Source organism: Phasianus colchicus, chromosome 29 (genome assembly GCF_987193195.1).
Source record: "Phasianus colchicus chromosome 29, bPhaCol1.hap1.1, whole genome shotgun sequence".
Taxonomy (NCBI): Eukaryota; Metazoa; Chordata; class Aves; order Galliformes; family Phasianidae; genus Phasianus; species Phasianus colchicus.
The window spans coordinates 2,638,108-2,760,003 of NC_143464.1; the positions used below are offsets into that span (position 1 = coordinate 2,638,108).

The 121,896-nt window shown below is 49.5% G+C and overlaps 13 protein-coding genes across 13 annotated transcripts; 7 read left to right on the forward strand and 6 right to left on the reverse strand.

The window, feature by feature from the left end:
• Positions 1–743: 743 nt before the first annotated feature.
• On the reverse strand, positions 744–1,703 carry LOC149914600 (olfactory receptor 14C36-like). Its single transcript, XM_090126688.1, has one exon. It carries the CDS (start codon positions 1,701–1,703, stop codon positions 744–746), a length of 960 nt encoding a protein of 319 aa, XP_089982814.1.
• Positions 1,704–8,608: 6,905 nt separating this feature from the next.
• LOC149914601 (olfactory receptor 14C36-like) lies at positions 8,609–9,565 on the forward strand. The gene has a single exon (XM_090126449.1). The coding sequence runs from the start codon at positions 8,609–8,611 to the stop codon at positions 9,563–9,565; it is 957 nt and encodes a 318-aa protein (XP_089982575.1).
• A 17,039-nt stretch (positions 9,566–26,604) lies between these two features.
• Positions 26,605–27,531, reverse strand: LOC149914602 (olfactory receptor 14J1-like). The gene has a single exon (XM_090126450.1). The coding sequence runs from the start codon at positions 27,529–27,531 to the stop codon at positions 26,605–26,607; it is 927 nt and encodes a 308-aa protein (XP_089982576.1).
• A 9,870-nt stretch (positions 27,532–37,401) lies between these two features.
• LOC149914603 (olfactory receptor 14J1-like) lies at positions 37,402–38,358 on the forward strand. Its single transcript, XM_090126703.1, has one exon. The coding sequence runs from the start codon at positions 37,402–37,404 to the stop codon at positions 38,356–38,358; it is 957 nt and encodes a 318-aa protein (XP_089982829.1).
• A 6,397-nt stretch (positions 38,359–44,755) lies between these two features.
• On the forward strand, positions 44,756–46,036 carry LOC149914604 (uncharacterized). Its single transcript, XM_090126711.1, has 3 exons — positions 44,756–44,817; positions 44,917–44,988; positions 45,088–46,036. The coding sequence occupies exons 1-3, from the start codon at positions 44,781–44,783 to the stop codon at positions 45,693–45,695; spliced, it is 717 nt and encodes a 238-aa protein (XP_089982837.1). The 5' UTR covers positions 44,756–44,780; the 3' UTR covers positions 45,696–46,036.
• Positions 46,037–48,778: 2,742 nt separating this feature from the next.
• On the reverse strand, positions 48,779–49,735 carry LOC149914605 (olfactory receptor 14J1-like). The gene has a single exon (XM_090126451.1). It carries the CDS (start codon positions 49,733–49,735, stop codon positions 48,779–48,781), a length of 957 nt encoding a protein of 318 aa, XP_089982577.1.
• A 9,108-nt stretch (positions 49,736–58,843) lies between these two features.
• LOC149914606 (olfactory receptor 14C36-like) lies at positions 58,844–59,818 on the forward strand. The gene has a single exon (XM_090126452.1). The coding sequence runs from the start codon at positions 58,844–58,846 to the stop codon at positions 59,816–59,818; it is 975 nt and encodes a 324-aa protein (XP_089982578.1).
• A 5,745-nt stretch (positions 59,819–65,563) lies between these two features.
• LOC149914607 (olfactory receptor 14J1-like) lies at positions 65,564–66,496 on the reverse strand. The gene has a single exon (XM_090126708.1). The coding sequence runs from the start codon at positions 66,494–66,496 to the stop codon at positions 65,564–65,566; it is 933 nt and encodes a 310-aa protein (XP_089982834.1).
• An 8,572-nt stretch (positions 66,497–75,068) lies between these two features.
• LOC149914608 (olfactory receptor 14C36-like) lies at positions 75,069–76,025 on the forward strand. The gene has a single exon (XM_090126700.1). The coding sequence runs from the start codon at positions 75,069–75,071 to the stop codon at positions 76,023–76,025; it is 957 nt and encodes a 318-aa protein (XP_089982826.1).
• Positions 76,026–81,245: 5,220 nt separating this feature from the next.
• LOC149914609 (olfactory receptor 14J1-like) lies at positions 81,246–82,208 on the reverse strand. The gene has a single exon (XM_090126687.1). It carries the CDS (start codon positions 82,206–82,208, stop codon positions 81,246–81,248), a length of 963 nt encoding a protein of 320 aa, XP_089982813.1.
• A 6,866-nt stretch (positions 82,209–89,074) lies between these two features.
• LOC149914610 (olfactory receptor 14J1-like) lies at positions 89,075–90,028 on the forward strand. Its single transcript, XM_090126707.1, has one exon. It carries the CDS (start codon positions 89,075–89,077, stop codon positions 90,026–90,028), a length of 954 nt encoding a protein of 317 aa, XP_089982833.1.
• Positions 90,029–94,141: 4,113 nt separating this feature from the next.
• Positions 94,142–96,605, reverse strand: LOC149914611 (olfactory receptor 14J1-like). Its single transcript, XM_090126454.1, has 3 exons — positions 96,539–96,605; positions 95,054–96,009; positions 94,142–94,210 (listed from the first exon to the last, which is right to left on the reverse strand). The coding sequence occupies exons 1-3, from the start codon at positions 96,603–96,605 to the stop codon at positions 94,142–94,144; spliced, it is 1,092 nt and encodes a 363-aa protein (XP_089982580.1).
• A 22,367-nt stretch (positions 96,606–118,972) lies between these two features.
• Positions 118,973–119,962, forward strand: LOC149914612 (olfactory receptor 14C36-like). The gene has a single exon (XM_090126713.1). The coding sequence runs from the start codon at positions 119,006–119,008 to the stop codon at positions 119,960–119,962; it is 957 nt and encodes a 318-aa protein (XP_089982839.1). The 5' UTR covers positions 118,973–119,005.
• The last annotated feature ends 1,934 nt before the right edge of the window (positions 119,963–121,896 follow it).

Sequence of the window (121,896 nt, forward strand, 5' to 3'; positions counted from 1 at the left end):
GGGGCAGCATGCGTGCAGTGGTACAGAGATGGGCCCCCAGCACAGCCCCTGACACCACATGTCCTCCTTCTCACAGCACCTACTTCCTCCCCTTTAGTTCATCTTCCTCTTCATCATGGTGCACCCTGGCTCACCTTTTAGCTCTTTCCCCCCAATTTGACAAACTTCCATTGCTTGTTTCGCCACAATCAACAACTTTCTATCTTGGTCCGGTGTAAGTGCAAACAGTTATATCAAACCCAAGAACAAGTCCTTGCACCTGGTGGAGGCAAAAAAGTGATTTCAGAGCTTCTGTGAAACAGGATCATTGATAAAAACAGGGCTGTTCACACACCAGTCAAAGCTAAACACAGAAGTTTTACGACGAGCACACACTGATTCCTTCTGCTAAAGTAATATATTGTTCAACCGGCTAATACATTGATCCCATTTGCTAATCAAGCCTATATCAGCTCCACGGTGCCCGCTGGCATCTCATTTGCCTGCAGACACAGAGGTGGAACATGGAGGCTGTGAGAAAGTCAGCACTGAGCCAGAGTTCCTATGGGCTCCAGGAGAAAGAGAGCACGGTGATGCCTCAGTACAAGTAGAAGGAAGCCAAACATATGTGTAGGACCATGATAACCACTAATGATAATTACACACACACACATAAATATGAACAGCAAAGAAAAATGAAGTGATAAACATAAATAAATATTATAATCAGTAAGGAACATAAGTTTGTTATTGCACAGACTGAGTCACTTGTTGAGACAGATGTGAAGTTTATCCCTGCTGAAATGTGACCAGGGCATCATTTTCCTCACTGTGTTCTTGAGCTCCTGGTTCCTCATGCTGTAGATGAGGGGGTTCACTGCTGGAGGCAACACCGAGTACAGAAATGACACCACCAGGTCCAGGGATGGGGAGGAGATGGAGGGGAGCTTCAGGTAGGCAACCATGGCAGTGCTGACAAAGAGGGAGACCACGGCCAGGTGAGGGAGGCACGTGGAGAAGGCTTTGTGCTGTCCCTGCTCAGAGGGCATCCTCAGCACAGCCCTGAAGATCTGCACATAGGACACAACAATGAATACAAAGCACCCAAAAAACACAAGGATACCAACCACAATAAGCCCAACTTCCCTGAGGTAGGCATCTGAGCAGGAGAGCTTGAGGATCTGGGGAATTTCACAGAAGAACTGATCCACAGCATTGCCTTGGCAGAGAGGCAGGGAAAATGTGCTGGCAGTGTGCAGCAGAGCATGGAGAACCGCAGTGCCCCAGGCAGCTGCTGCCATGGTGGCACAAGCTCTGCTGTCCATCAAGGTCCCGTAGTGCAGGGGCTTGCAGATGGCAACGTAGCGGTCATAGGACATGATGGTGAGAATGCAATACTCTGCCGATATCAGAAAGACAAACAGGAATGTCTGGGCAACACATCCAGCATAGGAGATATGCCTGGTGTCCCAGAGGGCATTGGCCATGGCTTTGGGGAGAGTGGTGGAGATGCAGCCCAGGTCGAGGAGGGCGAGGTTGAGGAGGAAGAAGTACATGGGGGTGTGCAGGCGGTGGTGGCAGGCTACGGCTGTGCTGATGAGGCCGTTGCCCAGGAGGGCAGCCAGGTAGATGCCCAGCAAGAGCCAGAAGTGCAGGAGCTGCAGCTGCCGCGTGTCTGCCAACGCCAGCAGGAGGAACTCGCTGATGGAGCTGCTGTTGGGCATCTGCAGTTCCCGGGCATGGAGTCCTGTGCAGAGTGCAGAAAATAATGACAGAAGTCAAGATAACTTGCAGACACTCTCCTCCTGCTATACTATAGAAATGTTTCTTTCTCTTTGAAAAATGTTCATTTAACTCCATAACTTCAATTTCCTTGCATGAGCTTTAGTGTACCTTAAGAAGTAGAAGCTGAAAGAGCTCTTACTTTCCTCTCATTTCCTAATCATATCTCAGCTTCCTAGATAATTTCCTCTTACAATCAATTTCCATCCCTCATATCTTTATGCTGTCTGCACTCACAGTGCCCATCCCTACCTCTTTTCCGCACTTAAATTTCTGTTAGAGAAAGCTGTTTGTTTTCAGGATATGAGCATTATTCATGTCAGCAGAAAACGATAGCAATTTCAGCTGAAAGCACTTTAGGAGAATGTTCATATAAGGGCAAATTGTGAATGGTACAATTCAGGATTCTCAGAGATGTGTTCATATTTCACATCTCCTTTCAGAATTCCGCCTCCAACTCATTCTCCTTCCCTAAGAACAGGTGTTGGAAAATCCCTGCCTTGTCTCTCCTCCTGCAAAGCACCCTTGGAAAAAAACACCCAGTGGTGAGTGTAGCTGTTATCCCCATGCCCCAGGCAGCAGCTGTGGCAGCAGAAGACCTCTGCCCTGCCCTGCCGTGGGACTCCTTCCCCCCACACATTTCCCCGCAGCGCCCTGGGCAGCTCCCCGGGCAGGCTGAGTGCTGAGTGCTGAGTGCTGAGTGCTGAGTGCTGAGTGCTGAGTGCTGAGCCTGGCAGGCGGCAGAGTCAAAGCCTGCAGTGAGACTTACCTTGTCAAAGGCTGTGAGCAGTGCTCCTGCAGTGAGCTCAACACCTGCTCAAACCATACACATCCTATAAGCTCTCTGCCCTTTCTCTCCTCTCCTCCTGTCACCTGCAGGCTGTGCTGTGCAGAAGAGCTGCTCCTGGGCACAGCTGTCTCTCTGCAGCGCTGCCCACTTGTAGGAGCTCCCTGAGTCCCAGGAGCCCAGCCCAGCCCAGCCCAGCAGAGGATGTCATTTTCTCTTCCTCACTGCTCTCCCTGGAGATGACTTGGGGGCTGCAGGGCTGGCAGCTCCTGATAGACAACAGGGTCATCTCTGCAAAACGTACTTTGAAGTCAGATGAATTAACCACCAGTAGCCAAGCTGATTTCAGAAGCATTGTTTGTCCTAACAGATTGTGTGTGCCGAGCAAAGCTGCCAATGCCCCATCTGGTGTCATGGTTTTATGATTCTTGTTATCAGTATTCCACATCATAACATCATGTAAAGCACCGGGAATTAAAGAGTTAATACTCCCGTTCTGTGGACGGACAACTTTCTGGATACCTGGTTCTCAGAAGAGAAGAAGAACCGCATATCCCAGGGGACTCTGAGTTCAGAGGGGAAGATAAGCCGTGGGAGGAAGACATGGGATCTCTCACTTGCTCGCTGCCTGGCAGTGTGTGGCTGCGCGCCCCAGCCGTGCGCCTTCAGTTCAAAGTAAGGCTTTTGGTTTCAGACACTTGCTCTCTCATTATACTTGAGTTATTACCCTAAATTCCAATTTTATTTTATAACATTGTGTTATCTTACATTCCAGTATCATGTTTAGTAAAAATAAGTTTCCTTCTTCAATCATTGATGCTGTTTTTTATTATTTTTATTATTATTTTATTTCTTTATTTATTATTATAAATTTTTTATATTTTATTTTATTTTATTTTATTTTATTTTATTTTATTTTGTGTATTTTATTTTATTTTTTGGCCAGTGGTACTGCCAAGCCTTCAGCCCTCTGTCACGGACACACATTGATCCAGATAACTCCGTAACAAGACAACACACTCAGTCATATGCTCTGCTTTTAGGACGGGTGTGTGGAGCCAAACATTGGACCTGGTGATCACTATGGGTCCTTCCCATTGTGTCTTAGGATTCCATGACAAGCTGGATACAAGCACGGTGGGTTGGAATGACTGTGGTGTCACTGTGGGTAGGAGTTGAGTAACACAGTCACGATGTTCTCTCAAAAGTGTGGAGAGCAGTGATGTCAGAATTACTGAGTTATGGCAGTGATCATTATTACAGTGATGTCAGAGTCACTGTGCTGGAAAGGGGAGACAAGCTCAGTGATTTCAGCTCCACTGTGTTGTCACAGCTGATATGAGCACAGTGGTGTTGCAGTCAGACAGGAGCTCTGCATGTGGGTGAGCATCAAACACGGCATCCCCAGAACCAAATGCTACCAGTGAGGAAATGGTGCCTCCACCTTGGGCCTGGGAGTTCAAAGTTCTGTTGTGATTGACTGCTTGTTCAGACTGAGCCCCTCTCACATCCCACATCCTGGCATGAGACACACTGCCCACATGGGACTTGGGCCTCACGGCATCCTTGCACCCCATGCAGAGTCTGGCAGCTGCTGTGCCCTGGTCTTCCATTTGACATCAGACAAACCTCCATCCCACTGCCCCAGGAAGGGCCCTGAGCCAGCACGAGGGACACGATCTCCCTGCCAAGGCTCTGGGGATCAGGCCTTGGCCTTTCTGCTTCAGAAGACAAAGGAGGCTTTGCTCAGCATCACAGCCACCATCCCAGTGCCTTGGTCTGCCTGCAATCATGGCTTCCAATTATCTGCTCTAACGAGTCCCTGGGGAAGCTTGCTTGTCCATGGCCCTCAGTGGGGCCCATTAATACTCCAAGAAACTTCACTGTTCCTTCTGACTTTGTCTTCTTGAGCACTTCTTGCAATCTTCTTTCTGCACTGGAGGTGATGGACTCAGCAGCAAATGCCCCCTGGGGCCCATTACAACCTGAAGAGCCCTCCTGTGCCTTGTGCCTTCCTGTCATCTTCTTCAGGTGTTCAGAACTTGTACAGCAAACTGGACAGGTATCTGGAGACATCTAAAAGAGGAAGAGAACAACAGGCATTAATGAAGTCTATTTAGTTAGTTAGTTATTGTTCAGTTTAAACAAGAATTTAAAGCAACACTTTGCAACTGATATTGACCCAGGATGTCCCCTAATGAGCTCTGCTCTGTCACTGTGTGGACAGATCCCCATCAGGCTTCCGTTTTCCTTGCTGGACAAGCCCAGCTCCATCAGTCTCTCCTCACATGTGAAGTGCTCCATCCCCAGTCACCTTGAGTGAACCTTCCCAAACTCACTTTGTCTTGCTCTCATCTGCCTTGTGTTGGGGATCTGAACTGTAGAGGCAATGCTCTGGATAATGCCTTCCCTCCATCTTCCACCCATTATCTTCTTCATATTAAAAAACTGGGAACTTGATTTCTTACCAGATTTCCAAATTCTGAAACAAGGAAGAATTGTTATTGATTACAGGAGATACTAACATTAAACATTTGGAAGGAATTCTTAACATTTCTAAGATCATGATTGTGAGGCATGGAACAGCTGTGGAACAGGTAGCCCAGAGAAGTGGTGGATGCCCCATCCCTGGCAAAGTTCAAGATGTCAAGGGCCCCAAGCATCCTCATGTACTGGATGACAGCGCTGCCCACAGCAAGGGAGCTGAAACTGGATGGTCTTTTAGGTCCTTCCGATCCAAGCCATTCAAGGATTCTGTGGTTCCTGTCAGTCTCATCCAACTCAGAATCCTGTTTGCTTAGGTATTCCCTGATCACCTCTTTTTTCACCAAGGACACATCTGCCATGCACCAACAATTCCCACCTGTCTCTGCCTCCTAGGATTCCAAGAAGACCAGACAAACTAATAAACTGTGAGGTCAGGAAGGAAATGAGTATCAGAGACTTTTCCATGTCCTGTCTCACCATGTTCCCTACACCATTCTACTGTGGGCCCACATTCTCGCTAGCCTTTCTTTTGTAGACTACATATTTCTACAAGCCCTTCTTGTCTGTGGTATGCCCGGGCACATTCAATTGCAGTTGAACTCTGACTTTCCTAGACTCATCTCAGGAACACTGGACAAAGTCTCTGCATTGCTGCCAGGTGCTCACTTCTTGTTTCCATTTCCTGTACGCTTCCTTTCTGTGTTTGGGTTAGAGCAACACAATCAATTCACAATAATGCAGGATTTCTGACATCTTAACTTGCCTTCCTCTTCCTCGGAATGGAAATATTCTGCTTGGAAGCCAAGTTGCTTAGATAGTTGCGACATTTTTTGACCCTATTCCCTCGGTGCCTTTCCCTGCTGTTCTGTACACCACAGACACTTGAAGAAGCCAAGGTGTGCTCTCCTGAAGCCCAAAGGTGTGAGCTTCTCATTTGCCCTCCCTTCAGATTCCTCAACTCCACCATCCCATGGCCACTGCAGACCAGGTTCTCTTTCACATTCACATTCCCCATCAACCCTTCCTTGGCAGTATGAGATGCAGCAGAGCACCTCTGCTCTTTGGTTCCTCTATGGCTTGGTCAAGAAGCTGCCAGCTGTGCTCTCCAGCGTTCTTCTGGATGGTGCATGCCCTGCTCTGCTGTCCCTGCAGCAGACACTGCAGTGGAAAAAGCCCCCAAATGGGACAAGGGCCTGACAACACGAGGCTCCCATCTGCACGTAAAGGGCACCTTCCACTTGCTCTTCCTGATCAGGAAGCCAGGAACAGACACCGTTGGTCTCCTCTGTTTGCCATTGCCATTGCCATTCACTCTGACCTGGCTGCTCTGCCTCCCCCAAGATGAGCTCAGTGCACTCTCTGAAAGGGCAGTTGCCCTTCCTTGTCTCTTTTGGAAGCCATTTCACCACATCCCTGAGATCCAAACAAGACCTCAGGTCTGCAACTCTTCAAAGCTTTCTAGCCCAGCATGTGCTGGTGTTCTCATTAGTGAAAAAGCACAGAAGAAAACAACCTATTCAGGATGGGTCATTGGATTCAGTGCATCCATGGTCTTTATGAAGATGGCACAAAGGCATTGGATCCACTGTGGGGCGTCAAGTTGACTAAGCAGCACAGACACTCCTGGATATGTCTTTCCTGAAGGCCCTGTGCTGCATTTGCAGCTGCATGTGAGTGTGCTGGACAGCCTGGAGAACTGGCATGACATGACATGACGTGGCTGCTTCTGACACCGTTTGCTTGAGAGCCCATAGAAAACTGAAGTGTTTTCTGTTAAACAATACAGATGTGTCAGCTCTGTCGTGCCTTGAGCTCCAGAATATTCAGCAGATGTAGAACAGAGAAAGATCTGCCTCTTCTTTGGAGAGCTCATCCATTTAGTCAGCTGCATACCTCTGCATGCTCCATGGAGAAAAGTGAAAAAAGACACACAAGTGCCATAAATTGCCATAAATGCAAGGGTCTGATATCATTTAGGATGGCCAAGAATATCTCCATCCCCTCTCTGGCCCTCAGCTGATGCTCAGGAAGGAAAGGAGGTGTCTGTCTCAGGGATTTCCCACGCACTTCCCAAGCACTAGCACACATCCAGGAGCACCCCAGGCACCTTGGTCCTCACCCAGGGCCTGTGTGTGGGCAACTGACTCCCCGCTGAAGGACCAAGGACTCGGAACAGGAGCTCACATGCAGGCAACTCCTTGTGCACATCTGAACTGAACCAGAGGAATCCCTGAAACTCCTGTTGGTCCGTGGGGAGCAGAATCTGATTTCAGCCCCAGACTTTCCAACTAGCGATGAAATGCCTGCGCTACCTCAGCTGGATCAGTGCCCTGCCCAGGGGAAGTCCACCCTTCCTGACCTTCTCAGTGTGTCCTTTTTGTTTCAGCAAACACTCTCTAATCATATGTCTGGAATTAGTCACTGTCCACTGGACGTTTGGTGGTTAACTAAGCAGATTTCAAAGTAAAGTCATGACACGGTTGTTTTTCAGGAGCTGTTGGCCATGGAGATGCAGGGACATCTCAAGGGAGATTACCTGGGGAAAAAAAAATCACATCCTCTGTTGCTGAGTTGGGCCAGGCTCCTGGGACACAGGAAGCTCCTACAAGGGGGCAGTGCTGCAGAGAGACAGCTGTGCCCAGGAGCAGCTCTTCTGCACAGCACAGCAGGGCTGGGGGCATGATCCGCAGGTGACATGAGGATAGAAGAGAGAGGAAGGAGAGTTACAGTCTATGTGGAGTGTGAGCAGGCTGTGAGCTCACTGAAGGAACACTGCTCACAGCCATAGACACGGTAAGTCTCTGGCTGCAGGCAGTGCTGCTGCTTTTACTGGAGGGATCACTAAATCAGGGACTTCCCATTGCAGATCAGGATGCAGGGAGTCTGTGTTTCTTTATTATGAAAATGACTTGTTCCATATGAGGGCTTCCCCCCTCAGGGCAGGGGCCTTCAGCTGCCACAGCTTCTGCCTGGGCAGGGGACTCACAGATTCCCTGCATGCCAGAATGTTTCTAAGGACACTGTGCAAGAGGAGAGACAAGGCAGGGGAAGGGAAAGGACTGGAGGCAGAAATCTAGATGGGGCTGTTCACTTAGAACACATCTCTGAGACTCCTGATTCACACTATTCTCACTCATTCTGTGAACAGTCACACAATGTGCATTCAGCCTCTCCTCTCTTGAAGGATAGAACAAAACTACAATACTGTTGTATTCTCCAGACATGAATAATGAAATTAAGCTGCAGTCGGGCAGCTTTCTCTAACAGAAATGTAATGGCACATAGGATGGGACTGGGTGCTTTAAAAGCAGTTGGGTTAAAGACAGGGAAAGAGATGAAAATATCCAGGGAGATGGGATAAGATTAAAAAATGAGAAAAATCTATAAGCTGCATACTCGTCTTCTGCTTATGGAATGCTAAACTTCATGAAATTAAATTGAAGTTATGGAGCTAAATGAACATTGTGCAGAGAGAAAGAAAAAAAAAAAATTATAGCAGAAGGAGTGCCTCTGAGAATGATCTTGACATTATCTTCTGCACTCTGCACAGGACTCCATGCCCAGGAACTGCAGATGCCCAACAGCAGCTCCATCAGCGAGTTCCTCCTGCTGGCGTTGGCAGACACGCGGCAGCTGCAGCTCCTGCACTTCTGGCTCTTGCTGGGCATCTACCTGGCTGCCCTCCTGGGCAACGGCCTCATCAGCACAGCCGTAGCCTGCCACCACCGCCTGCACACCCCCATGTACTTCTTCCTCCTCAACCTCGCCCTCCTCGACCTGGGCTGCATCTCCACCACTCTCCCCAAAGCCATGGCCAATGCCCTCTGCGACACCAGGCACATCTCCTATGCAGGATGTGTTGCCCAGACCTTCCTGTTTGTCTTTCTGATATCGGCAGAGTATTGCATTCTCACCATCATGTCCTATGACCGCTACGTTGCCATCTGCAAGCCCCTGCACTACGGGACCCTGATGGACAGCAGAGCTTGTGCCACCATGGCAGCAGCAGCCTGGGGCACTGGGGTTCTCAATGCTTTGCTGCACACTGCCAATACATTTTCCCTGCCTCTCTGCCAAGGCAATGCAGTGGATCAGTTCTTCTGTGAAATTCCCCACATCCTCAAGCTCTCCTGCTCTGATGCCTACCTCAGGGAAGTTGTGCTTATTGTGGTTGGTGTCCTTGTGTTTTTTGGGTGCTTTGTATTCATTGTTGTGTCCTATGTGGAGATCTTCAGGGCCGTGCTGAGGATGCCCTCTGAGCAGGGACGGCACAAAGCCTTCTCCACGTGCCTCCCTCACCTGGCGGTGGTCTCCCTGTTTCTCAGCACTGGCATGGTTGCCTATTTGAAGCCACCCTCCATTTCCTTCCCATCCCTGGACCTGGTGGTGTCATTTCTGTACTCGGTGCTGCCTCCAACACTGAACCCCCTCATCTACAGCATGAGGAACCAGGAGCTCAAGGATGCTCTTCGGAAACTGATGACCAAATGTGTTTCGAAAGCAGTGAACTGCCCACCTTTTCCTATCTAAGAGTTGTAATACAGATTTTAATGGAATCAAACTGTCTTACATGGTTTATGTATTAGTTTTCTAAGCGTAATTTATTGAATGTTTTATTCTGTGTTTTAATTATTGTAATGTTTTTCACTTAAATGTCATTATCCACATCAAGTACCACTCTGTTTGTACCTGTGCAGTGTTGCCCAGTCACAGTGTACATAAGGAACCAGGATCTCTGTGAAGCTTATCCAAACAACGGGAATGCAATGACGTTTTCTGTCTTACTTCCTGTGGGACATTTACAGAGCTGCCAGGGTCAGCTGTTCTCAGCACCCCATAATCCAGCACGAAGCATACAGCTGTTAATCAAACTGTGCGGTGACTGCAGCCTGCAATAGCTGACGGGCCATCCCTTGGCGCCTGGCTGGGGTCTGTGCTTTCAGGCTCACATCTGTCAGTGCCTCTGACAGGCCAGCAGCAGCACCTGGTTTGCACGCTGGTTGTCAGATCCCCTCTTCCTAAGACTCTGTGAGACCTTGTGTAAGAAAATGTCTTGGATATGGGTTCCATCTCAGAGGCTTAACTTTTTCCCTGAAGTCTCCCTTCTGTGCTTCTTTTCATTTACCACACAGAGGTGAGCACTGCCTCCACGATGCCCTAGGGTAGCTGAAGCACACATGGGAGCCCAAGAAGGGTTGCCCACGGCTCTCAGGACATTCTGGAGCATGAATTTGTAGGTAGGAAGTGCAACTGTGGGGTAGCGCAGAGCTGCTGGGCAGGTGGTGCAGGTCCTCCTGCAGAGCTCTGTGTCCTTCTCCTTCCTGAGTCAGGTGCCACTTCCATCTCAGGAATGGAACAGCCAACAGAGGTGAGACAGAAACTTTTCAAGAAAAGGCTCAGGGTTGCATGAGAGACAGAATTCAGTGATGTGTTGGCGGTGTGTTGAGCTGAAACTCAGCCCCATAGCCCCTTAGCCTTGCAGCTCCTGTGGCTTGGTGACAGTGCTGCTGTGTGGCTGCAAACACAAGCAAGGACACGCAGTTAGCACTTCTGTCACACAGTTTCCACCACAGCAAGTCTATTGCTAATGGAGATCTCCTCATGGCAGTGCCTGTAGGCTCAGGGCTTCTTTAAAAGTTGCTGCCAAGAACATTCCCAAGGAATGGACTGCACAGATTCCCACACTTACTCTCCCACTCATGCTAAAACCAAGCTTTAATTGCTAGCATTAAAATATTGTATTTAACTCTAGCCTTCCCTGCAGCCCCAAACAAAACACCTATCCGTAATGCTTACCTGTACCCTAACACTGTCCTGAAAACTTTAGCAGAATACCAAGCCCTCTCACTAAACCTTTGCTTACTTGCTGCCCCAAAATGGTGAGTTCTAACCCCTAATCCCTAACCTGAACACCCAACACCCACAGACCCTGCTCCTGTGCTCTGCCCTCCTCACCTTCAACTCCTCCGCTAACCCTAAACTTTGGGTACTTGGCTCTTCAGGGCAGAGCAGGACTGGTGGAGTCTTAGAGCAAATCCATGTAATGCAGTGATGAATGTGAGGCGATGTCTGTACAGGAGGTGACGCGTGACTGATCGGGGAATGTGAAGATCGAAGAGAACCTGGTCTGCAGTGGCCATGGGATGGTGGAGCTGAGGAGTCTGAAGGAGGACAAAAGACAAGCTCACACATTTTGGCTTCAGCCAAATGTTTTACACCTTGGATTCTTTGATTCTTTGTGACATAGAGTCCAGCAGGGAAAGGCTCTGAGGGATTAGGGTCAAAAAATGTTTTTACTATCTAGGGTTCAAGGCTTCCAAGCAAAGTAAGTCCACTTCAAGGAATAGGAAGCCAAACAAAAGTGTCAGAATTCCTGCATGACTGGGAATTGATTGCCTTGGTCTCACTCATACAAAGGAAGGAAGCATACAGGAAGTGGAAACAAGAAGAGGTCACCTGGCAGCAATGCAGAGACTTTGTCCAGTGTCCAGTATGCCTGCTGAGATGAATGCAGGAATGTTAGATTTCGGATGAAATTGAATCTGCCCAGGCATGTCAAAGTAAAGAAGGGCTTGTAGAAATAAGTAGTCAACAATAGGAAGGCTAGGGAGAATGTGGGCTCAGCGTAGAATGGGGCAGGGAACCTGGTGAGACCGGACATGGCCTGACTTCACTGTTTAAGAATTGGACTGGGCTTCTTGGAATCCTAGGTGCCAGAGACAGGTGGGAAATGCTTGTGCAAGGCAGATGTACTGTTGGTGAAAAAGAGGTGATCAGGGAATAGCTACGCAAACAGGATCCCCTGTTGGAAGAGGCTGACAGGAATTTTAGGATTTTGGAATGGTTTGGGTTGGAAGGACCTTAAAGACCATCCAGTTCCATCACCCTTGCAATGTGCAGGGCTGTCCCACAGATCAGGATCAGGATGCATGGGCCCTTGACATCTCGAACATCTCCAGAGATGGGGCTGCCACATTTTCTCTGGGCTGCCTGTTCCATACCAGCTCCATGCCTCACATCATGATCTATGGAATGTTAATAATTCCTTCCAAATGTAAAATTCTATTTAGCTTATTATCATTCATCCTTGTTCTATTATTCAGAAATGATGTAAGAATTCAGTCTCCAACTTTTTTATTTGAACAAGACCATGGCTAGAAGATGGAGGGAAAGCCTAATGCAGAGTAGTGCCTCCACATTTCAGCTCCCCAACACAAGGAAGATGTCTGCAAGTGGGAGTTGATACAAATGTGTTAACAACTCTCAACTTCAAATATTTTCATGTGTTCTTTCTTTAAGCTGAAAACACTCATATTTGAGGGGATAGTTTGTCTTTTATTTATTTGTTTGTTTGTTTGTTTGTTTTCCCTAAAAGGGCAGTGTTTTTCAGAGCTGTGTTAGCAGGACACAGATGCCTTCAGGTACAGGGACACAGACAGTGGTGCCAGTGCCAGTGCCCTCTGACCAATGCCCAGCGTCCACCGCTGCTCTACCCTGCTTCGTATTTGATGTCCCTCAACCTCCAGGTGTCTCCAGCTCTCCTAAATCAATGACCATGGTTCAGGGCATGTTTTCAGCAGGCCCTTTTTATCTGGACACATGCTCTTCCCACTGCTCTCCAGATTTCCCCATCCCTTGCTTGTTCTTCATTCAGATACCTCCCAACTATCTGGCTGATTTGTGACCTTTAGGAAGATTACTGGAATTTAGTCCATCTCTCCAAAATCTGATGGACTCTTTGATCTGCTCCTTAACTGTGATTATATCTATCCCTTCCTATCTCTGCCTAACTTGTTTTTTGTACAGCTATTCCCTGTGAAAGACAAACATCATTTGATTGTTCATTCAACTGCATCACATTTCCTTCTGTTTGCTGGCAAAAAAAAAAAGAGAACTCTTTCCTAGTGCATGTGCAGCTGGTTCTCTGAGGAAAGCCAGTGGGAGTTGGTGAAAGGAAGTTTAACACTGAGTAGAGAACTGCAGAGGTGAAGAATGATTTGGAGGAGAAGTGATGCAAGTCCCGTGGGGCCAATGTGAGTAGAAATGGGGTGGGATAGTGAAGGAGAACGTCCACACAGACAGAGCAAAGCTCACTAGGGGACATACCAGATCAGTGTCAATCACCAAGAGCTGTCTTAACTTCTTATTTAAACCCAAGTGTAAATAAATAAATAAATACATAAATAGAATTCTTAAATGCCCATTGGACTCTTCATCTTTAAGCTCTCTCCCGATACCTCTCCTATTTGCTGCACAAGTTCTGAACACTTGAAGAAGATGACAGGAAGGCACAAGGCACAGGAGGGCTCTTCAGGTTGTAATGGGCCCCACGGGACTTTTGCTGCTGAGTCCATCAACCTCCAGTGCTGAGAGAAGATTGCAAGAAGGGCTCAAGAAGCCAAAATCAGAAGGAACAGTAAAGTTTCCTGGAGTATTAATGGGCCCCACTGAGGGCCATTCACAAGCAAGCTTCCCCAGGGACTTGTTAGAGCAGATAATTGGAAGCCATGATTGCAGGCAGACCAAGGCACTGGGATGGTGGCTGTGATGCTGAGCAAAGCCTCCTTTGTCTTCTGAAGCAGAAAGGCCAAGGCCTGATCCCCAGAGCCTTGGCAGGGAGATCGTGTCCCTCCTGCTGGCTCAGGGCCCTTCCTGGGGCAGTGGGATGGAGGTTTGTCTGATGTCAAATGAAAGACCAGGGCACAGCAGCTGCCAGACTGCATGGGGTGCAAGGATGCCGTGAGGCCCAAGTCCCATGTGGGCAGTGTGTCTCAGCAGAGGATGAGGCATGTGAGAAGGGCCCAGTCTGAACAAGCAGTCAGTCACAATGAAACCTTGAACTCCAGATCTCTCACCTCTTCTGCCCTCCTTTGGACAGTCTCCAATAGTTTTATGTCCTTTATTTTCTTTGTGTTCTGTGGTGCCCAGCAGTGCTCCCAGTGCTCCAGGTGAGGCTGCAGCAGTGCAGAGCAGAATGGGACAATCCTTCCTGCACACAGCTGGCGTTGCCATACTCAATGCATCCAGGGGACAGTTGGCCTTCCTGGATGCCTGGGCACACTGCTGACTCATGTTTGATTTGATGATGACCAGGACACCCAGCCCCTTTCATTGGGACTGCTCACCAGTATCCCATTCTCCAGTCAGTGACTGTCTTCAGTGTTGCCCCTACCCAGGTGCAGAATCTGGCCCTTGTTCTTGTTATAATTCATGTGCATTTTATGTTTACCCAGTTCTCTAACTTGTCCACATCTCCCTGAAAGTCTTCTCTACCCTCAGTAGAGGAAACAGCTGTACCCAGCTTTGTCTCATCAGCAAATGTACTCAAAGCATTTTCTAGTCCTGCATGCAAGTCATTGAGGAAACCTTATAGAGAAGTGGCCCTCAAATGGAGCCCTGGGGAACCCTGATAGCGAGCGTCCACCAGCCTGAGGGAACCTCATTTAATTTAACCCTTTAGAGCCAGACCCATCGGCCAAATGCTCATCCATCACATTATGTTTCTGTTTAGCCCTGTGCAGGAAAATTTGTCTGGAAGAATTAAGTAATAGTATCAAAAACTACGGTGAAATCTTCAATGGTAACATCAGCTGGCTTCCTTTGGTCAACTAGATGTGTGATCTTGTCATAAAAGGACATTAAGTTTAATAAGACCTTCCTCTAGTGAATTTGTGTTGGCTGTGACCAATGACAGAATTGTCCTTCAGGTGTTTCTCAGTAACTCCCAGCATCTTTTTTTTCCATAATAATACCAGGAACAGAAGTGAGACTGACAGCTCTGTAATTGCCTGTGTCCTCTTTCTTGCTCTTGTTTAAAACTGGAACATTTGCCAGTTTCCTGTCAGCTGGGAACTCCAGAATTTGCCACAGATGGAACAGAGAGGAAGATTTGGCTCTTGTGTTCTGAGCTCATCCATTTGGGCAGCAGAATAACACAACATGCTCCATGGGGACAGGTGCAAAAGGCACAGTGGGTGCCCCAAGCACAGGGCTGTGGTGGCATTTAGGATGGCCAAGAATACCTCCCTTCTGGCCCTCAGCTGATGCTCAGGAAGGAGCTGTCTGCCTCACAGATTTTCCACCACAGTTTACAAGCACGAGCACACAGCTAGGATCACCCCAGGCACCTTGGTCATCCCTGAGTGTGTGTGTGTGAGCAGTGCAGTCCCTGTTGAATAAAGAGCAAGGATTCAGATGAGGGGCTCACACACAGACACCTCACTGTGCACATCTGAACTCAGCTAAGGGGACTCCCAGCCCCCATGGTTCTGTGAGGAACCGATCCCATTTCAGCCCCAGGGTTTCCATCAGCTGATGAGTTGCCTAATTTTAGGCTTAGGTTGTGATGGTCTGATATTAACAGGACAAAGGGCAATGACGTTAAATTAATAAGGGGAGATTTAGTTTAGCTCTTAGGGAGAAATTTTCTACTCAGAAGATGTAGAACAGGTTGCCCATAGAATTTTGTGTACTCCATCCCTGGAAGCATTCAAGGTCAGGATTGATGCTATCCTGGGAAGCTTGATCTTGTGATTGACAGCCCTTGCCCATGGTTGGGGGCTTGGAACTAGGTGATCTTTCAAATCCCCTCCAACCTAAGCAATTCTGTGATTCTGTAATGTTATTGCAGAATCTGCACTTACAGATCATGAATGGAGGATTCCCAGATTTGGCATTTGCTTCTCCCTTGGTCAAACTTCTTTTAGTACAAATAACGGTGCTTCTGGAAAACAGTGGACATCCTGATTAACTGAGCTGACTTTGAAATACGTTCAGCTGTGATGACCCTGCTGCCTTGCAGGAGCTGTCAGCTCAGGAGAAACATGGATATCTCCATGGAGAGAATGAAATCACATCCTCGGCTGCTGAGCTGTGCTGGACTCCTGGGACACAGGGAGCTTATAGAAGTGGCAGCACTGCAGAGAGAGCTGTGCCCAGGAGCAGCTCCTGTGCAGCACACAGCAGGACTGGGAGCATGATCTGCAGGTGACAGAGAGAAGAAGGAGGAGAGCTTGCAGCCTGCATGGCATCTTAACAGGCTGAGAGTCTACTGGAGGAGCATTTCTCACAGCCCTTGACAAGGTAAGTCTCTCATTGCAGGCAGTGCAGTGGCTTTTATTGCAAGGATCACTAAATTTGGGACATTCCATTGCAGATGAGGCAGCTGACACTGTTTCTTTATCAGTGAAAAAGACCCACTCTAGTTGAGGGCTTCTGTGCTGCAGCATCAGAGCACAGCCCTGAGGGCTGCGTGTCCCAGGACTGCTGCAGGCTGTGCAGCCGGGGCTGCAGCCGGGTGCCCAGGGCTGTCCTGCAGAGCAGGTCCCTGCTGTGCCCCAGGGGCTGTGTGCCGGGCCAGGGACTCTGCCGCCTGCCAGGCTCAGCACTCAGCACTCAGCACTCAGCACTCAGCACTCAGCGCTCAGCACTCAGCACTCAGCCTGCCTGGGGAGCTGCCCAGGGCGCTGCAGGGAGACGTGTGGGGGAAGGAGCGCCCCGGCAGTGCAGGGCAGGGCAGGGGCCTTCTGCTGCCACAGCTGCTGCCTGGGGCAGGGGGATCACAGCTACAGTTCACTACCAGCTGTTTCCGAGGGCACTTAGCAAAAGGAGATACAAGGCAAGGATTTGCCATTTCCTGTTCTTATGGAAATGAAAAGGATTGGAGGCTGAAATCTAAAAGGGGCAGACACACTGCACCCCAGATTGTTTCTAAGAGCACTTTGCGAGTGGAGTGACAAGGCAGGGATTTTTCATTTCTTGTTCTTAGGGACGAGGAAAAAGTCGTAGGCAGAAATCTAAAAGGAACTGTGAAATATGAACACATCTCTGAGAATCCTGAACTGCACATTTCTCAGTCTGCTGTTATGCAAACAATCTCCTAAAGTACTTTCAAACTCTCGTCTTCCAAAGGACAGCACCAGCTGAAATTGTCATTGTTTCCCACAGAGATGAATAATGCACTTATCCTGCAGACAGGCAGCTTTCACTAACAGAAGTTTAAGGGCACAGAGGTAGGGATGGGCACTCCGAGAGCAGACAGGATAAAGATATGAGACATGGAAATTGCTCAAAGATGGAAAATATCCAGGAGGCTGAAATATGATTAGGAAACGAGAGGAAAATTAGAGCTCCCTAAGCTTCTCCTTCTTAAGGAATGGTGAAGCTCATGAAAATAAATTCAAGTTAAAGAGCTAAATGAACATTTTCCATAGAGAAAGAAAATACTTTTATAGCGTCTGTGTCTGTGTGAATGATCTTGACTCACCATTACTTTTCTGCATTCTTCACAGGACTCCATGCCCAGGAACTGCAGATGCCCAACAGCAGCTCCATCAGCGAGTTCCTCCTGCTGGCGCTGGCAGACACGCGGCAGCTGCAGCTCCTGCACTTCTGGCTCTTGCTGGGCATCTACCTGGCTGCCCTCCTGGGCAACGGCCTCATCAGCACAGCCGTAGCCTGCCACCACCGCCTGCACACCCCCATGTACTTCTTCCTCCTCAACCTCGCCCTCCTCGACCTGGGCTGCATCTCCACCACTTTCCCCAAAGCCATGGCCAATGCCCTCTGGGACACCAGGCACATCTCCTATGCTGGATGTGCTGCACAGGTCTTTTTTTTGTTGTTTTTGTTTTCCGCAGAGTATTGCATTCTCACCATCATGTCCTATGACCGCTACGTTGCCATCTGCAAGCCCCTGCACTACGGGACCTTGATGGACAGCAGAGCTTGTGCCACCATGGCAGCAGCTGCCTGGGGCACTGGGGTTCTCAATGCTTTGCTGCACACTGCCAATACATTTTCTCTGCCTCTCTGCCAAGGCAATGCCATCAATCAGTTCTTCTGTGAAATCCCCCACATCCTCAAGCTCTCCTGTTCAAAACTGGGTCTCGTTAGGGAAATTAGGTTTCTTGTGGCTAGTAGTGTTCTTTGTTTTGGCTGTTTTGCTTTCATTCTGTTCTCCTATGTGCAGATCTTCAGGGCCGTGCTGAGGATGCCCTCTGAGCATGGACGGCACAAAGCCTTCTCCACGTGCCTCCCTCACCTGGCTGTGGTCTCCCTGTTTCTCAGCACTGCCATGGTTGCCTACCTGAAACCTCATTCCATTTCTTCCTCACCTCTGGATCTGTTGGTGTCATTTCTGTACTCGGTGTTGCCTCCAGTTTTGAACCCCCTCATCTACAGCATGAGGAACACGGAGCTCAAGGATGCTCTGTGGAAACTAATGGTCAAATGTGTTTTGAAAGCAATGAACTGCCCACCTTCTTCTATACGTGACATGTAATTCAGATTTTAACATAATCATGCTGTTCTCTTTTGGTTTGAGCATTCATTTCTTAAGTGTTATTTATTGAATGTTTTATTCTGTGTTTTATGTATTCCAAACTTTTTCACTGAAACTTCATTACACCTATCCATTTCTATCCGGCTTGTACCTATGCAGTGTAACCCAGACACACTGTACAAGAGGAACCAGGCTCTCTGTGAATCTCATCAGAGCAAAGGGAATGCAATGACTTTGTCTGTCTTTCTTCCTGTGAGACATTTCTGGAGTTGCTGGAGTCAGCTGTTCTCAGCACCCCATAATCCAGCATGAAGCATTCGGCTGTTAACCCAACTGTGCGGTGACTGCAGCCTGCAATAGCTGACGGGCCATCCCTTGGCGCCTGGCTGGGGTCTGTGCTTCCAGGATCACATCTGTCAGTGCCTGCTGACTGTGGGATCCTCTTTGCCGAAGCACCTGGTAGCACCTATAGAGGGAGAAGGAGGTTTGTGTAAGAGATTGTGATGGCTCTTCTGCGTCTGTACACACCTCCATAGCAGGAGGGACGTGACTTGGTCGTGTCTACTTGAGAAGCTGGCTCGTGCCTTGGAAGATGATGGTGAGGTTCCTTCTTCTCAATGGCTGACCGGCCACAAGAAAGCTGATTTGTGGCATATCCATGAGGAAGTGATTTCCAACATGATGGAGTTGACCTTGGTAGTAGAAATGTGGAAGGGGGGAGGGGGGGAAGCTCCCTCAAAGTGCAGCTTGAAAGCTCGAGACTGGGCATGGGGAAGAAGAAACGTCACTGGAAGGGTGATGATGTGGGGCCATGCTGAGGGACCACTCAGCATGACTTTGTGTTTCAAAGGAAGTTCCGAGAGGCTTGAGATACATCAGTGAAATGATCGCAATGCAGTGAAATGATCTCTCCACCCAGAGCGGGGTGGGAGGAGAGGTGGGCGTCTGCAGATCACAGGGAAATAGGGGCTGGGCTGGAACAGCATTGGAAATCCTGCAGAGGAGAAGGCAGTGGGTGCTGGTGAGGATGGAGGGCTCCAACAGCAATAACGTCTTTGTTCCCTTGGCTATGGTTTGTGAGGAGATTTATTATGCTCGTGGTGATGGGGCCTCACTGCTTCCTTGTATCCCTGTGCAGAGGCTGGTTGGTGTCACACTGTTGTCATTCTCGTGGTGCAGAATTCTGCCCCACCCCAGCCGTTCTACTCACACTTCACTCCGTGTTTGTCTCACACATTTCTTGTGGTTTATTCACACTTCACTCCTGGCTAACTCACAGATTTTTCAAGGAATCACTCACTCTTTGCACAAGGTTTGCAGACTGTTTACTCTGCATTTGCTCTTACATTACTCCAGGTGTACTCAAACCTTACTTTGGGTTTTACTCACCGTTTACTCCATGTTTACTAACACTGTACTAAGTATTTTCTCACACTTCACTTGGGGCTACCTTGCACTTTACTCCGGGTTTACTCGCACTTTACTCCAGGTTTACTCACACTTCTTTTTTGAGTGTCTTTGACTCATACTAACTCTGGGATTTACTCACACATTGCACCAGGTTTGCACACTCTGTTTACTCTTACTCTTCTCCGGGTGGACTCACACCTTACTCTGGGTTTTACTCACATTTTACTTCCCATTTACTAACACTTTACTCCTCGTTTTCTCTCACTGATCTTGGGCTTACCTTACACTTTACTCCAACTTTACTCACACTTTACTCTGGGTTTACTCACTCTTCTATTTTGAGTGCTTGACTCACACTTTACTCAAGGTTTACTCAACCTCTTCTTCAACTTTACTCACACTTTACTCAAGGTTTACTCAACCTCTTCTTCAACTTTACTCACACTTTACTCTGGGTTTACTCACACTTTTCAGTGGGTTTCACTGACACCATACTCCAGGTGTGTACGCTCTCTCTTCCGGGCCTCTCCACACTTTACTCTGGGTATTTCTCACACTTGACTTATGGCTTACTCACAGTTTTCTACCTGTTATACTCACACTTTGCACCAGGTTTGCACAGTCTTTATTCTGGTTTTACTGTTATTCTACTCCGGGTGGACTCACACCTTTCTCTGGCATTTACTCACACTTTGTCCCATGTTTGCTAGCACTTTATTCAGGGTTTTCTTACACTTGATTTGGGGTAAGCTCACACTTTACTCCAAGCTTTCTCACACGTTACTCTGGGTTTACTCACAGTTTCTTTTTAGTGTGTTTTTGACTCACACTTTTCTCAAGGTTTACTCCAACTTTTCTTCATCTTTACTCACTCTTTACTCTGGCTTTACTCACACTTTGGGTTTTACTGACACCCTACTCTGGGTGTGTACACTCTCTCTTCTGAGCCTACCCACATTTTTCTCCAGGTGTCACTCACACTTTACTCTGTGTTTACTCACACTTTACTCCTGGTTTACTCACCGTTTTCTAATGGTTTTACTTAAACTTTGCACAAGGCTTGCACACTCTTTTCTCTGGCTTCACTCTTATTCTAGTCTACCAGAGTCAGGTGTGAGTCAAACACACTGAAAAAAGAAGTGTGAGGAAACCCCAAGTAAAGTGTACGAAAACCCAGAGTAAAGAGTCAGTAAACGTGGAGTAAAGTGTGGGTAAGACAGAGAGGAAGGTGTGAGTCCATTGGGAGTAGAATCAGAGTAAACCCAGAGTAAAGAGTGTGGAAGTCTGGCGCAAAGTGTAAATAAAACGGGTAGAAAAGTGTGAGCATACTCGGAGTCAAGTGTGAGTGACACCCGGAGTAAAGTGTAGGTAGGCCCAGAAGAGAGAGCGTACACACCCGGAGTAGGGTGTCAGTAAAACCCGGAGGACAGTGTGAGTAACCCAGAGTAAAGAGTGAATGAAGTTGAAGACTAGTTGGAGTAAACTTTGAGTAAAGTGTGAGTCAAACACACTAAAAAAGGAAGTGTGAGTAAACCTGGAGTCAAGTGCGAGTAAACTTGGAGTAAAATGTGAGGTAAGTTCAAGTAAAGAGTGAGAAGACCTGAAGGAAAGTGATGATAAACACGGAGTAATGTGTGAATACAACCCTGGGTAAGGTGTGAGTCCACCCGGAGAAGAGTAAGAGTAATCCCAGAGTAAAGAATGTGCAAGCTTGGTGCAAAGTGTGAGTAAAACAGATAGAAAAATGTGAGTACACCGAGAGTAAAGTGTGAGTAAACTCGGAACACTTACGTGTGAGGAAAGTTGACTAAAAGTGTGAGTAAAACTTGAGTAAAGTGTGACTCCAACACACTCAAGAAAGAACTGTGAGTAAGCCCAGAGTAAAGTGCGAGTAAACTTGGAGTAAAATTTGAGGTAAGCCCAAGTGAGGATAAACAGAGTAAGGTTTTAGTAAATGTGCAGTAAAGTGTGAGTAAAACCCAGAGTAAGGTGTGAGTCCAACCGGAGTAGAGACAGAGTAATCTCAGAGTACAGAGTGTGCAAGCCCCGTGCAAAGGGTGAGTAAACTCAAAGTAAAGTGAGAGAAACACCTAGAGTAAAGTGTGGGTAGGCCCGGAAGAGGGAGTGTACACAGCCGAAATATTTCACTCTCACAGAGTTAAATAGCTCAATCTATGCCTGAGACAGGGGGTAGTAGGCCCTTGGTCCTCCCCCAGCCCCACAAAATTGGAAGGGAAAGGGAAAAGGGACAGGGAGATGGGAGCTGGGCTCAAGGAAGGAAAAAAACAGTGGCAGTGATCTATGGAGGAAAATTTACCTTACTAACTATGATATCGGAATGCAAGATAACAATATAATACAATCTAATTGAAGCTGAGACTAATAAATAAGATAGGAGAGAGAGAGTTCCTGAGACCGAGTCAAAGCTGGAAAGCTTGGAACAGCTAGGAAAGCACCCTCCAGCACCCACTGCCAGGCAGTAAGAGCCCGCCCCACCCAGAAAGGTCAGATCCCATGACTTCTGTGATGTATAGGGATAGGTACCTGGAATTGGAGCATTAACACTTCCGCTCCCAGTGCACTACATGATGGTATGATATGGAATACTGAAAACCAAAAAACATAAAACTATGACATTCCACCCCTTGCTCTACATCACTATACACCCCTTGCTCTACATCACTGGAGGCCACCCAGTGGTTGCCTCCACCATGGTAAGCACATAACACTTACCACTGTGAGATCATGGCAAGGTGATAGAATCAACCTGCCATGCCTCCCCATATTTATTCATTTGCCATCGCCCTTCCCCCCAGAGAGTTTTTATCCTCTTGGCTTGTTTAATCGTGGCACATGTATCACAGTCATGGATAACCTGTGCAATAGCGTCTATTGTTAAGTCCACCCCTCGGTCTCTAGCCCACTTATGTTTTGCATCTCACCCGTGATGGCCTGAGGTCTCATGGGCCCACCGAGCTAGAAGTAATTCACCCTTGTTTTCTGCCAGTCCAGGTCTATTGGAGCCACCTCAATTTTGGCAGCTCGGTCTAACTGATGGTTATTTTGCTGTTCTTCAGTACCCCGACTCTTGGGCACATGAGCATCTACATGGTGCACCTTTACAACCATATTCTTTATTTGGGCAGCAATATCTGAGCACATTTCAGCAGGGCAAATAGGTTTACCCCTCCACTGCCAGTTATTGTGCTCCCACTGCTGTAACCACCCCCATAGAGCATTGGCCACCATCCATGAGTCAGTGTGAAGATAAGGCATTGGCCACCTCTCCCATTCAGCAACATCTATGGCCAGCTGGACAGCCTTTACCTCTGCAAATTGGCTTGATTCTCCTTTCCCTTCAGTGGCCTCTGCAACGTGTCGTGTGGGGCTCCACACAGCAGATTTCCATCTGCGATGCTTCCCCACAATACGACACGATCCATCAGTGAACAGGGCATATTTCTTTTCATTTTCTGGTATTTCATTGTATGGTGATTCCTCTTTAGCACACAATACTTCTTCTGCTCGTGACATTCCAAACATTTTTATGTTCAGACCAGTCCATGATCATCTCTAGGATTCCTGAATGGCTGAGTTTTCTCATCTGCACTCTGTTTTGCACATCTGCATTGTGTAATCAGCGCAGTCAGCTTACTCCAAGTGGCATCAGTATCATGGTGGATGGAGGGAACCTTTCCCTTGAACATCCAGTTCAACGCTGGCAGTCGAGGTGCCAGAGGAGCTGTGGTTCAGTACTGATTACTTCAGAAGGAGCCTGAACTCCCTCATACGCAGCTAAGATCTCCTTCTCAGTTGGAGTGTAGCACTTTTCGGACCCCTTGTATGCTTGACTCCAGAATCCCAGGAGTCAGCTTCGGGTCTCTCCTGAGGCTCTTTCCCACAGACTCCAAGTAGAACTTATCTCCTGTTTAATCTGTTCAAAAGCCTGCTGCTGCTCAGGACCCCATGCAAAATTATTCTTCTTCAGAGTCACCTGCTACAGGGGGCTTACAGTGAGGCTACAGTCTGGAACATGCATTCTCCAAAAACCCACTACACCCAGAAAAGTCTGTGTCTCTTTCTTAGACATGGGCGGAATCATGGAGATTTTGTTGATCACATCTGTCGGGATGTGACGATGTCCTTCTTGCCACTTTATATCTAGGAACTGAATTTCCTGGGCAGGTCCTGAAAGGTGAGAAGGGCCCCATAAGTGAACATAAAAATGTAAGAAAGCTTCACAGTGACTGAAAACAAGGCGGGGGGGGGGGGGAAGGGGGGGGGGAAGGGACAATAGTTAGAGATAATTTATAGAAGTAAGAATGTAGAGCTTGTTAGAAAAATAAGGGATGGCAGACACTGGGTCTGGCATGTGCACCCAGTGTACACACACCGCTGAATAAACCAGACCTGCTTTGTAATCTTACTTGGGTTACAGAGTTTGATTCCAAACATAACAGTGACCAGTGTCATATTCTCCTCAGTCCTGCTGGTAAGGAGGAGAGCCCTGGGGACTGGACAGGTTCTGGCTGTCAGCAGTTGTTTGTGCAGCGGTTATCAGCAACAGGCTTTTATTTTATGGGAACAGGAGACTCAGTACACAGGGAGAAGAAATGCCCAGCATCAGTGCAGGAGGGGAATTGATTGAATGACAGTTCCCTGCAGCTTTGTCAGAAGGAACTTGGGCTCCTTGTGGACAACAAGCTCACCATGAGCTAGCAATGTGCTGTTTCTGCAAAGGAGGTTGAAAGCTGCTGGGCAGCAGTAGGACTAGCATAGCCAGCAGATCAAGGGAGGGGATCGTTCCTCTCTGTCCAGCACTGCTAACATCACTCACTCACCAGTACACACGGAGCACTGGCTTAGTGAAGCAGGACCAACAAAGATCTTCAAAAAGTGGACTGGGTTCACCTTCCTAACAGGTGAGGCTATGAGAGCAGGGCATGTCCAGCCTGGAGATGAGAAGCTCCAAGGAGACGTACCTTGACAGTGTATATAAACATCTGACGGGAGGCCAGAAGAAGTGGGAGCCAGGCTCTTCTCAGTGATGCCTAGCAAAAGGACAAGGGGCAAATGGATCCAGATGAAACACATAACATTTCACCCAAGTCCAGGGAAGAATTTATTTACTGGGGGCTGCTGATCACTGGAACCGGCTGCCCAGAGAATTTCCTTCCCTGCAATCAAAATCAAAACCAAAAGATGTAACCAAAAGATGTGTAGACACACTCCTGGAAATTCAAGTCAAATCTACAGCCCTATGTCCAGATGGAGGCCTGTGATGAATGTTGTCCTTGGGACAGGTGATCTGCAACATCTTTATGAATGGCACAGACAGTGGGATCAAGTATTCCCTTAGCAAGTTTGGTGATCACACCAAGCTGAAGGGTGCAATTGACACAGCAGAAGGAAGGGACACCATTCAGAGAGACCTGGTTGGATTTGAGAAGGTGGCCCAGATGAACCTAATAAGATTCAACAAGGTCAAGCACAATGCACTGCACTTGGGTCAGGGCAATCTCAGATATTTCTACAGAGTGGGAGAAGATCTCGTAGAGAGCAGCCCTGCAGAGAAGGTCTTGGGAATCCTGATGAGTGAAAAGCTGGACATGAGTCAGCAATGTGCAGCCCAGAAGGTCAACTGTGTTCTGGGCTGCATCAGATAGGAGTGCCCAGCAGTGGAGGGAGGGAATTGTCCCCCTCTACTCTGCCCTTGTAATGCCCCAGCTGGAGTAGTGCATCCAGCTCTGAGGTCCCCAGCACAAGAAGGATGTGGAACTGTTGGAGTGAGTCCAGGGCAGCACCATCAGAGAGCTGGAGCACCTCTCATATGAAGAAAGGTTGAGGTCAGTCTGGAGAGAGCTCTAGAGAAGCCTCACTGCAGCTTTTAAATAATTAAAGAGAGCTTATAAACAAGAGAGAGACCGACTTTTTGCTTAGGAAGAACGTGATACAAAATGGGGCAACATTTTAAACCAAGAGACAAGACATTTGGATTATACAATAGCAGGAACGTAGTTACTCAGGGAGTGGGAAGGCACTGGTACAGAGAAAGAGGGCAATCTGGAGGTCCTCAAGGCCAGGCTGGATTCAGCCCTGGGCAACCTGATTTGGTGGGAGGCAACCCTTCTCTTGATGGGTACTTAGGAAGGAATTGTTAAGGCCCCTTTCCACCCAAGACATTCTATGGTTTTATAATACCAGAATAAATGCCACCAAGAAAGGAGCTCTTGGTTCAGCACTCAATCACTTCCAGATCACCTAGGACTCTCAGCCTGTGTCCTTCAGTCTGTGGAGAACTCCAGCAAATAATAATAAAAAAAGAGCAACTCTGCAACCACAGGACTGCCACTGTGAGATGCAACAGGGCTGCTGTGAAATGACATGAGACCCAAGGGCTACCAGGAGCGTAGAGGTACAGCATGGGTACAGGAGTGTAGGAAAGCATGGGAGTGGAAAGAGCAGCACTCAAAAGACCACCTCCTGCCCTGCCCATCGCCATGGCCCCAGCAAAGAAGCAGCCCCGGCTCAATGGGCACAGATAGCGGGAGACAACCAGGCAGTGAGGAGCATCGCCCAGGGACACCAGGGCTGCTGCTCCATTTGGCAGCTGGGCTTCTGGTCCCTGAAATCCTCCTGCATAACAACTTTGTTCCACCAGGTCCAGAGCAGAAGGAGAGAAATGGCTGCTGGAAGAAATGAACTTCTTCTGGCTCAGTTATAGTGTTTATCTACAGAGGAACCCTACTTCTGTAGGTACATGAGATGATTGGGTCAAAATAAGCAGCTAACAAGTAGGAGGCTTAAATTCAAAATGCAAGTTTTAAGAAATAGCAACAAAGAAAAATAACAAAATATTGTTCTAATAGTTTCTGAGCTACTGTGGGATTCTTCTAAGAGTCCGCAAAGCGTCCTTGAGCTCCTGGTTCCTCATGCTGTAGATGAAGGGATTCACAGTGGGAGGTATCACTGAGTACAGAAATGAAACCATCAGGTCAAGGGATTGGGAGGAAATAGAAGAGGGCTTTAGGTAGGCAAAAATCACAGTGCTTACAAACAAGGTGACAACAGCCAGGTGAGGGAGGCACATGGAGAAGGCTTTGTGCCGTCCCTGCTCAGAGGGCATCCTCAGCACAGCCCTGAAGATCTGTGCATATGACACAACAATGAAAACAAAACATCCAAGGACTACAGAAAAACTAAGAGCAAGAATCCCAGTTTCCCTGAGGATGTCTGATTCTGAGCAGGAGATCCTGAGAATCTGGGGGATTTCACAGAAGAACTGATCCACAGCATTGCCTTGGCAGAGAGGCAGGGAAAATGTATTGGCAGTGTGCAGCAGGGAATAGAGAACCCCACTGCCCCAGGCAGCTGCTGCCATGGTGGCACAAGCTCTGCCATCCATCAAGGTCCCGTAGTGCAGGGGCTTGCAGATGGCAACGTAGCGGTCATAGGACATGATGGTGAGAATGCAATACTCTGCGGAAAACAAAAACAACAATAAAAAGACCTGCACGGCACATCCTGCGTAGGAGATGTGCCTGGTGCCCCAGAGGGCATTTGCCATAGCTTTGGGCAGAGTGGTGGAGATGCAGCCCAGGTCGAGGAGGGCGAGGTTGAGGAGGAAGAAGTACATGGGGGTGTGCAGGCGGTGGTGGCAGGCTACGGCTGTGCTGATGAGGCCGTTGCCCAGGAGGGCAGCCAGGTAGATGCCCAGCAAGAGCCAGAAGTGCAGGAGCTGCAGCTGCCGCGTGTCTGCCAACGCCAGCAGGAGGAACTCGCTGATGGAGCTGCTGTTGGGCATCTGCAGTTCCTGGGCAGGGAGTCCTGTTCACAGAGCAGAAAATAATTACGAGTCAAGATCATTCACAGACACTCCTCTGCTACACTATAGAAGTATTTTCTTTCTCTATGGAAAATGTTCATTTAACTCTTTAACTTGAATTTATTTTCATGAGCTTCACCATCCCTGAAGACGGAGAAGCTTAAGGAGCTCTAATTTTCCTCTCATTTACTAATCATATCCCAGCCTCCTGGATATTTTCCTTCTATGAGCAATTTCCATGTCTCATATCTTTATCCTGTCTGCTCTCGGAGTGCCCATCCCTACCTCTGTGCCCTTAAACTTCTGTTAGAGAAAGCTGCCTGTCTGCAGGATAAGTGCTTAACGTGTCTGCAGGATAAGTGCATTATTCATCTCTGTGGAAAACAATGACAATTTCAGCTGGTGCTGTCCTTTGAAAGATGAGAGTTTGAAAGTACTTTAGGAGATTGTTCGCATAACAGCAGACTGAGAAACGTGCAGTTCAGGATTCTCAGAGATGTGTTCATATTTCACAGTTCCTTTTAGATTTCTGCCTACGACTTTTTCCTCGTCCCTAAGAACAAGAAATGAAAAATCCCTGCCTTCACACTCCTCTTGCAAAGTGCCTTTGGAAACAGCCTACAGTGCAGTGTAGCTGTGATCCCCCTGCCCAGGCAGCAGCTGTGGCAGCAGAAGGCCCCTGCCCTGCCCTGCCCTGCCGGGGGTCTCCTTCCCCCCACACATCTCCCCACAGCGCCGTGGGCAGCTCCCTGGGCAGGCTGAGTGCTGAGTGCTGAGTGCTGAGTGCTGAGCGCTGAGCGCTGAGTGCTGAGCGCTGAGTGCTGAGTGCTGAGTGCTGAGTGCTGAGTGCTGAGTGCTGAGCCTGGCAGGCGGCAGAGTCCCTGGCCCGGCACACAGCCCCTGGGGCACAGCAGGGACCTGCTCTGCAGGACAGCCCTGGGCACCCGGCTGCAGCCCCGGCTGCACAGCCTGCAGCCATCCTGGGACACGCAGCCCTCAGGGCTGTGCTCTGATGCTGCAGCATGGAAGCCGTCAGATGGAGCTGATGGATAAAGAAACACTGAGTGTTTAGATGCTGACCTGAAATGGGATGTCCTAAATTTACTGATTCCAGCAATAAAAACTGATACATTGCCTGCAGCCAGAGACTTACCTTGTCAATGGCTGTGAGCAATGCTTCTTCCATGAGCTCACAACCCAACGTGCCACACTGCCTGTTAGTTCTTTTCCTTCTTTCCTCTCCCTGTCTCTTGCAGATCATGCCCACAGACCTGCTGCATGGGGCACAGGAGCTGCTCCTGGGCACAGCTGTCTCTCTGCAGTGCTGCCACTTCTATAAGCTCCCTGTGTCCCAGGAGTCCAGCACAGCTCAGCAGCCGAGGATGTGATTTCATTCTCTCCATGGAGATATCCATGTTTCTCCTGAGCTGACAGCTCCTACAAGGCAGCAGGTTCATCATAGCTGAATGTATTTCAAAGGCAGCTCAGTTAATCAGGATGTCCACTGTTTTCCAGAAGCACCGTTATTTGTACTAAAAGAAGTTTGACCAAGGGAGAAGCAAATGCCAAATCTGGGAATCCTCCATTCATGATCTGGAAGTGCAGACATAACATTACAGAATCACAGAATTGCTTAGGTTGGAGGGGACTTGAAAGATCACCTAGTTCCAAGCCCCCATCTGTGGGCAAGGGCTGTCAATCACAAGATCAAGCTGCCCAGGATTGCATCAATCCTGACCTTGAATGCTTCCAGGGATGGGACACAAAACTTCTATGGGTAACCTGTGCCATATATTCTGAGCAGAAAATTTCTCCCTAACAGATAAACTAAATCTCCACTTTTTTATTTAATGTCCTTGCCCTTTGTCCTGTTATATCAGACCGTCACAACCTAAGCCTAAAATTAGGCAACTCATCAGCTGATAGAAAACCTGGGGCTGAAATGGGATCGGTTCCTCACAGAACCATGGGGGCTGGGAGTCCCCTTAGCTGAGTTCAGGTGTGCACAGTGAGGTGTCTGTGTGTGAGCCCCTCATCTGAATCCTTGTTCTGTATTCAACAGGGACTGCACTGCTCACACACACACACTCAGGGATGACCAAGGTGCCTGGGGTGATCCTAGCTGTGTGCTCGTGCTTGTAAACTGTGGTGGAAAATCTGTGAGACAGACAGCTCCTTCCTGAGCATCAGCTGAGGGCCAGAAGGGAAGTATTCTTGGCCATCCTAAATGCCACCACAGCCCTGTGCTTGGGGCACCCACTGTGCCTTTTGCACCTGTCCCCATGGAGCATGTCGTGTCATTCTGCTGCCCAAATGGATGAGCTCAGAACACAAGAGCCAGACCTTCCTCTCTGCTCCATCTGTGGCATAGTCTGGAGTTGAAGGCATTACAAAGCTATGACACATCTTCAGTCTTTCACTGATGACACCTTATTAGTTTGCTCTGGGCTCTCACTTGAATGGCATCAGAAGAAGTCTGGGGTTATGCCAGTTCCCAGTTGACAGGAAGCTGGCAAACATTGTTCCAGTTTTAAAGAAAAGTAAGAAAGAAGACCCCAGCAATTATGGACCTGTCCGTCTCACTGTCTCTCAGTGTGTTAAAGTGATGGAGAAAATAATGCTGGGAGTTATTGAAAAACACCTGAAGAGGATGAATTAAGAAGAATTCTGTCATTGGTCACAGGCAATGCTTGCTAGTGAGGGGAAGGTCCTGTTTAACTTAACGTCCTTTTGTGAAGTGCTCACCCATCTGGTTGACCAAGGGAAGCCAGCTGCTTTCAGTGGAGCTTTTGATACTCTTTCTCATAGAATTTGTGGCATCCTCTGGAGTTCAAGGTGTTACAAAGCTATATGTCACATCTACATTCTTTCACTGATGACACCTTATTAGTTTGCTCTGGGCTCTCATTTGAAGTCTAGGGTCATGCAAGTACCCAGTTGACAGGAAGATGTCAATCGTTGTTCCAGTTTTAAATAAGAACAAGAAAGATTATCTAGGCCATTACAGAGCTGTCAGTCTCATTTCTATGCCTGGTATAATTATGCAAAAAAAGATGCTGGTATTTACTGAGAAACACCTCAGTAGAATAATTCCGTCACTGGTCACAGCCCACACAAGTTCATGAGTGAAGTTCCCGTTAAACTTAGTGTCCTTTTATGACAAAATCACACATCTGGTTGACCAAGGTAAAACAGCTGATGTTATCCTTGAGGATTTCAGTGGAGCTTTTGATATTCTTTCTTAGATAATTCTTCTGGACAAACTGCATAGGTCTAGACAGAAAAAACTGCTGGGTGAGCAGTGAGCAGTTGGCCAATGGATCCTGCCCAAATGATTTCATTAAGTGGAGTTCGATCAGGCTGGTGGATGGTCACTAGCAGGGTTTCCCAGAGCTCCATTTGAAGGCCGCTTTTCTTCAATGTTTTTGTGAATGACTTGCATGTAGGACTAGAAGATGTTTGAGCCAGTTTGCTGGTGACACCAAAATCGGTGGAAATGTTTCCTCCATTGAGGGTGGAGAGGACTTACAGAGAGCTGTGCTGAAGTTAGAGAACTGGTTAAACACAACCACATGAAGTATAACAAGAACAAGTGCCTGATTCTGCACCTGGGTAGGTGCAACCCTGGACATACACACTGACTGGGAAATGGGACACTGGAGAGCAGTCCCAATGAAAGGGATTGGGGGTCCTGGTCATCATCAAATCAAACATGAGTCAGCAGTGTGCCCAGGCAGCCAGGAAGGCCAGCTGTTCCCTGAGTGCATTGAGCCTGGCAGTGCCAGCTGGGTGAGGGAAGGAATTGTCCCGTTCTGCTCTGCACTGCTGCACCTTCACCTGGAGCACTGGGTGCACTTCTGGGTACTGCAGAACAAAAAGGACATCAAACAATTGGGGACTGTCCAAAGGAGGGCTCCAGAACTGTGAGATCTGAAGCTCAAAGTGTCATTGCGATTGACTGCTTGTTCAGACTGGGCCCTTCTCACATCCCACATCCTGGCATGAGACACACTGCCCACATGGGACTTGGGCCTCACGGCATCCTTGCACCCCATGCAGAGTCTGGCAGCTGCTGTGCCCTGGTCTTTCATTTGACATCAGACAAACCTCCATCCCACTGCCCCAGGAAGGGCCCTGAGCCAGCACGAGGGAGGGACAAGATCTCCCTGCCAAGGCTCTGGGCATCAGGGCTTGGCCTTTCTGCTTCAGAAGACAAAGGAGGCTTTGCTCAGCATCACAGCCACCATCCCAGTGCCTTGGTCTGCCTGCAATCATGGCTTCCAATTATCTGCTCTAACGAGTCCCTGGGGAAGCTTGCTTGATAATGGCCCTCAGTGGGGCCCATTAATACTCCAGGAAACTTCACTGTTCCTTCTGACTTTGTCTTCTTGAGCACTTTGTGCAATCTTCTCTCTGCACTGGAGGTGGATGGACTCAGCAGCAAATGCCCCCTGGGGCCCATTACAACCTGAAGAGCCCTCCTGTGCCTTGTGCCTTCCTGTCATCTTCTTCAGCTGTTCAGAACTTGTGCAGCAAACTGGACAGGTATCTGGCGAGAGCTAAAACTGGAAAAGAATGATGGGCATTTATGAAGACTATTTATTTATTTATTTATAGTTGGGCTTAAACAAGAAGTTTAAGCAGTACTTCGTGAGTTATATTGATCCAGGATGCCCCCTAATAAGTTCTCTTCTGTCACTGTGTGGACAAACATTCTTCTCAACCTCCCCACCCCATTTCTACTCTCATTGGCCCCATGGGACTTGCATTACTTTTCCTCACTTCACTCTTCTCCTCTGGAGTCACTCGCTCAGTGTTAAATCTCCTTTGCACCAACTCCCCCCCGCTTTCCTCAGAGAATAAGCTGCACATGGGCAAAAAAAAAAAAAAAAAGTGATGCAATTGATCAGTAATGAATGACACAGTGGTTAACTGCAAGCCTTATCCTTATCCATGCTGCATGTAATGAGGTTTGTCTTACACTGGGAATATTTGTACAGGACATGAGTTAGACAGAGATAGGAAGGGATTGATAGAATCACAGTTAAGGAGTTGAGAAAAGAGTCCATTGGACTTTGGAGAGATGGAACAAATTCCAATAATCTCCCTGAAGATGATAGATCAATAAGCAACAGATGGGGAAATCTGGAGAGCAGTAGGAAGACATGTGTCCAGATGGCCTGCTGAAAACACACCCTTAAGCATGGACATTTATTTAGGAGAGCTGGAGACATCTGGAAAGTGAGGGACATCAAATACACAGCAGGGTAGAGCAACAGTGGACGCTGGGCATTGGTCACAGAGCATTGGCACTGGCACCACTGTCTGTGTCCCTGTGCCTGAAGGCATTTGTGTACTGAAAACACAGTTCTGGAAAACATTGTCCTTTTAGGGAAAATAAATAAATAAATAAATAAATAAATAAATGACGCAATATTCCCTCAAATGTGAGTGTTTTCAGCTTAAAAAGAGAGAGAGAGATGTGAGAATATTTGAAGTTGAGAAGCGTTAATGCATTTATATCAACTCCCACTTGCAGACATCTTTGTTTTGTTGGGGATCTGAAATATGGATGTACTACTCTGGATAATGCCTTCCCTTCATCTTCTAGTCACTGTCTTGTTCAAATAAAAAAGGTGGAGACTGAATTCTTACATCATTTCTGAATAATAGAACAAGGATGAATGATAATAAACTAAAGAGAGTTTTACATTAGACATTTGGAGGGAATTTCGAACATTCCATAGATCACGATGTGAGGCATGGAGCTGGTAGAGAACCGGCAGCCCAGAGAAGATGTTGCTGCCCCATCCCTGGAGATGTTCAAGATGTCAAGGGTCCAAGCATCCTGATCTACTGGTTGACAGCTCTGCCCACAGCAAGGGAGGTGGAACTGGATGGTCTTTAGGGTCCTTCCAACCCAAACCATTCCAAAATCCTACGATACTTCTCAGCCTCTTCCAACACGGGATCCAGTTTGCTTAGGTATTCCCTGATCACCTCTTCTTTCACCAACAGTACATCTGCCTTACACTAACAGTTCCCACCTGTCTCTGGCACCTAGGATTCCAAGAAGACCAGACCAACTAATACACCATGAGATCAGGAAGGAGATGAGTATCAGAGGCTTTTCCATGTCCTGTCTCACCAGGTTCCCTACCCCATTCTACACTGGGCCCACATTCTCTCTAGCCTTCCTTTCGCAGACTACATTGTATTTCTACAAGCCCCTCTCGTCTGTGGTGTGCCTGGGCACATTCAATTGTGGTTGAACTCTGACTTACCTATACTCATCTCAGCATGTGCGCTGGACAAAGTCTCTGCATTGCTGCCAGGTGATCTCTTCTTGTTTCCACTTGCTCTGTGCTTTTCTGTGTTTGGATTTGAACAGGTCAATCCATTATGATTCCTGCTGCAGTTTTGCAATTCTTTTCTTGACTTCCTCCTTCTTGGAATGGACTTACCCTATTTGGAAGCAGTGATCCTCTGATAGTTAGCAGATTTTTTTGACCTTATGCGCCTCAGAGCCTTACCCTGCTGGACTGTAGCCCACAGACACTTGAAGAAGCCCAGGTGTGCTCTACTGAAGCCCAAAGGATTGAGCTTGTCATTTGCCCTCCCTTCAGACTCCTCAGCTCCACCATCCCATGGCCACTGCAGCCAAGGCTCTCTTCCATCTTCACATTCCCCACCTGCCTTTCCGTGCCGGTGAGTATGAGATCCAGTAGAGCACCTCTTCTCTTTGGTTCCTCCAGGGCTTGGTCAAGAAGCTGCCATCTGTGCTCTCCAGGGATCTTCTGGATGGTGCATGCCTTGCTGTTCTGTCCCTGCAGCAGATACTGCAGTGAAAAATACTCCCAAAGTGGACAAGGGCCTGACAACATGAGGCTCCCATCTGTGTGTACAGGGCACTTTCCACTTGCTTTTCCTGATCAGGAAGGCAGGAACAGACACCATAGGTCTCCTCTGTTTGCCATTTCCATTCTCTCTAACCTGGCTGTTCGGCCATCCCCATCAAGAGCTCAGTGCACTCTCACACTTCCTTGTCTCCTCGCCCATCCATTGTTAAGACTCTGTATCCCCCCTGTGCTGCAGTCAGTTGTGGAAGCCATTGAACCGTGTCCCTGTGGTCCAAACATGACCTGAGGCCTATGGTATTTGTGTCCAGAAGGAAAAACACAGGCATTAGACCCATTGTGGGGCTCAGAATTGTCCAAGCAGCACGGACACTCCTAGGTCACGGTTTTCCTGAAGGCCTCGAGCTGCACCTGCAGCTGCAAGAGAGTGTGCTGGACACCTAAGGAAGTCAGTATGACATTAGGCTGCTTCTGATGCCATTCACATGAGAACACACAGAAAACTGACGTTTTGTCAGTTGAAGAATGAAGATGTGTGTTAGCTTTGCAGTGCCTGGAGCGCCAGAATATGCATCAGATGGAGAACAGAGAGAGATCTGGCTCATTTTGTGAGCTCAGCCATTTAGTCAGCTGCATAACTCTTCATGCTCCATGGAGAAGGGCGGAAAAAGGGTCTTAGAGGAGAACTCAATGCAGGGTTCTCTTGTTGTTTAGGATGGCCAAGAAATGCTTTATCCCCTCTCTGGCCCTCAGCTGATTCTCAGGAAGGAGGTGTCTGTCTCAGGGATTCCCCACACACTTCCCAAGCACTAGCACACATCCAGGAGCACCCCAGGCACCTTGGTCATCACCCAGGGTCTGTGTGTGAGCAACTGACTCCCTGCTGCTGAAGGACCAAGGACTCAGAGCAAGAGCTCACATGCAGGCAACTCCTTGTGCACATCTGAACTGAACCAGAGGAATCCCAGCTTCTCTGGGTCTGTGGGGATCTGAATCCCATTTCAGTCATAGGGTTTCCATCTAGGGATGAGATGCCTGCACTGCCTCAGCTTCATCACTACTCTGCCCAGGAGAAGTCCACCTCTCTCTGTCCAGGTCTTTGTGCCCTTTTTTCACAGCAAACACTCTCTGGTAGGACTAGCCACATGTATGCAATTGGTCACTGTCCAGTGGACATTTGGTGGTTAATGCAGCAGATTTCAGAGTACAATCATGATGCTGTTGTCTTCCAGGAGCTGTTGGCCACAGAGACCCAGGGTCATCTCAGGGAAGATCAGTTGGGAAAAATAAAGTCACACCCTCTTCTGCTGAGCTGTTCTGAGCTCCTGGGACACAGGGAGCTCCTACAAGTGGGCAGTGCTACAGAGACACAGCTCTGACTAAGAGCAGCTCCCGTGTACTCTGCCTCAGCACAAGGGGCGCATTCGGCAGGTGACATGAAGATGGAAGAGAAAGGAGAGAGGGATTACAGGATGTGTGGGGTGTGAATAGGCTGCGACCTCACTGCAGGAGCATTGCTTTCAGCCACTGACATGGTAAGTCTCTCACTATAGGTAATGCAAACACTTTTCCAAGAGGGATCACCAGATCTGGCATATCCCAGTGCATATCAGGCTGCATACACTCTGTGTTTCTTTATCATGGAATAAGAGCTGTTCCAGCTGAGGGCTTCCCTGCTGCAGCATCAGAGCTCAGCCCTGAGGGCACATCAAGAGAGAGAACCCTTAAGTGCATTTTACCTCTCTGCTTTCCTCTAACATATATATTCTTTCAGTAAAGCCATGGGAGCTCTCTTAGGTTCCCTTTTTCACTTGAAAAAATGAATCTGAAGACGGAGTGGGTTCTGGACAGCAAATAGGAATGCAGAGATTTGGGCTGGTGTCTGTATGCTCAGTCAGGGAAATGGCAGGAAAACAGCCCCCAGGATAAAAATCTGCAGACCACAGAGATATGATCAGGGAATTACCCCCTTCAGTGCAGGGACCTTCCTCTGAGCAAGCTCCCACCTAGAAACGTTTCTGCCCACATGACATGGGGTCCAATGCGTGAACCACCTCCTGTGAAGGCAGAGCTCCAGCAGAGCAGAGCAGCATCTCCCCAGGCACGTGTCCATCACCCTCTGCAGTGCACAGGGGCTGGGAGCCACTGCCTGGGGCTGTGGGCAATGCAGTCTGTGAGGCTGGGAAGGAGCTGGCTTTCCCTTAATGAGATGCCATCAGTAGGACACATCTCCCTGAGGTGTGCTTCAGAGCTGTGAGCTGACCTTCAGGATGCAAATCTTTCCCCTAGTCATGAAATCAAAGTGCAGGGAAGAAGCAGAGAGATGCAATATGCAAATGCTGCGGGGTTGGTGAAATCAGTGTTAGGGGTCATTTGCAAGATGTGTGGTGATGAGGCACTGCTGAAGTACATTGAGAAAGGGTGAATACACAGTGATGGGCAGAGGACTCCTGTTTTCTGAGTGGGTCTGACTTCAGAACTTTATGGGAATGCAATCGTCTTGCGTCTGCTAAGTAGTCAAGCTCAGAGCAATTGAAAAGAAAGCCAGTCAGCTCCCCTTGCCCTGCACTAAGCAGCAGTGAATCCATTTGCCTCTTAGGTCTTACAGCTGTTCAGACTTCAGCAAACACTCCTTAGGCATGGTGAGCAGGATGAGAATTTGTAGGAAAAAGTGATCCCTAGAACTTCTATTTTTTATCCACATATTTTTGGCATTAACATTCAGATGCCAACCAGCACTTCTGCATTAGAAGTGATTTTATCTGATACATTCTGAAAGTAAAGTTTGACTCCACACCATCACCATGGTTCCATGTAACCATAGGGACAAGTCTGCTTCATTGAGATTAAAAGTGCAGAGACCCTCATGGCAAATTTGACCTCATGAAATGTAGATCACATCATGGACATGAATGAACACAGCCCACATGGAAAGACTTGTCCTTGACTTTTATCCTCCTTGAACAGGTCCTGGTGCCCAGAAGTACTGCAGATGCCCAACAGCAGCTCCATCAGCGAGTTCCTCCTGCTGGCGTTGGCAGACACGCGGCAGCTGCAGCTCCTGCACTTCTGGCTCTTGCTGGGCATCTACCTGGCTGCCCTCCTGGGCAACGGCCTCATCAGCACAGCCGTAGCCTGCCACCACCGCCTGCACACCCCCATGTACTTCTTCCTCCTCAACCTCGCCCTCCTCGACCTGGGCTGCATCTCCACCACTCTGCCCAAAGCCATGGCCAATGCCCTCTGGGGCACCAGGCACATCTCCTACTCAGGATGTGTTGCCCAGACCTTCCTTTTTGTCTTACTCATGTCAGCAGAATATTCTGTCCTCACCATCATGTCCTATGACCGCTACGTTGCCATCTGCAAGCCCCTGCACTACGGGACCTTGATGGACAGCAGAGCTTGTGCCACCATGGCAGCAGCTGCCTGGGGCACTGGGGTTCTCTATTCCCTGCTGCACACTGCCAATACATTTTCCCTGCCTCTCTGCCAAGGCAATGCCATCAATCAGTTCTTCTGTGAAATTGCCCAGATCCTCAAGCTCTCCTGCCTTGGTTCTTACCTCAGAGAAGTTGGGCTTATCATATTTAGTGCCTTAATCTTTCTTGCTTGTTTTGTTTTAATTGTTGTGTCATATGCACAGATCTTCAGGGCCGTGCTGAGGATGCCCTCTGAGCAGGGACGGCACAAGGCCTTCTCCACGTGCCTCCCTCACCTGGCCGTGGTCTCCCTGTTTCTCAGCACTGGCATGGTTGCCTACCTGAAGCCACCCTCCATCTTCTCCCCATCCCTGGACCTGCTGGTGTCATTTCTGTACTCGGTGCTGCCTCCAGCAGTGAACCCCCTCATCTACAGCATGAGGAACCAGGAGCTCAAAGATGCTCTTCGGAAACTGATGACCAAATGCGTTTCGAAAGCAGTGAACTGCCCACCTTTTTCTATCTAAGAGTTTTAATACAAATATTAACAGAATCAAACTGTCTTACTTTGTTTATATATTATTTTTCTAAGTGTAATTTATTGATTGTTTTATTCCATGTTTTATTTATTGTAATGTTTTTCACTTAAATGTCATTATCCACATCAAGTACTACTCTGTTTGTACCTACCAAGCTTTAATTGCTAGCATTATAGTATTGTATTTAACAATTGTTAAATACCCTCACTGCAGCCCAAAACAGAACGCTAATCCGTAATGCTTACCTGTACCCTAACACTGTCCTGAAAACCTTAGCAAAACACCAAGCCCTTTCACTAAACCTTTGCTTACTTGCTGCCCCAAAAGGTGACGTCTAACCCTGAATCCCTATCCTGAACACCCAACACCCACAGACCCTGCTCCTGCGCTCTGTCCTCTTGAACATCAACCCCTCCCCTAAACCTAAACTTTGGGTACTTGGCCCTTCAGGGCAGAGCAGGAATGGTGGAGTCTTAGAGCAAATCCATGTAATGCAGTGATGAATGTGAGGCGATGTCTGTACGGGAGGTGACGTGTGACTGATCAGCTTGAGGCCATAAGGAGGAGGTGGGTAGGAATGCTGCCATGAGCTCAGCTCTACCTCTGAGGAGATTTATGGTTATGGTAATGGGGCCTCAATGCCTCCTTGCATCCCTGTGCAGAGGCTGGGAGGTGTCACACTGCTGTCCTTCACATGGAGTACAATCTGCCCCACCACACCAACCCCAGGATGAGCCCTGAGCTCATTCCCTCACATACGATGGATCTCCCCTCCGGGGTCTGGATGTCAGGCCTTGTCTTTCTTCATCAAACAAACCAGAAGATTTCTCAGCACAATGCTTTACCTAACTACAATCATTGCCTCCAATTCCCTGCTCTAACAAGTCCAAGGGAGGCTATGTTGGTAATGTCCCTCAGTGGGCCCAATTAGTACGCCAAGATCCCTCCTCTTTTTCTTCCAACTTTACTTTCTCAAGTGCTTACAGCATTCTCCTCTCAGTACCTGAAGTTGATAGACCTGGCATCAAATGTACCACGTGTCTCTCTGAAGTGCAGAAAGTTGCAGTGAGTCATGTCTGTTTCATAATATGCTTAAAGTCAAGATTTATACAGCTAGGTGGAGAGGTTTCATAATGTAGTAAAGGAAGAAGATTTCAAAGGGCACCCAATAATTTATTTTTTTTCTGATTTAAAGTAGTGCATCTTGTTGCTTTTGGAGCATCATTCACCAACTGATGTTGATCCAGAGAGTCTCCTAAGGAGAGCTGCATAGGCAGGAAAAGCAATTGCTTCAGGTCTGACACAGTACGGACAACCTGACTGCTCACCTCCCCAGGCCTGACGTGTCTGCTGTATGCCACCTGGCACTTGCATCACTTTTCCCGACAGCAGAATTCTCCACTGAAGTCTGCAGCTGGATGTTACAGTTCCTTCAGACCATTCCTTTACCTGCTTTCCTTAGAGAACTCTCTGCGCATGGGCACAGGACAGGTTTCCAACTTTAAATCAAGCAACAATAAAATACAATACAACTTCCCTAAAAACAGCATGTTCCTCAGCCATATCCCACCAGTGTGGTTCACCTTCCCAATAGGAGAAGTACTTTACATAGGTAGATAGGAAATGATAAATGTTAATAGGAAACACATTAATTGAAGGATAAATGATAAGGAGGAAAACCCCACTGTGTGATCACAAGCATCCCACGCCATCTCCAGAGGCCTCAGAGGTCCTTTCTGGAACAGGCAGCTTTCCGATAGGACCTGCAGAAGACCAGAGCCCCCTCGAAACTGCAGCAGGAGGGCAAGCAGAGCATGTTCCTTTGCATCCATCCTCTAACTCAGAGCAATTCTCCATAGCCCTTCTTCACAGAGTCACAGAATCACAGAGTCATAGGGGTTGGAAGGGACCTCCAGAGATCATGGAGTCAACCCCCCTGCCAAAGCAGGTTCCCTACACCAGGTCGCACAAGTAGATGTCCCGGCAGGTCTTGAATATCTCCAGAGAAGGAGACTCCACCACCTCCCTGGGCAGCCTGTTCCAGTGCTCCGTCACCTCGCCGTAAAGAAGTCCTTGTGCACATTGGTGCGGAACTTCCTATGCTCCAGTTTCTGGCCGTTTCCCCTTGTCCTGTCTCCACATACTACTGAAAAGAGTCTGGCCTCAACACTCTGACCCCCACACCTTAGATATTTATAGACTTGATTCAGGTCCCCTCTCAGTCTTCTTTTCTCAAGGCTAAACAGACCCAGCTCACTCAACCTTTCTTCACAGGGGAGATGCTCCAGTCCCTTCACCATCTTTGTGGCTCTCCGCTGGACTATTTCCAAGCAATCCCAGTCTTTCTTGTACTGGGGAGCCCAGAACTGGACACAGTACTCCAGATGAGGCCTTACCAGGGCAGATTAGAGAGGGAGGATCGCCTCCCTCGACCCATTTGCCATGCTCTTTTTAATGCACCCCAGAATGCCATTGGGCTTTTTGGCCACAAGGGCACACTTCTGGCTCATGGCCAACCTGTCGTCCACCAGGACACCCAGGTCCCTCTCCGCAGAGCTCCTCTCCAGCAGCTCATCCCCCAACCTGTACCGGTGCATGCGATTATTCCTCCCCAAATGCAAGACTCAACACTTGCTTTTGTTAAACCTCATCTGGTCTCTTACTGCCCAGCTCTCCAGCCTGTCCAGGTCTCGCTGAATGGCAGCACAGCCTTCAGGCGTGTCAGCCGATCCTCCCAACTTCGTATCATCAGCAAACTTGCTGAGGGTGGCCACCGTCCCCTCATCGAGGTCACGGATGAAGATGTTGAATGAGACCGGACCCAGCACCGACCCCTGAGGAACACCGCTGGTTACAGGTCTGCAACCGGACTCTGCAGCGCCAACGACGACCCTCTGCGCTGTGCCAGTCAGCCAGTTCTCAACCCACCTCACTGTCCACTCATCTATCCCACACTTCCTCAGCTTTGTTATAAGGATGTTGTGGGAGACAGTATCCAAGGCAAGCTAGAGGTAATAAATAATTTACAACATACAGATAGGCCAGCGACAACTTATGTATAGCCAGCATTGAAAATAGATGTCACGCACTGCAAGAGTATCCTGCCCAAATTAAAAGGACAATTTGTTACATGGCTCAGGGAGTGCCTGAAGAAGGTATTGAGGAAGATGGGGCACGTCCCCTCCGTACCCTTTGTTTAACAAGGACTCTGAAGAAAATCACCATATCAGTATGAACAAGAAGAGTTGAGACATCTTCAGGGCTGACACCAGATAACAAACAAATTAACAGTAATTAACAAATGTGAACCTTTGATACGATTGTGAACCTGGAGTACCCAGCCAGCGGGGAAACGCGGGAGGCAAGGGGGGAAGAACAGGGTATGCAGACTGTTGTGTTGTGTCCAGAGGTGCTCCTGCCCGTGGGACGCCCGCCATTGCAATCGCGACTAAAATCTGCTTTTCTCAGAGATCCCGTCCTGACAAAAATCACTGGGATGTTTCCAGCACCTGCAAGGGGTGCCTGTGTGTGTGTCCGTGTGAGCGTGCTGAACGAAACTCACAGGGCCGTGTGCTGCTCTGGGTGCGTGGTTTGCTCGCCTCTGCTCCTGAGACAGCCTGTCTGTCAGCTCCAAACGTACCCTGGGACGGACAGACGGACAGACAGCCAAAGGCGGTGCAGAGCGGTGGGATTGCACGCGTGCACGCGCACGAGGACGTTTCCTCGACGGCATCTGCGTGTGAGCGTGCAAAAGGGCTGCGTTGCACACGTGTCTGCACGCACGTGTGTGCCTGCATAACCACGGCTGGGAGCATCGGGGTCTTTGCACGTGGCTGCGTGGTTTTGCACACGACTGCACACTCGTCGGTGGTGCGTGCACATCGGTGCCCGCGTGTGTGAATGCAGAGGGGTGCGTGTGAGTGCCTCTTTGCACTCGTGTGCACGGTTCTGCACACACGCGCATACAGACGCTCCCAGGGGCCGTGGAAGCGGAGCGGGCGCGCGGCGACAGGCATCGCCGAAGTCAGCCGGGCCGCGGGCAGCCGAGACGCGCGCGGTGATGACGCAAAAAACCGCGCGACCACCACAGAAAGGACCCCGCGCGCAGAGCCCGCCCCGTTCCGCGGCCCGACCAATGGCAGCGCGACGGGGGCGGGCCGAGCGCGGGCTCTCCGCCAATGGCGGCCGCGGCTGCGGCCAGTCCGGGGGACGCCGGGCGGTCAGGGGAAGGCGGCGCGGGGCCGTCCGTCCCCCGTCGGCGCCGAGCCGTCCTCCGGAGTCGCCGTTCGGACGGGAGCCGGTCGGGAACGCGGTCGTTTCCGTTGATCGCTCTGCGCGTTCGTCGATTAAACGTCGAAGCTTCGTTTCCCGGCGCTTCTGCCCGCGGTCGTTTCTGCGGCTCCGATAACCCGCCCCGTCCCCGCGCCCGGCGCCGGGTGAGGACGGGGCGGCGCGAACGGCCGCGTCATAGGATGCGAGCGCCGGCCCCGTCGCTCCCCCCGCATCCCCTGCCGTCCTCGGCACCGCGTGGGAAATGGCTGGGCTGGGATTCTGGGAGAGCCGGGGCGGCTCAGCCCGCAGAAGAGGAGGCTCGGGGGGATCCCGGGCACGGCCGTCGGTCCCCGCAGGGAGGCGCGGAGTGGGGGATGTTGGGGTGGTTGCAGCGGGCCGAGAGCTGCGGCTCCTCCAGCTCCTCCTCGCTGCTGCCGCCAGTGCCCCCGTCGCCCTGCTTTGTGCCCGGGGAAGGAGATGGTCACGTACTGAGCGTCGGGTGTGTTGGCCCCAGTGGGGGCACTGGGCAGGACTGGTGGCCCTGGGAGGCTGTGGAGGGCCGCAGGAAGCGCTGGGCACGTATGGAGCTCTGGGTCAGTTCTGGGCTCCGCAGCTCCAGGCAGCCTCTCCTGTGCAAGCGCTGCAGGGAAGCTGCTCTGGGGGAAGGTTGTACTGCGCTCATCTGCAGAGGTCCCTTCCAGCCCCTGTGCTTCTGTGACAGGCGGATGTGTGAAGGGAGACGGCCAGCAGGTGGAAGTTTGGTGGCTTTGCAGAGTCAGAGCACTGCAGCCCTGCGATGCCACCGCGTGTCTGAGCGTCATCAGCCACGTCCCTCCCTTTGTCTCCCTTCACTGCAATGGGAGCTGAGTTGTGTGCAGCTGCAGGGCTGGGGCACCCACGGCCTGTCTGGGCAGCAGTGCCAGGGCCTCGGCTGCCTCTGGGATGAACTTCCCTGACATCTAATCCAAATCTGCCCCCTTTATGTTAAAACCATTCCCCTTTGTCCCATCACCATCTCGACACGTAAAAAGTTCATTTCCATCAAGTTTATCATCTCCACTGAAACAATGGAAGGCCACAGTGAGCAGCCACAGCGAGTGTTGGTGACGGGGCAGGCAGAGAGCAATGCCTGTGACAGTGTCACAGAGAATCCTTGTGAGCTCAGGGGAGAGGGGCTGACCTCAGCGGTCATGGAACCCCCCGCTGCCACTCTCGAGCTCCCGCGGCAGGTAAGGCAGCAGGCTGCTCTGCTCCTGGCACTGCGGCCCTCCGGGTGATCCCAGTGCCCCAGATCTCAGCCCGGCGCCCATTTGGGCATTTCCCCACAGAGAGAATCCCTTCAGGGACGCTGACGGTGCTTCCGACACCCGACGCTGCTTTCTTTGGATCCCTTGTGCCACCACCGGCCACTGCTGCAATGCAGCCCAGCATTGGCGGAGCAGTGCCGGTGTCACCGCAACCCCTCCCTGTCCCCAGTGTCACCCACGTGGTGCCTCAGGCCTCCGTCTGGCCTGGGCTACCAGTTGTCCAGGGACAGGGAGCGCAGCTCCCACCTGGGGGGCTGCCTCCAGCCATGGTTCAGCTGCCACCCAGGGGGCAGCACTTACCGCTGCTGCAGCTGCTACCCTGGGATCAGCACCCAGGCATGGCTCCCCCCACGGCCCCTGCCCACTGCTGGGGACATCCCCTACTGGCAGGGACGCCGCAGCCCCAGCAGCCGATGGGGCTGTGGCCTGGGGCCGTGTTCCATGGGGAGCCCCCGCAGCCCGCAGGCAGCTGCCCGCTGCAGGCCTCCGGCAGCCCCGTCCTTCTGCCAGCACCTTCAGTGCGGCAGCAGGTGCTCCCCGTGCCCTGCACGCTGCCCGCCAGCTGGGAGCAGGCGGTGGGGCCCTTTGGAGATGCCGTGGTGCTCACGGAGGACCAGGGGCACCCAGCGCCCACCGACGTGTGCCCCCATCCCACCACGGCTCCGCTCACCTGCAGCACCGCAGCGCTGGAATCAGGTGGTGAGTTTGGGGCTGCAGAGCGGGCGGCAGGCTGTCCGCACCGGCTGGCTGTGGGAAAGCTGGCATTGCCCCACTGGGGATTTTCTTGCTTTTCCAGCAGTGACAACGAGCGCAGACGTCTTGCAGGACACCATGGACATCGATGACCTCCTGACGTGGATGAACAGCGGTGAGTTTGGGGGCAGCAGAGCTGGCAGGGAGCTGTTTGCATTGAGCGGGTGTGGGAAAGCTGGAATTGCCCGTGTGGGGATTTTCTTCCCTTTTCCAGAAGTGACATCCAGCACAGAGATCCCGGACGACATCCCGGACATGGATGACCTCCTGGCGTGGGTCAACAACGGTGAGTCTGGGGGCTGCAGAGCTGGTGGGGGGGTGTCTGCATTGGGTGGCTGTGGGAATGCTGTGATCATCATTCTGGGGGATGTTCTTGCTTTTTCAGAAGTGACGAGCCCTCTGGAGATCCCCCAGCAGAACCAGGACCTCGTTGATGTCCAAGCAGAGGGGACCGATTGCACTGAGACTGTGGAAAATGGTCACAGTGAGCTGCTGCCAGAACTGAACGTCCAGGAAAGGGCAGAGCTGCTGCGGTGGATCGATGCCACGCAGCCACCGAGCCCAGCTGTCCCCAGCAGCCTCAACAGCGCTCCTTTCATCACAGCGCTCCCTGACTTTCCCTGGGCCGGCACGGAGCTCAGCGGAGAGGCAGAGGCTGATGCCAGGCCCATCAGCGACCTGTTCTGGAGGCAGCCAGCATGCTGTGGGCAGCTCTCCGAGTCGCTGCCCTTTGGGCATCTGACAGAAGAGGCGCGGCAGAGGCAGCCCCGGGTGGTTCTCACCCGCCTGGCGCTGCCACCCGGCTGCATCTCCTGCCACGTGCCAGACGACCCCCACGGGGATGGCACCGAGCCGGCCGAGTGCCCAGCGCCCGCCTGCACCACCGGGAAAGGCAAGAGCAGAGGGCACGAGCAGCGCACTGGCAGCGTCCCAACCAGAAAGAGGGAGCTGCCCCTGGGCCAGGACGCTCCAGGACAGAAACGCCGGCGCTAGGTGAAGCTGGGTGGGCTCAGCACGAGCGGGAGCATCCGCAGAAACCAGCCCATGTGGTGCAGCAGGAGGCACGGCCATAGCCAACAAAGAAGCCTACCTGTAGCCCTGGGCTCCTCGCCGGCCCCAGTGGCACACAGAGAGCAGCAGCAGTGCTCCAGGGGCACCAGCACCGGCCCAGCCCTACCCCTCCAAACCTGGGCTGTCTTCAAACGTCATCTTGGACTAGGACGATGTGGGACTGTGTTAAATTACGTTGTGTTAAGTCCTGTTAGATTCTGTTCAGTTATGATCAATTATGTTATTTTACATTACGTTATATTATTAAATGTTTTGCATTCACTTTCCTACGCCTCCACCTGCAGTTGTTCATGCAGCACCAAATCCCCCCCAGGCCCCCTGCAGACACCTGTGGGGCACGATGGGGCAGCAGAAAGGGCCGTGTCCCAGGCCTGCCCTCACCGGCCCAATTCCACCCCTCCAAAATCCCCTCTCCCCCTCAGTCAGCACTGCCTGGGAACGTAAGAATGGGGAATGGTTGGGGTGGGATTCTGGGAGAGGTGGGGCGGCTCAGCCTGCAGAAGAGGAGGCTCAGTGGATCCTGGGCACCGCCATCAAACCCTGCAGTGAGGTGCAGAGAGGACGGAGCCAGGCTGCACCCAGCAGTACCCAGCAGCAGGACCGGAGGCTCGCACTGCAGCACAGCAGGTTTCCCTGTATGTCACCACTGAGCCCCCAGCTTGGGTCAGCACTGTTCGATATTTTTGCCCGTGATCAGGATCACTCAGAATCACACACACAATTGCCAGGGTTGGAAGGGACCTCAAGGATCATGCATCTCCAACGCCCCTGCCACATGCAGGGCCACCAACCTCCTCATTTAATGCTAGACCAGGCTGCCCAGGCCCCATCCAATCTGGCCTTGAACACCTCCAGGGATGGGGCATCCACAGCCTCTTTGGGCAGCCTGTTCCAGTACCTCACCACTCTCTCTGTAAAGAATTTCCCCCTGACATCCAACCTAAATCTCCCCTCCCTCAACTTAAAACCATTTCCCCTCGCCCTGCAGTTATCAATCCTTTCAAAGAGTTGATTTCCCTCCTGTTTGTAGGCTCCCTTTAGGTACTGAAAGGCTGCAGTGAGGTCACCCCGCAGCCTTCTTTTCTCCACGCTAAACAAGCCCAGCTCCTTCAGCCTGTCCTCATAGGGGAGGTGCTCCAGTCCCCTGATCATCTTTGTGGCCCTCCTCTGGACCCTCTCCAACAGTTCCCTGTCTTTCTTGTACTGGGGGCTCCACACTTGGACGCAGTACTCCAGATGGGGCCTCACAAGAGCAGAGTAGAGGGGAACAATCACCTCTCTGTCCCTGCTGGCCACCCCTCTTTTGATGGAGCCCAGGATCCCATTTGCCTTCCGAGCCGCAAGGGCACACTGCGTTAATTTTTCATCTATCGGGACCCCCAGGTCCTTCTCCACAGGGCTGCTCTCAAGAACCGCTCCTTCCAGTCTGTAGGGATGCCTGGGATTCCTCCGGCCCAAGTGCAAAACTCTGCACTTTGCCGTGTTGAACCTCATCAGGTTCACCCGGGCCCACCTTTCTAGCCTCTCGAGGTCCCTCTGAATGGCATCCCGTCCTTCAACCATGTCGACCGCACCACTCAGCTTGGTGTCGTCAGCAAACTTACTGAGGGTGCACTCAACTCCATCATCGATGTAATTGATAAAGATGTTAAAGAGCACCGGTCCCAAGACAGACCCCTGGGGGACGCCACTCGTTACCGGCCTCCACCTGGACATAGAGCCATTGATGTCCACCCTCTGTCTGTGGCCTTTCAACCAGTTTCTTATCCATCGAGTGGTCCACCCATCAAATCCACATCCCTCCAATTTGGAGATAAGGATGTGGTGGGGGACCATGTCAAAGGCCTTGCTCAAGTCCAGGTAAATGACATCGGTCGCCTTTCCCTTGTCCACCGATGCCGTCACTCCATCATAAAAGGCCACCAGATTGGTCAAGCATGACCTTCCTCTGGTGAAGCTGTGCTGGCTGTCATGGATCACACACCCTTTCCTCATGTGATCAATCATGTCATCCAGGATGACCTGCTCTGCCCTGCATAACCAAGTACCCAAAGTTTAGGGTTAGGGGAGGGGTTGAAGGTGAGGAGGGCAGAGTGCAGGAGCAGGCTCTGTGGGTGTTGGGTGTTCAGGATAGGGATTAAGGGTTAAAAGTCACCTTGTGGGGCATAGATTATGCAAAGATTTAGTGAGAGAGTTTGGTGTTCTGCTAAGGTTTTCAGGACAGTGTTAGGGTACAGGTAAGCATTACAGATAGGTGTTTTGTTTTGGGCTGCAGTTTGGGCTAGCGTTAAATATAACATTTTAATGCTAGCAACTAAAGCTTGGTTTTAGAATGAGTGGGAGAGTAAGTGTGGGAATCTGTGCAGTCCGTTCCTTGGGAATGTTCTTGGCAGCAACTTTTAAAGAAGCCCGGAGCCTTCAGGCACTGCTATGAGGAGATCTCCATTAACAGGAGACATGCTGTGGTGGAAACAATCTGTGTGACACAAGTGCTCACTGCGTGTCCTTGCTTGTGTTTGCAGCCACAGAGCAGCACTGTCACCAAGCCACAGGAGCTGCAATGCTAAGGGTCAATGGGATTGAGTTTCAGCTCAACACACCATCACCACACCACTGAATTCTGTCTCTTAGCACAACATTGTGCATTTTCATGCACAGTTTGATTAACAGTTGTATGCTTCCTGCAGGATTTTGGGTTTCTGAGAACAGTTTACGCCAGCAGCTCCAGAAATGTTTCATAGGAAGGAAGAGAAATGAAGCCATTACATGTCCTTTGTTTTGTTAAACTTCACAGAAATGCTGGTCACTCATGTACAGCGTGTCTGGGCAACACTGAATAGGTACAAACTGAGTACTACTGGATGTGAATAGTGATGTTTCAGCAAAAAACATTAGAGTACATAAAACACACACACAAAAAAATTCAATAAATTACACTTAGAAGATGAATATACAAACCAAAAAAAAAAGGCAGTTGTATTCCGTTAAAATCTGCATTACAATGCTTAGGTAGAAAAATGTGGGCAGTTCACTGCTTTCGAAACGCATTTGGTCATCAGTTTCCACAGAGCATCCTTGAGCTCCTGGTTCCTCCTGCTATAGATGAGGGGGTTCACTGCTGGAGGCACCACCGAGTACAGAAATGACACCACCAGGTCCAGGGATGGGGAAGAGATGGAGGGTGGCTTCAGGTAGGCAACCATGGCAGTGCTGAGAAACAGGGAGACCACGGCCAGGTGAGGGAGGCACGTGGAGAAGGCTTTGTGCCGTCCCTGCTCAGAGGGCATCCTCAGCACGGCCCTGAAGATCTGCACATAGGACAGCACAATGAAAACAAAGCACCCGAAGGCTAAACAGACACTAACAAGGAGAAACCCAAATTCCCTGAAGTAGGAGTGTGAGCAGGAGAGCTTGAGGATCTGGGGGACTTCACAGAAGAACTGATCCACAGCATTGCCTTGGCAGAGAGGCATTGAAAATATATTGGCAGTGTGGAGCAGGGAATAGAGAACCCCAGTGCCCCAGGCAGCTGCTGCCATGGTGGCACAAGCTCTGCTGTCCATCAAGGTCCCGTAGTGCAGGGGCTTGCAGATGGCAACGTAGCGGTCATAGGACATGATGGTGAGAATGAAATACTCTGCTGAAAACAAAGAGAAAAAGAAAAAGACCTGTGCAGCACATCCTGCGTAGGAGATGATCCTGGTGCCCCAGAGGGCATTGGCCATGGCTTTGGGCAGAGTGGTGGAGATGCAGCCCAGGTCGAGGAGGGCGAGGTTGAGGAGGAAGAAGTACATGGGGGTGTGCAGGCGGTGGTGGCAGGCTACGGCTGTGCTGATGAGGCCGTTGCCCAGGAGGGCAGCCAGGTAGATGCCCAGCAAGAGCCAGAAGTGCAGGAGCTGCAGCTGCCGCGTGTCTGCCAACGCCAGCAGGAGGAACTCGCTGATGGAGCTGCTGTTGGGCATTTGGTTCTTCTGGGCATCAGTACCTGTTCAAGGAGGAATAAATCAAGGACAAGTCTTTCTATGTGGGGAGGGTTCATTCAGCTCCCTGATGTGGTCTACATTTCATGGGGTCCGGTTTGCCATGAGGGACTCTGCACTTATCTCTGTGCAGATAAGCAGACTTGTCCCTATGGGTACATGGGAATGTGGTGATGGTGTGGGGTCAGGCTTTCTTTTCAGAGTGTATCAGATAAAATCACTTCTAGTACAGAAGTGCTGGTTGGCATCTGAACCTTAATGCCAAAAATATGTGGGTCAAAAATTGGAATTCTAGGGATTGCTTTTTCCTACAAATTCTCACCCTGCTCAGTATGCCTAAGGAGTGTTTGCTGAAGTCTGAACAGCTGTAAGACCTGAGAGGCAAAGGGATTCACTGCTGCTTAGTGCAGGGTAAGGGGAGCTGACTGGCTTTCTTTCCAATTGCTCTGAGCTTGACTACTTAGCAGATGCAAGACAATTGCATTACCATAAAGTTCTGAAGTCAGACCCAGCTCAGAAAACAGGAGTCCTCTGCCCATCACTTTGTATTCACCCTTTCTCAATGTACTTCAGCAGTGCCTCATCACCACACATTTGCAAATGACCCCTAACACTGATTTCACCAACCCCACAGCATTTGCATATTGCATCTCTCTGCTTCTTCCCTGCACTTTGATCGCCTGACTAGGGGAAATATTTGCATCCTGAAGGTCAGCTCACGGTTCCTAAGGACGCCTCAGGGAGATGTGTCCTACTGATGGCATCTCATTAAGGGAAAGCCAGCTCCTTCCCAGCCTCACAGACTGCATTGCCCACAGCCCCAGGCAGTGGCTCTCAGCCCCTGTGCACTGCAGAGGGTGATGGACACGTGCCTGGGGAGATGCTGCTCTGCTCTGCTGGAGCTCTGCCTGCACAGGAGGTGGTTCACGCATCGGACCCCATGTCATGTGGGCAGAGGCTTTTCTAGGTGGGAGCTTGCTCAGAGGAAGGTCCCTGCACTGAAGGGGGTAATTCCCTGATCATATCTCTGTGGTCTGCAGATTTTCATCCTGAGGGGTGTTTTCCTGTCATTTCCCTGACTGAGCATACAGACACCAGCCCAAACGCTCTGCATTCCTATTTGCTGTCCATAACCCACCCTGTTTGCGGGGCACTGTCTAAGTGCATGTTTATTTTTTCAAGTGAAAAAGGGAACTTAAGAGAACTCCCATGGCTTTATTGAAAGAATATATACATTGAAGGAAAGCAGAGAGGTAAAATGCACTTAAGGGTTCTCTCTTGATGTGCCCTCAGAGCTGTGCTCTGATGCTGCAGCAGGGAAGCCCTCAGCTGGAACAGCTCTTATTCCATGATAAAGAAACACAGAGTGTATGCAGCCTGATCTCTACTGGGAAGTGCCAGATTTGGTGATCCCTCTTGGAAAAGTGTTTGCATTACCTATAGTGAGAGACTTACCTTGTCAGTGGCTGAAAGCAATGCTCCTGCAGTGAGGTCGCAGCCCGCTCACACCCCTTATATCCTGTAATCCCTCTCTCCTTTCTCTTCCATCTTCATGTCACCTGCAGAATGTGCCCCTAGTACTGATGCACAGTACACGGGAGCTGCTCTTAGTCAGAGCTGTGTCTCTGCAGCACTGCCCACTTGTAGGAGCTCCCTGTGTCCCAGGAGCTCAGAACAGCTCAGCAGCGGAGGATTTCATTTTTATCCACTGATCCCCCCGGAGATGATCCTGGGTCTCTGTGGCCAACAGCTCCTGAAAAACAACAGCATCATGATTGTACTCTGAAATCTGCTGCGTTAACCACCAAATGTCCACTGGACAGTGACCAATTGCATACATGTGGTTAGTCCTGCCAGAGAGTGTTTGCTAAAACAAAAAGGGCACACAGACCTGGACAGGGAGGGGTGGACTTTCCCTGGGCAGGGCAGCGATCCAGCTGAAGCAGTGCAGGCATCTCATCCCTAGATGAGACCAGAGAAAGATTAGGAATACTTGTGGCAATCCTGAATGAGAACAAACTTCCTGCATTTATGGCATCTCAAAGTGTCTTTTTCACCCGTCTCCATGGAGCATGGAGAATTTTGCAGGTGACTAAATGGCTGGGCTCCCAAAAGAAGAGCCAGATCTTTGTTCTCCTTCTGCTGCACATTCTGTATCACAAGGCACTGCAAAGCTAATATGCATCTTTATTCCTCAACTGATGAAAACCCATGTGAATGGCATCAGAAGCAGCCTAGTGTTGTGCTGATTTCCTTAGTTGTCCAGCAAACTCACATGCAGCTGCAAATGCAACTCAGGGCCTTCAGGAAAGCCATGCCCTAGCAGAGTCCGTGCTGCTTGGACAGCTCTGAGCCTTACAATGGGTCTAACGCATGTGTGCCACCTTCTGAACAAAAATAACATAGATGCACTAAATCCAATGATCCATCCTGGGTAGGTTTGTTGTCTTATGTGTTTTTACACTAATGAGAACAGCAACACATGCTGAGCTAGAAATGCTGGTAGAGTTGCTCTTGTTTGGACCACAGGGACATGGTTAAATGGCTTCCACAACTGGACTGTAGCACCAGGGGATACAGAGTCTTAACGATGGATGGATGAGGAGACAAGGAAGGGCGACTGCTCTCTGTGAGAGTGCACTGAGCTCTTCCTGGGGATGGCAGAGCAGAGAGGACAGAGCAAATTGAAATGGCAAACAGAGGAGACCAACAGTGTCTGTTCCTGGCTTCCTGATCAGGAAGAGCAAGTGGAAGGTGCCCTCTGCAGACAGATGGGAGCCTCATGTTGTCAGGCCCTTATCCCCGGTGGGGGCCTTTTTCACTGCAGTATCTGCAGCAGGGACAACACAGCAGGGCATGCACCATCCAGAAAATCTCTGGAGAGCACAGCCGGCAGCTTCTTGACCAAGACATAGAGGATCGGAAGAGGAGAGGTGCTTTGCTAGATCTCATACTCACCAGCAGCAAGGACCCATGGGGAATGTGATGGTCAAAGAGAACCTGATCTGCAGTGGCCATGGGATGGTGGAGCTGAGGAGTCTGAGGGGAGGGAAAAGGACAAACTCACATCTTTGGACTTCAGGAGAGCACACTTTGGCTTCTTCTTCAAGTCTGTGGTGTACAGTACAGAAAGAAAGCATGTAGGAAGTGTAAACAAGAAGTGGTCAGCTGGGAGCAGTGCAGAGTGTCTGCACTATTGTACCTGCTGAGATGTGTTTAAGAAGGCCAAAGTTCAAACACAGCTGAATCTGCCCAGGCATATCAAACACAATAAAGATTTGTAGAAATACATGGGCAGCTCAAGGAACACTGTGGCCAGTGTGTACCAACAGTAGAATGGGGCAGGGTACCTGGCATGAAGGGCATGAAGGGCATGAAGGGCATGATGAGTCCTGTGCTGCATGGGACCATCTAAAACAACAACTGAGAAAGAAGAAAAAAGCTCATTACCACAGTGTAACTCCATTTATACAAAGACTGAGAGATGTCACGGACAGCTCTGGGCAGGGAAATTCTGGGGAGAAACAGGCACCGTGCAAGACACAAATGGATCTTCTTTTCTAAGCTGTAAGCCTTAAAGATGTTCATTAATGTCAGTAAAATTGAAAAAAAAAGAAATGAAGACTAAGATAGAAATCAGTGAAAATAAGTTAACAAGATTCTCACTTGTAGTATCCTCAGGAGTCCTCTCTCTTTTGGCGTTGGAAACACAAGTCTTTGAGAAGATCTTTGGTCTTCTATGTTTTTATTTTTTCTTAAATACAGTGTTTTCCAGAACTGTGTTTGCAGGACATAGATGCCTTCACGTACAGGGAGACAGACAGTGGTGCCAGTGCCAATGCCCTGTGACCAATGCCCAGCGTCCACTGCTGCTCTACCCTGCCGCGTATTTGATGTCCCTCATTCTCCAGGTGTCTCCAGCTCTCCTAAATCATGACCATGGTTCAGGGCATGTTTTCAGCAGGCCATCTGGACATTGCTCTCCAGATTTCCCCATCCCTTCCTCTTTGTTCACTCTGATACCTCCAAACTATCTGGCTGATCTGTCACCTTTAGGAAGATTTCTGGAACTTGCTCCATCTGTCCAAACTCCGATGGACTCTTTGATCTGCTCCTTAACTGTGATTATATCTATCCCTTCCTCTCTCTGCCTAACTCATTTTTTGTACAACTATTCTCTGTGAAAGACAAACCTCATTAGATGTGGCTTGGACAAGGCATGCAATTGTTCATTCAGTTGCATCATGTTTACAACTGTTTGTTGGAAAAAAAAAAAAAAGAGAGAGAGAAATATTTAATTACCCATGTGCAGCTTATTCTTTGAAAAAGCCAGTTGGATTTGGTGCAAAGGAGTTTTAACACTGAGTTGGGGACTGCAGAGGAGAAGTGTGATGGGAGGAAAAGTGATGGAAGTCCCACGGGGCCAATGTGAATAGAAATGGAGTGGGGTAGCAGAGGAGGACATTTGTCCATACACTGACAGAGCAAATCTCATTAGGGAACATCCTGTGTCAATATCAATTGCCAAGTGCTGCTGCAACTTCTTGTTTAAACTCAACTATAAATAAATAAATAAATGATCTTCATTAATGCCTGTTGTTCTCTTCCTCTTTTAGATGTCTCCAGATACCTGTCCAGTTTGCTGTACAAGTTCTGAACAGCTGAAGAAGATGACAGGAAGGCACAAGGCACAGGAGGGCTCTTCAGGTTGTAATGGGCCCCAGGGAGCATTTGCTGCTGAGTCCATCACCTCCAGTGCAGAAAGAAGATTGCACAAAGTGCTCAAGAAGACAAAGTCAGAAGGAACAGTGAAGTTTCTTGGAGTAGTAATGGGCCCCACTGAGGGCCATGGACAAGCAAGCTTCCCCAGGGACTTTTTAGAGCAGATAATTGGAAGCCATGATTGCAGGCAGACCAAGGCACTGGGATGGTGGCTGTGATGCTGAGCAAAGCCTCCTTTGTCTTCTGAAGCAGAAAGGCCAAGGCCTGATGCCCAGAGCCTTGGCAGGGAGATCGTGTCCCTCCTGCTGGCTCAGGGCCCTTCCTGGGGCAGTGGGATGGAGGTTTGTCTGATGTCAAATGAAAGACCAGGGCACAGCAGCTGCCAGACTCTGCATGGGGTGCAAGGATGCCGTGAGGCCCAAGTCCCATGTGGGCAGTGTGTCTCATGCCAGGATGTGGGATGTGAGAAGGGCCCAGTCAGGACATGTACTCAATCACAAGGGAATTCTGAACTTCAGATGTCTCAGTGCTCGAGCCCTCCATTGGACTGTCTCCAATAGTTTTATGTCCTTTATGTTCTTTGGTGCCCAGAACTCCACCCAATGGTCCAGCTGAGGCTGCAGCAGTGCAGAGCAGAGTGGGACAAACCCCTCCCTCACCCAGCTGGCAATGCCATGATCAATGCACCCAGAGGACAGCTGGCCTTCCTGGCTGCCTGGGCACACTGCTGACTCATGTTTGATTTGATGATGACCAGGACCCCCAATCCCTTTCATTGGGACTGCTCTCCAGTGTCCCATTTCCCAGTCAGTGTGTATGTCCAGGGTTGCACCTACCCACGTGCAGAATCAGGCACTTGTTCTTGTTTTACTTCATGTGGTTGTGCCTATCCAGTTCTCTAACTTCAGCACAGCTCTCTGTAAGTCCTCTCCACCCTCAATGGAGGAAACATTTCCACCGAATTTGGTGTCATCAGCAAACTGGCTCAAACATCTTCTAGTCCTACATGCAAGTCATTCACAAAAACATTGAAGAAAAGCGGCCTTCAAATGGAGCCCTGGGAAACCCTGCTAGTGACCATCCACCAGCCTGATCGAACTCCACTTAATGTGATCATTTGGGCAGGATCCATTGGCCAACTGCTCACTGCTCACCCAGCAGTTTTTTTCTGTCTAGACCTATGCAGTTTGTCCAGAAGAATTATCTAAGAAAGAATATCAAAAGCTCCACTGAAATCGTCAAGGATAACATCAGCTGTTTTACCTTGGTCAACCAGATGTGTGATTTTGTCATAAAAGGACGCTAAGTTTAACGGGAACTTCACTCATGAACTTGTGTGGGCTGTGACCAGTGACAGAATTATTCTACTGAGGTGTTTCTCAGTAAATACCAGCATCTTTTTTTGCATAATTATACCAGGCATAGAAATGAGACCGACAGCTCTGTAATGGCCTAGATAATCTTTCTTGTTCTTATTTAAAACTGGAACAACGATTGACATCTTCCTGTCAACTGGGTACTTGCATGACCCTAGACTTCATCTGATGCCTCTCAAATGAGAGCCCAGAGCAAACTAATAAGGTGTCATCAGTGAAAGAATGTAGATCTGTCATATAGCTTTGTAACACCTTGAACTCCAGAGGATGCCACAAATTCTATGAGAAAGAGTATCAAAAGCTCCACTGAAAGCAGCTGGCTTCCCTTGGTCAACCAGATGGGTGAGCACTTCACAAAAGGACGTTAAGTTAAACAGGACCTTCCCCTCACTAGCAAGCATTGCCTGTGACCAATGACAGAATTCTTCTTAATTCATCCTCTCCAGGTGTTTTTCAATAACTCCCAGCATTATTTTCTCCATCACTTTAACACACTGAGAGACAGTGAGACAGACAGGTCCATAATTGCTGGGGTCTTCTTTCTTACTTTTCTTTAAAACTGGAACAATGTTTGCCAGCTTCCTGTCAACTGGGAACTGGCATAACCCCAGACTTCTTCTGATGCCATTCAAGTGAGAGCCCAGAGCAAACTAATAAGGTGTAATCAGTGAAAGACTGAAGATGTGTCATAGCTTTGTAATGCCTTGAACTCCAGACTATGCCACAGATGGAGCAGAGAGGAAGATCTGGCTCTTGTGTTCTGAGCTCATCCATTTGGGCAGCAGAATGACACAACATGCTCCATGGGGACAGGTGCAAAAGGCACAGTGGGTGCCCCAAGCACAGGGCTGTGGTGGCATTTAGGATGGCCACGAATACCTCCCTTCTGGCCCTCAGCTGATGCTCAGGAAGGAGCTGTCTGTCTCACAGATTTTCCACCACAGTTTACAAGCACGAGCACACAGCTAGGATCACCCCAGGCACCTTGGTCATCCCTGAGTGTGTGTGTGTGAGCAGTGCAGTCCCTGTTGAATAAAGAGCAAGGATTCAGATGAGGGGCTCACACGCAGACACCTCACTGTGCACATCTGAACTCAGCTAAGAGGACTTCTGGCTCCCATGATCCTGTGAGGAACAGAATCCCATTTCAGCTCCAGGGTTTGCATCTGAAGATGAAATGCCTAAACTTAGTGTTAGGGTGAGATGGCCTGATAGAAACAGGACAAGGGGAAATAGCTTTAAATTTAAAAGGGGACTGAGGTTAGATGTTAAGAAGACATTTTTTTACACACGGGCACTGGAAAATGTTGCCAAAAGAAGCTGTGGATGACCCATCTTTGGAGGCATTCAAGGTCAGAATGGATGAGATTCTGGGCAGCCTGATCTGGTGTTTGGCAACTCTGGCCATGGCTAGGGACCAGAACTGGGTGATCTTCAAAGTCCCCTCCAGCCAAAACTTTTCTATGGTTCTGTGATGTTACGACTGCATTTACAAGTCATGAATGGAGCATTTCCAGATTTGCCATTTGTTTCTCTCATGATAAAATTTCTTCTTGTAGGAACAACTGTGCTTTCGGAATCCAGTGGATGTGTTGATTAATTGAGCTGACTTTGAAGTACATTCTGTAGCTATGACCCTACTGCGTTGCAGGAGCTCTCAGTTCAGGAGGGCCATGGATACCTTGAGGGAGAGAAGGAAATCACATTCTCTGCTGCTGAGCTGGGTTGGGCTCCTGGGACACAGGGAGCTTATAGTAGTGGGCAGCACAGCAGAGAGACAGCTGTGCCCAGGAGCAGCTCCTGTGCAGCACACAGCTGGACTGGGGACATGATCTGCAGAAGGAAAGAGCTTACAGGCTGTGAGGTACGTTTGCAGGCTGTGAGATCACTGAAGGAGCATTGCTCACAACCCTTGACAAGGTAATTTCTCATTGCAGGCAATGTTGTGGCTTTTTCTGCGGGGATCACTATGCTGGTGACATCCCATTGCAGATCAGGCTGCAAACTCTGTTTCTTTATCATGGAAAAAGACCTGCTCCCAGCCAGGGCTTCTGTGCTGCAGCATCAGAGCACAGCCCTGAGGGCTGCGTGTCCCAGGACGGCTGCAGGCTGTGCAGCCGGGGCTGCAGCCGGGTGCCCAGGGCTGTCCTGCAGAGCAGGTCCCTGCTGTGCCCCAGGGGCTGTGTGCCGGGCCAGGGACTCTGCTGCCTGCCAGGCTCAGCACTCAGCACTCAGCACTCAGCCTGCCCAGGGAGCTGCCCAGGGCACTGCGGGGAGACCTGTGGGGGAAGGAGCCCCCCGGCAGGGCAGGGCAGGGCAGGGGCCCTCTGCTGCCACAGCTGCTGCCTGGGCAGGGGGATCACAGCTACACTGCACTGTAGGCTGTTTCCAAAGGCACTTTGCAAGAGGAGAGAGAAGGCAGGGATTTTCCATTTTCTGTACATAGGAAAGGGGAAGTGTTTTAGACAGAAATCTGAAAGGAGCTGTGGAATATGAAAACTGGGAATCCTGAATTGTACATTTCTCATTCTGCTGTTTTATGAATCATGTCCTCAAGTGCTTTCAGTTTCTCCTCTCCCAAAGGACAGCACCACCTGAAATTATCGTAATTCTCTGCAGACGAGAACAATGCACTTTGTCTGCAAACAGGCAGCTTTCTCTAAGAGAACTTTGAATGCACAAAAGTTGACATGGGCACTCTGTGTGCAGACAGGTAAAGACATGAGACATGGAAATGGCTTGTAAGAGTAAAATATCCAGGCAGCTGAGATATGATCATAGAATGAGAGGAAATAAGAGCCCCATAAGCTTCTACTTATTAAGGTACGGTGAAGCTCATTAAAATAAACTCCCGTAATGGAGTTAAATGAACATTATCCATAGACATAGAAAAACTTCTGTATAGCAGTGGGAAGAGTGTTTGTGCGAATGGTCTTGACTTCTGTCATTATTTTCTGCACTGTGCACAGGACTCCATGCCCAGGAACTGCAGATGCCCAACAGCAGCTCCATCAGCGAGTTCCTCCTGCTGGCGTTGGCAGACACGCGGCAGCTGCAGCTCCTGCACTTCTGGCTCTTGCTGGGCATCTACCTGGCTGCCCTCCTGGGCAACGGCCTCATCAGCACAGCCGTAGCCTGCCACCACCGCCTGCACACCCCCATGTACTTCTTCCTCCTCAACCTCGCCCTCCTCGACCTGGGCTGCATCTCCACCACTCTCCCCAAAGCCATGGCCAATGCCCTCTGCGACACCAGGCACATCTCCTACGCAGGATGTGCTGCACAGGTCTTTTTTTTGTTGTTTTTGTTTTCCGCAGAGTATTGCATGCTCACCATCATGTCCTATGACCGCTACGTTGCCATCTGCAAGCCCCTGCACTATGGGACCTTGATGGACAGCAGAGCTTGTGCCACCATGGCAGCAGCAGCCTGGGGCACTGGGGTTCTCTATTCCCTGCTGCACACTGCCAATACATTTTCACTGCCTCTCTGCCAAGGCAATGCTGTGGATCAGTTCTTCTGTGAAATTCCCCAGATCCTCAAGCTCTCCTGCTCAGATGCCTACCTCAGGGAAGTTGTGCTTATTGTGGTTGGTGTCCTTGTGTTTTTTGGGTGCTTTGTATTCATTCTTGTGTCCTATGCACAGATCTTCAGGGCTGTGCTGAGGATGCCCACTGAGCAGGGATGGCACAAAGCCTTCTCCACGTGCCTCCCTCACCTGGCCGTGGTCTCCCTGTTTCTCAGCACAGGCATGGTTGCCTACCTGAAGCTCCCCTCCATCTCCTCCCCATCCCTGGACCTGGTGGTGTCATTTCTGTACTCGGTGGTGCCTCCAGCAGTGAACCCCCTCATTTACAGCATGAGGAACCAGGAGCTCAAGGATGCAGTGAGGAAAATGATGCCCTGGTCACATTTCAGCAGGCATAAACTTCACATGTCTCAACAAGTGACTCAGTCTGTACAATAACAAACTTACGTTCCTTACTGATTATAATATTTATTTATGTTTATCACTTCATTTTTCTTTGCTGTTCATATATATGTGTGTGTGTGTAATTATCATTAGTGGTTATCACGGTCCTACACATATGTTTGGCTTCCTTCTACTTGTACTGAGGCATCACCCTGCTCTCTTTCTCCTGGAGCCCATAGGAACTCTGGCTCAGTGCTGACTTTCTCACAGCCTCCATGTTGCACCTCTGTGTCTGCAGGCAAATGAGATGCCAGCAGGCACCGTGGAGCTGATATAGGCTTGATTAGCAAATGGGATCAATGTATTAGCCGGTTGAACAATATATTACTTTAGCAGAAGGAATCAGTGTGTGCTCGTCATAAAACTTCTGTGTTTAGCTTTGACTGGTGTGTGAACAGCCCTGTTTTTATCAATGATCCTGTTTCACAGAAGCTCTGAAATCACTTTTTTGCCTCCACCAGGTGCAAGGACTTGTTCTTGGGTTTGATATAACTGTTTGCACTTACACCAGACCAAGATAGAAAGTTGTTGATTGTGGCAAGACAAGCAATGGAAGTTTGCCAAATTGGGGGGAAAGAGCTAAAAGGTGAGCCAGGGTGCACCGTGATGAAGAGGAAGATGAACTAAAGGGGAGGAAGTAGGTGCTGTGAGAAGGAGGACATGTGGTGTCAGGGGCTGTGCTGGGGGCCCATCTCTGTACCACTGCACGCATGCTGCCCCACACAGTGCCTGCACTGAGCTGCCAGGGGCTGCCTGTGGGGCGGTGGGGCCGGGCTGTCCTGCAGAGGGGAAGGCACACGGAGCCTCATGCTGCGGGGCTGGGACCCCAAAATCAGCCTGGAACTCAGCGCCCAGCTGCGCTGTGCTCACCTTGCCTGGCTCCCAGGTGCCCCCTGTGCTGCTCTGTCACTGCCCCTCTACAGGACAGGGGAGAGAACACATCTCAGCAATTCCTGGGTTGAGGCACAAAGCGTTTTATTCTTTCTTTGCTTAAAACCCAAAGACAACAAACTGTGTGTGTCAATGGCTACATATCAATGCAGGGTTTTTTGCTGTTGTTGTTTGTTTGTTTTTTTCTGCACACTTGGGATCAGCTATTGAATTCTGCGTCCCTTTCACGTTAATATATTGTTTGAAACTGCACCTAACCCACAACACATGTTTCTGTTATGCTATATAATATAAATTATTTCCAACACATACATCTGCTCACTGTTAGTTAGGATTTCACATCCTCTTCTTCCTTACCTATTTACTCTAATCAAAGTGATATGCCATGTTTCTATTTAATCTTTATTGTCTCATGTCCTGACTTTTTTTCCCTAATATTTAATAATAACTTCCCAAATTACCCCTGTGTACAAGTTGTTATTTCTGTTCTTGTTGTCAGACCCAGTCATTGTGTCACTGCAGCTCTGGTAATGATTCCTTTGCTGAACTCCAGACCATTCCAATAACAGCTCTCTGGGTACTGAAGGGAAGGTTGCTAAGTTACAGAAACACACTTATCTACCAGGTGCCACTTGTAAGCAAAGAATCAATCTAATAAACAATTTCTTCGTGTGTGCTGTAAAAAGATGTGTTTTACTATAACACAGCCTTAGTCCTAGGATCTACAATGCTTTCTTTAGCTCAACATTACAAGGATCTAAATGAGAAATCAGTATTTTCCCCACAGTTCAATACATGTCCTGGTTCTTTATGGTCAGAATGATAATGTGGATGCTTTGTCAGTACATCAGTTACACAGAGTAGTACAGAAATCTCCCTGGACTTTTGGAAGTCCTTTGGCATGGTCCCACATCACTTCCTTATCTCTGTGGAGAGATGTGTGAGATGGATTTGAAGGGCAGAGTGTTCATTGGATAAGAAATTGGTTGGAAGGTGGCAGCCAAAGGACTGTGGTAAATGGCTCTCTGGGAAATCGGCTCCACCAGGTGGAGGCTGATCACAAGTTATGTCCACAGGGGTCAGCCTTGGGACCAGAGCTGTTCAACGTCTATCAGTGGCATGGATGATGAGACAGAGAGCACCCTCAGCAAGTGTGCTGATGTCACCAAGCTGTGTGGTGCAGTTGGCATGACAGAATGAAGGGGTGCCATCCAGAGGGACCTGGCCAGGCTTGAAAAGTGGGCCCAAAGAAACAGCATGAGGTTCAACAAGATCAAATGCCAGCTTTTGCACTTGTGTCGGGACAATCCCAGGCATGAGGGTTGAATTCCTAGAGAGCAGCCCTGAGGGGAAGGACTTCAAGATGGTAGATGAAAACCTTAACAGGAGCCAGTAATGTGTGCTTGCAGCCTGAGAGGCCAACTGCACCCTGGGCTGCATCAACAGAGAGGTGGTCATCAGAGCAAGGGAGGGCATTGTCCTTCTCTACTCAGCCCTCAGAAGGCCCCATCTGGAGCATGATGTAAAGCTTTTAGAGAAGGTCCAGAGGAAAGCCACGAGGGTGATCAGAGGGCTGGAGGACCTCTCCTGGAAAGACAGGCTGAGGGAGATGGGAGAAGAAACAGCCTGGAGGAGAACACATTGCAGCCTTCCAGTACTCACCGAGAGCTCAGAAAGAAGGGGGAAATCAACTTTTAACATGGGCAGATAGCACAAGGTACAAATGTTTTAAATTACAAGAGTTGAGATTTAGATTAGAGAGTGGGAGGATCTTTTCAGAGAGAGGTTGGTGAGGTCCTGGCTGTTGTGGTGTTGTGATTTTTTTTTATGTCAGTATTCCACACCAAAACATCATGTGAAGCAGTGGGAGTTAAAGAGTTAGTGTTCTGGTTCCACTTGCTGCCTTTTATGGGCATTTTGAGCATTCTGATGGGAGGGGAGGGGCAGAATTCCCTGGAGCACATGGTGTGAAGAGGAAGATAGGTGGAGATCCAGACTGCACCACAGTGGCTCTCCCTCAGGCCCCACTCAGTTTGCAGCAGAGAAGGGCATGTGCTTCCCTTGTACTATCGTGGGGACTCACACTTTGGGCACACTTTGGTTCAGTAGGATTTAGTAAATTACCATTCCTCCTCAGATCGTTGCTGTTGTGATCCATTTGTTAAACCCATCCACTAGCTCTCGGCCCTTCCACCTCTCCCAGAGTGCGTGGCCTCCCTGGGGCCTCCCTGCACCACCAGCATCACCAGAAAAGTCCCAGGTCTGGTTTGCTCCTCTGATTACTACCCATTCTTGATAGTTCAGGTAAGCAGTGATGAAATTGTTCAGGGAAGCCTGCGACCGATGCAAAAGGATTTCAGGGGTTAGGGCGAATGGCTGAAGGAGTGGCTTCACAAGTGGTATTTTTCTCTCTCCTTCTTCTGGGGTGGTGAGGGATGCAGAGCAGTCTAGGAAATGGCAGGCTTTGAATAAGTGGCAGAAAGGTTGGTGCCACCACAGAACTATGGGTTCTTTGCCCATGGGGAGGACGGAAGAGAAAACTGGATGTGAATTGAGAGCAAATCTAAAGAAATGTGTGTGTAAAAACCAGAGTGAAGTATGGGTAAAGCACGTAGAGAAGTGTGAATAAAGCTGGACTAAAGTGTGAATAAACTTGAAGTGTGAGAAAGACCAGGAGCAAAGTGTGGGTAGACCAGGAGTAGAGCGTGAGTACACCCGGAGCAGGGTGTCAGTAAAAATCGGAGAAAAGTTTGAGTAAACCCAGAGTGACGTGTGAGTAAACTTGAAGAAATGTTTCAGTAAACGCTGAGGAAAGTGTGAGTAAAACACACACACACACAAAATGTGAATAAACTCAGAGTAATGTGTGAGAGAACTTGGAGTAAAGAGTGAGGTGGGCATTTCAAGGATCCCTGCATTACATTTGTGATACTGTTGGGTGGGGAGGTGCAGCAGAAGTCATCTTCACAAAAGGAGAGCAAATAATCCAACTTCTTCTGCAAGCTGGTTTTGCTATTAAGCGAGGCAAAGTGGCAAGATGGGCGTCATCACATTCCAGCAGATGTGACCAACAACATCACTGCTATGTCTCCACCCACTAGCAAGAGAGAGACACAGTCTTTTCTGGGTGTAGTGGGCTTTTGGAGACTGCATGTTCCAAACTATGGCCTTATTGTGCACTTCCTTCATCAGGTGACGCGGATGAAAAATGACTTTACATTTCAAAAGCAGCAGGCTTCTGAACAGATTAAAGAGGACATAGCCCGTGCCATGGCCCTAGGGCCAGGATGGCTGGGACAGGATGTAAAGAACATCCTGTACACTGCTGCTGGAGAGAAAGGTCCCACTTGGAGTTTGTGGTAAAGATCCTCAGGAGAGACCCGAGGATGATGCCTGGGATTTTGGAGGCGAGTATAAAGAGGGTCCAAAGAGTGCTACACTGCAACTGAGAAGGAGATCTTAGCTGCATATGAGGGGATTCGGGCTGCTTCTGAAGTGGTCGGTACTGAAACACAGCTCCTCTGGCACCTCGACTGCCAGTGCTGAACTGGATGTTTAAACGAAAGGTTCCCTCCACCCATCATGCAACTGATGCCACTTGGAGTAAGTGGGTTGCACTGATTACACAACGAGCGCGGATGGGGAACCTCAGCTGATTTGCAACCCCTGGTTGGATAACAGTGAAACTGACACTCAGTGTCCAGACACAGGCATCAGTTTAATGTGAATCTGTGCACGACAGTTATCTGTAAGGTACTGGCACTTCTACACTTATTTCCATGTGCAGCTACACCTTGTGATGTTATAAGAAATCAAAGTAAGCCTTGTGTTACTTAACAACTCAATGAGAGGAAGAGAAAGAATAGAGAGAGACAGAGTAGGGGGGTAGGGAGGAAAGAGGGACAGAGAAAGAGATCACAGGTCTGGGTTCCAGCTTTGATCCAGCAGAGAGAAGTGGAGGGTCTTTGACTTGTAAGCGTGCTTGTCTCATAGTTTTGAAGCAGGAAAGTCTCCAAACAGGACCTCAAGGATCTCTCTGGCGTCCTTCTGTGGCTCCTAGGTTTACAGGTGTGCCATCCAGGGCTGTGAGTGAGGTGGCAATAAACAAGTCCATCAAAATCAAGTTTGCAGTCAGAACATCCTACAGCATGATGAGAACATTTTGGGCAGAGCAAGGCTGTCTCATTTTTCACAGGATTCCCTCCTCCCCAAGTGTCCAGCCTTCAGTCTGTTGACATGGCAATGCTCTTCCAAGCTGTTAAAACAACTCCAGGCACACCGCAGGCAAAGCATCCTTTTTTTGTTGGTCTGCTATGTAATGCAGGACCTGAGGGCTGACACAAGTGCAAGGAGAAAGGAGAACAGCGTGCAAAGGTGGTGCAAAGAGAGCAGCACTGAAAAGAGCACGTCCTGCTGCTGCCCATGGCCGTGGCTCCAGGGAAGCAGCAGCACAACTCCAAGGCAGCAGAGAGGGAGCCCCCAGCGGGCAGTGAGGGGCAGCCCCACAGACACCAGGGCTGCTGCAACGTGTGGCATTGGGCTCTTGGTTCCTGCAGCCCTCCTGTGTGCAGGGCTGCTCTCTGAGATACAGATGATAATCTAAATTTTATTTTTATTATTATTTTTTTTAATCTACTCAAACAGCCAAGTGCTTGAAGAATAGTAAAGATTTCAGGAGTAAGAAAAATGGGAAATATCAATTAATAATATTATTTAAGTGGAGTAAAAACTATTGCAAGAATTAAAAAAATTAACAGCGAAAAAAAAAAAAAAAAAGAAATATTACATGATGCCATTCCCAGCTTTTCTTGAGTTTGTGGTAATCATGTGAAGATGATGAAGATATAATTAATGCTGAAAAAACATACATAGAAATAGTTTCTTGAGGACATCCTTGAGCTCCCGGTTCCTCATGCTGTAGATGAGGGGGTTCACTACAGGAGGTACCACTGTGTATAACAGTGCCAGCACCAGGTCCAGAAATGGGGAAGAAAGTGATGGGGGTTTCAGGTAGGCGAATGTGGCAGTGCTGACAAAGAGGGAGACCACGGCCAGGTGAGGGAGGCACGTGGAGAAGGCTTTGTGCCGTCCCTGCTCAGAGGGCATCCTCAGCACGGCCCTGAAGATCTGCACATAGGAGAAAATAATGAAAGCAAAGCACCCAGATGCTAAAGATATACTAAGAAGCAGAAGTGAATTTTCTTTGAGGTAGGACCGTGAACAGGAGAGCTTGAGGATGTGGGGGATTTCACAGAAGAACTGATTGATGGCATTGCCTTGGCAGAGAGGCAGGGAAAATGTATTGGTAGTGTGCAGCAAAGCATTGAGAACCCCAGTGCCCCAGGCAGCTGCTGCCATGGTGGCACAAGCTCTGCTGTCCATCAAGGTCCCGTAGTGCAGGGGCTTGCAGATGGCAACGTAGCGGTCATAGGACATGATGGTGAGAATGCAATACTCTGCGGAAAACAAAAACAAAAAGAAAAAGACCTGTGCAGCACATCCAGCATAGGAGATGTGCCTGGTGTCCCAGAGGGCATTGGCCATGGCTTTGGGGAGAGTGGTGGAGATGCAGCCCAGGTCGAGGAGGGCGAGGTTGAGGAGGAAGAAGTACATGGGGGTGTGCAGGCGGTGGTGGCAGGCTACGGCTGTGCTGATGAGGCCGTTGCCCAGGAGGGCAGCCAGGTAGATGCCCAGCAAGAGCCAGAAGTGCAGGAGCTGCAGCTGCCGCGTGTCTGCCAACGCCAGCAGGAGGAACTCGCTGATGGAGCTGCTGTTGGGCATCTGCTGCCTCAAGGCATAGTCACCTGTTTGAGGAGGGAAAACTGGGAAAATGTTACTCCAGATTTCTCCAAGCAAACCGTACTCAGTGACTTCTGAAACCTCCTACACTGCCTCCGTCCTTTCTGCAAGACCTCTCAACTCTGGCTGCTGCTGGCTGACGGTGCCACAGAGTACAAGGAACTCTGCTGCAGGCTGTGGATGAGTCAGCTCTGTTCTACAGCAAGAAAACAATTGAAAAATAGAGTAATCTCACATTAAAAACCTGAGGTATCAAGGAGCTTTCCACAAATTTCTCAAAACTGGACAGCAGAGCTCTGTCAATATATTTTCTTCAGTTGCCCCAGCATTCATGAAAAGTGTTTTTAAGGTAGAAATTCTTGATCACTGTGAGACACTTCAGGTGTCAGTGTCACTTTTGATGTCAGAGAGGCAAAGAGCATACCCTGCACTTCCAAATGATTGGTCCACCTGATCTGCTCTGTGTTTGCACCACTGGAGGATGGTCACACTCTAGGAGTTAACCTGACAAGACTCTGGTTGCCAGTAAGAGCAAAGGTTAGTTGTGCAGAACTCCAAGTCTCTCGTCTTCCTTACTGTACCAGAGGAAGATCTCAGCTCTCCCTTTCTCTCCTGGGACACTGCCGTCCAGCAGCATTTCCATGGCCTTAGCACTGAGGCATCTTCTCCATGGTGCTGCTGGATAACACAGAGCTGCCGTGGCAGAGCTGCAATATTTTGCAGGGCTGACTTCAGCCCAGGAGGAACCACAGGAGCAGAGTCAAAAGCCCAGAACGTGGGGTGTCCTAGAAAGAGAGTCAGCTCATTCCTCGCCCTAAAGTCAGCATTTATCAGAGGGGTGAGCCTTTAATGCAACTCTTAATCAAGTTCTCATGCACTAGGAATGGATGCACAGCCTGACTGTGAAAACAGGCCAGGGGGTTGCTGTAGGGAAGGTATGTGCACTGCAGGGATGGCAGTGAGGTGCCCATTTTCCTCTCCCAGCCCTTGCAGTCAGCACTCTTCTCTGCCTCCCTGTCCATGTCTCTGCTGCCTGCAGCTGTCCCTGCCTGCAGCTGCTTCTCTGTCCCCACGTACCCTACCTGGGGCTCACAGGTACATTACAGACGCTGTGTGCACAGCTCTGCCCTGCCAACCCCTCTTGGCCCACGGGAATCTCAGTGTTTGCAGGTGCCAAGGGTCAGGTCACACACATCCTGGTGACACTGGACACAGGGCAATGGTGATTTGTATGGATGCAGGGGCAATAAAGAAATTTGCTGCGAGGCCTGGTAGCTCTCAGTGTGATAGTATTGGAGTCTCAGTCTCTTCTCTGAAATCACAAACTCCATTCCCACAAGGCCAAGTGAAGAGAAAACAGAAAGCACAGGCTCAGGAAAGCCCACCCTGAAGCATAACAACTGCCTTATTCTCCCTCTTGCAAAGTGCCCTCAGAAGTGCCCTGGAGTTCTAAGCCCCTGCAACAGGGAGCAGCTGTGGCAGCAGAAGGCACATGCCCTGCCCTGCCCTGCTTCCCCCCACACGTCTCCCTGCAGCATCCTGGGCAGCTCCCCGGGCAGGCTGAGTGCTGAGTGCTGAGTGCTGAGTGCTGAGTGCTGAGTGCTGAGTGCTGAGCCTGGCAGGCGGCAGAGTCCCTGGCCCGGCACACAGCCCCTGGGGCACAGCAGGGACCTGCTCTGCAGGACAGCCCTGGGCACCCGGCTGCAGCCCCGGCTGCACAGCCTGCAGCCGTCCTGGGACACGCAGCCCTCAGGGCTGTGCTCTGATGCTGCAGCACGGAAGCCCTCAATTAGAGTGGGTCCTTTTCACTGATAAAGTAACAGTGTCAGCTGCCTCATCTGCAATGGAATGTCCAAAATTTAGTGATCCTTGCAATAAAAGCCACTGCACTGCCTGTAATGAGAGACTCACCTTGTCAAGGGCTGTGAGAAATGCTCCTCCAGTGGACTCTCAGCCTGTTCAGATGCTATGCAGGCTGCAAGCTCTCCTGCTCCTTCTCTCTGTCACCTGCAGATCATGCTCCCAGTCCTGCTGTGTGCTGCACAGGAGCTGCTCCTGGGCACAGCTGTTTCACTGCAGCACTGACGACTTGTAGGAGCTCCCTCTGTCCCAGGAGCCCAGCACAGCTGAGCAGCAGATGATGCCATTTCTATCCAACCCACTGATCTCCCCTGAGATGTCCCTGGGTCTCCATGGCCAACAGCTCCTGAAAGACAACAGCACCGTGACTGTACTTTGAAATCTTTGTACTGTACTCTAAATTAACCACCAAACGTCCAGTGGACAGTGGCCAACTCCAGACATACTTAGTCCTACCAGAGTGTGATTGCTAAAACAAAAAGGGCACACAGAGCAGGACAGGGAGGGGTGGACTAACCCTGGGCAGGGCACTGATACAGCTGAGGCAGTGCAAGCACCTCATCCCTACATGGAAACCCAGCAATGGAAATGGGATTCTGCTCCCCACGGACCAACAGGAGCTGGGATTCCTCTGGTTGAGTTCAGGCATGCACAAGGAGTTGCCTGCATGTGAGCTCCTGCTCTCAGTCCTTGGTCCTTCAGCGGGGAGTCAGTTGCTCACACACAGAGCCTGGGTGATGACCAAGGTGCCTGGGGTGCTCCTGGATGTGTGCTAGTGCTTGGGAAGTGTGTGGGAAATCCCTGAGATAGACACTTCCTTCCTGAGCATCAGCTGAGAGCCAGAGAGGGGATGGAGATATACTTGGCCATCTTGTACGACAACAGACCCCTTTGTTTAGGGCACCTGAGTGTGCCTTTTTTACTTGTCTCCATGGAGCATGCAGTTATGCAGCTGGCGAAAGGGATGAGCTCTCAAAAGAAGAGGCAGATCATCTCTGTTCTCCATCTGCTGCCTGTTCTGGAGCTCAAGGCACTACAGAGCTGACACACATCTTTGTTCTTCGTCTGATGAAACCTCAGTTTTCTATGGGCTCTCATGTGACTGGCCTCAGAAGTCATGGCAGTGTCCTGGGCTGTCCTGCACACTCACATGCAGCTGCAAATGCAGCACAGAGCCTTTAGGAAAGCCATGCCCTCAGAGTGTCTGTGCTGCTTGGACAACTCCAAGCCTCACAATGGGTCCGATGCCTGTGTGCCACCTTCTGAACACAAATACCATAGATGCGCTCCTCAGCCATGCTAAATCTAATGATGTTTCCCAATTGGCATGTGTTTTGCACTGTTGAAAACACCCAAATATGATGAGGCGGAAATTTTTGTGCAGTTTCAGGCTTGAGCTCTTGTTTGGACCACAGAGACACAATTATATGGCTTCCACAACTGGACTGCAGCACAAGGGGGATACAGAGTCTTTACAGTGGATGGGTGAGGAGACAAGGAAGGACGACTGCCCTCTGTGAGAGTGCACTGAGCTCTTCCTGGGGATGGCAGAGCAGGTCAGAGCGAATGGAAATGGCAAAGAGAGGAACCACAGAATCACAGAATTACCAAGGTTGGATAAGACCTTCAAGATCATCCAGTCCAACCATCATCTATCACCAACAGTTCTCACTAAACCGTGTCTCTCAATACAACATCCAAACGTTCCTTGAACACCTCCAGGGTTGGTGACTCCACCACTTCCCTGGGCAGCCCATTCCAGTGCCTGACCACTATTTCAGAATAGTACTATTTCCTAACGTCAGGCCTAAATCTCCCCTGGCACTGCTTGAAGCCATTCCCTCTAGTCCTATCACCAGTTACACGAGAGAAGAGGCCTTAGCCCAGCTCACTACAACTTCCCTTCAGGTAGTTATAGAGAGCAATAATGTCTCCCCTGAGCCTCCTCTTCTCCAGACTGAACAATCCCAGCTCCTTCAGCCTCTCCTCATCAGGCCTGTGCTCCAGACCCCTCACCAGCTTTGTCGCCCGTCTTTGAACCCGCTCCAGAGCCTCAATGTCTTTCTTGCAGCGAGGGGCCCAAAACTGGACCCAGTACTCAAGGTGCAGCCTCACCAGAGCCCTCCATGAACCCATGCTGACTAACTATGGTTATCTATGGAGACTCGATCTTGCTGTGGTGAGCCTTAAACAATGGGTAAAATTAGATTAGAGCTTATTTTTCCTGTTGTGGTTTGCAAAAGGCTTTAGTGAGCCTTAGGCAGCGGGTAAAATTTAACCCCCTTCCATCAGTGTGTCGTCGTGAGAGCCCATCCTGCAACCCTAGAAAACCAGAATCCTGGAATACTAGAGAAACCTTAGAAAATTACAGTTCTAGAGACCTGAAAGCCTTGAACCTAGAATCCTGTAATCCTATAAATCCTAGAAACCTAGAATTCTATAAACTGAAGAAATCTAGAATCCTGGCATCATGGAATGTTAGAAACCTACCTAGCATACAAAAAACCTAAATCCTGGAAACATAGAACCCTATAATTCTTTAATCCTGGAAACCTGGAACCCTACTTCATAGAAATCTAGAAATCTAAGAAAGCTATAATCCTACCATCCTGCAAACCTAAGAAAAGTAGAAATTCAGAATCCTACAGACAAGAATCCTACGTGCTTATATTCCTACACTCCAACTCTAGAATTCTAGAAGCATCGAATCCTAGAAACATAGAATCCTGTAAAAGTGGAAACCTAGAATCCTAGCCTGCTAGATTGTGAATGTCCTAGACTCTCAGAATCATCCAGGTTAGAGAAGACCTCTGAGATCATCGAGCCCAACCCAGGACGTGCCATGCCATGGAAGTCCCTCACCTGCTCCCCAGCAGCACAGGCTCAGGGCCCAGCAGGGTGACACAGCACAGATCTGGTGACAGGTCACAGCTATGGGTTTAGCCGTGGATTTGATGATGCTGAATTAACAGTTGGATGACCTGAGAGGTCATTTCTAACCTCAATGATGCCATGATGCCATGATGGGGAGATCACTGCAGGGGGAGATCACAGCCTGAGAACTCAGACCTCATACATTTTACTTGTTCAGTGTTGTGCTGTTACAAAAGCCTGAGTATTTCTTTGTAGATGTCCTCAAACCAGCCAAGGGGTTTTCCTGAGGAGAACCTTTCAAGTGTCATCCACCTGCTTTGTGTTTATCACAAAAACAGCCCGTTCCTCACCTCGGTCAATATTCCTCAGTGATGGCAGCACGGACAGTTTATTGGTTCTTTCCAAAAGAACTCCAGAGCAGGAATAATGCCACGCTGTATTTAAATATAGTGAATAAGGCAGCACTGCTAAGCTCTGACAAACACTGCACAGAGCAGAATCAGCCCAAAGGAAGCTCTTCCAGCTGGCTGCTCTCTGGGCGATTTCCAAAGCAAACACTGAACTGCTGTTTTCAGAGAGGACCCACAACAGCTCTCTAATCACAGCTCTAATCTAATTTTACCCATTGTTTAAGGCTCACCACAGCAAGATCGAGTCTCCATAGATAACCATAGTTAGTCAGCATGGGCTCATGGAGGGCTCTGGTGAGGCTGCACCTTGAGTACTGGGTCTAGTTTTGGGCCTGGAGCAGGTTCAAAGACGGGCGACAAAGCTGGTGAGGGGTCTGGAGCACAGGCCTGATGAGGAGAGACTGAAGGAGCTGGGATTGTTCAGTCTGGAGAAGAGGAGGCTCAGGTGAGAAATTATTGCTCTCTATAACTACCTGAAGGGAAGTTCTAGTGAGCTGGGCTAAGGCCTCTTCTCTCGTGTAACTGGTGATAGGACTAGAGGGAATGGCTTCAAGCAGTGCCAGGGGAGATTTAGACCTGACGTTAGGAAATAGTACTATTCTGAAATAGTGGTCAGGCACTGGAATGGGCTGCCCAGGGAGGTGGTGGAGTCACCAACCCTGGAGGTGTTCAAGGAACGTTTGGATGTTGTGTTGAGAGACACGGTTTGGTGAGAACTGTTGGTGATAGATGATGGTTGGACTGGATGATCTAGAAGGTCTTATCCAACCTTGGTAATTCTGTGATTCTGTGGTTCCTCTCTTTGCCATTTCCATTCGCTCTGACCTGCTCTGCCATCCCCAGGAAGAGCTCAGTGCACTCTCACAGAGGGCAGTCGTCCTTCCTTGTCTCCTCACCCATCCACTGTAAAGACTCTGTATCCCCCTTGTGCTGCAGTCCAGTTGTGGAAGCCATATAATTGTGTCTCTGTGGTCCAAACAAGAGCTCAAGCCTGAAACTGCACAAAAATTTCCGCCTCATCATATTTGGGTGTTTTCAACAGTGCAAAACACATGCCAATTGGGAAACATCATTAGATTTAGCATGGCTGAGGAGCGCATCTATGGTATTTGTGTTCAGAAGGTGGCACACAGGCATCGGACCCATTGTGAGGCTTGGAGTTGTCCAAGCAGCACAGACACTCTGAGGGCATGGCTTTCCTAAAGGCTCTGTGCTGCACTTGCAGCTGCATGTGAGTGTGCAGGACAGCCCAGGACACTGCCATGACTTCTGAGGCCAGTCACATGAGAGCCCATAGAAAACTGAGGTTTCATCAGACGAAGAACAAAGATGTGTGTCAGCTCTGTAGTGCCTTGAGCTCCAGAACAGGCAGCAGATGGAGAACAGAGGAAGATCTGCCTCTTCTTTTGAGAGCTCATCCCTTTCGCCAGCTGCATAACTGCATGCTCCACGGAGACAAGTAAAAAAGGCACACTCAGGTGCCCTAAACAAAGGGGTCTGTTGTCGTACAGGATGGCCAAGTATATCTCCATCCCCTCTCTGGCTCTCAGCTGATGCTCAGGAAGGAGGTGTCTGTCTCAGGGATTTCCCACACACTTCCCAAGCACTAGCACACATCCAGGAGCACCCCAGGCACCTTGGTCATCACCCAGGGTCTGTGTGTGAGCAACTGACTCCCTGCTGAAGGACCAAGGACTCAGAGCAGGAGCTCACATGCAGGCAACTCCTTGTGCATGCCTGAACTCAACCAGAGGAATCTCAGATCCTGTTGGTCCGTGGGGAGCAGAATCCCATTTCCATTGCTGGGTTTCCATGTAGGGATGAGGTGCTTGCACTGCCTCAGCTGTATCAGTGCCCTGCCCAGGGTTAGTCCACCCCTCCCTGTCCTGCTCTGTGTGCCCTTTTTGTTTTAGCAATCACACTCTGGTAGGACTAAATATGTCTGGAGTTGGCCACTGTCCACTGGATGTTTGGTGGTTAATTTAAAGTACAGTACAAAGATTTCAAAGTACAGTCATGGTGCTGTTGTCTTTCAGGAGCTGTTGGCCATGGAGATCCAGGGACATCTCAGGGGAGATCAGTGGGTTGGATAGAAATGGCATCATCTGCTGCTGAGCTGTGCTGGGCTCCTGGGACAGAGGGAGCTCCTACAAGTCGTCAGTGCTGCAGTGAAACAGCTGTGCCCAGGAGCAGCTCCTGTGCAGCACACAGCAGGACTGGGAGCATGATCTGCAGGTGACAGAGAGAAGGAGGAGGAGAGCTTGCAGCCTGCATGGCATCTTAACAGGCTGAGAGTCCACTGGAGGAGCATTTCTCACAGCCCTTGACAAGGTAAGTCTCTCATTGCATGCAATGTTGTGGCTTTTTCTGCAGGGATCACTATGCTGGTGACATCCCATTACAGATCAGGCTGCAAACTCTGTTTCTTTATCATGGAAAAAGACCTGCTCCAGCTGAGGGCTTCTGTGCTGCAGCATCAGAGCACAGCCCTGAGGGCTGCGTGTCCCAGGACGGCTGCAGGCTGTGCAGCCGGGGCTGCAGCCGGGTGCCCAGGCCTGTCCTGCAGAGCAGGTCCCTGCTGTGCCCCAGGGGCTGTGTGCCGGGCCAGGGACTCTGCCGCCTGCCAGGCTCAGCACTCAGCACTCAGCACTCAGCACTCAGCACTCAGCACTCAGCCTGCCCGGGGAGCTGCCCACGGCGCTGTGGGGAGATGTGTGGGGGGAAGTAGCCCCCCGGCAGGGCAGGGCAGGGGCCTTCTGCTGCCACAGCTGCTGCCTGGGGCAGGGGGATAACAGCTACACTCACCACTGGGTGTTTTTTTTTCCAAGGGTGCTTTGCAGGAGGAGAGACAAGGCAGAGATTTTCCAACACCTGTTCTTAGGGAAGGAGAATGAGTTGGAGGCAGAATTCTGAAAGGAGATGTGAAATATGAACACATCTCTGAGAATCCTGAATTGTACCATTCACAATTTGCCCTTATATGAACATTCTCCTAAAGTGCTTTCAGCTGAAATTGCTATCGTTTTCTGCTGACATGAATAATGCTCTTATCCTGAAAACAGACAGCTTTCTCTAACAGAAATTTAAGTGCAGAAAAGAGGTACGGATGGGCACTGTGAGTGCAGACAGCATAAAGATATGAGGGATGGAAATTGATTGTAAGAGGAAATTATCTAGGAAGCTGAGATATGATTAGGAAATGAGAGGAAAGTAAGAGCTCTTTCAGCTTCTACTTCTTAAGGTACACTAAAGCTCATGCAAGTAAATTGAAGTTATGGAGTTAAATGAACATTTTTCAAAGAGAAAGAAACATTTCTATAGTATAGCAGGAGGAGAGTGTCTGCAAGTTATCTTGACTTCTGTCATTATTTTCTGCACTCCGCACAGGACTCCATGCCCAGGAACTGCAGATGCCCAACAGCAGCTCCATCAGTGAGTTCCTCCTGCTGGCGTTGGCAGACACGCGGCAGCTGCAGCTCCTGCACTTCTGGCTCTTGCTGGGCATCTACCTGGCTGCCCTCCTGGGCAACGGCCTCATCAGCACAGCCGTAGCCTGCCACCACCGCCTGCACACCCCCATGTACTTCTTCCTCCTCAACCTCGCCCTCCTCGACCTGGGCTGCATCTCCACCACTCTCCCCAAAGCCATGGCCAATGCCCTCTGCGACACCAGGCACATCTCCTATGCAGGATGTGTTGCCCAGACCTTCCTGTTTGTCTTTCTGATATCGGCAGAATATTGCATTCTCACCATCATGTCCTATGACCGCTACGTTGCCATCTGCAAGCCCCTGCACTACGGGACCTTGATGGACAGCAGAGCTTGTGCCACCATGGCAGCAGCTGCCTGGGGCACTGGGGTTCTCTATTCCCTGCTGCACACTGCCAATACATTTTCACTGCCTCTCTGCCAAGGCAATGCTGTGGACCAATTCTTCTGTGAAATTCCCCACATCCTCAAGCTCTCCTGCTCAGATGCCTACCTCAGGGAAGTTGTGCTTATTGTGGTTGGTATCCTTGTGTTTTTTGGGTGCTTTGTATTCATTGTTGTGTCCTATGTGCAGATCTTCAGGGCCGTGCTGAGGATGCCCTCTGAGCAGGGACGGCACAAAGCCTTCTCCACGTGCCTCCCTCACCTGGCCGTGGTCTCCCTGTTTCTCAGCACTGCCATGGTTGCCTATTTGAAGCCACCCTCCATTTCCTTCCCATCCCTGGACCTGGTGGTGTCATTTCTGTACTCGGTGGTGCCTCCAGCACTGAACCCCCTCATCTACAGCATGAGGAACCAGGAGCTCAAGGATGCTCTTTGGAAACTGATGACCAAATGTGTTTTGAAAGCAGTGAACTGCCCACCTTTTCCTATCTAAGAGTTGTAATACAGATTTTAATGGAATCAAACTGTCTTACTTGGTTTATATTTTAGTTTTCTAAGTGTAATTTATTGAATGTTTTATTCTGTGTTTTAATGATTGTAATGTTTTTCACTTAAATGTCATTATCCACATCAAGTACTACTCTGTTTGTACCTGTGCAGTGTTGCCCAGTCACAGTGTACATAAGGAACCAGGATCTCTGTGAAGCTTATCCAAACATCTGGAATGCAATGACGTTTTCTGTCTTACTTCCTGTGGGACATTTATGGAGCTGCCAGGGTCAGCTGTTCTCAGCACCCCATAATCCAGCACGAAGCATACAGCTGTTAATCAAACTGTGCGGTGACTGCAGCCTGCAATAGCTGACGGGCCATCCCTTGGCGCCTGGCTGGGGTCTGTGCTTTCAGGCTCACATCTGTCAGTGCCTCTGACAGGCCAGCAGCAGCACCTGGTTTGCACGCTGGTTGTCAGATCCCCTCTTCCTCAGTCTCTGTGAGACCTTGTGTAAGAAAATGTCTTGGATATGGGTTCCATCTCAGAGGCTTAACTTTTTCCCTGAAGTCTCCCTTCTGTGCTTCTTTCCATTTACCACACAGAGGTGAGCACTGCCTCCACGATGCCCTAGGGTAGCTGAAGCACACATGGGAGCCCAAGAAGGGTTGCCCACGGCTCTCAGGACATTCTGGAGCATGAATTTGTAGGTAGGAAGTGCAACTGTGGGGTAGCTCAGAGCTGCTGGGCAGGTGGTGCAGGTCCTCCTGCAGAGCTCTGTGTCCTTCTCCTTCCTGAGTCAGGTGCCACTTCCATCTCAGGAATGGAACAGCCAACAGAGGTGAGACAGAAACTTTTCAAGAAAAGGCTCAGGGTTGCTCTAAGAGACAGAATTCAGTGGTGTGGTGGTGGTGTGTTGAGCTGAAACTCAACCCCATAGCCCCTTAGCCTTGCAGCTCCTGTGGCTTGGTGACAGTGCTGCTGTGTGGCTGCAAACACAAGCAAGGACACGCAGTAGGCACTTGTGTCACAGATTCCACCACAGCAAGTCTATTGCTAATGGAGATCTCCTCATGGCAGTGCCTGTAGGCTCAGGGCTTCTATAATTGTTGCTGCCAAGAACATTCCCAAGGAATGGACTGCACAGATTCCCACACTTACTCTCGCACTCATTCTAAAACCAAGCTTTAATTGCTAGCATTATAGTATTTTATTTAACAGTTGTTAAATACCCTCACTGCAGCCCAAAACAGAACGCTAATCCGTATTGCTTACCTGTACCCTAACACTGTCCTGAAAACCTTAGCAGAACACCAAGCCCTCTCACCAAACCTTTGCTTAATCTCTGCCCCTAAAGGTGACTTCTAACCCCTAAACCCTATCCTGAACACCCAACACCCACAGACCCTGCTCCTGCGCTCTGCCCTCTTGAACATCAACCCCTCCCCTAACCCTAAACTTTGTGTACTTGGCCCTTCAGGACAGAGCAGGAATGGTGGAGTCTTAGAGCAAATCCATGTAATGCAGTGATGAATGTGAGGCGATGTCTGTACAGGAGGTGACGTGTGACTGATCAGCTTGAGGCCATAAGGAGGAGGTGGGTAGGAATGCTGCCATGAGCTCAGCTCTACCTCAGGCCCTCATGGGCCTGCAGGTGGCACGAGGCTGTGAAGGTGGCTGTGAGGTCACTTCTGTGTGTGCAGTTGACAGGCCAGCCCCAGGAGCGTGTCCCAGAAAGGAATGGTGTGCTGCCTTCTGCCTGAAGCAGCTGGTGGTCAGCCCTTGACTTCTGGCTGGGATCTGTGCACACAGGATCACATCTGCAGTGTCCCTGAGAGGCCGACAGGAAGTGCCAGGTTGCCGTGTTGCCTGTGGGATCCTCTCTGCCTGAGCACCTGGCAGGGCCCATGGAGGAAGAAGGAGGTTTGTGTAAGGGATTGTGATGGCTCTTCTGTGTGAGGACACAACTCCATAGCAGGAGGGACGTGACTTGGTCGTGTCTGTCCATGAAGCTGGCACGTGCCTTGGAAGATGATGGTGAGGTTCCTTCTTCTCAACGGCTGACAGGCCACAGGAAAGCTGATGGGTGGCATTTCAATGAGGAAGTGATTTCCAACATGATGGAGTTGACCTTGGTAGTGGAAATGAGCAAAGGGGGGAAAAAACTCCCTCACAGTGCAGCTTGAACACTAGAGACTGGGCATGAGGAGGAAGAAATGTCCCTGGAAGGGTGATGATGTGGGGCCATGCTGGGGGATCACTCCATGGCTTTGTGTTTCAAGGGACGTTCAGAGGGGCTTGAGAGACATCAGTGACATGACTGCAGTGCCAGGGTCAGAGTGGGGCAGAGAGGAGAGGTGGGTGTCTGCAGACCGCAGGGAAATAGGGGCTGGGCTGGAGCAGCATTGGAAATCCTGCAGAGAAGCAGTGGGTGCTGGTGAGGATGGAAGGCCCCAAAAGCAGTGAAATCTTTGTCCCCTTGGCCATAGTTTGTGAGGAGATTTATTATGGTTATGGTAATGGGTCCTCAATGCCTCCTTGCATCCCTGTGCAGAGGCTGGGAGGTGTCACACTGCTGTCCTTCACATGGAGTACAATCTGCCCCACCACACCAACCCCAGGATGAGCCCTGAGCTCATTCCCTCACATACGATGGATCTCCCCTCCGGGGTCTGGATGTCAGGCCTTGTCTTTCTTCATCAAACAAACCAGAAGATTTCTCAGCACAGTGCTTTACCTAACTATAATCATTGCCTCCAATTCCCTGCTCTAACAAGTCCAAGGGAGGCTGTGTTGGTAATGTCCCTCAGTGGGCCCCATTAGTACGCCAAGATCCCTCCTCTTTTTCTTCCAACTTTACTTTCTCAAGTGCTTACAGCATTCTCCTCTCAGTACCTGAAGTTGATAGACCTGGCATCAAATGTACCACGCGTCTCTCTGAAGTGCAGAAAGTTGCAGTGAGCCATGTCTGTTTCATAATATGCTTAAAGTCAAGATTTATACAGCTAGGTGGAGAGGTTTCATAATGTAGTAAAGGAAGATTTCAAAGGGCACCCAATAATTTTTTTTTTCTGATTTAAAGTAGTGCATCTTGTTGCTTTTGGAGCATCATTCACCAACTGATGTTGATCCAGAGAGTCTCCTAAGGAGAGCTGCATAGGCAGGAAAAGCAATTGCTTGAGGTCTGACTCAGTACGGACAACCTGACTGCTCACCTCCCCAGGCCTGACGTGTCTGCTGTATGCCACCTGGCACTTGCATCACTTTTCCCTACAGCAGAATTCTCCACTGAAGTCTGGATGTTACAGTTCCTTTACACCATTCCTTCACCTGCTTTTCTTAGAGAACTGTTTGCAACAAGCACAGGATGTTGCTTCCTACTTTGAAACAAGCAACAGTAAAATACAATACAACTTCCCTAAAAACAGAGCATACTCCTCAGCCATATCCCACCAGTGTGGTTCGCCTAACCAAAAGGATAAGTACTTTACATAGGTAGATAGGAAATGATAAATATTAATAGGAAACACATATTAATTGAAGGATAAATGAGTGAGGATTATGATTAATTGAAGGATAAATGAGTGGGGAGCAAAGCTCCACTGTGTGATCACAAGCATCCCATGCCATCTCCGGAGGCCCCAGGGACAGGCAGCTTTCCGATAGGACCTACAGGAGACCAGAGCCCCTGGAAGCTGCAGATGGAACTTGGGAAGAGGGTCTCCGGGAAGTAACTGCCAACTGTTGTCTTTGTCCCTGTAGCTGCAGCCCAACCCAGCGCACTCAATGCCCCCCAGACAAGTCAGTGGAGCCCTGGGGGTGACTCAGCGCTGAAATGGCCACTGGGAAGCCAAGACACTCTGATTTATTCTCAATAAACACAAACATCCGTGAACCACTATGGGTCATTGGTGTCAAGCTCTGCCCAAAAGTCTCAAGTATGGGTCACAGTCACTGTGGTGAAACCCATCACATTGGAAAAACGTCCCCACCCAACTATGGACATGAAAAAGGAACAGTGTGAAAAGACCCACCAGGTCAGTCCTCAGATGAGTAAAAATTTATCTGCTACAGAGGCGGAGAGCAAAAGGCATTGAATTGTGACTCAAAGAACTAAAGGAGGTCTAATTCATTTAATCCATGAGCTGATACAAACACTGTCAGACTGAAGGACACTGGTTTATGACATAACGTGAGGAAGAAAGAAGGTGGTGTCCCTCAAGGGTCAGTCTTGACATGGATGCTCTTCAGCATCTTCATCAGTGACACAGATGATGGCATCGAGTGCACCCTCAGCAAGTTTGAAAATGACACCAAGCTGAGCAGTGCAGTTGATCCACTGGAGGGAAGGGAAGCTAAGCAGAGGGACCTGGACAGGCTGGAGAAGTGCGACCATGTGAACCTAAAGAGGTTCAAGAAGGCTAAGAGCAAGGTGCTGCACTTTGGCTGGAGCAATGCAAGGTGTTTATACAGACTGGGCAAAGAAACACTTGAGAGCAGCCCTGCGGAGAAGGACTTGGGGGTCCTGGTGGATGAGAAGGTGGACACGAGCCAGCAGTGTGCGCTTGCAGCCCAGAAGTCCAACTGTGTTCTGAGCTGCATTAAAAAAGGGGTGGCCAGCAGGGAGAGGGAGGTGATTGTCCCCCTCTACTCAGCTCTTGTGAGGCCCCATCTGCAGTGCTGCATCCAGGCCTGGGGCCCCCAATACAGGAAGGACGTGGAGCTCTTGGGGCGGGTCCTGAGGAGGGCCACTAAGGTGCTAAGAAGGCTGGAGAACCTCTCCTATGATGAAAGGTTGAGGGAACTGGGCTTGCTTAGCCTGGAGAAGAGAAGGCTGCAGGGAGACCTTATTGTGGCCTTCCAATATTTGAAGGGAGTGGATAAACAGGAGGGAGAACGACTGTGTACGAGGGTGAATGCTGATAGGACAAGGGGCAATGGTTTTAAACGGAGTCTGGGGAGGCTTAAGTTAGATATTAAAAGGAAGTTTTTCACTCAGAGGGTGGTGAGGCACTGGGACAGGTTGCCCAAGGAGGTTGAGGATGCCCCATCTTGGAGGCATTCAAGGCCACTCTGGACGTGACTCTGAGCAGCCTGGTCTGCTGGTTGGCAACCCTGCCTGTGGCGGAGGGGTTGAAACCAGATGATCATTGTGATCCTTTTCAATACAGGACATTCAATGACTCTGTGATAACATAGGCATGTTACGGAAAAGGCTGTGAGTCATTTGTTGAGACAGATGAGAAGACAATCCCTGCTGAAATTTGTCCATGATATCATTTTCCACACTGCATCCTTGAGCTCCTGGTTCCTCATGCTGTAGATGAGGGGGTTCAGTGTGGGAGGCACGACCGAGTACAAAAATGACACCACCAGGTCCAGGGATGGGGAGGAGATGGAGGGGGGCTTCAGGTAGGCCAAAAAGTCAGTGCTGACAAAGAGGGAGACCACGGCCAGGTGAGGGAGGCACGTGGAGAAAGCTTTGTGCCGTCCCTGCTCAGAGGGCATCCTCAGCACGGCCCTGAAGATCTGCACATAGGACAGCACAACGAAAACAAAACACACAAATACGGCAAGAACACTAAACATAATAAAACCAATTTCCCTGAGGTAGTCTAATTCTGAGCAGGAGAGCTTGAGAATCTGGGGAATTTCACAGAAGAACTGATCCACAGTATTACCTTGGCAGAGTGGCATTGAAAATGTATTGGCAGTGTGCAGCAGAGCATGGAGAGCCCCAGCGCCCCAGGCAGCTGCTGCCATGGTGGCACAAGCTCTGCTGTCCATCAAGGTCCCGTAGTGCAGGGGCTTGCAGATGGCAACGTAGCGGTCATAGGACATGATGGTGAGAATGCAATATTCTGCTGATATCAGAAAGACAAACAGGAAGGTCTGGGCAACACATCCTGAGTAGGAGATGGTCCTGGTGTCCCAGAGGGCATTGGCCATGGCTTTGGGCAGAGTGGTGGAGATGCAGCCCAGGTCGAGGAGGGCGAGGTTGAGGAGGAAGAAGTACATGGGGGTGTGCAGGCGGTGGTGGCAGGCTACGGCTGTGCTGATGAGGCCGTTGCCCAGGAGGGCAGCCAGGTAGATGCCCAGCAAGAGCCAGAAGTGCAGGAGCTGCAGCTGCCGCGTGTCTGCCAACGCCAGCAGGAGGAACTCGCTGATGGAGCTGCTGTTGGGCATCTGCAGTTCCTGGGCATGGAGTCCTGTGGAGAGTGCAGAAAATAATGACAGAAGTCAAGATAACTTGCAGACACTCTCCTCCTGCTATACTATAGAAATGTTTCTTTCTCTTTGAAAAATGTTCATTTAACTCCATAACTTCAATTTCCTTGCATGAGCTTTAGTGTACCTTAAGAAGTAGAAGCTGAAAGAGCTCTTACTTTCCTCTCATTTCCTAATCATATCTCAGCCTCCTAGATAATTTCCTCTTACAATCAATTTCCATCCCTCATATCTTTATGCTGTCTGCACTCACAGTGCCCATCCCTACCTCTTTTCTGCACTTAAATTTCTGTTAGAGAAAGCTGTCTGTTTTCAGGATAAGAGCATTATTCATGTCAGCAGAAAACGATAGCAATTTCAGCTGAAAGCACTTTAGGAGAATGTTCATATAAGGGCAAATTGTGAATGGTACAATTCAGGATTCTCAGAGATGTGTTCATATTTCACATCTCCTTTCAGAATTCTGCCTCCAACTCATTCTCCTTCCCTAAGAACAGGTGTTGGAAAATCCCTGCCTTGTCTCTCCTCCTGCAAAGCACCCTTGGAAAAAAAAACACCCAGTGGTGAGTGTAGCTGTTATCCCCCTGCCCCAGGCAGCAGCTGTAGCAGCAGAAGACCTCTGCCCTGCCCTGCCGTGGGACTCCTTCCCCCCACACGTCTCCCCGCAGCGCCCTGGGCAGCTGCCCGGGCAGGCTGAGTGCTGAGTGCTGAGTGCTGAGTGCTGAGTGCTGAGTGCTGAGTGCTGAGTGCTGAGCCTGGCAGGCGGCAGAGTCAAAGCCTGCAGTGAGACTTACCTTGTCAAAGGCTGTGAGCAGTGCTCCTGCAGTGAACTCAACACCTGCTCAAACCATACACATCCTATAAGCTCTCTGCCCTTTCTCTCCTCTCCTCCTGTCACCTGCAGGCTGTGCTGTGCAGAAGAGCTGCTCCTGGGCACAGCTGTCTCTCTGCAGCGCTGCCCACTTGTAGGAGCTCCCTGAGTCCCAGGAGCCCAGCCCAGCCCAGCCCAGCAGAGGATGTCATTTTCTCTTCCTCACTGCTCTCCCTGGAGATGCCTTTGGGGCTGCAGGGCTGGCAGCACCCGATAGACAACAGGGTCATCTCTGCAAAACGTACTTTGAAGTCAGATGAATTAATCACCAGTAGCCAAGCTGATTTCGGAAGCATTGTTTGTCCTAACAGATTGTGTGTGCCGAGCAAAGCTGCCAATGCCCCATCTGGTGTCATGGTTTTATGATTCTTGTTATCAGTATTCCACATCATAACATCATGTAAAGCACTGGGAATTAAAGAGTTAATACTCCAGTTCTGTGGACGGACAACTTTCTGGATACCTGGTTCTCAGAAGAGAAGAAGAACCGCATATCCCAGGGGACTCTGAGTTCAGAGGGGAAGATAAGCCGTGGGAGGAAGACCTGGGATCTCTCACTTGCTCGCTGCCTGGCAGTGTGTGGCTGCGCGCCCCAGCCGTGCGCCTTCAGTTCAAAGTAAGGCTTTTGGTTTCAGACACTTGCTCTCTCATTATATTTGAGTTATTACCCTAAATTCCAATTTTATTTTATAACATTGTGTTATCTTACATTCCAGTATCATGTTTAGTAAAAATAAGTTTCCTTCTTCAATCATTGATGCTGTTCTTTATTATTTTTATTATTATTTTATTTCTTTATTTATTATTATAATTTTTTTATATTTTATTTTTTTTATTTTATTTTTATTTTTTGGCCAGTGGGACTGCCAGGCCTTCAGCCCTCTGTCACAGACACACATTGATCCAGATAACTCCGTAACAAGACAACACACTCAGTCATATGCTCTGCTTTTAGGACGGGTGTGTGGAGCCAAACGTTGGACCTGATGATCACTATGGGTCCTTCCCATTGTGGGTTGTCCTAGGATTCCATGACAAGCTGGATACAAGCACGGTGGGTTGGAATGACTGTGGTGTCACTGTGGGTAGGAGTTCAGTAACACAGTCACGATGTTCTCTCAAAAGTGTGGAGAGCAGTGATGTCAGAATTACTGAGTTATGGCAGTGATCATTATTACAGTGATGTCAGAGTCACTGTGCTGTAAAGGGGAGACAAGCTCAGTGATTTCAGCTCCACTGTGTCGTCACAGCTGATATGAGCACAGTGGTGTTGCAGTCAGACAGGAGCTCTGCATGTGGGTGAGCATCAAACACGGCATCCCCAGAACCAAATGCTACCAGTGAGGAAATGGTGCCTCCACCTTGGGCCTGGGAGTTCAAAGTTCTGTTGTGATTGACTGCTTGTTCAGACTGGGCCCCTCTCACATCCCACATCCTGGCATGAGACACACTGCCCACATGGGACTTGGGCCTCACGGCATCCTTGCACCCCATGCAGAGTCTGGCAGCTGCTGTGCCCTGGTCTTTCATTTGACATCAGACAAACCTCCATCCCACTGCCCCAGGAAGGGCCCTGAGCCAGCAGGAGGGAGGGACACGATCTCCCTGCCAAGGCTCTGGGGATCAGGCCTTGGCCTTTCTGCTTCAGAAGACAAAGGAGGCTTTGCTCAGCATCACAGCCACCATCCCAGTGCCTTGGTCTGCCTGCAATCATGGCTTCCAATTATCTGCTCTAACAAGTCCCTGGGGAAGCTGGCTTGTCCATGGCCCTCATTGGGGCCCATTACTACTCCAAGAAACTTCACTGTTCCTTCTGACTTTGTCTTCTTGAGCACTTCTTGCAATCTTCTTTCTGCACTGGAGGTGATGGACTCAGCAGCAAATGCCCCCTGGGGCCCATTACAACCTGAAGAGCCCTCCTGTGCCTTGTGCCTTCCTGTCATCTTCTTCAGCTGTTCAGAACTTGTGCAGCAAACTGGAGACATCTAAAAGAGGAAGAGAACAACAGGCATTAATGAAGTCTATTTAGTTAGTTAGTTATTGTTCAGTTTAAACAAGAATTTAAAGCAACACTTTGCAACTGATATTGACCCAGGATGTCCCCTAATGAGCTCTGCTCTGTCACTGTGTGGACAGATCCCCATCAGGCTTCCGTTTTCCTTGCTGGACAAGCCCAGCTCCATCAGTCTCTCCTCACATGTGAAGTGCTCCATCCCCAGTCACCTTGAGTGAACCTTCCCAAACTCACTTTGTCTTGCTCTCATCAGCCTTGTGTTGGGGATCTGAACTGTAGAGGCAATGCTCTGGATAATGCCTTCCCTCCATCTTCCACCCATTATCTTCTTCATATTAAAAAACTGGAAACTTGATTTCTTACCAGATTTCCAAATTCTGAAACAAGGAAGAATAGTTATTGATTACAGGAGATACTAACATTAAACATTTGGAAGGAATTCTTAACATTTCTAAGATCATGATTGTGAGGCATGGAACAGCTGTGGAACAGGTAGCCCAGAGAAGTGGTGGATGCCCCATCCCTGGCAAAGTTCAAGATGTCAAGGGCCCCAAGCATCCTCATGTACTGGATGACAGCGCTGCCCACAGCAAGGGAGCTGAAACTGGATGGTCTTTTAGGTCCTTCCGATCCAAGCCATTCAAGGATTCTGTGGTTCCTGTCAGTCTCGTCCAACTCAGAATCCTGTTTGCTTAGGTATTCCCTGATCACCTCTTTTTTCACCAAGGACACATCTGCCATGCACCAACAATTCCCACCTGTCTCTGCCTCCTAGGATTCCAAGAAGACCAGACCAACTAATAAACCGTGAGGTCAGGAAGGAAATGAGTATCAGAGACTTTTCCATGTCCTGTCTCACCATGTTCCCTACACCATTCTACTGTGGGCCCACATTCTCGCTAGCCTTTCTTTTGTAGACTACATATTTCTACAAGCCCTTCTTGTCTGTGATATGCCTGGGCACATTCAATTGCAGTTGAACTCTGACTTTCCTAGACTCATCTCAGGAACACTGGACAAAGTCTCTGCATTGCTGCCAGGTGATCACTTCTTGTTTCCATTTCCTGTACGCTTCCTTTCTGTGTTTGGGTTAGAGCAACACAATCAATTCACAATAATGCAGGATTTCTGACATCTTAACTTGCCTTCCTCTTCCTCGGAATGGAAATATTCTGCTTGGAAGCCAAGTTGCTTAGATAGTTGCCACATTTTTTGACCCTATTCCCTCAGTGCCTTTCCCTGCTGTTCTGTACACCACAGACACTTGAAGAAGCCAAGGTGTGCTCTCCTGAAGCCCAAAGGTGTGAGCTTCTCATTTGCCCTCCCTTCAGATTCCTCAGCTCCACCATCCCATGGCCACTGCAGACCAGGTTCTCTTTCACATTCACATTCCCCATCAACCCTTCCTTGGCAGTATGAGATGCAGCAGAGCACCTCTGCTCTTTGGTTCCTCTATGGCTTGGTCAAGAAGCTGCCAGCTGTGCTCTCCAGGGTTCTTCTGGATGGTGCATGCCCTGCTCTGCTGTCCCTGCAGCAGACACTGCAGTGGAAGAAGCCCCCAAATGGGACAAGGGCCTGACAACACGAGGCTCCCATCTGCATGTAAAGGGCACCTTCCACTTGCTCTTCCTGATCAGGAAGCCAGGAACAGACACCGTTGGTCTCCTCTGTTTGCCATTGCCATTGCCATTCACTCTGACCTGGCTGCTCTGCCTCCCCCAAGATGAGCTCAGTGCACTCTCTGAAAGGGCAGTTGCCCTTCCTTGTCTCTTTTGGAAGCCATTTAACCACATCCCTGAGATCCAAACAAGACCTCAGGTCTGCAACTCTTCAAAGCTTTCTAGCCCAGCATGTGCTGGTGTTCTCAATAGTGAAAAAGCACAGAAGAAAACAACCTATTCAGGATGGGTCATTGGATTCAGTGCATCCATGGTCTTTATGAAGATGGCACAAAGGCATTGGATCCACTGTGGGGCGTCAAGTTGACTAAGCAGCACAGACACTCCTGGATCTGTCTTTCCTGAAGGCCCTGTGCTGCATTTGCAGCTGCGTGTGAGTGTGCTGGACAGCCTGGAGAACTGGCATGACATGACATGACGTGGCTGCTTCTGACACCGTTTGCTTGAGAGCCCATAGAAAACTGAAGTGTTTTCTGTTAAACAATACAGATGTGTTAGCTCTGTCGTGCCTTGAGCTCCAGAATATTCAGCAGATGTAGAACAGAGAAAGATCTGCCTCTTCTTTGGAGAGCTCATCCATTTTGTCAGCTGCATACCTCTGCATGCTCCATGGAGAAAAGTGAAAAAAGACACACAAGTGCCATAAATTGCCATCAATGCAAGGGCCTGATATCATTTAGGATGGCCACGAATATCTCCATCCCCTCTCTGGCCCTCAGCTGATGCTCAGGAAGGAGGTGTCTAAGTCAGGGATTTCCCACGCACTTCCCAAGCACTAGCACACATCCAGGAGCACCCCAGGCACCTTGGTCATCACCCAGGGCCTGTGTGTGGGCAACTGACTCCCCGCTGAAGGACCAAGGACTCGGAGCAGGAGCTCACATGCAGGCAACTCCTTGTGCACATCTGAACTGAACCAGAGGAATCCCTGAAACTCCTGTTGGTCCGTGGGGAGCAGAATCTGATTTCAGCCCCAGAGTTTCCAACTAGCGATGAAATGCCTGCACTACCTCAGCTGGATCAGTGCCCTGCCCAGGGGAAGTCCACCCTTCCTGACCTTCTCAGTGTGTCCGTATTGTTTCAGCCAACACTCTCTAATCATATGTCACTGCCCACTGGACGTTTGGTGGTTAACTAAGCAGATTTCAAAGTAAAGTCATGACACGGTTGTTTTTCAGGAGCTGCTGGCCATGGAGATGCAGGGACATCTCAAGGGAGATTACCTGGGGAAAAAAAATCACATCCTCTGTTGCTGAGTTGGGCCAGGCTCCTGGGACACAGGAAGCTCGTACAAGGGGGCAGTGCTGCAGAGAGACAGCTGTGCCCAGGAGCAGCTCTTCTGCACAGCACAGCAGGGCTGGGGGCATGATCCGCAGGTGACATGAGGATAGAAGAGAGAGGAAGGAGAGTTACAGTCTATGTGGAGTGTGAGCAGGCTGTGAGCTCACTGAAGGAACACTGCTCACAGCCATAGACACGGTAAGTCTCTGGCTGCAGGCAGTGCTGCTGCTTTTACTGGAGGGATCACTAAATCAGGGACTTCCCATTGCAGATTAGGATGCAGGGAGTCTGTGTTTCTTTATTATGAAAATGACTTGTTCCATATGAGGGCTTCCCCCCTCAGGGCAGGGGCCTTCAGCTGCCACAGCTTCTGCCTGGGGCGGGGGACTCACAGATTCACTGCATGCCAGAATGTTTCTAAGGACACTGTGCAAGAGGAGAGACAAGGCCGGGGAAGGGAAAGGACTGGAGGCAGAAATCTAGATGGGGCTGTTCACTTAGAACACATCTCTGAGACTCCTGATTCACACTATTCTCACTCATTATGTGAACAGTCACACAATGTGCATTCAGCCTCTCCTCTCTTGAAGAATAGAACAAACATACAATACTGTCGTATTCTCCAGACATGAATAATGAAATTAGCCTGCAGTCGGGCACCTTTCTCTAACAGAAATGTAATGGCACATAGGATGGGACTGGGTGCTTTAAAAGCAGTTGGGTTAAAGACAGGGAAAGAGATGAAAATATCCAGGGAGATGGGATAAGATTAAAAAAAGAGAAAAATATATAAGCTGCATACTCGTCTTCTGCTTATGGAATGCTAAACTTCAAGAAATTAAATTGAAGTTATGGAGCTAAATGAACATTGTGCAGAGAGAAAGAAAAAAAAAAAATTATAGCAGAAGGAGTGCCTCTGAGAATGATCTTGACATTAACTTCTGCACTCTGCACAGGACTCCATGCCCAGGAACTGCAGATGCCCAACAGCAGCTCCATCAGCGAGTTCCTCCTGCTGGCGTTGGCAGACACGCGGCAGCTGCAGCTCCTGCACTTCTGGCTCTTGCTGGGCATCTACCTGGCTGCCCTCCTGGGCAACGGCCTCATCAGCACAGCCGTAGCCTGCCACCACCGCCTGCACACCCCCATGTACTTCTTCCTCCTCAACCTCGCCCTCCTCGACCTGGGCTGCATCTCCACCACTCTGCCCAAAGCCATGGCCAATGCCCTCTGGGACACCAGGCACATCTCCTATGCTGGATGTGCTGCACAGGTCTTTTTCTTTTTCTTTTCAGCAGAGTATTGCATTCTCACCATCATGTCCTATGACCGCTACGTTGCCATCTGCAAGCCCCTGCACTACGGGACCTTGACGGACAGCAGAGCTTGTGCCACCATGGCAGCAGCTGCCTGGGGCACTGGGGTTGTCAATGCTTTGCTGCACACTGCCAATACATTTTCACTGCCTCTCTGCCAAGGCAATGCTGTGGATCAGTTCTTCTGTGAAATCCCCCAGATCCTCAAGCTCTCCTGCTCACACTCCTACCTCAAAGAGATTTGGCTTCTTGTGATCAGTGCCTCTTTAGCATCTGGGTGTTTTGTTTTCATTCTTTTCTCCTATGTGCAGATCTTCAGGGCCGTGCTGAGGATGCCCTCTGAGCAGGGACAGCACAAAGCCTTCTCCACGTGCCTCCCTCACCTGGCCGTGGTCTCCCTCTTTGTCAGCACTGCCATGGTTGCCTACCTGAAGCTCCCCTCCATCTCCTCCCGATCCTTGGACCTGGTGGTGTCATTTCTGTACTCGGTGGTGCCTCCAGCAGTGAACCCCCTCATTTACAGCATGAGGAACCAGGAGCTCAAGAATGCGGTGAGGAAAATGATGCCCTGGTCACATTTCAGCAGGGATAAACTTCACATCTGTCTCAACAAGTGACTCAGTCTGTGCAATAACAAACTTATGTTCCTTACTGATTATAATATTTATTTATGTTTATCACTTCATTTTTCTTTGCTGTTCATATATATGTGTGTGTGTGTAATTATCATTAGTGGTTATCATGGTCCTACACATATGTTTGGCTTCCTTCTACTTGTACTGAGGCATCACCGTGCTCTCTTTCTCCTGGAGCCCATAGGAACTCTGGCTCAGTGCTGACTTTCTCACAGCCTCCATGTTGCACCTCTGTGTCTGCAGGCCAATGAGATGCCAGCGGGCACCGTGGAGCTGATATAGGCTTGATTAGCAAATGGGATCAATGTAATTGATATATTATTTATTAATTATTAGTTAATATATTATTTGAAACTGCACCTAACCCACAACACATGTTTCTGTTATTCTATATAATATAAATAATTTCCAACACATACATCTGCTCACTGTTAGTTAGGATTTCACATCCTCTTCTTCCTTTCCTATTTACTCTAATCCAAGTGATATGCCATGTTTCTATTTAATCTTTATTGTCTCATGTCCTGACTTTTTTTCCCTAATATTTAATAATAACTTCCCAAATAACCCCTCTGTTCAAGTTGTTATTTCTGTTCTTGTTGTCAGACCCAGTCATTGTGTCACTGCAGCTCTGGTAATGATTCCTTTGCTGAACTCCAGACCATTCCAATAACAGCTCTCTGGGTACTGAAGGGAAGGTTGCTAAGTTACAGAAACACACTTATCTACCAGGTGCCACTTGTAAGCAAAGAATCAATCTAATAAACAATTTCTTCGTGTGTGCTGCAAAAAGATGTGTGTTTACTATAACACAGCCTTAGTCCTAGGATCTACAATGCTTTCTTTAGCTCAATATTACAAGGATCTAAATGAGAAATCAGTATTTTCCCCACAGTTCAATACATGTCCTGGTTCTTTATGGTCAGAACGATAATGTGGATGCTTTGTCAGTACATCAGTTACACAGAGTGGTACAGAAATCTCCCTGGACTTTTGGAAGTCCTTTGGCATGGTCCCACATCACTTCCTTATCTCTGTGGAGAGATGTGTGAGATGGATTTGAAGGGCAGAGTGTTCATTGGATAAGAAATTGGTTGGAAGGTCGCAGCCAAAGGACTGTGGTAAATGGCTCTCTGGGAAATCGGCTCCACCAGGTGGAGGCTGATCACAAGTTATGTCCACAGGGGTCAGCCTTGGGACCAGAGCTGTTCAACGTCTATCAGAGGCATGGATGATGAGACAGAGAGCACCCTCAGCAAGTGTGCTGATGTCACCAAGCTGTGTGGTGCAGTTGGCATGACAGAATGAAGGGATGCCATCCAGAGGGACCTGGCCAGGCTTGAAAAGTGGGCCCAAAGAAACAGCATGAGGTTCAACAAGATCAAATGCCAGTTTTTGCACTTATGTCGGGACAATCCCAGGAATGAGGGTTGAATTCCTAGAGAGCAGCCCTGAGGGGAAGGACTTCAAGATGGTAGATGAAACCTTAACAGGAGCCAGCAGTGTGTGCTTGCAGCCTGAGAGGCCAACTGCACCCTGGGCTGCATCAACAGAGAGGTGGTCATCAGAGCAAGGGAGGGCACTGTCCTTCTCTACTCAGCCCTCAGAAGGCCCCATCTGGAGCATGATGTAAAGCTTTTAGAGAAGGTCCAGAGGAAAGCCACGAGGGTGATCAGAGGGCTGGAGGACCTCTCCTGGAAAGACAGGCTGAGGGAGATGGGAGAAGAAACAGCCTGGAGGAGAACACATTGCAGCCTTCCAGTACTCACCGAGACCTCAGAAAGAAGAGGGAAATCAACTTTTAACATGGGCAGATATCACAAGGTACAAATGTTTTAAATTACAAGAGTTGAGATTTAGATTAGAGACTGGGAGGATCTTTTCAGAGAGAGGGTGGTGAGGTCCTGGCTGTTGTGGTGTTGTGATTTTTTTTTATGTCAGTATTCCACACCAAAACATCATGTGAAGCAGTGGGAGTTAAAGAGTTAGCGTTCTGGTTCCACTTGCTGCCTTTTATGGGCATTTTGAGCATTCTGATGGGAGGAGAGGGGCAGAATTCCCTGGAGCACATGGTGTGAAGAGGAAGATAGGTGGAGATCCAGACTGCACCACAGTGGCTCTCCCTCAGGCCCCACTCAGTTTGCAGCAGAGAAGGGCATGTGCTTCCCTTGTACTATCGTGGGGACTCACACTTTGGGCACACTTTGGTTCAGTAGGATTTAGTAAATTACCATTCCTCCTCAGATCGTTGCTGTTGTGATCCATTTGTTAAACCCATCTACTAGCTCTCGGCCCTTCCACCTCTCCCAGAGTGCGTGGCCTCCCTGGGGCCTCCCTGCACCACCAGCATCACCAGAAAAGTCCCAGGACTGGTTTGCTCCTCTGATTACTACCCATTCTTGATAGTTCAGGTAAGCAGTGATGAAATTGTTCAGGGAAGCCTGCGACCTATGCAAAAGGATTTCAGGGGTTAGGGCGAATGGCTGAGAGAGTGGCTTCAAAAGTGGTATTTTTCTCTTTCCTTCTTCTGGGGTGGTGAGGGATGCAGAGCAGTCTAGGAAATGGCAGGCTTTGAATAAGTGGCAGAAAGGTTGGTGCCACCACAGAACTATGGGTTCTTTGCCCATGGGGAGGACGGAAGAGAAAACTGGATGTGAATTGAGAGCAAATCTAAAGAAATGTGTGTGTAAAAACCAGAGTGAAGTATGGGTAAAGCACGTAGAGAAGTGTGAATAAAGCTGGACTAAAGTGTGAATAAACTTGAAGTGTGAGAAAGACCAGGAGCAAAGTGTGGGTAGACCAGGAGTAGAGCGTGAGTACACCCGGAGCAGGGTGTCAGTAAAAATCGGAGAAAAGTTTGAGTAAACCCAGAGTGACGTGTGAGTAAACTTGAAGAAATGTTTCAGTAAACGCTGAGGAAAGTGTGAGTAAAACACACACACACACAAAATGTGAATAAACTCAGAGTAATGTGTGAGAGAACTTGGAGTAAAGAGTGAGGTGGGCATTTCAAGGATCCCTGCATTACATTTGTGATACTGTTGTGTGGGGAGGTGCAGCAGAAGTCATCTTCACAAAAGGAGAGCGAATAATGCAACTTCTTCTGCAAGCTGGTTTTGCTATTAAGCGAGGCAAAGTGGCAAGATGGGCGTCATCACATTCCAGCAGATGTGACCAACAACATCACTGCTATGTCTCCACCCACTAGCAAGAGAGAGACACAGTCTTTTCTGGGTGTAGTGGGCTTTTGGAGACTGCATGTTCCAAACTATAGCCTTATTGTGCACTTCCTTCATCAGGTGACGCGGATGAAAAATGACTTTACATTTCAAAAGCAGCAGGCTTTTGAACAGATTAAAGAGGACGTAGCCCGTGCCATGGCCCTAGGGCCCGTATGGCTGGGACAGGATGTAAAGAACATCCTGTACACTGCTGCTGGAGAGAAAGGTCCCACTTGGAGTTTGTGGTAAAGATCCCCAGGAGAGACCCGAGGATGATGCCTGGGATTTTGGAGGCGAGTATAAAGAGGGTCCAAAGAGTGCTACACTGCAACTGAGAAGGAGATCTTAGCTGCATATGAGGGGATTCGGGCTGCTTCTGAAGTGGTCGGTACTGAAACACAGCTCCTTCTGGCACCTCGACTACCAGTGCTGAACTGGATGTTTAAACGAAAGGTTCCCTCCACCCATCATGCAACTGATGCCACTTGGAGTAAGTGGGTTGCACTGATTACACAACGAGCGCGGATGGGGAACCTCAGCTGATTTACAACCCCTGGTTGGATAACAGTGAAACTGACACTCAGTGTCCAGACACAGTCATCAGTTTAATGTGAATCTGTGCACTACAGTTATCTGTAAGGTACTGGCACTTCTACACTTATTTCCATGTGCAGCTACACCTTGTGATGTTTTAAGAAATCAAAGTAAGCCTTGTGTTTCTTAACAATTCTATGAGAGGAAGAGAAAGAAAAGAGAGAGACAGAGTAGGGGGGTAGGGAGGAAAGAGGGACAGAGAAAGACATCACTGGTCCTGGTCCCAGCTTTGATCCAGCAGAGAGAAGTGGGGGGTCCTTGACTTGTAAGCGTGCTTGTCTCATAGTTTTGAAGCATGAAAGTCTCCAAACAGGACCTCAAGGATCTCTCTGGCGTCCTTCAGTGGCTCCTAGGTTTACAGGTGTGCCATCCAGGGCTGTGAGTGAGGTGGCAATAAACAAGTCCATCAAAAACAAGTTTGCAGTCAGAACATCCTACAGCATGATGGGAACGTTTTGGGCAGAGCAAGGCTGTCTCATTTTTCACAGGATTCCCTCCTCCCCAAGTGTCCAGCCTTCAGTCTGTTGACATGGCAATGCTCTTCCAAGCTATTAAAACAACTCCAGGCACACCGCAGGCAAAGCGTCCTTTTTTTGTTGGTCTGCTACGTAATGCAGGACCTGAGGGCTGACACAAATGCAAGGAGAAAGGAGAACAGCGTGCAAAGGTGGTGCAAGGAGAGCAGCACTGAAAAGAGCACGTCCTGCTGCTGCCCATGGCCGTGGCTCCAGGGAAGCAGCAGCACAACTCCAAGGCAGCAGAGAGGGAGCGCCCAGCGGGCGGTGAGGGGCAGCCCCACAGACACCAGGGCTGCTGCAACGTGTGGCATTGGGCTCTTGGTTCCTGCAGCCCTCTGTGTGCAGGGCTGCTCTCTGAGATACAGATGATAGTCTAATTTTTATTTATTTATTTATTTATTTATTTTTAAATCTACTCAAACAGCCAAGTGCTTGAAGAATAGTAAAGATTTCAGAAGTAAGGGAAAAAAAAAAGTACATGGGAAATATAGGTTAATAATATTATTTATGTGAAGTAAAAACTATCATAAGAATTAAAAAATAATCAAGGAAAAAGAATGGAAATATTGCATGATGCCATTCCCAGCTTTTCTTGAGTTTGTGGTACTTATGTGAAGATGATGAAGATATAATCAGTGCTGAAAAAACATACATATAAATAAATTCCTGAGTACGGCCTTGAGCTCCCAGTTCCTCATGCTGTAGATGAGGGGGTTCAGAATTGGAGGCACCACCGAGTACAGAAATGACACCACCAGGTCCAGGGATGGGGAGGAAAGTGATGGGGGCCTCAGATGGGAAAACGTGGCAGTGCTGAGAAACAGGGAGACCACGGCCAGGTGAGGGAGGCACGTGGAGAAGGCTTTGTGCCGTCCCTGCTCAGAGGGCATCCTCAGCACGGCCCTGAAGATCTGCACATAGGACACAACAATGGAAACAAAACATCCAAATAAGACAAGGACACTACAAATAATAAGTCCAAATTCCCTGAGGTAAGATTTTGAGCAGGAGAGCTTGAGGATCTGGGCAATTTCACAGAAGAACTGATTGATGGCATTGCCTTGGCAGAGAGGCAGGGAAAATGTATTGGCAGTGTGCAGCAGGGAATAGAGAACCCCAGTGCCCCAGGCAGCTGCTGCCATGGTGGCACAAGCTCTGCTGTCCATCAAGGTCCCATAATGAAGCGGCTTGCAGATGGCAACGTAGCGGTCATAGGACATGATGGTGAGAATGAAATACTCTGCCGATATCAGAAAGACAAACAGAAATGTCTGGGCAACACATCCTGAGTAGGAGATGTGCCTGGTGTCCCAGAGGGCATTGGCCATGGCTTTGGGGAGAGTGGTGGAGATGCAGCCCAGGTCGAGGAGAGCGAGGTTGAGGAGGAAGAAGTACATGGGGGTGTGCAGGCGGTGGTGGCAGGCTACGGCTGTGCTGATGAGGCCGTTGCCCAGGAGGGCAGCCAGGTAGATGCCCAGCAAGAGCCAGAAGTGCAGGAGCTGCAGCTGCCGCGTGTCTGCCAACGCCAGCAGGAGGAACTCGCTGATGGAGCTGCTGTTGGGCATCTGCTGCCTCAAGGCATAGTCACCTGTTTGAGGAGGGAAAAAAGGGAAAATGTTACTCCAGATTTCTCCAAGCAAACCGTACTCAGTGACTTCTGAAACCTCCTACACTGCCTCCGTCCTTTCTGCAAGACCTCTCAACTCTGGCTGCTGCTGGCTGACGGTGCCACAGAGTACAAGGAACTCTGCTGCAGGCTGTGGATGAGTCAGCTCTGTTCTACAGCAAGAAAACAATTGAAAAATAGAGTAATCTCAGATTAAAAACCTGAGGTATCAAGGAGCTTTCCACAAATTTCTCAAAACTGGACAGCAGAGCTCTGTCAATATATTTTCTTCAGTTGCCCCAGCATTCATGAAAAGTGTTTTTAAGGTAGAAATCCTTGATCACTGTGAGACACTTCAGGTGTCAGTGTCACTTTTGATGTCAGAGAGGCAAAGAGCATACCCTGCACTTCCAAATGATTGGTCCACCTGATCTGCTCTGTGTTTGCACCACTGGAGGATGGTCACACTCTAGGAGTTCACCTGACAAGACTCTGGTTGCCAGTAAGAGCAAAGGTTAGTTGTGCAGAACTCCAAGTCTCTCGTCTTCCTTACTGTACCAGAGGAAGATCTCAGCTCTCCCTTTCTCTCCTGGGACACTGCCGTCCAGCAGCATTTCCATGGCCTTAGCACTGAGGCATCTTCTCCATGGTGCTGCTGGATAACACAGAGCTGCCGTGGCAGAGCTGCAATATTTTGCAGGGCTGACTTCAGCCCAGGAGGAACTACAGGAGCAGAGTCAAAAGCCCAGAACGTGGGGTGTCCTAGAAAGAGAGTCAGCTCATTCCTCGCCCTAAAGTCAGCATTTATCAGAGAGGTGAGCCTTTAATGCAACTCTTAATCAAGTTCTCATGCACTAGGAATGGATGCACAGGCTGACTGTGAAAACAGGCCAGGGGGTTGCTGTAGGGAAGCTATGTGCACTGCAGGGATGGCAGTGAGGTGCCCATTTTCCTCTCCCAGCCCTTGCAGTCAGCACTCTTCTCTCCCTCCCTGTCCATGTCTCTGCTGCCTGCAGCTGTCCCTGCCTGCAGCTGCTTCTCTGTCCCCACGTACCCTACCTGGGGCTCACAGGTACATTACAGATGCTGTGTGCACAGCTCTGCCCTGCCAACCCCTCTTGGCCCACGGGAATCTCAGTGTTTGCAGGTGCCAAGGGTCAGGTCACACACATCCTGGTGACACTGGACACAGGGCAATGGTGATTTGTATGGATGCAGGGGCAATAAAGAAATTTGCTGCGAGGCCTGGTAACTCTCAGTGTGATAGTATTGGAGTCTCAGTCTCTTCTCTGAAATCACAAACTCCATTCCCACAAAGCCAAGTGAAGAGAAAACAGAAAGCACAGGCTCAGGAAAGCCCACCCTGAAGCATAACAACTGCCTTCTTCTCCCTCTTGCAAAGTGCCCTCAGAAGTGCCCTGGAGTTCTAAGCCCCTGCAACAGGGAGCAGCTGTGGCAGCAGAAGGCACATGCCCTGCCCTGCCCTGCTTCCCCCCACACATCTCCCTGCAGTGCCCTGGGCAGCTCCCCGGGCAGGCTGAGTGCTGAGTGCTGAGTGCTGAGTGCTGAGTGCTGAGCCTGGCAGGCGGCAGAGTCCCTGGCCCGGCACACAGCCCCTGGGGCACAGCAGGGACCTGCTCTGCAGGACAGCCCTGGGCACCCGGCTGCAGCCCCGGCTGCACAGCCTGCAGCCGTCCTGGGACACGCAGCCCTCAGGGCTGTCCTCTGATGCTGCAGCATGGAAGCCCTCAACTAGAGTGGGTCTTTTTCACTGATAAAGAAACAGTGTCAGCTGCCTCATCTGCAATGGAATGTCCCAAATGTAGTGATCCTTGCAATAAAAGCCACTGCACTGCCTGCAATGAGAAACTCACCTTGTCAAGGGCTGTGAGAAATGCTCCTCCAGTGGACTCTCAGCCTGTTAAGATGCCATGCAGGCTGCAAGCTCTCCTCCTTCTTCTCTCTGTCACCTGCAGATCATGCTCCCAGTCCTGCTGTGTGCTGCACAGGAGCTGCTCCTGGGCACAGCTGTTTCACTGCAGCACTGACAACTTGTAGGAGCTCCCTCTGTCCCAGGAGCCCAGCACAGCTCAGCAGCAGATGATGCCATTTCTATCCAACCCACTGATCTCTGCTGAGATGTCCCTGGGTCTCCATGGCCAACAGCTCCTGAAAGACAACAGCACCATGACTGTACTTTGAAATCTTTGTACTGTACTTTAAATTAACCACCAAACATCCAGTGGACAGTGACTAACTCCAGACATACTTAGTCCTACCAGAGTGTGATTGCTAAAACAAAAAGGGCACACAGAGCAGGACAGGGAGGGGTGGACTAACCCTGGGCAGGGCACTGATACAGCTGAGGCAGTGCAAGCACCTCATCCCTACATGGAAACCCAGCAATGGAAATGGGATTCTGCTCCCCACGGAACAACAGGAGCTGGGATTCCTCTGGTTGAGTTCAGGCATGCACAAGGAGTTGCCTGCATGTGAGCTCCTGCTCTGAGTCCTTGGTCCTTCAGCAGGGAGTCAGTTGCTCACACACAGACCCTGGGTGATGACCAAGGTGCCTGGGGTGCTCCTGGATGTGTGCTAGTGCTTGGGAAGTGTGTGGGAAATCCCTGAGATGGACACTTCCTACCTGAGCATCAGCTGAGAGCCAGAGAGGGGGTGGAGATATACTTGGCCATCTTGTACGACAACAGACCCCTTTGTTTAGGGCACCTGAGTGTGCCTTTTCTACTTGTCTCCATGGAGCATGCAGTTATGCAGCTGGCGAAAGGGATGAGCTCTCAAAAGAAGAGGCAGATCATCTCTGTTCTCCATCTGCTGCCTGTTCTGGAGCTCAAGGCACTACAGAGCTGACACACATCTTTGTTCTTCATCTGATGAAACCTCAGTTTTCTATGGGCCCTCATGTGACTGGCCTCAGAAGTCATGGCAGTGTCCTGGGCTGTCCTGCACACTCACATGCAGCTGCAAATGCAGCACAGAGCCTTTAGGAAAGCCATGCCCTCAGAGTGTCTGTGCTGCTTGGACAACTCCAAGCCTCACAATGGGTCCGATGCCTGTGTGCCACCTTCTGAACACAAATACCATAGATGCGCTCCTCAGCCATGCTAAATCTAATGATGTTTCCCAATTGGCATGTGTTTTGCACTGTTGAAAACACCCAAATATGATGAGCCGGAAATTTTTGTGCAGTTTCAGGCTTGAGCTCTTGTTTGGACCACAGAGACACAATTATATGGCTTCCACAACTGGACTGCAGCACAAGGGGGATACAGAGTCTTTACAGTGGATGGGTGAGGAGACAAGGAAGGACGACTGCCCTCTGTGAGAGTGCACTGAGCTCTTCCTGGGGATGGCAGAGCAGGTCAGAGCGAATGGAAATGGCAAAGAGAGGAACCACAGAATCACAGAATTACCAAGGTTGGATAAGACCTTCAAGATCATCCAGTCCAACCATCATCTATCACCAACAGTTCTCACCAAACCGTGTCTCTCAACACAACATCCAAACGTTCCTTGAACACCTCCAGGGTTGGTGACTCCACCACCTCCCTGGGCAGCCCATTCCAGTGCCTGACCACTATTTCAGAGTAGTACTATTTCCTAACGTCAGGCCTAAATCTCCCCTGGCACTGCTTGAAGCCATTCCCTCTAGTCCTATCACCAGTTACACGAGAGAAGAGGCCTTAGCCCAGCTCACTACAACTTCCCTTCAGGTAGTTATAGAGAGCAATAATGTCTCCCCTGAGCCTCCTCTTCTCCAGACTGAACAATCCCAGCTCCTTCAGCCTCTCCTCATCAGGCCTGTGCTCCAGACCCCTCACCAGCTTTGTTGCCCTTCTTTGAACCTGCTCCAGAGCCTCAATGTCTTTCTTGCAGCGAGGGGCCCAAAACTGGACCCAGTACTCAAGGTGCAGCCTCACCAGAGCCCTCCATGAACCCATGCTGACTAACTATGGTTATCTATGGAGACTCGATCTTGCTGTGGTGAGCCTTAAGCAATGGGTAAAATTTAACCCCCTTCCATCAGTGTGTCGTCGTGAGAGCCCATCCTGCAACCCTAGAAAACCAGAATCCTGGAATACTAGAGAAACCTTAGAAAATTACAGTTCTAGAGACCTGAAAGCCTTGAACCTAGAATCCTGTAATCCTATAAATCCTAGAAACCTAGAATTCTATAAACTGAAGAAATCTAGAATCCTCGCATCATGGAATCTTAGAAACCTACCTAGCATACAAAAAACCTAAATCCTGGAAACATAGAACCCTATAATTCTTTAATCCTGGAAACCTGGAACCCTACTTCATAGAAATCTAGAAATCTAAGAAAGCTATAATCCTACCATCCTGCAAACCTAAGACAAGTAGAAATTTAGAATCCTACAGACAAGAATCCTACGTGCTTAAATTCCTACACTCCTACAACTCTAGAATTCCAGAAGCGTTGAATCCTAGAAACACAGAATCCTATAAATGTAGAAACCTAGAATCCTAGCATGCTAGAATGTGAATGTCCTAGACTCTCAGAATCATCGAGGTGGGAGAAGATGAGGTCATCGAGCCCAACCCAGGACGTGCCGTGCCATGGAAGTCCCTCACCTGCTCCCCAGCAGCACAGGCTCAGGGCCCAGCAGGGTGACACAGCACAGATCTGGTGACAGGTCACAGCTATGGGTTTAGCCGTGGATTTGATGATGCTGAATTAACAGTTGGATGACCTGAGAGGTCATTTCTAACCTCAATGATGCCATGATGCCATGATGGGGAGATCACTGCAGGGGGAGATCACAGCCTGAGAACTCAGACCTCATACATTTTACTTGTTCAGTGTTGTGCTGTTACAAAAGCCTGAGTATTTCTTTGTAGATGTCCTCAAACCAGCCAAGGGGTTTTCCTGAGGAGAACCTTTCACGTGGAATTGCTATCAAGTGTCATCCACCTGCTTTGTGTTGATCACAAAAACAGCCTGTTCCTCACCTCAGTCAAAATTCCTCAGTGATGGCAGCACGGGCAGTTCATTGGTTCTTTCCAAAAGAACTCCAGAGCAGGAATAATGCCACGCTGTATTTAAATATAGTGAATAAGGCAGCACTGCTAAACTCTACAAACACTGCGCAGAGCAGAATCTGCCCAAAGGAAGCTCTTACAGCTGGCTGCTCTCTGGGCAATTTCCAAAGCAAACACTGAACTGCTGTTTTCAGAGAGGACCCACAACAGCTCTCTTATTTATGGGAAATGCCCCGTGAAGCTGTGACCAGCTGGCTATTCTGTCGGATGGAGCATTTCACATTGGCTTATCATCTTTCCTTGAAGAATCCTTGAGCTGTTTGCAGTTCTAAGCCATTTATCAGTGCTCTATTATTTCCTTCCTTTCATCTGGATAAAACAAGCTTCACTTACAGCCATGACAGGAGGCTGTATCATGATGACACAAAGCCCATAGGACACCTTTGTTCTGCTGAAGCTGAGGCACACAGCCCAGTGACTTCAGAACCTAATGCCAATTTTCACCCCCAGCCTTGGATTCCCTGCCTGTGTGTCCTCATGACAATCTCTCCTCATGGACAGAGGCAGCACTACTGCCATGTCAGACACGCGGCACAGATTTCTGGATGAAACGTGGGGACTTCTGAGGCTGGCTATTTAAGAGAGCAGAAAATACATGACACATCTCCTGACGTGACCTTAGGGGTCTCGGCCCTCCTAAATGATTCCATGATTCTGTAATTCTATGGTACTGTGATTCTGTGGTTCTGTGCCTCCATGACTCATTGATTCTATGAGTCTGTGACTTCTGTGGTTCAGGTATTCCATGATTCTCAGATTCCATGATTCTAAAAGTCATGGTCTTCAGGTTTGGTAAGGAGGAAACGTGTCTGCCATAGCCCAGGCCTGTTATTCACTCCTGACCTCCTGCATGACCACAAAGGCACTGAGTGGACACTGCCAGCCTCCCTGTGCTTATGTGTCCCCATCACCCACCTTTCCCCACAGACTTCCAGGTCCCTGTCACCAACCAGCTCCCATTTGGCTGCATGTCCCCATATCCCCATATCTTCATGATTTCCCCATATTGTCATGATATTCTTATGTTCCCATGATGCCCCCATATCTCCATGATGCTCCCATATCTTTGTGTCCCCATATCCCTATGTCTCCTTGCTTTCCAAATATCTCCCAAATTTCCTCACTGCCTACATCCCAGTTGCCCTCTCACCTCCCCCAAATGCTATATCCCCAGTTCCCCAAACTATCAGCCCAACAACTTGCATCACAGGACTCAAGAGAAGTCAGGGATGAATCCTTGGACAAAGCCTTGATATGGGGACGGTGGTCCTGGGGACAGAAAGGCTGGGGTGTGCTAGGTGCTGGTATCTGGGAGCCTTGGGCTCAATGCCATGGGGATCCCAGCACTCAATGTTCTTCCTCTGATCCCTGGTTGCCTCCTGTGCCCCGGGGCTGGGGCAGGGGATGGCTGCATGCCAGGTCAGTCTGTGCCAACGGAGCCTGCCAAACCCAGGGGCCCTTGGGGGTTGTGGGAGGGACAGTGGGAGGATAAATGCAGCCCTTGCTTCCTGCAGCCTCACCCAGCTCCCAGGGCACAGAGGAAGATGAAGGCAGCTGCGCTCAGCCTCGTGATGCTCCTCGCTGCCCTGTGCTGCACAGTGGAAGCTCAGGTGAAGCATCCATGGGGGATGTGGGCTAGGGCTGGAGGGGATTGTCCATGGGGGTCCCTGATGCCAAGGTCTCTCTCACTCCCTCTCCTACTCCTCTCCCCACAGCCACTTGTGCAAGCACCGGAAGTTGTTGTGGTGAGTGCCCGGACAGCCACACAGATTGTGTCCAAGGGTTGCCCTGCAGGGAGCTCCGCAGGGACAGGTGGAGTCTGCCCCTGCCTGGCAGAGGCCACCCCTCAACTTGGAACATCCAAATTCCTTCCATTTGCACTCTAGTCCCCTTTTCATTGGGTCCCCAAATGCCTTCTCTTTGGAGCTCCAAATGCCCTCTCTTTGGGTCCCCATATCCCATCCTTTTGGCACCAACAAATCTCCTTCCTTTGGCATCCCAATTCTCATCTGTTTAGGTCCCCAGTCCCCTCTCTTTCATTTTCCCCCATTCACCTCTCTTTGAGATCCTCATTCCTCTTGATTTGGTACTCCCAAGTCTCATCTCTTTGTCATCCCTATTCCCCTTGCTTTGGGCCCCCCAAGCTCCTGTCCTGTCCCTATGTCCTACCCCAACCCTGGGTTTCTCCATGGGCAGAAGTGCAGACAGAACTTGGCAGCCACGGGGTTGGGGGCAGCCCTAGGGCCAAACTGGGGGCTTGGGTGGGGACACCCAATCTCACAGTTCCCTCATGGCTGCCCCTTGGCTCTTCTTCCCCAGGAATCACCACCTGTCGTCATTGACATTCCTGGTCCTGTAAGTTGAGGGGTGACCCTGGGATAAGAATGGCGGTGCGATGTGTTGCTGTCCTCTCTCTTTTCCTGGGTCTTGAAGACACCCCTGGGCCCCAAGGCCTCTGTTTGGCTCCCTCCTGCGGTTGGAGATCAATGGGCAGGGGAAGGAGGCAATGGAGGGCTGTTGGGGCTGAGCAGACTACAGGACCTTTCTTTGGACACGGTGTTCTAGTGCCCACAATGGGTCCCTGTGCCTTCAGGGCCTCTCAGTGTGTCCCATTTTCCTTGGTGTTCCCAGTGTGTTCCAGCGTTTCCCATTGTCCCTCGGTGTGTCCCTACAGCTCCTTTCTCCCCAGGTCGTGCTCAGCAGAGCAGAGGAGAATCCCCCACGTGAGAAACGCGCGGTCCTGGATCTGCGTGTCTAGGTGAGCAGCACGGGGACACCTGCAACCCCACAGGGCACTTGGGGACCTTGGGTGTCCCGTAGCCCTGAGGACCAGGGATCAGGGGCTGGGGATGGATGGTATGGAGGGGACTGTCCCTGGCCTGCTCCAGGGGGACCTGGGCACTGTCACCTCCATACCTTCCCTTGCACTCTATGGGGCAGTGCAGAGGAGGGGATTTGGAAGGGGCAAGCTCAGGCTGCCCTATGGATAGCCAAGGGTCAGCGTGCAGGTGGGACAGGAGCTGTGGCTGCTGTCCCAAGGGGACCCACATCCTGCCCTGGGCCTGTTTGCTGCTGCCAGTCCTTCTTCTCCTGCCCTAAGTCCTTGGGGACAAACCCTGCAGGGACAAGGATTCTCCTCACCTCTGATGGCCTCTGACATCCTCTGATGACCAGCGCTGACGTCTGATGACCAAGGTTGCCCTCTGATGACCAATGAAGACCCCGATGATTAATGACACCCTCTGATGATCAATAAATCCCTCAGCAAAGCTACACTCTGTGTCTGTGTCCTTGTTCTCATGCTCAGCAGGACCACTCGGATCTGTCCCTGCCTGGCAGTGGCCACCCTGAAGTGCTGGGCGGGGTCCCCAGCTCCATGCCATGCACACAGTGACCTACACCCCTGTGGGCTTCCCCACTCTCTCATCATCTGCTCCAAAGTCCTGAAGGATGGAGCTCCTCATGCTGCCATGCAGCCTCAATACCCTGCCTCTGTTCTCTCCCAGATCCTCCTTCCAGTTTCTCCAAACTCTTCACCCTTTGCTCTACCTCTGCATGGCCACATCAACCTCCTTTAGCCCCCCCCGTTTATTGCAGCTACCTGTCCCTCCTTTGGGTCTGCTTCATTCCTCTTCCCTCAGTCCCCTTACCCCCTACCCTGCCACCTAAAACAAGGCCTGCATATCCCCACCCATGGACTCCTCAAATATCCTGATGATCAGTGACGCCCTCTGATGACCAGTGACACCCGCTCTTGATTAATGAGGCCTTCTGATGGTTAATGAACACCTCTGACAATCAATGGAACACTCTGACAACCAACAAAGCCTTCAGATGACCACAGACACCTTCTGATGGCAAAATAAGCCCTCTGACGATCAGCAGATTGCTGCTTCACGCGCAGGAAAGGGAACAGTGGGAAAGAAAGATTCTGACATCATACTGGGAGATAGCATGGTTTGCTCATCATAGCGTAATGGTTTGCTTCTGATTTAATCAGAGAATCTGGAGAGGAGTGTGGGGCTGCATCTGACTTCCCTGAGAGACACGACTGTAGTTGAAGAGATGAGGCAGGTGATAATCTGCAGACAAAGCAGTACTGCCTGATGTTGGTCAGGGTGAGCTCCTTCAACCAGTTTGATGACCAGGGGTCTGGAGATCATAGAATCCTAGAATCACCAAGGTTGGAAAAGACCTTTGAGATCCTCCAGTCCAACTGTCCACCCATCACCAACAGTTCTCACTCAACCATGTCCCTCAACACCACGTTTTCACATTCCTTACCCACCTCCAGGGTCGGTAACTCCACCACCTCCCTGGGCAGCCCATTCCAGTGCCTGACCACTATTTCAGAGAAGTAGTATTTCCTGAAGTCCAGCCTGAATTTCACCTGCCTCAGCTTGAAGCCATTCCCTCTAGTCCTATCACCAGTTACACGAGAGAAGAGGCTGACCCCCAGCTCACTGCAACCTCCCTTCAGGTAGTTACAGTGAGCAATAAGGTCTTCTCTGAGCCTCCTCTTCTCCATACAAACAATCCCAGCTCCCTCAGCTGCTCCTCATAAGACTTGTGCTCCAGACCCCTTACCAGCTTTGTTACCCTTCTGTGGACTTGCTCCAGAGCCTCAATGTCCTCCTTGTAGTGAGAAGCCTAAAAGTGAATGCAGCACTGAAGTTACAGCCTCACCAATGCTGAGTACAGAGGAACAGTGACTTCCCTACTCCTGCTAGCAATGCTTTTTCTGATGCAAGCCAAGATGCCATTGACCTTCTTGGCCATCTGGTCACACTGCTGGCTCGTTCCTATGAGCATCAATGAATACCCCCAGGTCCTATGAGCATCAATCAATACCCCCAGGTCCATTTCCTCTACAGTCTTCCAGCCCCTCTGCCCCACACCTGAAGCATTGCCTGGCGTTGCTGTGGCCAAAGCCCAGGATCCAGCATTTGGTCTTGTTGAACCTCATCCCATTGGCTTCAGCCTTGACGCTTACCTCTTTCTCCCCTGGTTGCAAATTGGCTGAGTACTTCGGCTTCACAATCTTCCCAATGCTCAAGTATTCAGGGGGAGTATCTCGATGCCTGCTGTTGCATCTCAACCTACCCACAGAGCAAGGCAATCCAGCCTTGCATGGAGGCCCTGGCTTTTTTGATGTTTGTTAAGTCTGTTTTTCTTTTGCTGAGGGTCTCTTATCCAAACAGAATAGCCCTACTATATGCTTTCTAGTCCATAATACTGTACCTACTCTATTTGGAACATTTAAAAACTATGGCAGTTTTGCAAACAAGAATTAATCACACAATTCAGCAACTATATTTCTAAATACATAGATGGTATTTCTACTTTTTCACATCAGCTATTTCTAAGGACAAGTTACAAAATACAGATACACTGTGCTCTACTTCTTCAGATCGATTTCCCCTTTTAAATATCTAATGCAGAAACAACATTCCATTCCTACGTAACTGGCAACAGAGGGCTAAACCTACTTGGGCTGCTGAAGTGTGCAAAGACATTGCTTGGGCAAAGACATATTGCCCAAATAAAGGATGTGGTCGTGAAGGTGCACCACGTAGATGCTCATGTGCCCAAGAGTTGGGCTACTTGAAGAACAACAAAAAAACATCAGGTAGATCGAGCTGCCAAAATTGAGATGGCTCAAAAAGACCTGGACTGGCAGAAAACAAGGGTGAATTATTTCTATCTCGGAAAGCCCGTGAGACCTCGGGCCACCAAGGAAGGGATCCAACATATGAGAGGGCTGGAGTCCGAGGGGTGGACTTAACTATGGATGCTATTGCACAGGTTATTCATGACTGTGAAACATGTGCCACAATTAAACAAGCCAAGAGGATAAAAACTCTCTGGGAGGAAGAGCAATGGCAAAAGTATAAATATGGGGAGCTGTGGCAAGGTTGATTCGCAGTGGTAAGTGATATGTGCTTACCATGGTGGAGGCGACCACTGGGTGGCTTGAAACATATGCAGTACCCCATGCTACCGCCCAAAACACCATATTGGTCTTGAGAAACAAGTCCTGTGGCAACATTGCACCCCAGAAAGTATTGAGTCAGATAATGGGACTCATTTCAAAAATTCTCTTGTAAACACTTGGGCCAAAGATCATGGCATTGAGTGGATTTACCATATTCCCTACCATGCACCAGCCTCTGGTAAAATTGAATGCTACAATGGGTTGTTAAAAACTATGCTGAAAGCAATGGGTGGCGGAACATTTAAGCACTGGGAGAAGCATTTGGCAGAAGCCCCCTGGTTAGTCAATACCAGAGGATCTATCAATCGTGATGGTCCTACCCAATCCAGCTCCCTACACACCGTAGAGGGAGATAACGTCCCTGTAGTACATGTCAAGTGCATGGTGGGAAAAGAGTTTGGGTCCTTCCAGCCTCTGGAAAGGGCAAACCTCTCCTCTGTGGAACTGATTTTGCACAGAGACCAGGGTCCACCTGGTGGGTGATGGAGAAAGATGGGGATGTTCAATGTGTACCAGAAGGGAATTTGATGTTCGGAATGCAGTCAGTAATTCCATGTGTATATATGTATATAGACATGTCTGTAATGCATTTTAATTATTCTTTTTGTATATATGTAGATATATTAAGCATGATGTAGTGATGTAGAGTAAGGGGTGGAATATCATGCTTTTATGATTCATGTTATCAGTATTCCACATTGTAACATCATGTAAAGCACAGGTAATTAAAGAGTTTATGCTCCAGTTCCGTGGACTGACAACTTTCTGGATACTTGGTTCTCAGAAGAGAAGAAGAACTGCATTTCCCAGGGGATTGTGCATTCAGAGAGGAAGATAAGTCATGGGAGGAAGTCACAGGATCTCTCCCTCTCCCGCTGCCTGGCAGTGTTGTGGTGCTCCCCAGCCTTGCGCCTTCAGTTCAAAGTGGAATGTTCAATTTCAGAGACTCTCTTATTTTATGTGATTTATTCCCCTCAATTTCAATTAGATTGTATTATATATTGTGTTATCTTGCATTCTGATATCATATTTAGTAAAATTAAGTTTTCCTCCTTAGACTGTTGCAGCAGTTCTGTTTTGGGGCCCAGCTCCCATATCGCTTCCCTTCCCCTATTCCCTTCCCATTTTGGGTCCAGGGGGCCTACAGGCCTGCTGCCCCCTGTCACAGGCACAGATTGATCTAGGCAGCTCTATGACACCCTGCAAGCCAAAAGGTCAGACGTTCATGCCTCTCAGGTTACCGTGGGACTGTGAAGCTGTCCCCTCAGTCCCAATGGAGAATCCCATCAAAGCAATGGGTCTTTACAGAGAGCAGCCCTGTGAGTGAATTGCTGAGTCCAGCTTTGGGAGAGGCATCCATCCTTCTGCCCCTGCCTTGAGGATTGTCATTAGGGAACATGTCACACCCCACACACGAAGGGAGGGAGGGGTGCCCAGATTCACAGCTCTTGGTTAGATAACAGTGAAACACACTCAGTGTCCAGGTACAGTCATCAGCTTTAATGCTAATATGTGCACTACAATTATCTGCAGGCACACCGCAGGCAAAGTGTTTTTTGTTGGTCTGCAGGACCAGAGGGCTGACACAAGTGCAAGGAGAAAGGAGAACAGCGTGCAAAGGTGGTGCAAAGAGAGCAGCACTGAAAAGAGCACGTCCTGCTGCTGCCCATGGCCGTGGCTCCAGGGAAGCAGCAGCACAACTCCAAGGCAGCAGAGAGGGAGCGCCCAGCGGGCGGTGAGGGGCAGCCCCACAGACACCAGGGCTGCTGCAACGTGTGGCATTGGGCTCTTGGTTCCTGCAGCCCTCCTGTGTGCAGGGCTGATCTCTGAGATACAGATGATAATCTAATTTTTATTTATTTATTTATTTATTTTTAAATCTACTCAAACAGCCTAGTGCTTGAAGAATAGTAAAGATTTTAGAAGTAAGGGAAAAAAAAAGTACATGGGAAATATAGGTTAATAATATTATTTATGTGAAGTAAAAACTATCATAAGAATTAAAAAATAATCAAGGAAAAAGAATGGAAATATTGCATGATGCCATTCCCAGCTTGAGTTTGTGGTACTTATGTGAAGATGATGAATATATAATCAATGCTGAAAAAACATATATATAAATAACTTCCTGAGGACAGCCTTGAGCTCCTGGTTCCTCATGCTGTAGATGAGGGGGTTCAGCATTGGAGGCACCACCGAGTACAGAAATGACACCACCAGGTCCAGGGATGGGGAGGAAAGTGATGGGGGCCTCAGATGGGAAAAAGTGGAAGTGCTGAGAAACAGGGAGAGAACGGCCAGGTGAGGGAGGCACGTGGAGAAGGCTTTGTGCCGTCCCTGCTCAGAGGGCATCCTCAGCACGGCCCTGAAGATCTGCACATAGGACACAACAATGAAAACAAAACATCCAAAAAAGACAAGGACACTACACATAATAAGTCCAACTTCCCTGAGGTAGGACTGTGAGCAGGAGAGCTTGAGGATCTGGGGGACTTCACAGAAGAACTGATTGATGGCATTGCCTTGGCAGAGAGGCAGGGAAAATGTATTGGCAGTGTGCAGCAGGGAATAGAGAACCCCAGTGCCCCAGGCAGCTGCTGCCATGCTGGCACAAGCTCTGCTGTCCATCAAGGTCCCGTAGTGCAGGGGCTTGCAGATGGCAACATAGCGGTCATAGGACATGATGGTGAGAATGCAATACTCTGCTGATAACAAAAGCAAAAAGCAAAAGACCTGTGCAGCACATCCTGCGTAGGAGATGTGCCTGGTGTCCCAGAGGGCATTGGCCATGGCTTTGGGGAGAGTGGTGGAGATGCAGCCCAGGTCGAGGAGGGCGAGGTTGAGGAGGAAGAAGTACATGGGGGTGTGCAGGCAGTGGTGGCAGGCTACGGCTGTGCTGATGAGGCCGTTGCCCAGGAGGGCAGCCAGGTAGATGCCCAGCAAGAGCCAGAAGTGCAGGAGCTGCAGCTGCCGCGTGTCTGCCAACGCCAGCAGGAGGAACTCGCTGATGGAGCTGCTGTTGGGCATCTGCAGTTCCTGGGCATGGAGTCCTGTGCAGAGTACAGAAGATAATGACGAGTCAAGACCATTCGCACAAACGCTCTTCCCACTGCTATACAGAAGTTTTTCTATGTCGATGGATAATGTTCATTTAACTCCATTACGGGAGTTTATTTTAATGAGCTTCACCGTACCTTAATAAGTAGAAGTTTATGGGGCTCTTATTTCCTGTCATTCTCTGATCATATCTCAGCTGCCTGGATATTTTACAAGCCATTTCCATGTCTCATGTCTTTACCTGTCTGCACACAGAGTGCCCATCTCAAGTTCTCTGCATTCAAAGTTCTCTTAGAGAAAGCTGCCTGTTTGCAGACAAAGTGCATTGTTCCCGTCTGCAGAGAATTACGAAAATTTCAGCTGGTGCTGTCCTTTGGGAGAGGAGAAACTGAAAGCACTTGAGGACATGATTCATATAACAGCAGAATGAGAAATGTACAATTCAGGATTCTCAGTGCTCATATTCCACAGCTCCTTTCAGATTTCTGTCTAAAACACTTCCCCTTTCCTATGTACAGAAAATGGAAAATCCCTGCCTTCTTACTCCTCTTGCAAAGTGCCTTTGGAAACAGCCTACAGTGCAGTGTAGCTGTGATCGCCCTGCCCAGGCAGCAGCTGTGGCAGCAGAAGGCCCCTGCCCTGCCCTGCCCTGCCGGGGGGCTCCTTCCCCCCACACATCTCCCCACAGCTCCCTGGGCAGCTCCCCGGGCAGGCTGAGTGCTGAGTGCTGAGTGCTGAGTGCTGAGTGCTGAGTGCTGAGTGCTGAGCCTGGCAGGCGGCAGAGTCCCTGGCCCGGCACACAGCCCCTGGGGCACAGCAGGGACCTGCTCTGCAGGACAGCCCTGGGCACCCGGCTGCAGCCCCGGCTGCACAGCCTGCAGCCGTCCTGGGACACGCAGCCCTCAGGGCTGTGCTCTGATGCTGCAGCACAGAAGCCCTCAGCTGGAGCAGGTCTTTTTCCATGATAAAGAAACAGAGTTTGCAGCCTGATCTGCAATGGGATGTCACCAGCATAGTGATCCCCGCAGAAAAAGCCACAACATTGCCTGCAATGAGAAATTACCTTGTCAAGGGTTGTGAGCAATGCTCCTTCAGTGATCTCACAGCCTGCAAACGTACCTCACAGCCTGTAAGCTCTTTCCTTCTGTCCCAGTCACCTGCAGATCATGTCCCCAGTCCAGCTCTGTGCTGCACAGGAGCTGCTCCTGGGCACAGCTGTCTCTCTGCTGTGCTGCCCACTACTATAAGCTCCCTGTGTCCCAGGAGCCCAACCCAGCTCAGCAGCAGAGAATGTGATTTCCTTCTCTCCCTGGAGGTATCCATGGCCCTCCTGAACTGAGAGCTCCTGCAACGCAGTAGGGTCATAGCTACAGAATGTACTTCAAAGTCAGCTCAATTAATCAAAACATCCACTGGATTCCGAAAGCACAGTTGTTCCTACAAGAAGAAATTTTATCATGAGAGAAACAAATGGCAAATCTGGAAATGCTCCATTCATGACTTGTAAATGCAGTCGTAACATTACAGAACCATAGAAAAGTTTTGGCTGGAGGGGACTTTGAAGATCACCCAGTTCTGGTCCCTAGCCTTGGCCAGAGTTGCCAAACACACACATTCAGGCTGCCCAGAATCTCATCCATTCTGACCTTGAATGCCTCCAAAGATGGGTCATCCACAGCTTCTTTTGGCAACATTTTCCAGTGCCTGTGTGTAAAAAACTGTCTTCTTAACATCTAACCTCAGTCCCCTTTTAAATTTAAAGCTATTTCCCCTTGTCCTGTTTCTATCAGGCCATCTCACCCTAACACTAAGTTTAGGCATTTCATCTTCAGATGCAAACCCTGGAGCTGAAATGGGATTCTGTTCCTCACAGGATCATGGGACCTAGAATCCCCTTAGCTGAGTTCAGGTGTGCACAGTGAGGTGTCTGTGTGTGAGCCCCTCATCTGAATCCTTGCTCTGTATTCAACAGGGACTGCACTGCTCACACACACACACTCAGGGATGACCAAGGTGCCTGGGGTGATCCTAGCTGTGTGCTCGTGCTTGTAAACTGTGGTGGAAAATCTGTGAGACAGACAGCTCCTTCCTGAGCATCAGCTGAGGGCCAGAAGGGAGGTATTCCTGGCCATCCTAAATGCCACCACAGCCCTGTGCTTGGGGCACCCACTGTGCCTTTTGCACCTGTCCCCATGGAGCATGTCGTGTCATTCTGCTGCCCAAATGGATGAGCTCAGAACACAAGAGCCAGATCTTCCTCTCTGTTCCATCTGTGGCAAATTCTGGAGTTCCCAGCTGACAGGAAACTGGCAAACGTTCCAGTTTTAAACAAGAGCAAGAAAGAGGACACAGGCAATTACAGAGCTGTCAGTCTCACTTCTGTTCCTGGTATTATTATGGAAAAAAAGATGCTGGGAGTTACTGAGAAACACCTGAAGGACAATTCTGTCATTGGTCACAGCCAACACAAATTCACTAGAGGAAGGTCTTATTAAACTTAATGTCCTTTTATGACAAGATCACACATCTAGTTGACCAAAGGAAGCCAGCTGATGTTACCATTGAAGATTTCACCGTAGTTTTTGATACTATTACTTAATTCTTCCAGACAAATTTTCCTGCACAGGGCTAAACAGAAACATAATGTGATGGATGAGCAGTTGGCCGATGGGTCTGGCTCTAAAGGGTTAAATTAAATGAGGTTCCCTCAGGCTGGTGGACGTTCGCTATCAGGGTTCCCCAGGGCTCCACTTGAGGGCCACTTCTCTATAAGGTTTCCTCAATGACTTGCATGCAGGACTAGAAAATGCTTTGAGTACATTTGCTGATGAGACAAAGCTGGGTACAGCTGTTTCCTCTACTGAGGGTAGAGAAGACTTTCAGGGAGATGTGGACAAGTTAGAGAACTGGGTAAACATAAAATGCACATGAATTATAACAAGAACAAGTGCCAGATTCTGCACCTGGGTAGGGGCAACACTGAAGATAGTCACTGACTGGAGAATGGGATACTGGAGAGCAGTCCCAATAAAAGGGGCTGGGTGTCCTGGTCAACATCAAATCAAACATGAGTCAGCAGTGTGCCCAGGCATCAAGGAAGGCCAGCTGTCCTCTGGGTGCATTGAGTATGGCAACGCCAGCTGTGTGCAGGAAGGATTGTCCCATTCTGCTCTGCACTGCTGCAGCCTCACCTGGAGCACTGGGAGCACTACTGGGCACCACAGAACACAAAGAAAATAAAGGACATAAAACTATTGGAGACTGTCCAAAGGAGGGCAGAAGAGGTGAGAGATCTGGAGTTCAAGGTTTCATTGTGACTGACTGCTTGTTCAGACTGGGCCCTTCTCACATGCCTCATCCTCTGCTGAGACACACTGCCCACATGGGACTTGGGCCTCACGGCATCCTTGCACCCCATGCAGAGTCTGGCAGCTGCTGTGCCCTGGTCTTTCATTTGACATCAGACAAACCTCCATCCCACTGCCCCAGGAAGGGCCCTGAGCCAGCAGGAGGGACACGATCTCCCTGCCAAGGCTCTGGGCATCAGGGCTTGGCCTTTCTGCTTCAGAAGACAAAGGAGGCTTTGCTCAGCATCACAGCCACCATCCCAGTGCCTTGGTCTGCCTGCAATCATGGCTTCCAATTATCTGCTCTAACAAGTCCCTGGGGAAGCTTGCTTGATAATGGCCCTCAGTGGGGCCCATTAATACTCCAGGAAACTTTACTGTTCCTTCTGATTTTGGCTTCTTGAGCACTTCTTGCAATCTTCTCTCAGCACTGGAGGTGGATGGACTCAGCAGCAAAAGTCCCGTGGGGCCCATTACAACCTGAAGATCCCTCCTGTGCCTTGTGCCTTCCTGTCATTTTCTTCAGGTGTTCAGAACTTGTACAGCAAACTGGAGAGGTATCTCGAAAGTGCTTAAAGAGGAAGACAATGATGGGCATTTATGAAGACTATTTATTTATTTATTTATAGTTGGGTTTAAACAAGAAGTTGCAGCAGCACTTTGTAAATTATATTGACCCAGGATGTCCCCTAATGAGCTTTGCCCCATCACTGTGTGGACAAATGTCCTCCCCAGCTACTCCACCCCATTTCTACTCCCATTGGCCCTATGGGACTTGCATCAGTTTTTCTCACATCACACTTCTCTGCATTCCTCCACTCGGTGTTAAACCTCATTTGCACCAACTCCCACTGGCTTTCCTCAGTGAACCAGCTGCACATGGGAAATGACAATTTTTTTTTTTTTTTTTTTTTTTGCCATCAGCTGTAAACATCATGCAATTGAATGAACAGTAGAACAATGTAATCAACTGCATGCCTTGTCCAAACCACACCTAATGAGGTTTGTCTTTTACTGGGAATATCTGTACAAGAAATATGTTAGGCAGAGATAGGAAGACATAGATAGACAGTTAAGGAGTTGATCAAAGAGTCCATCAGACTTTGCAGAGATGGAGCAATTTCCAATAATCTCCCTGAAGTTCACAGATCAGCCAGATAACTGGGAGGTATCTGAGTGAACAAAGAGCAAGGGAAGGAAAAATTTGTAGAGCAGTGGGAAGAGCATGTGTCCAGATGGCCTGCAGAAAACTTGCCCTGAACCATGGTCATTGATTTTGGAGAGCTGGAGACACCTGGAGGATGAGGGACATCAAATACACAGCAGGGTAGAGCAGCGGTGGATGCTGGGCATCGGTCACAGGGCATTGGCACTGGCACCAATTCCTCAGAGAACCAGCTGCACATGGGCAATGAAAGATTTCTCTTTTTTCCAACAGACAGAATTCCTTCATGATGAACAATGAAACACAGTCTGTGTCCCTGTACCTGAAGGCTTGTGTTTCCTGCTAACACAGTTCTGCAAAATGTTGTTCTTTTTGGAATAAGATAGAAAGGACACAAAATCCCCTGAAAGACTTGAATTTTCAACTTAAAAAAAAAACTGATCTCATGAGTATTTCAGAACTTGAGAGGTGTGTTAACTCATTTTCACTGATTTCTGTCTTGGTCTTCAATCCATTCAATTCAGTTCAATTGCTTCAGTTTTATTGACATGAACATCTTTCAGACTTACAGCTTCAAAAATAAAAGAAAATCCATCTGTGTTTTGAACAGAGCCTGGCGCTCCCCAGAACTTCCCTGCCGAGAATTGTCCATGGCAGCTCTCAGTGTTCCCACTATCTGGGTCACACTGTGGTACTGAGATCTTCTCACGTTCTCAGACCTTGTTTTAGAAGGTCACATGCAGCACAGGACGCTTCACGCCCTTCATGCCAGGTAGCATGCCCCATTTCACTGTGAGCTCACATTCACCCTAGCTTTCCTTTTGCTGTGTATAAATTTCTGAAAGCCCTTCTGTCTTTGATATGTCTGGGCAGGTTCAATTCTGTGTGAGCTTTAGACTTTCTAAATTAATCTCAGCAGGTGCACTAGGACAAACACTCTGCATTGCTCCCAGCTGACCACTTCTTGTTTCCAATTCCTATATCTGCTTTCTTTCTGTACCGTACACCACAGACACTTGAAGAAGCCAAGGTGTGCTCTCCTGAAACCCAAAGATGTGAGGTTGACTTTTGCCCTCCCTTCAGACTCCTCAGCTCCACCATCCCATGGCCACTGCAGACCAGGTTCACTTTGACCTTCAACTTCTCCACCAGCCCTTCCTTGCCGGTGAGTATGAGATGCAGCAGAGCACCTCTCCTCTTTGGTTCCTCTGAGGTTTGGCGAAGAAACTGTCAGCTGCGCTGTCCAAGGATATCCTGGATCTTGTATGCCCTGCTGTGCCGTCCCTGCAGCAGATACTGGAGTGAAAAAGGCCCCCAAAGGGGACAAGGGCCTGACAACATCAGGCTCCCATCTGTCTGCAGAGGGCACCTTCCACTTGCTCTTCCTGATCAGGAAGCCAGGAACAGACACTGCTGGTCTCCTCGGTTTGCCATTGCCATTCACTCTGACCTGGCTGCTCTGCCATCCCCAGGAAGAGCTCAGTGCACTCCCACAGAGAGCAGTTGCCCTTCCTTGTCTCCTCATCCATCTATCATAAAGACTTGTGCTACAGTCCAGTTGTGGAAGCCATTAAACCACGTCCCTGTGATCCAAGCAAGAACTCAGACCTGCAAGTGTACAAAGCTTTCTAGCCCAGCACATATTGGTGTTCTCATTTGTGTAAAACCATATAAGAAATCGTCCTGTTCAGGAGGCATTATTGGATTCAGTGCATCCATGGTATCTATGAAGGCGGCACATAATCATGGGACCCACTGTGGGGCGCCAAGTTGTCCAAGCAGCATGGACACTCCTGGGCATGGCTTTCCTGAAGGCCCTGTGCTGCATTTGCAGCTGCATGTGAGTGTGCTGGACAGCCCAGGGAACTGGTATGACACTAGGCTGCTTCTGATGTCATTCACATGAGAGCACATAGAAAACTGAGGCTTCTTCAGGTGAAGAACACAGATGTGTGTCAGCTCTGTAGTGCCTTGAGCTCCAGAATAGGCAGCAGATGGAGAACAGAGGAAGATGTGCCTCTTCTTTTGAGAGCTCATCCATTTAGTCAGCTGAATAACTCTGCATGCTCCTTGGAGATGAGTAAAAAAGACATACTCCAGTGCCCTAAACGCAGTGGTCTGCTGTCAGTTAGGATGGCCAAGAATAGCTCTAACCCCTCTCTTGCCCTCATCTGATGCTCAGGAAGGAGGTGTCCATCTCAGGGATTTCCCAAGCACTTCCCAAGCACTAGCACACATCCAGGAGCACCCCAGGCACCTTGGTCATCACCCAGAGTCTGTGTGTGAGCAACTGACTCTCCACTGGAAGACCAAGGACTCAGAGCAGGAGCTCACATGCAGGCAACTCCTTGTGCACATCTAAACTGAACCAGAGAAATCTCAAACCTATTTCCGCCATAGGGATTCCATCTAGGGATGAGATGCCAGCACCGCCTCAGCAGGATCACTGCCCTGCCCAGGGCAAGTCTACCCATCCCTGTCCATGCTGTGTGTTCTTTTCGTTACAGCAACACTCAATGAAGGACTAACAACAGTATGTCTGGAATTAGTCCTTGTCCAGTGGGCATTTGGTGGTTAATTCAGCATATTTCAGAGTACAATCATGACACTGTTGTCTTTCAGGAGCTTTTGGCCACGGAGACCCAGGGTCATCTCCAGGGAGATGATTGGGAGGATAGAAATGAAATCCTCTGCTGCTAAGCTGGGCTGGGCCCCTGGGACACAGGGAGCTCCTACAAGTGGGCAGTGCTGCAGAGACACAGCTCTGACTAAGAGCAGCTCCCGTGTACTCTGCCTCAGCACAAGGGGCACATTCGGCAGGTGACATGAAGATGGAAGAGAAAGGAGAGAGGGATTACAGGATATAAGGGGTGTGAGCGGGCTGCGACCTCACTGCAGGAGCATTGCTTTCAGCCACTGACAAGGTAAGTCTCTCACTATAGGTAATGCAAACAATTTTCCAGCAGGGATCACCAGATCTGGCACATCCCAGTGCAGATCAGGCTGCATACACTCTGTGTTTCTTTATCATGGAATAAGAGCTGTTACAGCAGAGGGCTTCCCTGCTGCAGCATCAGTGCACAGCTCTGAGGGCACATCAAGAGAGAATCCTGAATGCATTTTACCTCTCTGCTTTCCTTTAACGTATATATTCTTTCAATAAAGCCATGGGAGCTCTCTTAAGTTCCCTTTTTCACTTAAAAAATAAACAAACAGGGTGGGTTCTGGACAGCAAATAGGAATGCAGCGAGTTTGGGCTTGTGTCTGTATGCTCAGTCTGGGAAATGACAGGAAAACAGCCCTCAGGATGAAAATCTGCAGACCACAGAGATATGATCAGGGAATTACCCCCTTCAGTGCAGGGACCTTCCTCTGAGCAAGCTCCCACCTAGAAACGTTTCTGCCCACATGGCCATGGGGTCCGATGCGTGAACCACCTCCTGTGCAGGCAGAGCTCCAGCAGAGCAGAGCAGCATCTCCCCAGGCACGTGTCCATCACCCTCTGCAGTGCACAGGGGCTGAGAGCCACTGCCTGGGGCTGTGGGCAATGCAGTCTGTGAGGCTGGGAAGGAGCTGGCTTTCCCTTAATGAGATGCCATCAGTAGGACACATCTCCCTGAGGTGCCCTTCAGAGCCGTGAGCTGACCTTCAGGATGCAAATATTTCCCCTAGTCAGGCGATCAAAGTGCAGGGAAGAAGCAGAGAGATGCAATATGCAAATGCTGTGGGGTTGGTGAAATCAGTGTTAGGGGTCATTTGCAAGATGTGTGGTGATGAGGCACTGCTGAAGTACATTGAGAAAGGGTGAATACACAGTGATGGGCAGAGGACTCCTGTTTTCAGAGCTGGGTCTGACTTCAGAACTTTATGGGAATGCAATCGTCTTGCGTCTGCTAAGTAGTCAAGCTCAGAGCAATTGGAAAGAAACCCAGTCAGCTCCCCTTGCCCTGCACTAAGCAGCAGTGAATCCCTTTGCCTCTCAGGTCTTACAGCTGTTCAGACTTCAGCAAACACTCCTTAGGCATGGTGAGCAGGATGATAATTTGTAGGAAAAAGTGATCCCTAGAACTTCTATTTTTTATCCACATATTTTTGGCATTAACATTCAGATGCCAACCAGCACTTCTGCATTAGAAGTGATTTTATCTGATACATTCTGAAAGTAAAGTTTGACTCCACACCATCACCATGGTTCCATGTAACCATTGGGACAAGTCTGCTTCATTGAGATTAAAAGTGCAGAGACCCTCATGGCAAATTTGACCTCATGAAATGTAGATCACATCATGGAGATGAATGAACACAGCCCACATGGAAAGACTTGTCCTTGACTTTTATCCTCCTTGAACAGGTCCTGGTGCCCAGAAGTACCAGATGCCCAACAGCAGCTCCATCAGCGAGTTCCTCCTGCTGGCGTTGGCAGACACGCGGCAGCTGCAGCTCCTGCACTTCTGGCTCTTGCTGGGCATCTACCTGGCTGCCCTCCTGGGCAACGGCCTCATCAGCACAGCCGTAGCCTGCCACCACTGCCTGCACACCCCCATGTACTTCTTCCTCCTCAACCTCGCCCTCCTCGACCTGGGCTGCATCTCCACCACTCTCCCCAAAGCCATGGCCAATGCCCTCTGGGACACCAGGCACATCTCCTACGCAGGATGTGCTGCACAGGTCTTTTTCTTTCTCTTCTTCACCTCAGCAGAGTATTGCATTCTCACCATCATGTCCTATGACCGCTACGTTGCCATCTGCAAGCCCCTGCACTACGGGACCTTGATGGACAGCAGAGCTTGTGCCACCATGGCAGCAGCTGCCTGGGGCACTGGGGTTCTCTATTCCCTGCTGCACACTGCCAATACATTTTCCCTGCCTCTCTGCCAAGGCAATGCCATCATCCAGTTTTTTTGTGAAATCCCCCACATCCTTAAGCTCTCCTGCTCACACTCCTACCTCAGGGAAGTTGGGCTTATTGTATTTTGTGTCCCTTTGGAGTTTGGGTGCTTTGTATTCATTGCTGGGTCATATATGCAGATCTTCAGGGCCGTGCTGAGGATGCCCTCTGAGCAGGGACGGCACAAAGCCTTCTCCACATGCCTCCCTCACCTGGCCGTGGTCTCCCTGTTTCTCAGCACAGGCATGGTTGCTTATTTGAAGCCCCCCTCCATCTCCTTCCCATCCCTGGACCTGGTGGTGTCATTTCTGTACTCGGTGGTGCCTCCAGCAGTGAACCCCCTCATCTACAGCATGAGGAACCAGGAGCTCAAAGATGCTCTGCCGAAACTGATGACCAAAAGTGTTTTGAAAGCAGTGAACTGCCCACCTTTTTCTATCTAAGAGTTGTAATACAGATTTTTACGGAATCAAACTGTCTTACATGTTTTATGTATTAGTTTCCTAAGTGTAATTTATTGAATGTTTTATTCTGTGTTTTAATTATTGTAATGTTTTTCACTTAAATGTCATTATCCACATCAAGTAGTACTCTGTACCTGTGAAGTATTGCCCAGTCACAGAGTACATTATAAACCAGGATCTCTGTGAAGCTTATCCAAACATCTGGAATGCAATGACTTTGTCTGTCTTACTTCCTGTGGGACATTTATGAAGCTGCCAGGGTCAGCTGTTCTCAGCACCCCATAATCCAGCACGAAGCATACAGCTGTTAATCAAACTGTGCGGTGACTGCAGCCTGCAATAGCTGACGGGCCATCCCTTGGCGCCTGGCTGGGGTCTGTGCTTTCAGGCTCACATCTGTCAGTGCCTCTGACAGGCCAGCAGCAGCACCTGGTTTGCACACTGGTTGTCAGATCCCCTCTTCCTCAGTCCCTGTGAGACCTTGTGTAAGAAAATGTCTTGGATATGGGTTTTCATCTCAGAAGCTTAAACTTTTCCCTGAAGTCTCCCTTCAGTCTTCTTTCCATTTGCCACACAGAGGTGGGCACTGCCTCCACGATGACCGAGAGTAGCTGAAGCACACATGAGAGCCCAGGAAAGGTTCCCCAGGACTCTCAGGAGACATTCTGGAGCATGAATTTGTAGGTAGGAAGTGCAACTGTGGGGTAGCACAGAGCTGCTGGGCAGGTGGTGCAGGTCCTCCTGCAGAGCTCTGTGTCCTTCTCCTTCCTGAGTCAGGTGCCACTTCCATCTCAGGAATGGAACAGCCAACAGAGGTGAGACAGAAACTTTTCAAGAAAAGGCTCAGGGTTGCACTGAGAGACAGAATTCAGTGATGTGTTGGCGGTGTGTTGAGCTGAAACTCAGCCCCATAGCCCCTTAGCCGTGCAGCTCCTGTGGCTTGGTGACAGTGCTGCTGTGTGGCTGCAAACACAAGCAAGGACACACAGTGGGCACTTCTGTCACACAGACTGATTCCACCACAGCAAGTCCATCGTTAATGGAGATCTCCTCATGGCAGTGCCTGAAGGCTCAGGGCTTCTTTAAAAGTTGCTGCCAAGAACATTCCCAAGGAATGGACTGCACAGATTCCCACACTTACTCTCCCACTCATGCTAAAACCAAGCTTTAATTGCTAGCATTATAGTATTGTATTTAACAAATGTTAAATACCCTCACTGCAGCCCAAAACAGAACGCTAATCCGTAATGCTTACCTGTACCCTAACACTGTCCTGAAAACCTTAGCAGAACACCAAGCCCTCTCACTAAACCTTTGCTTACTTGCTGCCCCAAAAGGTGACGTCTAACCCTTAATCCCTATCCTGAACACCCAACACCCACAGACCCTGCTCCTGTGCTCTGCCCTCTTGAACATCAACCCCTCCCCTAACCCTAAACTTGGGTACTTGGCCCTTCAGGGCAGAGCAGGAATGGTGGAGTCTTAGAGCAAATCCATGTAATGCAGTGATGAATGTGAGGCGATGTCTGTACAGGAGGTGACGTGTGACTGATCAGCTTGAGGCCATAAGGAGGAGGTGGGTAGGAATGCTGCCATGAGCTCAGCTCTACCTCAGGCCCTCATGGGCCTTCAGGTGGCACGAGGCTGTGAAGGTGGCTGTGAGGTCACTTCTGTGTGTGCAGTTGACAGGCCAGCCCCAGGAGCGTGTCCCAGAAAGGAATGGTGTGCTGCCTTCTGCCTGAAGCAGCTGGTGGTCAGCCCTTGACTTCTGGCTGGGATCTGTGCACACAGGATCACATCTGCAGTGTCCCTGAGAGGCCGACAGAAAGTGCCAGGTTGCCGTGTTGCCTGTGGGATCCTCTCTGCCTGAGCACCTGGCAGGGCCCATGGAGGAAGAAGGAGGTTTGTGTAAG

What these genes read in the sequence shown, in the direction of transcription:
- LOC149914600 (XM_090126688.1), bottom strand. Translation starts at nt 1,703, where the DNA reads ATGCCCAACAGCAGCTCCATCAGCGAGTTCCTCCTGCTGGCGTTGGCA.
- LOC149914601 (XM_090126449.1), top strand. Translation starts at nt 8,609, where the DNA reads ATGCCCAACAGCAGCTCCATCAGCGAGTTCCTCCTGCTGGCGTTGGCA.
- LOC149914602 (XM_090126450.1), bottom strand. Translation starts at nt 27,531, where the DNA reads ATGCCCAACAGCAGCTCCATCAGCGAGTTCCTCCTGCTGGCGTTGGCA.
- LOC149914603 (XM_090126703.1), top strand. Translation starts at nt 37,402, where the DNA reads ATGCCCAACAGCAGCTCCATCAGCGAGTTCCTCCTGCTGGCGTTGGCA.
- LOC149914604 (XM_090126711.1), top strand. Translation starts at nt 44,781, where the DNA reads ATGGACATCGATGACCTCCTGACGTGGATGAACAGCG. An exon ending in CCTGACGTGGATGAACAGCG is followed by an intron (nt 44,818 to 44,916) that starts GTGAGTTTGGGG and finishes TCCCTTTTCCAG; the next exon opens with AAGTGACATCCAGCACAGAG. An exon ending in CCTGGCGTGGGTCAACAACG is followed by an intron (nt 44,989 to 45,087) that starts GTGAGTCTGGGG and finishes TTGCTTTTTCAG; the next exon opens with AAGTGACGAGCCCTCTGGAG.
- LOC149914605 (XM_090126451.1), bottom strand. Translation starts at nt 49,735, where the DNA reads ATGCCCAACAGCAGCTCCATCAGCGAGTTCCTCCTGCTGGCGTTGGCA.
- LOC149914606 (XM_090126452.1), top strand. Translation starts at nt 58,844, where the DNA reads ATGCCCAACAGCAGCTCCATCAGCGAGTTCCTCCTGCTGGCGTTGGCA.
- LOC149914607 (XM_090126708.1), bottom strand. Translation starts at nt 66,496, where the DNA reads ATGCCCAACAGCAGCTCCATCAGCGAGTTCCTCCTGCTGGCGTTGGCA.
- LOC149914608 (XM_090126700.1), top strand. Translation starts at nt 75,069, where the DNA reads ATGCCCAACAGCAGCTCCATCAGTGAGTTCCTCCTGCTGGCGTTGGCA.
- LOC149914609 (XM_090126687.1), bottom strand. Translation starts at nt 82,208, where the DNA reads ATGCCCAACAGCAGCTCCATCAGCGAGTTCCTCCTGCTGGCGTTGGCA.
- LOC149914610 (XM_090126707.1), top strand. Translation starts at nt 89,075, where the DNA reads ATGCCCAACAGCAGCTCCATCAGCGAGTTCCTCCTGCTGGCGTTGGCA.
- LOC149914611 (XM_090126454.1), bottom strand. Translation starts at nt 96,605, where the DNA reads ATGGAAATGCTGCTGGACGGCAGTGTCCCAGGAGAGAAAGGGAGAGCT. An exon ending in TGAGATCTTCCTCTGGTACA is followed by an intron (nt 96,010 to 96,538) that starts GTAAGGAAGACG and finishes GTTTGCTTGGAG; the next exon opens with AAATCTGGAGTAACATTTTC. An exon ending in GGAACTGGGAGCTCAAGGCC is followed by an intron (nt 94,211 to 95,053) that starts GTACTCAGGAAT and finishes CTGTAAACCTAG; the next exon opens with GAGCCACTGAAGGACGCCAG.
- LOC149914612 (XM_090126713.1), top strand. Translation starts at nt 119,006, where the DNA reads ATGCCCAACAGCAGCTCCATCAGCGAGTTCCTCCTGCTGGCGTTGGCA.